The following is a 144,179-nucleotide window of genomic DNA, read 5'->3' on the forward strand; positions in this document are numbered from 1 at the left end:
GAGAGGAAAGAGAGAAGAGTATCTAGCTTGTCAGTGTGGATGTTGAAGTCACTGAGAAGGATAAGTGCAGATTCATCAACAGGGAAGTGCGAGACAAGTGTGTCAAGCTCCTCCAGAAACTCACCAAGGGGGCCTGGTGGGCGGTACACAACCACAAAGGTAAGTTTGACTGGATAAGAGATAGTAACAATGGAAACAAGAGAGTATTTCCATTTTGGGGAGATTAGCAGGCCAGTACCGCCACCTCGCCTCCCAGCTCTGGGAGTGTGAGAAAAAGATTACACATCTGACAGAGCTACAGGTGTGGTAGTGTTTTCTGGTGTGATCCAGGTCTCAGTTAGAGCAAGAAAGTTGAAGGAGCAAGGATGCGTAGCTTGAGCTTTCAGCACCGCAGACTGGCAATTCCAGAGCCCTCTCGTCACCACTTGCTCAACGTGAGTAGAGAGAATGGGATAGATTGGTAGGGTCACAGTGCCTAGGAGTGACCCAATGTCTATGCCAGCCCCGGGAAGAGGAAAAGACAGGAATGCGAAGGAAACAGTCTATACTAGGTACACAAAATACAGATGATTGACCGGATCTAAAAAGAGCAGTCCTTGCTTGACAAAATCTTGGCTTGATAAAGTTGCACTTGCCTTTGTCCACCTAGCCTTCGTTCAACCTAGACCTGTTTGCCCTCAGCTTGTTTGCCTGTTGCTTGAAAGCTGACCAGTAGCAGCAGTGATTTAAAGAACACTGATTGCTAATTGTCTGCCAGGAGTGCAGGTCACACCCTGGCCACTTAACACCCAATTGGCCAAAGAGGTAAACTGAAACTAGCAGTTTCAGCAATGTTCTGAAATAGTCGAGTGGCTGTTGCAGCTAAAAACCGCTACATGAAATGCAGTGCATTTACCAAAACCTCTCAGACCATATCTGTATATTTCGACAACTTTATTTCTACTGATTTTGAAAACTGCTCTCAGTGATTTCTGCTCACATTCCACTGAACAACAAATTCTAGGGGACACCAAGACACACACACACACACACACACACACACACACACACACAGAAGACACTTTGTCATTGTACATACATACAACGAAATGTGTTTTCTGCATTTAACCAATCCCATTGTATAGGAGCAGTGGGAAGCTGCAGCGCCCAGGGACCAACCGCAGTTCTTCTTTCCATTGCCTTGCTCAGGGGCAGAGACAGGAGTATTAAACCCTAATATGCATGTCTTTTTGATGGTGGGAGGAAACCAGAGCTCCTGGAGGAAACCCACGTAGACACGGGGAGAACATGCAAACTCCACACAGTTAGGACCTGGGACGGCCTGGGGTTCGAACCCCAGGACCTTCTTGCTGTGAGGCAACAGTACCAAGCACTGGGCCACCGTGAGTTGGTTCCTCAAAATCCATCCATTATCCAAACCGCCTATCCTGCGGTCAGGGTCACAGGGATGCTGGAGCCTATCCTAGCAGTCACTGGGCAGCGGGTGGAGAGATATCATCGACAGGCCGCCAGGCCATCACAGGGCCTATGCAGACTATGTATACTATGCAGGGACTTCTTATTCCAATTCCACATAACTATGTTTGTGAAGACAATATAACAATATACACATACATCTGTGTAAATATGTAGTTACAACCAGGTAAAAAGCATACATTCAATGAAAGGAGAAACCTTCAATAAAGCCCATGAAAGGACTCTGGGTCAAAGCGAAGTTTTTGTGGGTTTTATATATTTTACATCAGAGCTTTTCTAAAGGTAGAAAGGACCGCACCTCCCTTAACCACTGCAAAACCGATGGAGCTTTATTCAACTTCCAGTCAAAAAGAATAAGTCTGCGAGCTAGCAATGAAGCAAATGCTAGAGCATTTGCCTGCACAGTTGTGACCTTAACAGTTAGGGGGTGGTATGCTAAAGATGGCTGTGTGAAAACCAGTGGTTATGGTCTGTTTACAGATATGCGAGAACACATTAAATATATGTCCCGGGTAACTGTTGAGAGAGGGGCATGCCCAGAACACGTGTCCTACCAAGGCTGGACTATGGCTGCACCTCAGACAGCCAGGGTGAGCGTTGGCCCACATGCTTCTTAAAAATCTGTCACAAAAAAAGAATGTGCAATTACTCAAAAGGCTGGCAGTTTGAGCCCTGGGGTAGTCCAACCTTGGGGGTGGTCCTCTGTGTGGAGTTTGCATGTTCTCCCCGTGTCTGTGTGGGTTTCCTCCCACAGTCCAAAGACATGTAGGTCAAGTGAATCGGCCATACTAAATTTTCCCTAAGGAATGAATATGTGTGTGTGTGTGTGTGTGTGTGTGTGTGTGTGTGTGTGTGTGTGTGTGTGTGTGTGTGTGTGTGTGTGTGGGCCCTGTGTGATGGCCTAGCAGCCTGTCCAGGGTGTCTCCCCGCCTGCCGCCCAATGACTGCTGGGATTGGCTCCAGCATCCCCGCGACCCTGAGAGCAGGATAAGCGGTTCAGATAATGGATGGCTGGAAGGATTATCCCTTAAACAATGTCATCTAATAAAACCCCCACTGTCCATATTCCCATTCATTGTGTGCTTCTGCTGAAACTTATTAAGTTAAGACCTTTAAAAGACTATCAAATGAATATAATTGTAGTAGTCTGAATCGATTCAATGCTAGATCCTGGAATGAAAAGATGAAGGGAGACTTAGTTTTGCTATGTCTTGGCTCTTTTCTGTGATGTGATATTGTATTTACCACACTTGCAATATTTCATTGTTTTCGGTGAACGTCTCTTCAAAGGCCTGTTTAGGTAGCTCTATTTATTAACATGAGTCGATAGCTTTTGGTTGCCTAACAGATGTTACTGCCCTTTGATAAAATAGTCACCTCATCGCTTGCCATTTGAAAGCTCTATTATTCTTCCTCAGATAGTCTACGGGTTTTATCAGAGGTTTATCTTATCCACGGTAATATCACAGTAGATCAGCACCTTTTCAATTCCAAAGCATAAGAATGAGCAATATAGCCTATGGACTTTGTGGCATCAGGGCACCACTTTGCATTGTTTGTGCAGAGAAACTCTGTAGGAGGACTTCACTAGTAGAGCCAGCAGCAGGTTGTACCGACCACAGCGTCAAATGGATCCAAATGATCAGCTGTTCTGGAGATGTGGCATGTATGCTATCTAATAGACAAACTGCAGTCCCGAGAACAATCATACTAGCGAGAGGAAAAACTTCTAATGGCATTTGTGTCCTGGCTGGTGGAACTGAATTTACGGTTATTCTAAAATACAGAAAATACCAGAGATTTTTGGTCATCAAAATCAACTTTAGCCTGGATTTGAGATCCCATTACAATGTCTTTTACACCTTTTTATGAATGAAGCCCCACGAGTGGACTTATTGCAGTTGCATGTGTAATATTAGAAGATAAGATAGACTGAAATTTAATGAAAGTAAACTAATTAGCTAATTAGCTAAAGTAGAGCCAGCAGCCATTTACTCACATCAGAACCGGTAGGTAAGTCGTCAGCAGACAGCCTATAGCCTACTGGCTCCACGACACACGCGCGCGCGCGCGCACACACACACACACGCGCACGCACGCCCACGTGCGCACGCAATCAAAAAGCATGAATGGATTCTCTGATTAAAGCCCTGAATGGTCATATGTGCATACAAACAACCGATTGATTCACTTATCGGTTTTTATTGATCTTTGGGCTCAGCTGACGACCACGCCTAACGCCACCCAAAGACGCAGGCGTACTGCACTGATCAACGTTGTAGAGGTCGATAAAGCGCTACCAAGCACTTGACAAATCTTTATAATCTAGTCTCTCTTTATATGCTAATAACTCCACCGTATTTCTTTATCACATCGGACAACGGAGGGGTTGCATTTCCTCTTTCGTCCACCTGTTAACATCCCTCGCTAAGTTAAAATAAGCCGATCGTGTGATTAAAATATATTGGCATTTTTTTTAAATTTGTTTTGCGACTGCGTTTCGATCGCGGTTCATGTCGTGTGCATATTTCCGCCACATTTTCTCGCATTTCTATTTAATGGGCTAAAGCGTGTATCGACGTCAAGCCAGCGAAGAAACCTTCCCGCGAATTTCGCCAACTTCATGTCGTGTTTGTCGTTGTCGTTAAAGACTTCTCTTTTCTTTTTTACTGGAAACGACAAAATGGCGGTCGGAGCGGGATCCCGCCCGGAAGTGGGTGAAGCATCATGGCGACGCCACACAGTCTGCTGGTTTGAGCGCGCAAGGGGACAACGTGGAGTCTGCGAGATACGTCATAATTCAACAAACGAAGACGTGCGGCCGCCATTTTGGCTCCGCCGAATAGGCCTAATGCCACGACTTGGCTGGCACGTCGCTATCTTACGCAGGCAAATAGGCCAAATTGGGAAGACACGCGGCCGCCATTTTGGCTCTGCCGACTAGAACTAAAAGCACGACTTGGCTAGCACGTCGCTATCTTACACGGACAAATAGGCCAAACCGGGACAGTTTCGGTAGACTGAAAAGTCCTCGTAAAAAACGGCACAAAAAAACCAAACGCCAATCATTAAATCAACAACTTCATTGTCCCGAATGGGAAACATGTTGCGCCGTCAGGATTTAAAAACATACAAGATACTCCCGGTACCAGCACGCCGTCCTTTCACCTCATGTACTAGCGCACATGAAACGAAACGCGAAATGGCGTTTCCCTGGGGGGAAACACATTCAACAACTACAAGAACACACATATTCAAACTAACACACACACACACACATATATATATATATATATATATATATATATATATATATATCACTGTTCAAGGGAACAAACGCCAGCCAGGATGACTGTCGGAACCGCCGGTCTGCATGGGCTAGCAGTTAGCTTAGCCTGGCCAATTAGTCGGCTGCTCTCGCCACAGAATAGGTTCGAATCCCGCAAGAGATGTGACAATAAAAGCGATGGTATCCCTTGCAATAAGTGCGGAAGTGTGTGAAAACAATTTTAAAAAGATAAATGAGTAGAGAAGAAATGGATATATTGTATGTTCTTTCCTTCTTTTTCCTCCTTTTCTCTTTCCTTCTTTCCCCCACTTTCCCTTTTCTCCCCCCCCCCCCCAGCAGTCCCTTATGCCCCTGGCTCTGTCCAAGAGAACAAACGCCGGCCAGGATGACTGCCGGAACCGCCGGTCTGCATGGGCTAGCAGTTAGCTTAGCCTGCCCCAATTACGCGTGCTATCAGACGCACCGTTAAGGTTGAAAGTATCAAAACGAGGGGCGCCATTGTTAGAACAACAGTAAAATTACGTAATGAGCTTAAGGGCAAGACAGTAGTACGTTGTATCGAGTGGGTTGATTGTCTTTTCGCGGGTTGAGAAAATGGCCGACGAGAAATTGTCTGCCCTGTCGCAGTTTCTCGACCCGCATACGTAGAAATAAAAACCCCGACATAGACTATACGGCCACGCTGTAGCCCATTCACAATGTGAAATATTAGCGCTCATTAATGAACTAATAATGTCTCAGCCCGCCAACATCTCCAACGCGGCTCATTGGAACACAGTGTTTCCTATTCCCGCAAACCGACCCGACCGACCGGTTCACTTTAAGGTTGACATTTTCCAAAACCGTGTTTTATTTTGTTAGCTCAACAAAAATCAACGTTTTGACGTCATAACAGTTTGGCATTTTCGCGATTTTGGTATATTTCGTTGTCTAGATAAACGACGACCAAGTCGGCGTTTCATAATACAACCGGCGGTAAAGCCATTGATCAGACAATTGGAATTATGCAGACTCAAGCTCTTGTCCCGGCGATTGGTTTTACTTGACCGGCACATAAACCTCCTACACGTTTTCCACCAAACTTCTGCGAAAAAACCCCAAAGATTTCACCGCAGTCGATGCTATCCGGGGCCTACATTCATTTATATCGATGACCAGATAGCCTACATAGCGTGGGAGGGTAAGAACTATTACGGGACAACCTCTTTGTGCTCCGCTCCTCCAATCACGACGCAGGACGGCGGCGGAGCTCTGACGTCACGCGAAGGTAGGCCTATCGGAGAATCTGACTCAGAAGAACCCATAAGGAAGGGTCTTCTCCATCCCTAAAGGGGACAGCGAAGGTAAGTGACCCGTACACCAAATCTATACATTGAACCATTTCCCTTTATAACGTAAGTTAAAATTTCTCGCGCATGAAATCCGGCAGCGTAACGGACACACGGGGGTGTTTTCATTGGCTCGTGGCATGTTTATTTGATACCCGTTCCTATTGCAGGCACGCGCAAAAAAAAAACAACAAAAAAAGACAATGGTTCATAGATACAATGTGATACCTAGAATAAAAGGGGGAGTTGGGGGACCAGCGCTAAATGAATTTAAATGAATTTGACGTAAAATGCGCTTGTCTTTGGTGACATCAAGCGTGTAGATGGGCTGCAAGTTTTTTGCTTTTTTGTTTTGTTGGATTTACAACTTCTAACCCGCTCCCGGCATGTTTCATTTGGTAAGTCATTCAAACACAACAGTGAGCCCGGACCTAAGAGGACTGGTAGGACGATAGTGCTGCAAAAGCACGCCAAGTGGGTCGCGATCAGGAACGTGTCTGTATTAAGCAACGTGTTGTGAAACATGCCTTGGCTATAGAAGCCGGCGTGGGCTCGAAATGCAGTTTAAAACGTGTCGATTCGTTCCACTCGGGAGAACCGAGGTGGATGTTTACTTCTAAAGTTACCTCTTCCGAGTTGAATGGAAAATCGTGCAGAGCACATTCGCGGCAAAAAGACTCCGCGCGAGATTTCTGCCTTCTATTGATTAAGGAAGGGGAGGAGGAAACACGCAGCAGCATGGCTCCGTGCCCCCGCCTGCGTGCAGCGTGTTAAGACACGCTTTTTTTTGCTCCAAAAAAATATGCCGCCACAGAAATAAGCATAAATCGTTGCCGGTTGTAAACGTTTGAGACGTAATTAAACCTGTTTACATCCAGTACTGACGCTTACCCTCCCCCTTCACGGGCAAACAAAAGAGGATTTAACCACCCATTGGCCCGAATGCACCCCGCGTTCTTGCACGGTTGCGCCACCCCTCCGAATTTGTGGCAGGACAGGATTGACATGAGGTCTCGCAAGATTGTCGGCTCTTTGCTGGCTGAACCGGCCAGCGGGGCCAGACACACAACCGCCAAATTAGACCGAATGCATCCCGCGTTCTTGCACGGTTGCGCCACCCCTCCGAATTTGTGGCAGGACAAGACGTGAGGTCTCGCAAGATTGTCGGCTCTTTTCTGGCTGAACCGGCCAGCGGGGCCAGACATACAACCGCCAACTTAGGCCGAATGCACCCCACGTTCTTGCACGGTTGCGCCACCCCTCCGAATTTGTGGCAGGACGGGATTGACATGAGGTCTCGCAAGATTGTCGGCTCTTTTCTGGCTGAACCGGCCAGCAGGGCCAGCCATACAACCGCCAACTTAGACCGAATGCACCCCACGTTCTTGCACGGTTGCGCCACCCCTCCGAATTTGTGGCAGGACAAGACATGAGGTCTCGCAAGATTGTCGGCTCTTTTCTGGCTGAACCGGCCAGCGGGGTCAGCCATACAACCGCCAGCTTAGACCGAATGCACCCCACGTTCTTGCACGGTTGCGCCACCCCTCCGAATTTGTGGCAGGACAAGACATGAGGTCTCGCAACTTAGACTCAAGACTGCTTTGAACGTACTGAACCTCAGTAGAACAAATTAAACGACTGGTTCCGCTGGATCGGGTGAAACACTAAGAAAGGAATGTTCTGTGCAGTTAACGCACCCCAAACAATCGCTCGGACAAAACACTCAATACAGAGCGAGTCTTAGAAAAGCGAGAGTCATCCGCAAATAGAAACATGCAAGACGAGGGGGAGTCAACACATGATTACAATCAAATCAAGTTCTTTCAAATCAGGCATCCTGAGATATGAGTGGAAAGTATTGTTTTTGTAACTGCATTTGTAACTTTTATTCGAAAATAGTGTAACCATGTGATGGGATATGCTAAGTCAGTACACTACTACTACTACTTTCTTACGTACACTAACCACAAATATTACTGGGACCAGTACAGAACATTGCAGGTGAACATTTAATACTCGGGAATTCATATTACCACTGACTATCCCTGTGACAAACTGGCCACAATTTCGAACACTGACCATGCATGGGCCAACCATATACTAGGTTTTGACTAGTCTTGCTGTTATTCAAATAGACAGACAGACAGAGACAGATAGATAGATAGATAGATAGATAGATAGATAGATAGATAGATAGATAGATAGATAGATATGCCCCTTTTCCATTACACGGTACTGGCTCAACTCAACTCGACTCAACTTGCAGAGTGTTGTTTTCCATTGCCGTAACAGTACCCCCTCAGTGTAGCTGGTCTGCATTGATTTTCTGACAAAGGTGGTACCAGAAAAGCGGTAACAGTTACCAAAATGCTGGTACTTTCCAGTAATGGAAAACGAAAAAGTTGAGCCGGTACCATGTAGTGGAAAACGGGCGATCGATAAGATAGAATCAACAAATCCTAAAGCAATCTAACATCTGTCAACAGGCACCTAGTTACATGGTAATGGAATGTAATTAAAAAAACGTACATTTGTGAAAAACAGCCACCGAGCGACATTAATAAATATAAGTAATGAGTAAAAATACAAGTTTCTATTACCATAAAAGAGTTGGGAAAACATGAATGAAATCCAAATGCACCAAGGCTGTGATTATGAAACTGTTAAACATAAAGGGCCTGTTCAGTGTTGGTGAAAACTGTATTTGTTCTTTTCTTTCACAGCAAGCTGCAAGATGGCGATGAATATAGCTGTGGTTCCAGAGGATTCTCCTGAAAAATGCACCCGCTACCACTTGCTCACCTGGCTCAATAAAATACTGAAAACCAGCTTTAGTCATGTTGCACAGACCAATTCAGGTGACCTATCACATTATCATCCAAAATAACATTATTCTCTCCATTTGAATTCACCAGCTGCTCAGATATTTGGAGTTTAACACTGTTGTTTAATAAATGCTTAACTATTGGTATCTGTGTGTGTGTGTGTGTGTGTGTGCGCGCGCATGTGTGTGCTCTTGTTCATATGTTCACACAGGTGCATGTTATTGTCAGCTCATGGACTGGCTCTTTCCTGGCTCTGTTGACATGAGCAAGGTGAAGTTCCAAGCACAAAATGAAGACGACTTCAAGCATAACTTCAGTCTCCTTCAGAGAGCTTTCAATGACTGTAAAATCACTAAGGTGTATATTTTTTTCTTCTTTAACACAAAATAACATGCTGCATATGTGACCCTTTAAAAAAAAGGTTTTATCCAATTTTGGGACAAAACTTTATTTTATTTTGGCGGCACAGTGGCGCAGTGGTTAGCACAGTCGCCTCAGAGCAAGAAGGTTCTGGGTTCAAGCCCCGGAGTAGTCCAACCTTGGGGAGGGGGACCATCCCAGGTCGTCCTCTGTGTGGAGTTTGCATGTTCTCCCCATGTCTGCATGGGTTTCCTCCAGGTGCTCTGGTTTCCTCCCACAGTCCAAAGACATGTAGGTCAGGTGAATTGGCCGTACTAAATTGCCCCTTATGTATGAAGGTGTGTGTGTGTGTGTGTGTCGGTCCTGTGTGATGGCCTGGCGGCCTGTCCAGGGTGTCTCCCTGCCTGCCGCCAAATTACTGCTGGGATAGGCTCCAGCATCCCCGCGATCCTGAGAGCAGGATAAGCGGTTCGGATAATGAATGGATGTTAGTTTATTTTGCTGTCAAATATGATGCTTTTGAACATTGCTTATTTTGTACGTTATTTGTGTTTTAGCTGGCATCTTCGTATTAATGCCTGTCTTCTGTCAGACTATTCCAGTTCAAGAGCTGATAAAGGGGAGTTTCATAAGTAACTTTGGCTTCTTGAAGTGGTTCAAAGCACTCTTCGACAGAAATGTGTCAACGGACAACTATGATCCTTGTAAAGCTCGGGGCGGCCAGGATATCTCCTGTACAACGCCTTTGCTCAGTCCTAAAGCTGGTAAGTTATTCTCCATCTATGAAGCAATACATGCATTTTTGTGATGTTATGACTTCACAACACTGTGGCATGTTTATGAGTCACTTTTATGAGTGATGCGTTAATGACGTGTGAAATTATCTTTGTTCACTCTGGCCATACTGATTTTTGTCATCTGCTTTGCCAGGGAGCAAAACTGATGAATCAGATTCAGATGGGGATGACCTTATACTAAATAGAAAACTGATAAATAACGATGAAACAAAGGAAACAAGGAAGCACAAGAGGGGAGCCATGAAGCAGGAGAAGGGGACCCGGAAGACTAAGGGCACTGACTTAGAACGCAGGAATTCAGATTCAGAGCACTTGCCCTTCAATGAGGCAACTATTCGATTTATCCGGAAGCACTGTCATTCTGTCTCTGCTAATGGCGATCGGGTGTCGAGTCCCATTGCACGCTTCACGCTGGGGTCACAGTATCGTGAAAACATTATATATATTTGCCAACAAACCCCTTACTGTGTCTACATTTACCAAGGTGTGACACTTGGAGAAGACGATACTATCTCGGTAGTCCTTGTTGGGTATTTTGATGTGAAAGCTTCCAGGCACTGCATCAAGCTACTGGATACTCTTCAGTTGTCAGTGAATGAGGCTGCAGATCAAACAGGTTCAGCTGTAGTGGAGACCTTGAAGAGATTTGGGCTCCCGGAAGCTAACCTTGCTTCTTTTTACGTAGACAGTAATGGTGCAGCCTTAGAGCAGATCTGCTTCCACCTCAGGGAACTTAACCCAAACACAGTAGCCTTAGGAGGGCTGTATAAGCTGGCTGATGCAGCCTGGCATGCCGGGGTCATGGAGCTCTCTAATCAGGCTCAAGAGATGATTGTAGACGTCCATGCCTACTACACCTCCTCTTCCACCAAAAACAACGACTTACAGGCCCTTTTTGCCTGTGATGACAATGCAGGGAGTCCATCCTTTCAACTCAGTACCAGCTGCCTTACCTTTTGTCTGACGGTCAGAAAAATGCTGGAAATGTGGACGGATCTCACTTCATATTTTAACTCTTGCAATGAGGATGATGAAAAAGCCAAGTTAATCTGCTCTCAACTGAAGGATCCAAAACTCAGGGCAACATTTATGTTCTTGGATCAGGCCATGAAGCCCCTTCAGGCTTTCCAAAGCCACATAAAGACACAAAAGGGAGCCGCCCGGGCCGACTTGGTCCACATCTTCCAAGAGGCCAGCAGCCTGCTGCGTTCATATGCATCCAGCTTCCTTCAGCCGCAGGCTGTTGTGCGTTTCCTCAAGGAGCGCAACACCCAGATCCTTAAGGACAAAGAGTGCCAGCTGTCAAGATCTGAGCTCAATTTCGGAGGGTCCGCCATAGAAGACTTTCTGAATGAATCTCAGTCTGCAGAAGCATTGCAACCTTTACAGGATGAACTACTGTCGTTCTATGTGGCACTCACGTGTAGCATAGCAGATGCACTGCCTCTGAGCGATGGGGTGTTAAAGAGCATGGCGCAGCTACTGAACCCCCAGAATAAACTTAAGGTAACAGGCAAAGCAGTCGGAGAGCTGGGAACCAAACTGGGAGTCTGCAGCTCCCCAGAGGAGGTCAAGCAGCTCACCAGTGAGTTCCTGGAGTACCAGCTGGCTGAGGAAGGACAGAAGGATGAATTGGAGGGAGTTTCTCTGGAGCAGCACTGGTCCAGCATGTTGAAGTCTGCAGAGTCAACGTCCATATTCAGGAAACTGGTTTTAACCATGTTATCCCTACCATGTCCTCCACTTGAGGCTCAGAGGATTTTTACCCAGGTGTGTAAACAGTTACATCTATCTATACATTCTATTCTTGCAAAAAAACCAAACAAAAAACCCCCGCCTCCTTGTCTGTTTCCCCTCCTGGCCTTTGTTTGTGTATTTTTACTTTACTGTTTTCTGCATCTCATCTCAGGCATTTGAGAACGGGGACGCCGTACTTCTATCTGAGAGCGACGAAGCCATGACAGAGAGTGAGCAAGAGTCCGTGCTGCAGGCAGAGATTGTCATGGACAGCAGTCTCTGATAATAATAATAATAACTTTATTTATTTAGCACTTTTAAAAACAAGTTACAAAGTGATTTACAAAGACATAAAGCAAGAGAAAATTGCCAGATAAATAATACACAAAAGTAGATTTGATATAGCAATAATGACAAGTGACAAGGTATGAATTACTAAAACACAGTAAAAACAATCATTAAAGATGGAATAGCTTATTCAAGAGGACGCAATTCTGAAAAGGTGTGTTTTAAGAGAGATTTGAAAAGTGGAAACTGATATTTTACCTATAAAAGATTTTACCTAAAGGTAACATAATAATAAAATAATGAGATAAATAATAATAAAAATATATTTTTTAAATTATTTAATATTATTTAATATATTATATATGTATAATATATTTTAATATAATAGATATTTAATGTGTAATATATAGACTAATTTAAAATTTAAAATTTAAAAAAATACAAAATAAAAGAAATAAAATAATAAAGGATAATAATAAAGAATCCAGGATCAAGAACAATTTATTGTCATTTCTTATGTACTTGAGTACACAAAAGAAACGAAATTCCGTTTCACCCAGCCCACAGCAGTGCAACACAAACGATAAAAACAAATACAAATGACCAAAAACGACACCACCAAAACAGAGAATGCAAAAAAAAAACAAAAAAAAAACAACAACAATAACAACAACCCAGAAAGCTAACAACACAGTCCATTCAGTGCAACATGGTCCAAAAATTCCACTGTCCAGAGAACAAACACCAGCCAGGATGACTGCCGGAACTGCCAGTCTGCATGGCCTAGCAGTTAGCTTAGCCTGCCCCGCTTCCCCGTCCTGTCAGACTGCCTTCGTCGCTTCCTCTTCGGGCGCATCTCCAGGCAAGGCCGTTGTCCTTGGACCCGCAGGATGCAGCAGACCAGGCTCCCTCAGCCGATCCCGATTAATTAATTGCGCTAAAATTATTAAATCTATTCGAACGGTTAACACGGAGACCCATTCGGCCGCGTTAATGTGCAAAGCCTGTGGCTTGTTCAGAGGCTCTGATTCATTCCCACGTGGTAATAATGGAAATGGTCATGTTAGGTGCAGGAAAATAACTTGGTAGTTTCTGGTGACCATTCCTCTGCTGTCGGCAATCCATTATCTGCATACCGACTAAGGTCTGTCACTGGTCTGCTTAATGTCAGTAGTCTCAAACGGCCCATGTCAAATCTTTTTGTAATACACGTGTGAATTAGTTAATCGTTGTAAAGTAAATCACATTTCGGTGGCCTTACGCATACGAAATAGGTAGCGACTGTACAGAAAACGGCTTGTGTTCTATTTTAACAGCTGTCTGAAATTCAGATGTGACCAGAAATGTAAAGCGCTTTGAGTGGCTGTTGCAGCTAGAAATGCGCTGTATAAAATGCAATTGATTGATTGACTTGATCCAATGCTGGCTCTCCCAGCCAGACACCTTGACACACCTCCCCTGCACTCCACACAGCGGCAAGCGTATACGCAGACAAAAACACTGCACAGCTGACGCTAGGCGAGGCCGCTGCCAGACCGCCTTGGTGTTTCCTTTCAGACAGAGCTCCGAGCAGGGCCGTCCACAGGACGCAGCAGACCAAGCTCTCCCAGCCATCAAAATAAATAAATAAATAAATAAATAAAAAATTCTAAATCGAACTTCAAAACAAACTTCAGACGATAACACAAACTTAGCAGACGTAGACAAGGACAAAGACACTGCAAGTTTGGTACTGGGTGAAGCCGCTGCTGAGATCACGCCGCCATCCTCCCACACCAAAAGTGCAGTAGAAAGTGAACAGAGCCAAGGATTGAGCCCTGATAACACCAGCAACATGGCACCCCTGACAGGAGTGTCAGGAAGAGGAAAGTAATCACATTTCAGCAAGTGAATTAAAATGTTGAGGTCACAATCAGCAATCAACGCTTTTAAAGCTATAATCTCGAATCTTTACATCCTAAACTATGCCCTCTCTATTGCTAGCACATTAAAGACCAAAGCTAACCCACAAACATCGATACATTAATGATTAGGTAATAGCTCATTTTAATGCTAACTACTGGGTTGGAATGGCCCAGGATAAGTAGCTTTACACCTGTTACCATGGCAACCAAACACCGACGATTAAGGCAGGTACCTGCAAGAAGCCAGTTTGTGGTTTGTACAAGGTTTTTTTTTTTTACATGAAATTATCTTAGACAAATAAAAACTCAATTTAGAGTTGAATTGTGTCGTACAAAAAGGTTTATTTCCTTGTCAGCAGTATTGATTAGTTAGGTTATATTATACAAATTTGAGGCCATTTACTTAAATGTTTAGAAAACCATTTAAGTAAATGGTAGACAATTGTACACAAGCATTTGATTTAGTACTGCAATACATAACTTAGTATATGGTTATTAAAGCTTCGTTCCATCGCCTCCATGTGTTCTAAGCAATATCTCATATGTTCAATTTTTTGTGTATTTTGACAAACTTTCAACAAACGGTGGCCTAAATCACAGACATACTGAGAAATCAGAGTACTGTCAGCCACCACACAGACTGACAGAGAAAACCACAGAAACACTGTCAGCCTCAAATATTCAAAAGAACAGTTTATATTTCGATTTTTTTCATCTTCCTGATGAGTAAAATATTTCTGTCTGCTTGTTTTCTAGATAAGAAAATCCTGAAGCCGTGTGCAGTCCGTCTGACGAAGATAATCAGTAAGTGAGACACTCTGGGTTTAACAATATGATTTATATTCATTCATGTCACCTAACATAAAACTATGTACACCATGGTTAAGAGCTCCCAGATTGAGGCGTCCGCATAGCGCGGCCATCTATTCTGTTGCCTACTAACACGGGGATCTCGGTTTGAATCCCCGTGTTGCCTCCGGCTTGGTCTGGCGTCCCTACAGACACAATCTACTCTGTGCATAACTGTAGTCCACTGACTTCCCCTTTCTACTGCAGCGGTCATACCAGTTTCCTGTTTGTTGACGTGTGCTATTGACAATGGCATATTTTTCACGATGCCTGCAAGATTTACCATGTCAACGTTGACATGGTAAACAAACAGGAAACTGGTATGACCGCTGCAGTAGACCGAGCTACGCCCCCCTGGTGAAACGCCTCACTGTCAGGTGAAAAGCGGCTGGTGACTCCACATGTATCAGAGGCATGTGGTAGTCTGCAGAGGGGGTGGAGCAGCCACCGGGACGGCTCGGAAGAGTGGGTTAATTGGCCGGATACAATCGGGGAGAAAAAAAAATATCTCACAGGTTTTCCCTTTGAAAGGCCAAACGGAGGGCATCGCCTATATGCATGCTGTATTGAGCAAAAACAAAAAACATGAAGGTTTTCTCTCACTCCTTCCAAAGAGCCGGAGTCCGAGGAGAACGCAGGACCTGGAACTGATGGAGCGCTTGCGAATCAAGAGGTAATGCATCGATGCTTCTTTATGCTTTTGTAGCTCTTTTTAAATCTGAATCTGTTGCTGAATCCTCAACAATAAAGAAAGTAAAGAAGTCACTGGATTTGACAAATGTTTTGTTGTTTATTACTGCAAGATGAAGCTTAAAGCTGCTTGTCTTTTAACGCGCAGGCACCCGTCTTGTCAGCTGACCACACATAATGTCGGTTATACCCAACAAGGGAAAAAAATAATAATGAATGAGACCGATTTGGTCCATGTTAGACCTCATTCAAAACTGCCATGCCTTTTCTCTGCATAGCTCCCCCGCTTCCATCCTGATTTTCACACTAACCATACTAACAGCCTCTTTTTTGGCCTCACCCTGCTGCTATTTCCTCTTTTTTTCCGTGAGGGTCAACATAATGATTGGCATTAGGGGAGGCAAAGTGTCCAGGGATATACATGTGTGTGTGTGTGTGTTTATCAGAGACAGGGAGGGGTGTATACAGTCGCCTGGCACATGATATATGTTTGTATAATGAACGTATATTGTCTCTCAGGGGACCATTAGGGGAGGTTGTGGCCGGGAGAACAGCTTGCGTCAGAGACCACGGGCTCGTACAGTATTTCAGGCTGGTGCCAGCACCTGGAACAAGCCTCTAGATCTTGATAAGGACGGCAAAAATGAGCAGGAATCCAAAGACGAGACGGTAGGTATACTCTAGGTATTTTCAAATCAAAAACAGAAGGCTCATAATTGCAAAATGCAAAAAAAGAATCTGGTTTATGAGACAGGCGTTTCACCCATCAAGGCTTTTTTATTGTTAATGAGCAGAAACAAAGATCTCCGTTTAAACAGTCCCACATCTGATGGGCCACTTGGAGAAAAAAGGACAACTGGTATTAGTTACAAACAACGTCCTACAATGTGAAAACAGAAAAGTGGTATAAATCAAATAAAAACAAAACAAAACAAAAAGAACAGGAAATGTACAAAATATTCACAATTACTAGCACACTATATAAAAGAGTATTGACAAATCTATTCTCTATACGCAGGCCTGAGCATCACCCTGCGTTATTTCACACCGTTGGGTCATACAGGGGCACCACTGCAGCATATTGGCGTATCAACAGGAATTAAAATAAATAAATGATAAACAGGTGAGGGACTTAAGTTAAGGGCCACAGATAGGCAAATACTAAACAGAAATAGCCTCCATCACCTTGTAGTTTGGGTTAAATCAAGTCATAATAGTGCTGTCGTAAATCGAAGATGTGAGTAATACAGAAGTGTAAAAGAAACAGAACAGCTATGACATCAGTAGAGAACTTGGGCTGTCCTTATATTGTTATTGCATTAATTCAGAGCAAATAGTCTAAATACCTGAGCAAAAAGTCAGATGATCAACACTATAATAAAGTAGTGGGTAAAAACTCCTCTGGAGAAACAGTTGGCTCTTTATAACATGAATCACGAGTGAAGCCTAAAATCTGTGAGTCCATAAACCCAAACACTGTTGCCTCACTGGTAAAATGGAAAAATAAAATTGTCCACCATCTGCCCTGGAACTACAAGTGAGATGTTCGGTTCAGTATGCCTCCTGTGTAGCTCAGTTATAGGCTTACCACGGCCTGTATAGACTGTAGTAAGTTCCATCTGTCCCAATGGCCCAACAAAAAATAAATGAGCACAATCATAGATGACTCCAGCAGCTGGTTCAGTCTTGGTTTGCGCTCACTGTTTCAGTAGCTTCATGTCGGATGAACTTTTCTACATCGGATGCCCAGTTGAACTGATGTCATGCCATTCTTGTTGATGCAAAGTTTAGCCGGAAATTCCAGGTGGTAGTCGTATCCCGGTGTTTTCTGTTGCCCCTTCACCTCACTGTATGACGCCCGTTGCTTCATCACTTCTGCACTGAAGTCGTTGCAAAAACACACTGTTGCTCCACGAAATGTGAGTGGCCCTCTTTTGGGGGCTAGTTGTAGGATTTGTTGTTTTGTCTTGAAGAAGTACACAGTTGCAATCATCGGTCTTTGTGGACCATCGTTGCTCCGTGGTCTTGTAGCTATGTGATGGGTTTGGTCTATCACTGGATGTGCACTGTCAAAGGCATTAGCCCCAAAATCTCTACCAGTGCAGTAGATACAAAATCCGTCGGGGGTGCCTTCTGCTATTCCCTTGATGTGTAAATTATTCCTCCTAGATCTGTTCTCTAAGTCGTCTAACTTCACTTTTATGGAGGGGTTTTCTGTGGAGAGTACAGGGGCTAACTTCTCATGCAGATCAGTGAGTGAGGTTTCAAGGCTATTGATTTTCTGGTCGTGTTCATGAATGGTGGCTTTATTTTCAGCAATCTGCCCGAATAATTTGGAGACAATACGTTCTTCCAGGCCTTGTAGTAGGGTAGTAGGGATTCGGTGTGGACCAGAGTTGTTACATTGGGAGTCCATGTTTGTCCCTTCTTTAGCTTCATGGGTGCTACTAGCATTGTTAGTAGAGCTAGCTAGCCTCTTCCTCCTCTGTAGTGCTGTATGTCGTATTCTTGTCCTCGAGTTTATCCCTTTGCTTCGTATTAGGCATGTTGCTGGTTCAGGAGTCGATGTAGTGTTTATTTTAGTTAAGGAAGTTTACCTTTGCTGTCTTAGGTGAAGTTAGAGGCGCAAAATGATTAAATTTTGCAGAGTGCTCCCAAATTACACTTTCTCCTCCACTGACCAAACCAGAAGACATCAGACGACATTGTTGATCAGTCTTCTTTCGCCAATATACGCACGGTATGGCCGGATTATCTCGCCGGTGGTACACAAAAATCTCATCAAAAATTGTGACCTTCATGTGGACACTTTCTGTGTTTTCAGGATCACATTTGTTTTGAATGAAACTGGGATTTGTGGTATGAAAATTAAATTTGACCTAAGACACAATTGGCCGTGTCTGCGGTCGGGAAGCCAGATGTGGGTATGTGTCCTGGTCACTGCGCTAGCGCCTTCTCTGGTCAGTCGGGGTGCCGGTTCAGGGGGGAAGGGGGAACTGGGGGGAATGCTGTGATCCTCCCACGCGCTACATCCCCCTGGCGGAACTCCTCGCAGCCCCCACCCCCGGATCGGCGGCGGGGGGGGGGGGGCGGAAAATGACATGCTGTTTCCCCCAGCCCACAGCAGTGCAACATACTGACAAAAACACATTCAAGAACTAACACATATATCCAAACTGAAAAAAAAAAATCACTGTCTGTCCGAGGGAACGAACGCCAGCCAGGATGACTGTCGGAACCGCTGGTCTGCATGGTCTAGCCGTTAACCTAGCCTGCCCCAATTACACGTCCTGTCAGACCGCCCTCCGTGTTTCCCTTGGGCGCAGGTCCAGGCAGGGGCTGCAGTCCCTGGGCCCACAGTGCAGCAGACCAAGCTCTCGCAGCCGGTCCAACACCAACTCTCCCAGCCAACAAACGAAGACAAAAATTTAGATGCAGACGTGGACAAAGACACTGCATCGATGGTACTGGGTGAGGCCACCGCAAATGTGAATTTGCGCCGCCATCTTCCCACACCGGTACTGGATGAGGCCGCTACAAAAGTGAATTCACACCACCATCTTCCCACACCGGAAGACCCACACCAATAACACTCTGTATGTAACTAAAACATCACACATTAGCTTTCTTTCTTTCAGCCTAGTTACATTCGAAAGTTAAGCACGGCAGTGGAAGTTGTGTTCTCTGTTGTCGAGTTCATGTCGGACCGACGTTATGCTCTTTGGGGTGTGTGTGTGTGTGGGGGGGGGGGGGACGAAGAAGCTAATGTTACGGAGATTAAAATGAACTAGTTTGCGGTCCGCGGTGTTGTAGCGGTCTAAGCATCGGCTTTGTGTCGATGGAGTTGCCCACTGGGGACCGGGGTTGGCGTCAGATCCGACTATGGCCGGACTCGATGAAGTAGCAATAATTGGCGACGCTGTCTTCGGGAGGGGGGCGGAGTCGGCTTGTGTTCGTCATATGAATGCGTCTGTTTGTGTGGGGGGTACCAGCAGGGTAGAGGCTAGTTCCCATCGATGCAGAGAACGGAAATGGAGTAGAGAACGGTCAGCTGAGCATGCGCAAAATGCCTCTACCACGCCTCCACACGCCCCGCGTAGCATCCAGGCGCTAGGATTCTAGGAAGACCCACCCCTACTCTGCGTCTGATTAGCTAACTTTAACCCTAACCCCGCCCTAACCCTAACCTTAACCTACCCAAACAACGGAGGCAACGAGTACTTGCGCATGCTCAGTTGACCGTTCTCTGCGTCGATGGGAACTAGCCTCTACCGTAAAAGCAGTGGTTCGGCCTGGATTCGCCTTGTTACGAAAGAGGGGAGGCGTCTCCTTTGAGACTGCCGGCCAGAGAGATATAGTTGGCGAACGCATGCAGTACGAGGGTGGGTGTTTGAACTAAAATAGGGATCGATTGGCCACTAAATTGGGAGAAAATCAGAAATAAATTTAGAATAAAATAAAATGAACTAGTTCACATTCATTATATGAATTTTACACCAAATTCACGTTCATTTCTTTTTTTTTTAAAGCAGCTGCTCTGAGCTTTAAGAGCCTCCTCCTATCCATCCATCCCCAGCCTGCAATCATTGCCACCTATCAGTAACAATGTGTCCCGAATAGGATTTCGGCGTTACCTCCCGACCTCGTCGTCTGGGATTAACGATGTTGTATGTGACATCAAAATATGTTGTACATGATACCACGTTGAATCAGAAATACTTTATATCACTCCCTCCAGGAAATATACGACACCGTGGTTCTTCTGTTACTGCTGGATTTATTCATTCATTAAACATCCATCCATCCATCCCCCTATCCATTATCCAAACCGCTTATCCTGTTGTCAGGGTCGCGGGGATGCTGGCGCCTATCCCAGCAGTCAAACACCCTGGACAGTCCGCCAGGTCATCACATGGCTGCCGCCCCCCCCCCCCAACACACACACACACACCTATTTGCAGTGGTGCCCCCAAGGGGTGGCCACGGCCACCCTGATACTATCCCTGGCCCCCCACTGGCCCCCCCAGCCACAAGTCGCATATGCAGAATATGCTTCTGATTATGCATAATATGCTTCTATCTGATATCTTACATCAGGTGCTGTTCATTTAAATCAATAATGTATATTTTTCTTAACTCTCATATTGACAGTTTTCCACTAGCCTATACCGTATACTACAACAGCAGCATAGAATTCCCGAAATTCAGTCACGGCTTTTGGTTTTGGTGTGCCACCCCAAGATTTTCAGTGGCCCCATTTGGCCACCCCGATGAAAAATTTCTGGGGGCGCCACTGCCTATTTGGTCAACAACCCCATTTTAATTAAGTATTTTCTCAGTTCACGTTATCTTTATTCACCTCACATGACTGGTCGTCAATCACAAAAACGTTTTAGTTTAATGTTCACGAACTTTAGCAGGGACCGGCGCTCGTGAAAAGTCTAACCGGCCGCAGTGACGCTCGGGCCGGCCTCACTTCACGGGAAATTCCGCGGCCAACCCGGAAGTTAATAATAAACTATGGAAACGAACTCCAGGCCCTACGATCACTCACGGAACATAACAAGACTCCCCCGTATTTTTAGACTGTATTAATTGGATCTTATATAACGCCGATTCAAAGAAAATTCATTCAACATCACCGCCATCAAATCCGCCGTCGAACTGTTCAAATACAGAATAAACACGCCTTCATATCACACACAAACTGTAGAAACCCAACTATAACAATAAAAATAACAAACAAATGTAAATAAACATACCTCGCTGTCCACTCGAACAAACGGACAATGTTCACTTCGAAACCCAAACCTTTTAAGCGGAGTATTAAAAAACTTCTGCCGCTTCCGGTTTCCTCTTGCAGGAAGTTGCAACAACTAAATGTGTCCCCGTACAACACAGAACGGAAACGTACTTCCGGCGTAGTTTTAATACAAAACGAATCAATATTCGCGAAAATAAATTACATAAACAATATATGCAAACAAAACATATAAAACGGTGACACAAATACAATTTGTGTCAGTCAAATTTATTCATCCCGAGGGGAAATTGGGTGGCAACGACCACTTCTTTTAGCAAGCGTTACCGTCCGACGTCGTCAAAAAGAGAAAAAAAACACTTCCGCTTCTTCTTGGTGTTTATTGGCCGTTGGCAAACAACTAATCGGTGCATTACCGCCACCATCTGGTATGGAGTGTGGCTCAGACTATAATTTACGCTACCCCCCCCCAAAAAAACCACTCAAATCTTAATTAAATTAGTTACTCTAAGAAACTGAAGCAAGATTTGCCAACATTCAGTTGAATTCTTCTGTAGAATATCTACTAAATCACATTGTGCTTTTATTTCTTTGAGATTTTGAGTCAGACGCCTTCTTTGCCTCATATTTCTGACAATATATCATCATAACGTGCATGTTTCTTCGTAGTCACATCTAACTGTATTGTGTTTGCCTGTTTTGAAAAGTGTACCGTTTAGTCCAGTGTGTCTAAATCTTATTCTTGAAATTATTGTCTCATCTCTCCTACTCCTTCCTGCATACCTCATTTCTCCCACTTTCCTTAGAACTCTGTAAAACCATCGTCTTTTCCTCTCTTCCTCCCATTGCTTTTGACACCTTTCCGTCAATCTGTGTTTAATAATGCTCTTTATTTCTGTCTTGCTTAAAGTTACTACCAAATCAGTGTGATTATGTTTTGTAGCCTTCTTTCTAACCTTATCTGCTATTTCACTTCCCTATTTCACTTGCCAATGTGTGCCGGTACCCATAAAAATGATGCTGTAAGACCCATCATTTGAATTCTATATGTTTGCTGTACCTGGATTAAAATATCTGGTCTGCTACCTTAATGATTGTAAACTGGCTGGTGATGAACTTGAGTCTGAACAAATAATTGGTCTCAATGGTCTTGTTTCCTCTATCCACTACACTGCTAACAATATTGCACACATTTCTGCTGTGTATACTGATATTTCCTCATTGATCCTTTCCCCTACTTTAACATGAAACTCCGGAATAACAATGTTGTATGTGACATCAAAATATGTTGTACATAATACCACGTTTCTAGCGCGTTCATACACAACACTGACAATAACACTCTGCATGTGTAACCTCTATATTCTGGTCCCGACTCCAGAGCAGAAACCACATCCGTGCAGACACGTCGGGTTCAGGCAACAAATGTCCAGTTCAATATTGTCTGGCAATGAATCAAAACAACAGTCGGTCAAGTTCGTTACAATATGAATAGTACTCCAGCTCCGTCTTCGCCACAATCATCACGGAAAGGGCGACTACTCTGGTTAACCAATGTGATCGTATAGATTGAATGATACACACATACTAGCCAACGAACCCACGTCACATGAACCCGTTTTCTCATTCTAAAGTACGACAGTCTGCTAGCTAACATGCTAGTGCAGGGGTGGCTAACCATGTGCCATGGAGAGCCACGTGTATGCAGGTTTTCATTCCAACCCGACTCCACACCCGGTGAATTCACCGATTAGCAACCCTTCAACCAACGAGGAAGAATGTATAAGGGAAATCACCTGGTGTGGAGTCGGGTTGGAATGAAAACCTGCATACACGTGGCTCTCCATGGCACATGGTTAGCCACCGCTGTGCTAGTGTAACAGATGTGGGTAGGACATGAAATGTGACGACGCAAGGGGTCGTGTTCCAGCATTTATTTGCTCCTGCAGACAGTAGTGGATCTAGAGATTTTTTTCCTGGGGTGGCAAAGGGGTGGCAAGACTGGGTCCCAGAGGTGGCAGCTGCCACCCTTTGCCACCCTGTAGATCCGCGCCTGTGAGGGGGAGGGGGATTCTAAATCGGCGACTTCAGTTTGAGATGAGTTTGGTGCGGGTCTCATTGACCTTCACCATGCATGTACATAAAATATACTTTAAAAACATATTATCTGATTTATAAATGGGGTGGCAAGACTGTGTCCCAGAGGTGGCAGCTGCCACCCCTGTTGCCACCCTGTAGATCCGCCCCTGCCTGCAGAAGACAAACACAACACACGAGTTGCCCTCTGGTTCCCTCTGCACGTCGACTCCCTCGGCAATGCAAAACGGCACTGTCAGATTTCATTCTCGCACTATCACAAGTCGTTCCTCTTCAAAAGTTAAATTGAACCATGACAAGCATACAAAACGAAAAACAGCGCCACCCGGTGGGCAAAGTAAAAGGTGCATGGGGGTTGGGTTAAGTAAACGGACACAAACGAAAATGTCATATTTAACAAGGAAAACGCATACCTGCAGAAGACAAACACAACACACATGAGCTGCCTTGTGGTCCCGTCTGCACGTCGACTCCTAAACATGAAAAACGGCAGAATTAACACAAAGAAGCGGGCGCTAAAATCTGCGACGCTACGTCGATCACATGGTACAGGGCTGCCTGCCGTAATATCAAAATGGCGCCGGAAAGTTCAATCAAAAATGTCCACAAAACTTCTATCAACGGTCAAAACAACACAGTAACGTAATCGTATTAAACAGTAAACAATATGTATTAAATGTTACGACGTAAACAGCGCGACTTCCAAGGAGAGCAACAAAATAGCGCGGCGACAACCTCCCCACACAAGTTGCCGCTCGGCAAGGCGAAATGGCACCGTGAAGAGGACGGGCTACGGAAACTCAGGAGGTACAAAACAAGCGATGTGCGGTATGGTCATTTCCACAGGAAGCAGTATTGTAACGTGCATGGATAAGAAGACCCGCTGACTGACTGGCGGGTCTGACCTTTTAGTCGAGCGGTTAGCGATGTCGCCTGCGGTGCGGGCGACACGGGTTCGCGTCCCAGCCGCGGCAGTTCCTGCGGTTGCCCCCCTCCCCGAATTCGCTACAGTATAACGAACGGTAAATTAAATCTACCCAATAAACTGAATTCTCAAATACTATTCGGGAAATGGGAGTTGTTAAAGTGCCCTCGTGACTCTGTTACACTAGCATGCAGAGATCAAAATACAACGTTTTAAATACACATACCTGGCAATGAATCACAACAACAGTTGGGCAAGTCCGATAGTGCTGCGGCTCCTGTGCGCGGGCGTCAAATACAGGCAGACGTCTAATTAGCGAGCATTTCAGCACGTGTTCGACCAGCGTCGATCTATTCCGACAAAAACGAGCAACATAAACACTCGCGGCTGTCTTGATCTCCCCGCATTGAGATCTACGAACGTTCACCGGGCACCGTGCAGTTAGATGAAACTTGTAAGCAGATCATGACGTATTATATCACAAAACAGGAGCGGGGCTCCCATTTTGACGCGCCGCCTTCGCAGCGTCTTCCTCACGGAAAGGGGACGAGACAGCCCAGTCGAACCAACCAGTAATACCCGGGTTAGACCACAAGGGGGCGTCGCTGTAAAAGTAACGTAAAGAAATGGCAAATACCGCGTTAGGAGTTTATTCCCTTGGGAACGTAAATGGAACGAGTGCGGGTGTTCTCATTCCTGCTACACTTGTAACTAAAATATCACACATCGGCTTTGTTTTCTTTTAGCTTAGTTCCATTTGAGGGTTAAGCATCCATCCATCATCCAAACCGCTTACCCTGCTCCCAGGGTGGCGGGGATGCTGCAGCCTATCCCAGCAGCCACTGGGCGGCAGCCGGGCGGGGAGAGGCCCTGGACGGGCCGCCGGGCCTCTGTCAGACCGACGTTATGCTCTTTGGTGTTGGGGGGGGTGTCTGTGCGCGGGGGGGGGGCGGAGAAACTAACGTTACGGAATGAGTTTTTCAACTAACGTCATGGCATGCTTTTCTTACGAACCGAGTGGGTTTTACGGCATCTGGTACGCTCCGCTTACCTTAAAAACGTGGTCCGACTCCTCGACGCCTCTCTTCTGTGTGAGTGTCGCGCTGCGCTTCGGGAGAGTGACGGCTGCGTCAGGGGGCGCGCATGCTGCGCAGCCGATTTTTTTTTTTAATCGGCTGGCCGATAAAAATGTACCGATAACGATAATATGAAGGGGGGGAAACGACGAATATCTAAGCCGATAATTGGTCGAGCCCTAATATACATCATGTATGTATTTCCTCTCAGATTCCCCCCCCCCTCCTGCCTCTCATTGCTTACCAGTTTAAACATGCTTGACATTTAGGTGAAACAGGCGTCACCAACCAACAAGATCACACGGAGCCCACGGATGGCGAGACGGGTCCAAGCGTACCAGGTAATGTGGACAGCTGTAGTATGTTGCTGTGCCAAATAGCACTTGACTTGACCTACATTTTCTTATCCGCTATCCAAATTTACGCATCTAATTTCCCACCCAAAGATCATTAAAGTTGCTATCTATCTATCTATCTATCTATCTATCTATCTATCTATCTATCTATCTATCTATCTATCTGTCTGTCTGTCTGTCTGTCTGTCTGTCTGTCTGTCTGTCTGTCTGTCTGCCTGCCTATCTACCTATCTATCTATCTATCTATCTATCTATCTATCTATCTATCTATCTATCTATCTATCTATCTGTCTGTCTGTCTGTCTGTCTGTCTGTCTGTCTGTCTGCCTGCCTGCCTGTATCTATCTATCTATCTATCTATCTATCTATCTATCTATCTATCTATCTATCTATCTATCTATCTATCTATCTATCTGTCTGTCTGTCTGTCTGTCTGTCTGTCTGTCTGTCTGTCTGTCTGTCTGTCTGTCTGTCTGTCTGTCTGTCTGTCTGTCTGCCTGCCTATCTATCTATCTATCTATCTATCTATCTATCTATCTATCTATCTATCTATCTATCTATCTATCTATCTATCTATCTATCTATCTATCTATCTATCTATCTATCCAGCTGCCTATCTGCCTGCCTATCTATCTATCTATCTATCTATCTATCTATCTATCTATCTATCTATCTATCTATCTATCTATCTATCTATCTATCTATCTATCTATCTATCTGTCTGTCTGTCTGTCTGTCTGTCTGTCTGTCTGTCTGTCTGTCTGCCTGCCTGCCTGCCTGCCTGCCTGCCTCTATCTATCTATCTATCTATCTATCTATCTATCTATCTATCTATCTATCTATCTATCTATCTATCTATCTATCTATCTATCTATCTCTTTCTCTCTGCCTATCTATCTATCTTTCTCTCTCTCTCTCTCTCTCTCTCTCTGCCTGCCTGTCTGCCCGTCTGTCTGTCTGTCTGTCTGTCTGTCTGTCTGTCTGTCTGTCTGTCTGTCTGTCTGTCTGTCTATCTATCTATCTATCTATCTATCTATCTATCTATCTATAATCAAACCTAATGGCAAAGAAGGTTAAATGTGTTTAAGAGTCAAAAGTTGGACTAGTAGCTCAGATATGCCTTAAGAGTGTTTATGTGTGTTTATATTTCACTCCCTCTCTGGTGTTTCAGGATGGGAAGGGGTTCCTGACAGGAGAGCTGGTGTGGGGGAAGTTGAAGGGCTTCTCCTTGTGGCCCGGGATGGTCGTGACCTGGAAAACCAAGTCAGCGCCCCCGGGTTTGCGTCGGGTGGAGTGGTTCGGCGATGGCATGTTCTCTGAGGTAAGAGGCGTTGTGCTTTCGTATCTGCTTCTTGTCTCCACTTGCCAGACTTGCAGCAACATTTGAGACTTTTTAAAACAGCTGCTGACTTTATTGTTTCACACCGCAGATCTACACGGATGGCCTTTTGCCATTTAGGGATTTTTTCAAGAACTTCTGCAAAAATTCTTATGCCAGCTTCCCCACCTACAAAGAGGCCATTTACCAGATTATCGAGGTAAGAGGCTGGCGCCGTGTTCTTGACTTTTTAATTGCTCTGATTTTGCACAATGAAAATCCTTTTTTTACTGCCAACCTGCTAATCTACTATTCAGGTAAGTCAAGTCAAGTCAGTTTTATTTGTGTAGCCCAGTATCACAAATTACAAATGTGCCTCAGGGGGCTTTACAGCGACACAACATCCTGTCCTTAGACCCTCTCATCAGATAAGGAACACCTCCCTAAAACAATGTTTAATGGAGAAAAACTAGGAAGAAACCTCAGGGAGAGCAGCAGAGGAGGATCTCTCTCCCAAGATGGACAACGTGCAATGGATGTTGTGTTTACACAATTTACACAACACAACGCTGAAAGAGGATAACACAATTATAACGGAATTATAAAATATATGAAGAATATGATGAGGAGGCCAAGCAGTGTCCACACGCCACCGGAACAGCCCAGGACCCGAACCACGTGACCAGCATCACCATGTAGACTTGACAGGAGGACAGACTACACATGCACACAGGGGAGACTCACATCACACCATTCACACACACAGAAGAAGAGACAAGATAACACAGTAGTCACACATCTGAGTGAGAGGAGGATACAACATTGAAACAGATAACAAAATTACATGGATTTATAAGATATATAAAAAGAAAATGTGATGAGGGGGATGCCAAGCAGCATCCAGGTGGTGACCAGCATCGCCATGGAGACCTGGGAGGAGGACGGACTGCACGTGCATACAAGGGAGTCTCACACCACACCATTCACACACACAGAAGAGAAAGGAGAAGACATCATTCAGAGACAGAAAAGACGTGAGAGAAGAGAACAGTTTGCAATAGTCAATAATCTCTACTCTATAATCTCTACTCTATAATCTATAATCTCTACTCTATAATCTATACTCTATAATCTATACTCTATAATCTGGTCGGTAGAACAGTGGTTGATAAATTCATTGAGCCAGAAACCGACCCGCCATGCAGTACAGGTTGTGAAGTAATCAACTTAAAGACAGCTAAGGCAAAAAGATGAGTTTTAAGTGTGGATTTAAAGGACTCAACAGACTCTGACTGTCTGATGGCAGCAGGCAGGTTATTCCACAAGAACGGGCCTGATAGGAAGAGGCCCTGCCACCAGAGGACTTCTTTTTAACTTTGGGTACACACAGAGGCCCTGTATTTTGAGAGCGGACAGCTCGAGATGGACTGTACGGCGGTTTAAGGAGGGCAGACGGGTAAGATGGGGCAAGCCCATTTAGGATTTTACAAGTCAGCAGAAGCACCTTGTATTCTGCTCTAACATGGATAGGAAGCCAATGGAGGGAGGCAAGAATTGGTGTAATATGGTCAAATTTTCATGCTTTAGTTAGGATTTAGCTGCAGCATTCTGAGCCATCTGAAGACTTTCGGTACTAGAATGTGGCCGACCTGAGAACAGAACATTACAATAGGTCTGGATGAAACACGTGCGTGTGAGAGTCTCTGCATCAGCCATAGACAGGAAAGACTGAACTTTGGCGATGTTACGTAAGGGAAACAAGGCAGTCTTGGTGACTTCTTCAATGTGCTTATCAAAGGAAGGGCTGGCATCAATTCAATTTATCGTCTTTAAAAACAACATGCAGGCACACGTTAAAAATGTAACACCAAGATTTTGGGCTGCCACACTTCGTGAAACCACAGAGTTGTCGACTGTTATTGTTATTTGAGCAAATTGGTGTCTGTGTCTAGCAGGGCCAACGACCAGCATCTAGCATCTGCAGCTTGAATCGCAGCTAAAACTGGAAAATTTGACCGTATTGCACCAATTCTTGCCTCCCTTCATTGGCTTCCTATCTATCCATGTTAGATCAGACTCCAGGGTGCTTCTGCTGACTTGTAAAATCCTAAATAGGCCGGCCCCATCTTACCTGTCTGATCTCCTTAAACCGTACATTCCATCTCGAACTCTCCGCTCTCAAAATACAGGGTCTCTGTGTGTACCCAAAGTTAAAAGAAGTCCTCTGGTGGCAGGGCCTTTTCCTATCGGGCCCGTTCTTGTGGAATAACCTGCCTGCTGCCATCAGACACTCAGTCTGCACACTGTTAAAATGCACAATGTCTTCTCCTTTCTCTTCGGTGTGTGTGAATGGTGTGATGTGAGTCTCCCCTGTGTGCATGTGTAGTCTGTCCTCCTGTCAGGTCTACATGGTGATGCTGGTCACGTGGCTCGGGTCCTGGGCAGTTCCGGTGGCGTCTGGACACTGCTTGGCCTCCTCCTCATCATATTCTTCATATTTCTCATAATGCCATCATAATTCTGTTATCCTCTTTCAATGTTGTGTTGTGTAAATTGTGTAAACACAACATCCATTGCACGTCTGTCCGTCTTGGGAGAGAGATCCTCCTCTGTTGCTCTCCCTGCGGGTTTTTAGGGAGTTGTTCCTTATCCGACGCGAGGGTCTAAGGACAGGATGTTGTGTTACTGTAAAACCCACTGAGGCAAATTTGTAATTTGTGATAATGGGCTATACAAATAAAACTGACTTGACTTGACAAGGCTTTGGCGAATGCTTTTCCGTCGTTTTCCTTCACTCAACATCACTTTATGAACAACTGACACTCACTGAAAGGTACCCTGCCACCATTGAAGACAGGGGGGAAAAAATGCATGTAAAAGTGGGATCAGTTTTTAGCAGAGATGCTCACAAGTCATTTTAGCAAGTCCAAGTCAAGTCTCAAGTCTTTGAGGGGCAAGTCCGAGTCAAGTCTCAAGTCTCTTATGTTTGTAATGAGCCTTCTATCTACTGCTGCATGCCATCCGGTCTGCTTAGAACACGGTATTGCTATATCTAAGGAATTCAAAGCATTACTGCATTACCGTCACTCCTGCAGCTATTAGCATACAGTATCAGCAATGATTAGTTGTTTGGTAAATGATCCCTTAAACAGGCTATTGCAATGCAATATGGAAAAAAAACACACACACAAAGAAAGCTTTCCTTTTCATTTCGGTCCTCATTTCCTGCTCCCGGCGTGACAAAGGACTGTAGAAGTCAAGTCACCAGGGTGGCTGACAGTATTGGCCTTGTAATATTCCCAGTGACCACTGACTGATCATGACGCCACAAAGGTACAACAAGGAAACGAAATCTAAGATGAGAGATAAAAGTTTTTAAAACATCTTGTTGTTTTTTCGAAGTCTTTATGTTGGTGGTGTTCCTTCATTTCGACCGTACTCCGTCATTTTCAGTTGGCAGCCGAACGCTGTAGGAAGTCTTTTTCGGAGGCAGGAGGAAACAAGGAGAAGGAGTTGAAGGTGATGCTGGACTGGGCCTTCGAAGGCTTCCTACCCTCAGGACCCGATGGATTCAATCCTCCCGATAGTAAGTCTGTCTTTACTGATATATCCTTTGATTTTCATGGCCATTTTTTACAGACTGTTTTATCCAACGGAAACAACTTTAACATTAATTTTGGTGCTGAATTTCTCCTGGTCTGGCCATTCGTATGTAAGACTCTGCATCCGGATCTGTTAAGAGTTTATTTAGCATCCAAATGGCCGTAACTGGGATGGTGTTTTGTTGCTTTTATGTATATTTTTATCCATGAAAATAAGATATTTAATTTCCCTCTGTTCTTCGAGGTAATACCGTGAAGGGTGATAATTCGGACTCTGGCCTGTCAGACTATCAGCCCCCAGCGAAAAGGAAACTCCTTCATAAGCCGAAACCAAATGCAGTCCAAGTCACTTACAGCAGAGGTACGTACTGTAAGAACTCTGCCACCGTCTGCAAGCTCAGTAACATGAGATTGGTGGGAATCAACCTTCGGGCGTCTTAATAGATAACCAAGATTATCACCTTTGTATCACCTTTCCTGTTTCCTAATGTGACGTTTCTCGTTTTACTTTCCAGAATCAATGATAAAAATGGTTCTCGAGAAAGGAAAGGGCAAAACCATTGAAGGTATCGTTTGGTTAAGAGAGCGGAGGAGCTGGGTTATCTTTTGTGTTTATGGTATTAATAAGTGTAACATGCGTAATTGAAAGGTAACAATTTTGCCATAATTTCAGATTTCTGCTTATCTTGTGGAACACCTGAGACTGAAGTTCCCCACCCACTGTTCCTAGGAAGTCTTTGTCTGAAGTGCAAGGTAATCTATTAATCCAGAGCGTGAACGCTAGCTTTTATAGAGTTGTATACAGGGTATGTTGGGCCGTTTCCACGGCAACGTTTTCAACATAAAACGGTAAAGTGTTGTTGCGTTTTGGCCGTTCGTTCACACGGCAACGGCGTCGCGGGGGCCTGAAAACGCAGACTTTTGAAACCGGGTTCCAGAGTGGACTATTCTGAAACGCTAGACGCTAGAGGCTAGTACCCGTCGATGCAGAGAACGGTCAACTGAGCATGCGCAAGTACTCGTTGCCTCCGTTGTTTGGGTAGGTTAAGGTAAGGGTTAGGGCGGGGTTAGGGTTAAAGTTAACTAATCAGACGCAGAGTAGGGGCGGGTCTTCCTAGAATCCTAGCGCCTGGATGCTACGCGGAGCGTGTCTGGAGGCATGGTAGAGGCATTTCGCGCATGCTCAGTTGACCGTCCTCTACTCCATTTCCGTTCTCTGCATCGATGGGAGCCTCTACCCTTCTGAAACGAGACGCCTGCGTCGCCGTGTAAACTAGCAAAACCGGTTCCTGCGAAAACGGTGACGTCACGACGCCAGTCCGCACATGCGTATTACGTTTTCAGCCAGAGAGCCATGCGCGAGTAAGAAGACAAAAAAAGGACATTAACAATGGCGGATTACCGAGCTGTGTTTGTGCTGTTATCTCTGCCACGTTTATTAACGCTCCTCCAGCAAAGTGCTGTGATCAGCGGAGACGCATTGTTTACATGCGCGCCAAATTCTCAATCCACCTATACGCCGATGGCGGGCACCCGAAAGACGCTTTGGACAAGACCCGGAGAACAAGCCGGTGATGGCAAACTTTGTGAATGGCGCTGTTGACGAGAGTGAATGAATGGAGCAGGCGCGTGGTGTTACTGGGGTCCACCGGAAAAGCTCTGCTACAACGTTTCGCCGCTAACTACTGGCCTGGCATGCATACTGCAGCCTTTTCAGTCGTTTTTTTGCGGATCCGTGTGCAAGCGGATCGTATCCAAAACGATGTGGTCTGAACGCGGAACTTTTTTTAAAACCCAAAGGAAAAACTTGTCCGTTTCTAGCAAGACCGCTGTCGTGTAAACGTGGGCTGAGTTTTTCCATGCCAGTTGGCTCATGTCTAATCCTTGTTTGAAAAAAAGTCTATTGGCAGTGTAACGTGCATGGGTAAGTAGACGCGTTGGTCCTTGACAAATAGGTCGGACCCTTTAGTCGACTGGTTAACGTTGTCGCTTGTGGAGTGGGAGACACGGGTTCGCGTCCCGGCTGTGGCGATACCCGGGCTGCCCACCCTGAATTCGCTACATTGGTGTCAGGAGTGGGATGGTGAGATCGTGAGGTCATTGGAAGCGCGTGCGCCCAGAGGCGTGAGGGAGCTGATCCCGCGCTTCCCGAAGGAGGGGGGTAGTGTAACGTGCATGGATAAGTAGACACGTTGGTCCTTTACTAACGGGTAGGACCCTTTCGTCTGGTTAACGTTGTCGCTTGCGGAGTGGGAGACACGGGTTCGCGTCCCGGCTGTGGCGACGGTCTCCCAGACGGCCCCCCGAATTCGCTACAGTATTTATGATCTGTTGCTTGTTGTCAAGCTACATTCTCCTTGTTTTTAGGAAAACTTTGCCGAGACCCTGTACAGGTATGATGAAGATGGCTACCAGTCGTATTGCACGGTGTGTTGCGCCGGCCAGGAGGTCATTCTCTGTGGCAACGCAAGCTGCTGCAGGTTAGTCTACAAACTTCAGGAATATGAGATGGAATATGTATGGTTAAGGCTAACTTTACCTTACCTTAAAAGGAAAACAGATCACAATTTCCAACATTATCTCTCTATATGCGTGTATGTCGTAGGGATAATATTGGCAGCTGTAATGCTGAGCGGTTTCTTAATGTCTCTGAAACGCCGCCAAAATCATGGGGAAAGTGGCCGCCGATGATGTCACTCATCAACAATCTGTGAATGTGAAAACGGGTAGCGTAGCGGTCTATTCCGTTGCCTACCAACACGGGATCGCCAGGTCGAATCCCCGTGTTACCTCCGGCTTTGTCGGGCGTCCCTACAGACACAATTGGCCGTGTCTGCGAGTGGGAAGTCGGACGTGGGTATGTGTCCTGGGTGCTGCACTAGCGCCTCCTCTGGTCTGTCGGAGCGCCCCCCGGATCGGCACAGAGGGGGTGGAGCAGCGACCGGGACGGCTCAAAAAGAGGGGGGTAATTGGCCGGATACAATTGGGGGGGAAAAAAAGAAAACTCACTTCTTGGTTTGCTAATAAGCTGCATTATATAAGAAAAGGTGACTATCAATGCAACATATATATAAGAAAGTGCAAATAACAGTGCTACAAACAGCTGTATAATGTTGGGTTGTTGTTTACATTTTCTGATACAAGGCAGCGCATCGGCAAACCAGGAAGTAAGCTTTCATATTCACTAATTGTCCACCAGTGACGTCACTGGCAGATAGTTCTCCATACTATTTAAGCAGCATATCAGAAATACACAAAAGAGTGCTCAGTATTATGTCTGCTATTAGTGTCATCCTTCATACATATATATATGAAGGACGACACTCTAATAGCAGATATATAGTATATAGAGAGAGAGCAAGATGATGATGAATGGAGGAAAGTGCACACAGGTGGACTATATGTTATGTAGAAGGTGCGATCTGAAAGGGATTGGAGACTGCAAGGTGGTGGCAGGGGAGAACGTAGCTAGGCAGCATCGGATGGTGGTCTGTATGATGACTTTGCAGACCAAGAAGAGGAAGCAAGTGAAGGCAGAGCCAAGGATCAAATGGTGGAAGTTGAAGAAGGAAGACTGTTGTGTGGAGTTCAGGGAGGAGTTAAGACAGGCGCTGGGTGGTAGTGAAGAGTTGCCGGATGGCTGGGCAACCACTGTAGAAATAGTGAGGGATAGCTGGGAAGGTACTTGGTGTGTCACCAGGACAGAGGAAGGAAGACAAGGAGACTTGGTGGTGAAATGAGGAAGTTCAGCAAAGTATACAGAGGGAGAGGTTAGCAGTGAAGAAGTGGGATAGTCAGAGTGATGAAGAAAGTACACAGGAGTACAAGGAGATGCAGCGTAAAGCAAAGAGAGAGGAAGTTAAGGCAAAGGAAAAGGCGTATGGTGAGTTGTATGAGAGGTTAGACACTAAGGAAGGCGAAAAGGACTTGTACCGATTGGCTAGACAGAGGGACCGAGCTGGGAAGGATGTGCAGCAGGTTAGGGCGATCAAGAATAGAGATGGAAATGTGCTGACAAGTGAGGAGAGTGTGCTGAGAAGGTGGAAGGAGTACTTTTGAGGGGCTGGTGAATGAAGAAGATGAGAGAGAGAGAAGGTTGGATGATGTGGGGATAGTGAATCAGGAAGTGTGGTGGATTAACAAGGAGGAAGTGAGGGAAGCTATGAAGAGGATTAAGAGTGGAAAGGCAGTTGGCCCTGATGACATACCTGTGGAGGTATGGAGGTGTTTAGGAGAGATGGCAGTGGAGTTTTTACCGAGATTGTTTAACACAATCTTGGAAAGTGAGAAGATGCTTGAAGAGTGGAGAAGAAGCATACTGGTACTGATTTTCAAGAATAAGGGTGATGTGCAGAATGGCAGCAACTACAGAGGTATAAAGTTGATCAGCCACAGCATGAAGATATGGGAAAGAGTAATAGAAGCTAGGTTAAGAGGAGAGGTGACGATTTGTGAGCAACAATATGGTTTCATGCCACGAATGAGCACCACAGATGTGATGTTTGGTTTGAGAATGTTGATTAGGAGTATAGAGAAGGCCAGAAGGAGTTACATTGAGTCTTTGTGGATTTAGAGAAAGCATATGACAGGGTGCCGAGAGAGGAGGTGTGGTATTGTATGAGGAAGTCGGGAGTTGCAGAGAAGTATGTAGGAGTGGTGCAGGATATGTATAAGGGAAGTGTGATGGTGGTGAGGTGTGTGGTTGGAATGACATGGGTTCAAGGTGGAGGTGGGATTACATCAAGGATCGGCTCTGAGCCCTTTCTTGTTTGCAATGGTGATGGACAGGTTGACGGACGAGATCAGGAGTCTCCATGGACTATGATGTTTGCGGATGACATTGTGATCTGTAGCGAGAGTAGGGCGCAGGTTGAGGAGATCCTGGAGAGGTGAAGGTATGCACTGGAGAGAAGAGGGATGAAAGTCAGTAGGAACAAGACGGAATACATATGCGTGAAAGAGAGGGAGGACAGTGGAATGGTGAGGATGCAAGGAGTAGAGGTGACAAAGGTGTATGAGTTTAAATACTTGGGGTCACCTGTCCAAAGTAACGGGGAGTGCAGGAGAGAGGTGAAGAAGAGAGTGCAGGCAGGGTGGAGAAGAGTGTCAGGAGTGATTTGTGACAGAAGGGTACCAGCAAGAGTTAAAGGGAAGGTTTACAAGATGGTTGTGAGACCAGCTATGTTATATGGTTTGGAGACAGTGGCACTGACGAAAAGACAGGAGGTGGAGCTGGAGGTGGCAGAGGTGAAGATGCTAAGATTTTCATTGGGAGTGACGAAGAAGGACAAGATTAGGAATGAGTATATTAGAGGGACAGCTCAGGTTGGACGGTTTGGAGACAAAGCAAGAGAGGCAAGATTGAGATGGTTTGGACATGTGTGGAGGAGAGACGCTGGGTATATTGGGAGAAGGATGCTGAATATGGAGCTGCCAGGGAAGAGGAGAAGAGGAAGGCCAAAGAGGAGGTTTATGGATTTGGTGAGGACGGACATGGAGAAGACAGGAAGAAATGGAAACGGATGATCCGCTGTGGCAACCCCTAACGGGAGCTGCCGAAACTAGTAGTAGAGAGAGAGATGATGTTGAAAATTATGATTATTTCTTTTTAAGTTTAGCAGATACTTTTAAACTCAGGCGCCCTGTGTCTCTGAATGTTGGAGGATGACTTTTTTTTCCTTTTCATGTATCTCCTTGACTGTTTCCTTTTTCCTCCCAGATGTTTTTGCAAGGACTGTCTGGATATCCTTGTTGGCCCGGGAACCTTTGACAAAATGAAGGATATTGATCCATGGAGCTGCTTCATGTGCCTTCCCTCCCAGTGCAAAGGGAATCTCAAACTGAGACCTGACTGGAGTGTTAGGGTGCAAGAGTTCTTTGTCAACAACAGTGCAATGGAATTTGTAAGTGGCACACTTCTATTTTACCCTTTTCACACAGAAGCAAAGCCCTGGGAAAACCTTTTATTTGCTGTTGATGTGAGTGAGTCAACACAGGTCATCCGACCTGGGTCAGCAATTCTGCTCACACTCAGGGTTTATGCAGTTCTGAAATCCACTAAGACCCGCGAACACGGTTTTACTCTACATGGGTCTCCATCATGGAACCTCTTTGGGTAAGATCAGAGGCGCACTAATATGAATGTTGCATAATGCTAGCATTTTGCAGCATTTAGTTTATATAAAGAAGAAATGTTGAATCGCCACTGTAAACAAAACATTACAACAGCCACTTTTGATGATGTCGAGACACAACTATCCTGTTTAGTAGTAACATATGGAACCACAGTAAGAGAGACGGGTCTTGTGTGAATGGTGACTACCCAGGATTTACCCATAACCACAGTCTGGTAGTCTCAGCAAGAAGGTCCTGGGTTCGAGCCCCGGGGTAGTCCAACCTTAGGGGTCGTCCCAGGTCGTCCTCTGTGTGGAGTTTGCATGTTCTCCCCGTGTATGCGTGGGTTTCCTCTGGGTGCTCCAGTTTCCTCCCACAGTCCAAACACATGTAGGTCAGGTGAATCGGCCATATTAAATTATCCTTGGTTGGAGTGAATGTGTGTGTGTGTGTGTGTGTGGGCCCTGTGATGGCCTGGCGGCCTGTCCAGGGTGTCTCCCCGCCTGCTGCCCAATGACTGCTGGGATAGGCTCCAGCATTCCCGCGACCCTGAGAGCAGGATAAGTGGTTTGGATAATGGATGGATGGATCACAGTCTGTCACTAACATCATAAAAAAACAAACCATATCATCAAGTCATTTTCAAGCACATAAACGAGAACGTACGTGCACACCACAAGCACAGAGGTGTAAAGAGCGTGGTGCTAACTAGCTGACAAAAGGCTAACAGGCTAACCAAAGACAGCAGTGATTTCATAGCTGTTAGCATTTTGTGGCTCTTAATCAAGTCAGTTCTTTATAGTGTTAATGTCGTCTGACAACGGAAACATAAAGGTATGTCAAACACAACACCTATTTTCTGTTATACGTTATGTTGGAACTCAGAATAAGTCATCACAGACAGAATCGAAGGCAACCGTAAGTTTGCTTCTTCTTTTTTTCTCCCTAATTGTATCCGGCCAATTACCCCACTCTTCCAACCCGTCCCGGTCACTGCTCCACCCCCTCTGCTGATCCGGAGAGGGCTGCAGACTACCACATGCCTCCTCCGATACATGTGGAGTCACCAGCTGCTTCTTTCCCTCTGACAGTGAGGAGTTTCACGAGGAGGACATAGCGTGTGGGAGGATTACGCTGTTCCCCCTCCCCCTCGAACAGGTGCCCCAACCGACCAGAGGAGGCGCTAGTGCAGCGACCAGGACACATACCTACATCCGGCTTCCCACTCGCAGACACGGCCAGTTGTGTCTGTAGGGACGCCCGACCAAGCCGGAGGTAACACGGGGATTTGATATGGCGATCCCCGTGTTGGTGGGCAACGGAATAGACCGCCATGCTAGGCAGTTTACTTTTTAACTTGAGAATCAAATGATGGGACAAGAGCTTCCTCTCCAAACTGCTGTGCTTGAAATCCAGACATAAACATTGGAGTTTTTAAATGTAAACATAGTAGCCCTGCAAATATTAAAAAATTTCCCAATATATTTTAAGGTACTACTTTTCTCAAGATAGTCAGTGGGATTTAAAGCTTCATGATTGAAATTATGAATTTAAATCAGTGTTTGTTTACATAAAAAGCTCTGCAGTTCAGCTTTAATGAGTTAATGTTTAATATGATCTTTCAAATTATGTTGTATCTGCTGTTAGGTAAATGGTTAATTAAGGGATTTTGACAATTGACACAGTGATTTGTGATGTTTGCTGTTGTTCTTTTACACAGGAGCCCCATAGAGTCTACCCATCAATTCCTGCCCATCAGCGCAAACCATTAAAGGTGCTGTCTCTTTTTGATGGCATTGCAACAGGTCAGTTTATCCTGCTATAAAAATGTCACATCAACAACAATTCATTTTTTGATCTTTATGACAACTCGAACAAATTTTACAAACAAAGGTTTCTGTATTTTTAACCCAAACAATTATGTACAAATGTAGCATAGTAATTATATTAATAAGTAATTAGTGCAAACATTAATTGACCAAGTAATCAACTTTTTCCAAAAACTGTTGTGTAATCACAGGGTACCTGGTGCTCAAAGACCTGGGCTTCAAGATAGAGCGCTACATTGCTTCGGAGATTTGCGATGATTCAATTGCGGTTGGCATGGTCAAGCATGAAGGAAAGATAGAACATGTCAATGATGTACGCACAATCACGAGAAAACATGTGAGTACAACTTGCCTTTCAGATCATATTTGTAGTTATAGGATGGAAAGTAAGTAACAGAAGCGGCTCCATTCTGAGGCCACTTCTGTTTAACATCTATGTGCTCCCACTAGTTCAGATTATAGAAAAACGACAAAATATGTTACCATAATTAAGTCAAGTCAATTTTATTTGTATAGCCCATTATCACAAATTACAAGTTTGCCTTAGTAGGCAAGAGCACGTGTCTCGTCATTAGACCAGGGTGTAGGCCTCTTTAGTCGCCTGGCTCTGGTAGTTGGAGGTGCAACTGAATCGAGGAGACTAGAGAGGGACACATTTAAGTCACTAGTGAGATTTTCAACAGAGTCAGTCTCTACAGTGAAAGGAGCCAAGACTTCAGGCAGCTGCTGACCAAATGCAGCTACAGTGGACGGACCAATGTGACGAGTGCTAATTACATCTGTGCCGACATTAACAGGACAGGCCAATAATGCTTCAAATTTGATGAGAAAATGATCTGACATAGCAGATGTGGTTGGCAAGACATTCAGATAAGAAACAGCTATCCCTTTAGATAAAACCAAATCAGGGTATTACCACTGCAATGAGTCAACTCTTGAACAAACTGAGCGAACCCAAAAGTATCAAAAAGCACCAGAAGGGCTTTACTTAGAGGATCAGCAGCCTTATTCAGATGAATATTGAAATCACCAAGAATTGGAATCTCATCAGAATGAGTAACAAGTCCTGAGACAAATTCTCCAAATTCTTCCAAGAAATAGTGAGTAAGAGCCAGGAGGTCGATAGAGTATCACAATTTGGACTGAGCTGAGTTTATTCACAGCTGAGGGAGATGGACGCAGAACAAGATCCTCAAAAGATTGGAATTTAGATTCAAGTCTAGAACTCAGACTGTAAATAAATTTATATATTAAGGCAACACCCCCACCTTGTTTATTTGCCCGAGCTACATGGGCACAAGTATGGCTGGTAGGACTACCAACAGGGCTGGTGAGTCGCGAAAACTGGTTTGCAGTCAGGAGAGGTGACTGCAAACCAGGCCACACGACCTGTGGCTTGCTCTTGCGAGACCTCCCATGCTGGTAAACAGAGACAAACTCTGCTGCATCTGCCGACGAGGCTGACCTAGTGCTAACAATAGTGGATCTGCTGTCAGGCCCAGGGCTAAGGCTATCTGGAGTGCCCATCACGTCTAACGTAATCCTAGCCGAAAAAAGCTGCTCTAACTCATGGACACATCTCTCTAGTAGAGACAACACATCTGTAACTGCGAAACAGTCACCACACAATGAGGCTGCTTTGACTGCAAATGCAATAGAGTTAACTGCTAAGCTAGGCTAAGCTCGAAGCTAGTAACAAACTAGGAACGAGAGGCTGCTTACTAAACACAGGAGTCATTTGAGAAAGAAAACTGGAGAATCTAGCGATAAGTGAACTAAGCACAGAAAAAAAGCTAAATCAGTGGGACAAATGAAAAGGGGTAGGGCAGAATATAGAGAAGAGATAGTAAGAGAGTAAACGGCAGTTATTGATCTCATGAAGCCGACTCTTTAAAGTGGAAGCCGGAAATAGCTGGTCTGGGAAAGGGGGCGCTAGATGAAGATGACTCTCAGATTTACATAAACATATCACCAGGGGACTATAATCCCATACAAACACTGAGTAAGTGCATTGAACCAATTGGATGTCTCGGCATTTTCTTCAGTTAAACAAAGATAAAACTGAAGTAATCATCTTTGGAGCCAAGGAAGCATGATTAAAAGTCAGCATTCAGCTACAATCAGTAATGTTAAGAACCACAAACCAAACAAGAAAACTTGGTTTAGTCATGGACTCAGACCTGAATTTCAATAGCCACATTAATATAATTACAAAGTCAGCCTACTATCACCTGAAGAATATTTCAAGAATTAAAGGATTTATGTTTCAGCAGGATTTGGAAAAACTTGTCCAAGCATTTATCTTAAGTCGACTCGACTACTGTGAGTGTCTTTGCAGGTCTCTTAAAAAAATATATAAAAAATCAATCAAACAGGTGCAGCTGATTCAGAATGCTGCTGTTCAAGTCCTTACTAAGACCAAAAGAGTGGTTCACATCAGTCCAGTTCTGAGGTCTTTACACTGGCTTCCTGTCCATCAGAGAATTTATTTTAAAACTCTGCTCTTGGTTTACAAAGCACTGAACGGTTTAGGGCCGAAATACATGTCTGATCTTCTGCTGCACTATGAATCATCCAGACCACTCAGATCATCTGGGACAGGTCTGCTTTCTGTCCCCAGAGTCAAAACTAAACATGGAGAGACAGCTTTCAGTTTTTATGCACCACATATTTGGAATCAAAGAAGGTTGAATCAGTTCATCTGGGCACAACGTTTATTGAGAGAGAAACATTTCATCAATTGTCTAAGTGACCTCTTCAGTCTTAACTGACTGCAGGTATCCCCACCCTTATAAGCAATACAGTGGCATAATGACTGAAAACAAATGGTTTCATATGTAAATTATCGTGAGCATTAACTTGAGTTTCAATGGCCATGTGTACTGTTCACAGAGGATTGGAGAACAGTTGTAATCACAGCATTGTAAGATGGTGACAGATGTACTCTTAGCCCCCGCGCCCCCCGGTTCAGGGATGGTCGTTCCCTCTTCACATAGATGGCCTCTTTGACGTCCCGTTCAAATCAGCGTTCCTCCCTATCAAGGATGTGCACATCCTCATCCTTGAAAGAGTGGACACTGGCCTGTAGGTGCGTGTAGACCAGCGGTGGCTAACCATGTGCCATGGAGAGCCATGTGTATGCAGGTTTTCATTCCAACCCGACTCCACACCAGGTGATTTCACTGATACATTCTTCGTCTTTGGTTGAAGGGTTGTTAATCAGTGAAATCACCTGGTGTGGTGTCCGGCTGGAATGAAAACCTGCACACACATGGCTCTCAATGGCACATGGCTAGCCACCCCTGGTGTAGACTGTGGAGTCCTGGCCTGACATGTTAGATGTTCTGTGATGTGCCATCCTCTTGGCCGTTTGGTTTCCCTAATGTACAAGTCACGGCAATCCTCCTGGCACTAAACCTTCTTTGACTGTTAAATTGCAACTGGTGATGGGGACATTTGATTGTTGATGTTTACCATAAACCAACACATACTGATCAATACTTAAGATTTGACTCTCATCACCCACTGGAGCACAAACTAGGAGTCATCAGGACACTGTACCACAAAGCTGACACCAACACAGCGTCTGGGGAAGGGGAGAAATCTCACATTAAACAGGCCCTGGTTAAGTGTGGTTATCCTAACTGGGCGTTTGTTAAAGCCAGGAAGACGCCCAAACAGTGCATCAGCTGATTAAAGAGAGGAGAAGGACCACAGCTGCCTAAGCGTAAATCAGTGGTGATTCCGTATGTAGCGGGAATGTCGGAACAGCTGAGACGCGTATTTTCCGAATGTCACGTCCCAGTTGCTTTCAAACCACAAAACACACTGCGCCAGAAATTGGTCCACCCCAAGGATCAAGTCCCTCGACACAAACAGGGCCATATAGTGTACACTGTTACGTGCCAGGAGGATGGCTATGACTGGTACCTCGGGGATCAATATAGTATATCAAAATCAAATCAAAAACAAAAAAACACCAAAAAAAATAGACACTGGTCAAGAGGATGGCACAACACAGAAGATTTAACGTGTCAAGCCAGGACTCCACAGTCTACACCATCTACAGGCCAGTGGCCAGTCTTTCAAGGATGAGGATGTGCACATCCTTGATAGGGAGGAACGCTGGTTTTAATGGGAAGACAAAGAAGCCATTTATGTGAAGAGGGAACGACCATCCCTGAACCGGGGGGGGGGGGGCTAAGAGTACATCTGTCACCATCTTACAATGCTGTGATTGCAACCGTTCCCATATCCTCTGTGAACAGTACACATGGCCATTGTAACGCTAGTTAATACTCACGGCAATTTGCATATGAAACCGACTGTTGGTTTCAGTCGTTATGCCACTGTATTGTTCATAAGGGTGGAGTATTTGCAGTCAGTTGAGACTGAAGAGGTCACTTAGGTGAGTGATGAAACGTTTCTCTCAATAAACATTGTGTCCAGATGAACTGATTCACCTTTTTTTTTTTACTTTCTTACCTGGATTATTGAGCATGCATGAAGACACATATCTGGAACAAACTCCCAGAAAACTGCAGGTCTGCTGCAACTCTGTTCTTTTCATTCTTTTCGCCCTCATTTCATTTTTACACGTGCCTGCACATTGTTTTTAATGACAATACATTTAATTGAATTTTAAATCTAGGTTGAAGACTTTCCTGTTTGCCGCTACCTACAATTAAATAAAATTTTAAACTTTTGATTATCATCTTACACTGCACTGTTACTTTTTCTCTTTTCATTTGTTTTTTATATGTCTTTTTCTTTTTATTGCCTTATGTTGCTGAAATGTGCTATACAAATAATTTTGCCTTGCCTTGCCTAAATGATAAATGTTGGTAATGCCCAAACTTGGCTTGATTTGCGTTTACATGATTTGGCTTAATTTGATTGGATTTTTTGAATGGTTTGGAGAAACAGTGGGTCAGGCCAAACATAGGGATTGTGACTGTCTTATTCTACAAACCCCAATTCCAATGAATTTGGGACGTTGTGTAAAACGTGAATAAAAACAGAATGCAATGATTTGCAAATCCTTTTTGACCTATATTCAATTGAATACACAACAAAGACAAGCTATTTAATGTTCAAACTGATAAACTTTACTGTTTTTTGCAAATATTCACTCATTTTGAATTTGATGCATGCAACACGTTCCAAAGAAGTTGGGACAGGGGCAACAAAAGACTGGGAAAGTTGAGGAATGCTCAAAAAGCACCTGTTTGGAACATTCCACAGGTGAACAGGTTAACTGGAAACAGGTGAGTGTCATGATTGGGTATAAAAGGAGCATCCCTGAAAGGCTCAGTCGTTCACAAGCAAGGATGGGGCGAGGTTCACCACTTTGTGAACAACTGCGTGAGCAAATAGTCCAACAGTTTAAGAACAATGTTTCTCAACGTACAACTGTAAGGAATTTAGGGATTTCATCATCTCCAGTCCATAATATCATCACAAGATTCAGAGAATCCGGAGAAATCTCCGCACATAAACGGCAAGGCTGAAAACCAACATTGAATGCCCGTGACCTTCGGCCCCTCAGGCGGCACTGCATTAAAAACCGACATCATTCTGTAAAGGATATGACCACGTGGGCTCAGGAGCACTTGGGGAAACTGTCAGTTAACACAGTTCGTCGCTACATCTACAAGTGCAAGTTAAAACTCTACCATGCAAAGCAAAAGCCATATATCAACACCACCCAGAAACGCCGCCGGCTTCTCTGGGCCCGAGCTCATCTGAGATGGACTGATGCAAAGTGGACAAGTGTGCTGTGGTCTGACGAGTCCACATTTCACATTGTTTTTGGAAATCATGGACGTCGTGTCCTCCAGGCTAAAGAGGAAAAGGACCATCCAGATTGTTATCAGCACAAAGTCCAAAAGCCAGCATCTGTGATGGTATGGGGGTGTGTTAGTGCCCATGGCATCATGGGTAACTTGCACATCTGTGAAGGCACCATTAATGCTGAAAGGTACATACAGGTTTTGGAGCAACATATGCTGCCATCCAAGCGACGTCTTTTTCAGGGACGTCCCTGCTTATTTCAGCAAGACAATGCCAAGCCACATTCTGCACGTGTTCCAACAGCGGGGCTTCGTAGTAAAAGAGTGCAGGTACTGGACTGTCCTGCCTGCAGTCCAGACCTGTCTCCCATTGAAAATGTGTGGTGCATTCTGAAGCGCAAAATGCGACAACGGAGACCCCGGACTGTTGAGCATCTGAAGTCGTACATCAAGCAAGAATGGGGAAGAATTCCACCTACAAAGCTTCAACAATTAGTGTCCTCAGTTCCCGAATGCTTATTGAGTGTTGTTAAAAGGAAAGGTGATGTAACACAGTGGTGAACATGCCCCTGTCCCAGCTTCTTTGGAACGTGTTGCAGGCATCACATTCAAAATGAGTGAATATTTGCAAAAAAAAACAAAGTTTTATCAGTTTGAACATTAAATATCTTGTCTTTGTAGTGTATTCAATTGAATATAGGTGGAAAAGGATTTGCAAATCATTGTATTCTGTTTTTATTTACATTTTACACAACGTCCCAACTTCATTGGAATTGGGGTTTGTAAAACAACATAAATAACTCAAGTTACAACCATATAAAGTATGTGGTCTGCATGTGCTCTTCTCATTCCTGGTGTTTACATCCATTTCAAAATGAACTAACCTTATTTGGCCCTGTCATGGTTGCAGCTGGCTGAATGGGGACCATTCGACCTTCTGATTGGAGGCAGTCCGTGTAATGATTTGTCCATGGTTAATCCAGCTCGAAAAGGATTGTTTGGTAAGGGGCCTCCAAGATGACAATGTTTAATTTTTCTCAGCTATGTATTTATATGTGTCCGCATTCTCGGCACAAAGTCAAACACGTTTTCGGTGGGTGTCGGTCTCCGCCAAGGTTGTCCCTTGTCTCCGATTCTGTTTGTGATATTCATGGAGACAGGATCTCAAGGTGCAGCCAAAGTGAGGAGTGTGTCCTTTTTGGGAACCTCAGAATTGCATCTCTGCTCTTTGCAGATGATGTGGTTTTGTTGATTTCATCAGAACGTGACCGCCAATGCGCACTGGGGCGGTTTGCAGCTGAGTGTGAAATGGCCGGGATGAGAGTCAGCACCTCCAAGTCTGAGGCCATGGTTCTCTACCGGAAAATGGTGGAGTGCTTCCTCCGGGTTGGGGATGAGTTGTTGCCTCAAGTGAAGGAGTTCAAGTATTTCGGGGTCTTGTTCACGAGTGAGGGTAGGATGGAGCGGGAGATTGACAGTTGGATTGGTGCAGCATCAGCAGTAATGGGGACATTATACCGGACTGTTGTGGTGAAGAGGGAGCTGAGCCGGAAGGCAAAGCTCACAATTTACCAGTCAATCTTCGTTCATACCCTCACCTATGGTCATAAGCTTTGGGTAGTGACTGAAAAGGTGAGATCGCTGCTCCTTCGCATCGAAAGGAGCCAGCTGAGGTGGTTCGGCCATCTGCAGATGGGCTGAAGATGAATGAATGAATGAATGTGTTTATATGTGAACACAATATCAGAAATAAGTAAGCAACTGATAAAGTAAGGACACACATTTATGTTGTCCTATACACTAAGAATTCGCAAATGTTTTCATACCTTGAACCACCTGGAAAAGTGCTTGTTCTCCAATGAACCATGAGGAGTTTTGTGGAGCAAAATAAGCACTGTGGGATCATGGACATTTCCCTCTATATTATTTATCTGTTATAAGTTATTTTCACTCTTCAAACATTCTGTAATAATGAAGAAAAGGAATAAATGCATGTCAACTAAAATGTTTTTGTTAAAAACTGGCACTTGAGAATATCCAACTACATTGTTATCAAACTGTATTATATGTCTGTGAATGTTCTCATTCATCCAGGTCATGGTTATCCAAAGGAATTGAATCGAGTGCAACTGTATTATAGTACATTTTGCACATTAAAATGCAGTGTGCTAAACGTGATGTTAAAGTGCACGGGTAAAAAGAAGGTAACAGTAAAAGAAGAAAACACAAAATGAAAACATCTGGCCAAGCAGATGTTTTCAGTACGTAGATGTCTTGCTCATCTGGGTTTAGTGATCCTGTCTCATCTAGGACATAAACCCAGTTCTTTGCCAGTGGGAGTCAAACACTCAGTTCTGTGACTCTTAACCCACTTCTGTTCAGGCAGGACTCGAACACCCCTCACATTGGCCATGGTGGCCAAACACCCAGTCAGTCTCCTAATATGCAAGCTCAGGTACCCAAGTTTAGTCAAGTGCAAATCATTATAGCGTTATTCCACATTGAATTTAACATTATTTTTTTGCTTTACAGTCAGAATAAACTGTATGTCCCGAGCCCCTAAATGGGTTTTAAACACAGCGAGGGACTTCTTCACCATCCAGGTCACCAAACCATATTCAGCTGAAGACTCCAAATATTTTCCGTGTGCACCACTTTTTTCTTTGATACAAGAAGCTTTTTGCTCTTTTTCATGTCATTTCAATCATTACTCTACAAACAATGGCTTAAAAAACCCTTTTATTTCTCTGAGATAATGGAACAAACGGACCGGACTGAACGATTGCACCCTCTACTGGACAAAAGCTAAATCATATGTTTTGATTTTCTTTGTAGTATTTCCTGCCAAAACTTTTATTTCGGGCATCCGGGTGGTGTGGCAGTCCATTGCATTGCCTAACGTGGGGATCGCCGGTTCGAATCCCCATGTTACCTCTGGCTTGGTCGGGTGTCCCTACAGACACAATTGGCCGTGTCTGCGGGTGGGAAGCCGAATGTGGGTATGTGTCCTGGTTGCTGCACTAGCGCCTCCTCTCATCAGTCGGGGCACCTGTTTGGGGTGGAGGGGGAACTAGGGGGAATAGCATGATCCTCCCACGCGCTACGTCCCCCTGGCGAAACTCCTCACTGTCAGGTGAAAAGAAGCGGCTGGTGACTCCACATGTATGGGATGAGCCATGTGGTAGTCTGCAACCCTACCTGAATCGGCAGAGGAGATGGAGCATCAACCGGGACAGCTCGGACGAGTGGGGTAGTTGGCTGGGTACAATTGGGGAGAAAATCCCCAAAAAGAAAAAAAACCCTTCATTCTGCGGCACATCTGCTCCTCGGCTGTGACTCCGCCAATTTGTTGGGACCCGTAGTTTGAAAACCCCTGATCTACACAATGACCAAGTTGTTGGACTTGCTTTTTGATGGCATTCTCTCTCTCTCGCTCCAGAGGGAACTGGGAGGCTGTTCTTTGAGTTCTACCGTATGTTGACCATGATGAGGCCTCGGGAAGATGACAACCGTCCATTCTTCTGGATGTTTGAGAACGTGGTGTTTATGAGTGCCAATGACAAGGCCGATATCTGCAGATTTCTCGAGGTGACACTTCTCTGAGTACCGATGCATAGTGTGTTGTCATCAGTATGGCTGGGGATAGGATGATTCAGTTTTGTATGTGCCCCCCCTCTCTCTTTTTTCAGTGTAATCCCATTCTTATTGATGCAGTGAAAGTCAGTCCTGCTCACAGAGCTCGCTACTTTTGGGGGAACCTGCCTGGCATGAACCGGTATGCACCAACAAAAATCCCCCTTTTTTTACCCATAATAAATGCTTTCACACTGAAAGAGAATTGATCCTGATGTAATTTCACGTTTATTTCTGTTTTTCTGTCTGGTCAGACCTCTCGCAACGTCTATAGATGACAAAGTGGGCCTACAGGGCTGCTTGGAATCTGGACGCCTTGCAAAGGTAGAGACTAACTTGTGGTATTTCGGGGTTGTATTCAGGCTTTCGTTTATAAGCTGACATTGAATTGAAATGTTAATGTTTCATGACCATGTATTGCTCAAGGGATGCTGGAATGTCTTTGTGCTGCTATGGTAAAAACACATTTTAAAATCTAATTGTAATTGCGTCTCCTCTTCCACCTGTAGTTTGAGAAAGTCCGCACCATCACCACAAAGTCCAACTCCATTCGACAAGGGAAGATGGGGCCGCTACCTGTCAGCATGAATGGCAAGGAGGACTATCTCTGGTGTACTGAGATGGAACAGTAAGTGTTGCAGGGTTCAGCACACAATAAGAGTTATGTTAAAAGAGTAGCTTTATTTGCTGTAACAGTTTGCTCTGAACTTCTGTACTTTGAACTGACATGTTTGTTCTTTAGGCTAACATTTGTCTAAGCAAATGTACTATGTTTGCAGGAATCATTCAAAATCTCTGATATCACATTTCTGACCGTTACCTCCTCGTGGATAAGTCTAAATCCAAGCCGCTACTTATGAGTGCAATGATTTCTAGGCTGCAAACAGTTCCACTGACATAAGACTACACAGTCCTTGAAAAAAAAGATAGAAAACATTAAAATGTCCAGCAGATGGTATTTTTGTCTGTCATTCCTAGCAGCAAGAGTAAAGCCAGGAAAAGTTGTTGGTGTATGTAATATGATAAAATAACAAAGACAGTCAAGACTGGATCCCTTCCTAAAGCATAGACAATGACTTCTTTCATTTGGTTGAAATATGGTGGGAGCAGTAGCAGTAGTAGTAGTAGTAGTAGTAGTAGTAGTAGTAGTAGTAATAGTAGTAGCAGGCCCAGCTCTAGACAACAGGGGGCCCTGGGCAAGATTTTCTTTAGGGGCCCTCCTTACTTTACCTGGAGCTGAGAACTATTAAATGATAAAACTATATATATATATATATATATATATATATATACACACACACACAGACACACACACACACATATATATATATATATATATATATATATTTTTTTTTTTTTTTTTTTTTTTTTTAATGAGGAATGAGGATAACAGGACAACCCTTTGAAGTTGTACTACCATAATGTGGCAAGAACATTCCTGCAATCTATAAAGTGGGCATAATCGTTGCATGACATTAATACACCAAGCACCCTTTTGTCGTTAACATGCCTTCATTCAATAGATGTTCATTAAGAATGATGCCCTCAGACCACAAATCAGAGGTCTCAGCAACATCCTCGAGGCACAAAGTCTCTATACTGTCAATGAAAAATGAGCGTGATGCAACAGGCATGTTGGCAAAAAAAACAAGACAACCCAGCCAACACCCAACAGCAGTCACACCATACAAACTAATCTAAAGTGACAACAAAGCTCTCTCAATGCATAGAAAAATGAATACTGTGGATGTGAGGTGTGAATGAGTAGATACACCAACAACATGAAAGAAACTAACGTTCTGTTATACACACACACAGTATCTGTAATTCCTCCAATAAGATGATTTACTGGTTGCCTTGAGGGCACAAACGGGGTATTTTGCAGTACATAGAAAAGAGGTTTCCAACATCCTTTAAATGGCACTGCCAGAATGACCGGAGGGATTTCATTACGCTTCATGGGCTCTCAATTACCCATGACAATATCCTGTACCTACCCAAATACAATAACATGTGAGTAACATGTGGCCAAACGTGACAAACAACAAAACCAGATTCTAGTTTGATACTAGGTTATCTACAATGCTGTTGGCTCAGCAAGTCAAGCCAACTTTCGTTTGTGTAGCCCAGTATCTCAAATTACAAGTTTGCCTCAGTGGGCTTCACAGCAACACAACATCCTGTTCTTAGACCCTCGCGCCGGATAAGGAACATCCATCCATCCGTTATCCGAATCGCTTCTGCTCTCAGGGTCGCAGGGATGCTGGAGCCTATCCCAGCAGTCATTGGGCGACAGGCGGAGAGACACCCTGGACAGGCCGCCAGGCCATCACACACACACACATACACACACACACATTCATACCTAGGGACAATTTAGTACGGCTGATTCACCTGACCTACATGTCTTTGGGATGCGGTAGTCTGCAGCCCTCCCGGGATCGGCAGAAGGGGTGGAGCAACGGCTGGGAGGGCTCAGAAGAGTGGGGTAAATGGCCAAGTACAGTTGGGGAGAAAAGGGGGGGGTATTGATTTTTGAAAGGGCTTGAAATAGTGAGGCTCAAAATGTGACGTTTGGCTTTTTTTTTACCCAATTGCTGATTCCATGCATGGTTGGCTTGTGCAGGATTTTCGGTTTCCCCAAACACTACACAGACGTGAACAACATGGGTCGGAGCCAAAGGCAGAGAGTCTTGGGTCGTTCCTGGAGCGTCCCGGTCATCCGTCACCTCTTCGCCCCGCTGAAGGACTATTTTGAATGTGAATCGGGACTCTGAGCGAAATCCTCTTTTTTCGTTCCTGCAACAGGTGACGACGCATCCAAACAGATAGTGCTGTGTCCTCCTCACCCGCCCCCCCAAGTCCTCCTCACCCGTTACCCGGTTTGTGATGAGAGAAGGGTTTCAGACTATTATATGAAATGTTTACTGATATCTTCTTTAAATTTAATAGTCAGTCAGACTTGCGATCAACTCTTTCAGAAGGCACTGACACTTTTTAAGTTTTCGTTCAACATAGGAGGCCTACTTCATTAAGTTATAGTGCTCCAATCACACGATACATTTCCTCAGTACTGTCGTCTACCTCACTATTTGGATCAGAATCCACAAAAATACCAGTATTTCTTATTTCTATTTAATTTAATGGATCGAATATGTGGATTCCATGGATGCATCGCTACATCTGGTTTTATATTGAAGTGATTTTTTTATATTGTTTTTTTTATCTGATGTAATCACATTTATCACCAATCATGTTGCATTTGATTGATTTTTTTTTACTTTTTTTTACAACTGAGAGCCAAGTCTGACTTTTTTTTTTTATATAGTTTTTAAACCAAATTACTTGATCTCTCTATGGTGCTCGGTAGTGTTTTATATTTCTAAAATGACCTCATTTGGTGGTTTAGCGTCTTTACACAAGTAGCTTGGTGGACTACTTAGCAACATTTTTTTTTATAGGATTTCAACGGCATTAGGTGTTTGTTTACTCACCCGAGATGACCATCACCGTGGGGGCGCCCCGGTGGCTCACCCGGTAGAGTGCGTACCACATAAGGCTGAGTCCTTACCACAGCGGCCTGGGGTTCGAACCCGGCCCAGGCCCTTTGCTGCTGCATGTCATCCCCTCTCTCTCCCCTGCCTTTCCCGTCTCTCTCTCTCTCTACTATCACTGTTAAATATATGCGGTAAATTCCCAAAAAAAAAAAAAAAAAAATCACTGTGAGTGTTAATGTACATCATAATCATGATTTCCGAGGGCACATGTCCGACACGACTAAGGCGACTTATCCCATTGCATCCCCAGGTAGCATCCGGATGTGGGCCACTTCAGGCAATGATGCGGCACTGATGGCCTTCTTCTGGCCCTGACAAAATGGATGTGAGCCTGAAGTGGCCCACATGTATAATAGCAAATATGGCCCAAATATGCCAAATCAAATGTGGGCCTTTTTTGGCAAAGATGCGGTGCTCTCAATAACATGTAATCTGGATGTGACCCTGAAGTGGCCAGTGTGGTAAATGGTGAATATGGCCCAAATATCACAAAACAAATATGGGCTGCCTTTGGCAAATATGTGGCACATGTGGCATTGCTATGGCTTGGTTCTGGCCCAGATCTGGCAAACAGGAGCGGACCGCCCAAGTGCCATCATTCCACGTGGTATGTGGGCCGGATGAAGTGTCGGGTGTGGGACGGGTCCGGGCCACATCAATTCTTCTATCTGGGTTTACACCTATTGTCGACAGCCAGTTTTGGGATGAGCACAGAGATGGAATCTCTGGGAAACAATTTTATTTACGCTGCCATTTGCACTTGCAGCCCCAATTCATCACCAGTAGAACCGCCTACAGGAGGGATTTAAGCGGTCAGGTTGCAGTCTATCCCCAACGCGTGTCGGGTGTGTTCACGGCTGTATTTTTTTATAACAATAAACAATATTCAATTGCTGTTACAAAACCCAAAAACCCAATTTAATCCCAGGTGTAAATGGGGGTCTTCAGGTGTCAGACCAGCTCTTGTACAAAGGCAGTGACTACGTTTACATGATGTTAGAAAAAGTGGATTTATTGTGTTGGTCCTGACTGAAATCGTACTAAATCGAATTTCTGGAAGTGGGACTAACACACCTAGATAACGCGGTCGGGGATGGATTTACTCTGGCATGTATACGCTTCAATCAGCCCCGAACTGGCCTAGGCGTTCTGCACATGATCCATAGTTCCCACGGCGGCCTTTCATCCAATAGCAACCAGCTGAAAGGGGGCGTACTGCCCCCTACCGTACCGTGGTCGGGACATACTTCAATAAATCGATTCTCTCCCGGTTCTTGTATACCGGGACAGTAGTCCACTTACATGGCCTAGTTGAGCTGTAACCGGAGCTCGACTCAACTGTGCATGTAAACGTACTGAGGTAGTACTACGACATCACCGTGGCCCGAGTCATGACGGATCACAGCCGAGGAATGCTCGCTGAAACGCTTTCATGTTTTGTAATTGTTAAGCTGCAAGTCATTTTGAGACGTTGCATCGATGCAGGAGATCTTCGACAGCGTCCCGTAACACTGTGAGGTTCCTCAACGTCAGGTTTCCCTTTTTACTTCTGTACTGCGGTAAATAGTCAGGTCAGTTTTTCAAATTGTCTTACAATAAAAACTGCGTTTTTCATCTTTGTATGCATTAACCTGTCCTTGATGCTTTTCAAGTGTGCCTAAAATAATGAATTGATTGTATGCAGTCCAGGTTATATTTAACTAAATGACTAATGTGAACCCTTTTCATTATTATTTGTCATTTTGTTTGCTGTTTGGCACAGCCCCTTGGTTAGGAAATAGTGTTTGAGTCTGTGTCATCACCCGATCCCTGTTTTACCATATCTACAACTACTGTTTGCCTAAACTGTGTATATGTTTATTTTTCTTTACCGTGAGTGTTAAATTGTGTGATTCAGACGGACACCAGCAGAGGCCTTACTGACGGGCGTGCCCTTCGGTTTTAATGAACACGAACCACTCACATCAGTTCATGTCCTGCAACAGACCCTCCAGATGTTGTCTGAGCCTCTCTGTTCCTAATCCAAGAAAACGTAACCAGTTCATCTGGATTCAACGTTTATTGACAGACACATTTCATCACTCATCCAAGACCCTGTTTATACTTGGTTTTAAAATGTGTTTTGGGCGATCGGATCACAAGTGGACAGCGAGACACATCGCCGTTTACACCCGTGTCTATCACGCGTCTCCAAATGTGTCCTGCTGACCACTTGTGATCCGATTTCGTTTCTCTAAAGAAGAAGAAAAGGAAGATTTCCTGTTACGTCCTTGTCGGGGACGCATCAGGACACATTAGCGTTTACACTGCAAAAGATATGTGATCAAATGCGTCCCAGACCGCCTCGGCAAGTGGTTTGAGTAACCGGTTCACAAAACGTTTTGGTGATGGTTTACACTTGTATTTAGCGCTGTCCACTTGTGATCCGATCGCAAAAAAACATTATTTTAAAACCAAGTGTAAACGGGGTCAATGTGATCTCTTCAGTCTCACCTGACTGCAGGTGTCCTCACCCTTATAAACAATACAGTGGCATAACGACCGAAACCAACAGTCGGTTTCATATGCAAATATGGGTGTGACCATTAACTAGAGTTACAACGGCCATGTGTACTATTCACAGAGGATTTGGGAATGTTTGCAATCACAGCATTGTAAGATGGCGATAGATGGGGGCGTCCGGGTAGCCGTTGCCTACCAACACGGAGATCGCCAGTTCGAATCCCCGTCGGGCGTCCCTACAGACACAATTGGCCGTGTCTGCGGGTGGGAAGCCGGATGTGGGTATGTGTCCTGGTCGCTACAGTAGTGCCTCCTCTGGCCGGTCGGGTGCGCCTGTTCAGGCGGGACGGGGAACCTGGGGGAATAGCGTGATCCTTCCACGCGCTACGTCCCCCTGGTGAAACTCCTCACTGTCAAGTCAATTTTATTTGTATAGCCCAATATCACAAATTACAAATTTGCCTCAAGGGGCTTTACAGCAACACAACATCCTGTCCTTATACCCTCGCATTGGATAAGGAACAACTCCCTAAAAAAAACCTTTAACAGGGATAAAAAATAGGAAAAGAGCAACAGAAGTCCGGTGAAAAGAAGCGGCTGGCAACTCCACATGTATCGGAGGAGGCATGTGTTAGTCTGCAGCCCTCCCCGGATCGGCAGAGGGGATGGAGCAGAGACCGGGACGGCTCAGAAGAGTGAGGAAATTGGATGGGTACAATTGGGGAGAAAAAGGGGGAAAACTCCCCCCACCCTAAAAAAAATGGCGACAGATGTACTCTTAGCTCGCCTCCCGGTTCAGGGGTGGTCATGCCCTCTTCACATAGATGGCCTCTTTGACTCATTGACTTTATAAGGTTGGGGATACCTGCAGTCAGTCGAGACTGAGGAGGTCACCTAGTTGAGTGATGAAACATATCTGTCAATAAACGTTGTGTCCAGATGAACCGATTCATCTTTCTTTGATTTTCTTACCTGAATTATTGAGCATGCATCAAGTCTTTCTTGTTCCTAAGACTGCTATGTTGTTGTTGTTGCTATGTGTCTGTTTATGTACAAGTTAGAGAGGCCGTATGGTTTTATTTTCTTCTCCAAAGACCTCTGCCTTGGTGCAAAGAGGCATTTCTAGACTGTAGTTTTGTTGTGAATGCACAATTCACTCATGTGTTGATGCTGAAAATGAGAAATAAAATGTAGTGTGGTTTTAATGGGACTCGTAATGCATTTCACTGGCAAGGGCGGCTCTGGGGGGGGGGGGCATCAAGACCATACTTGATAAACACTTGGACATTACAAATACTTATAATAATTTTTTTATTAAAATTGAATTTGATTCAATTTAAAATGCCAATTGTTAATATCTGAAGTTCCATTTTAAATAGATGAAATTCAAATATTAAAAATTACATTTTAATGAGTGAGATTAAAAATTTTCCCCATTCATTTAAAGAGAATTTGAATTTTGAGTAGTTAAAATGCCAAATATCATATCAGAAATGAAATTCTAACTAGTTACAATGCTGTCTGTGAATGTTCTCATTCATCCAGGTCATGGTTATCCAAAGGAGTTGAATCAAGTGCAACTGGACTTGGATAGTTACAATGCTGTTTATTGATATCACAAATTCCATTTGTGATCAAGGATTCCTACCCAGGTCAAAAAGTAGTATACTTTAGTGTATTAGAAATATAATCTATGTATACTAAATTTAGTCCAAGTATACTTTTACTGTTTGTGCTTAATTTAAAGTATTCTTAAAATGTACTTTTAAAAAGTGTACTTCGAAATAGATGTCATTAACAACTGATGGTGTACTCAAGGAGTAGTTGAGTACACTTTATTATACTTGAAGGTGACAAAAAAGTACAAAGAACATGAAAGTGTACTTAGTACATTCTTTAAAAAGTATAATTTAAGTATGATTTTTTTCCATCTGGGTAATGTTTATTAAAAGAGGAATTCCTGATATGAACAATTGAATTTCCAGTAACAGCTGGTGTTCTAACTAGGTGAAATTAAATTTCTGACACCAACAACTGAACTCCATTTGAGGGAGAAAGTCTGTAACTCTCACTAGTTAACATTTCATTTTTGATAAAGAACTGAATTCCTGACATCAACAAATGGAATTTTAACTCGTTAAATTGGTAATTTAAAAGTGAAAATTCAATTTGTGATATCAGAAAAGACATCAAATGCTGAAATGGCCTTTGTATGACGCTAGATCAATGAGAATGGATGTAACTTTTAAGAAATACCCTAATCTAGCTACTATTACTACTTTCGGCTGCTCCCGTTAGGGGGCGCCACAGCATACCACGTTTCCATCTCTTCCTGTCCTCTACATCTTCCTCTGTCACATCAGCCACCTGCATGTCCTCCCTCACCACAGCCATAAACCTCCTCTTTGGCCTTCCTCTTCTCCTCTTCCCTGGCAGCTCCATATTCAGCATCCTTCTCCCAGTATACCCAGCATCTCTCCTCCACACATGTCCAAACCATCTCAATCTTGTGTCTCTTGCTTAGTCTCCAAACCGTCCAACCTGAGCTGTCCCTCTAATATACTCGTTCCTAATCCTGTCCTTCTTCATCACTCCCAATGAAAATCTTATCATCTTCATCTCTGCCACCTCCAGCTCCTCCTCCTGTCTTTTCATCAGTGCCACTGTCTCCAAACCATACAACATAGCTGGTCTCACCACCATCTTGTAAACCTTCCCTTTAACTCTTGCTGGTACCCCTCTGTCGCAAATCACTCCTGACACTCTTCTCCACCCACTCCACCCTGCCTACACTCTCTTCTTCACCTCTTCTGCACACCCTGTTACTTTGGACAGTTGACCCCAAGTATTTAAACTGATACACCTTCGTCACCTCTACTCCTTGCATCTTCACCATTCTGCTGTCCTCCCTCTCATTCACACATAGGTATTCCGTCTTGCTCCTGCTGACTTTCATTCCTCTTCTCTCCAGTGCATACCTCCACCTCTCCAGGCTCTCCTCAATCTGCACCCTACTCCCGCTACAGATCACAATGAGGAAATAGAAATAAGAATAAAATAAGTAAACAATAGTGCACCATTCTCCAGCATATAACACCCTGTCTAGACTGTATTACTGCAGCATGAAACAAACAGCACAAACAAACACCCGACAGGGTGAAATACGTCAAAGGGCCAGTCTAATGACTATTGACCCAGAGTGTCTGACAGGCTGAGGGAGGAGTTGTAAATTTCGATGGCCACAGGCAGGCATGACCTCCTGTGGCGCTCTGTAGTGCATTACGGCAGAATGAGTCTATCACTAAAAGTACTCCTGTGCCCGACCTGCACAACAAACACACAAAAAAAGACATCAGACTAACATTAAAATTGCTGTCCAGTGCTCGGTGGAGCGCTCGGGCAGTGTCAACCAGAGCACTGTGGAGAAATAACACCCACATTAGAGAGGCCTTCGCTGGCATGTGCAATGATGATGTACTGTAAATTGAACTTTCATTTCTTATTATCAATGCATGATAGTATAATGGGTTAGGACTAGAAAAATACTCAACTTCTTCTTGCCCCTTTTGACCATGATCAGTATTATTTGAGTTGCTTATTTGTCGCTTTTTGTTGCCGATGAGTTTGTCATTGGGCGGCAGGCGGGGAGATACTCTGGACAAGCCATCACAGGGCCCACACACACACACACACACACACACACACACACACACACACACACACACACAATTTAGTACGGCCGATTCAACTGACCCACATGTGTTTGGACTGTGGGAGGAAACCGGAGCACCGGGAGGAAACCCACACAGACGGGGAGAACATTCAAACTCCACACAGAGGACGACCTGGGATGACCCCCAAGGTTGTACTACCCTGGGGCTCGAACCCAGGACCTTCTTGCTGTGAGGCGACCGCACTAACCACTGTACCACCGTGCCGCTATTATTTCAATTTTTATTATTTTGTTCCAATGCTCTCGAGCCATCATGCCTTTTATATATAAATATACACATATTTATTCTATTTTACTTAATAGGCACAAAATCCTTCAGATTCAGACAACTTTATTTATCCCAGAAGGGCAATTCAGTTCCACAATCTACCCAGACCATACACAAACTCGCAGACAAGTGGCAATCAGCAGTATGTCAGAGTCAGTAGATGTCAGACTCTGTCCAGGAAACAAAACCTTAGAATAATACCCTCCATAATAACCTGGAACGAATAACCAGAATGGCAGTTATCATTTTGTTATGCAGGTGTCAGTATTTTATTTCCCTGTAGTTAAAAACTCGTGTTTTTATAGACCATAAAGCCCCTTTATGGTCTATAAAGCCCATGTAAAGCCCCTTGAGGCAAATTTGTAATTTGTGATATTGGGCTATACAAATAAAATTGACTTGACTTGGCAACAGACAGCTCAGTACACAGGCAAGCGATGCACACCGACGCCCTCGTGTGGCCATGCATGCAGACTCACACCAGCACCGCGCGAAGGATAAAAATTCACATAAACTTTTAACATATACTTGTTAAAAGAATAGAATAAATAAATAAATGAAGCATCCTAAGATGCATGGCATGTTACATTCCGCCACTACAGTCAGTGAACGTACAGGCCCACAAGCCAAGCCAAAAACAGACGAGGTATTAAACCAACTACGGTGGTTTAAAACAAAATAAAGCATTAATTTAAAATGACTACTCTTGGCATTTAACAGCCTGATAGCAGAAGGAATGAAGGACCTAGAACAGCGATTCGTTTTCCTAGGGGGCGCTGTACAGCGCCGGCCTGAGGGCATTACAGTGAATTCACTGGACAGGACGTGGTCAGACTGGCTAATAATTCCCTTTGCTTTCTGGGCCACACGTTTCTCCCAGAGGGAGCACGAGTCTCTCTGCTGGACTGCAATTATCTTGGAGCAGACTTTCACCATACTGTTCAGGCTGTCCCTGTCCTTCACAGTCAACCCGTTAAACCAACAAATAGAGGAAAAAGTTAAAAGACTTTCAATAAATGACCGGTAGAAAATACATGAGATGGTGTCACAGACATTAACCTCCCGAGACCATGCGGAATGAAGTATAAGGTGCAGAAATGTGCATGTGAAGCATGGCATCATCTGAGGCCGCATGGTCTCAGGGGGAGTTAAGCTTCCGCAGTAAGTGAATTCTTTGTTGTCCACGCTTGACAATCGAATCTTGTGTTCACATCGAACCTGAGTTGGGAGTCGAACGCGGTTCCCAAGTACTTATAAGTGTCAACAATTTGAACATCCTCGCCATGTATAGTGCTAGCTTTGGGTTGATCACTGTTTTTCCTAAAATCAATGATAAGTTCCTTAGTTTTTGACACGTTAAGGTCAAGGAAGTTGCCATCGCACCAATCAACAAAGGCAGGTAGGGCGCAACCGTGGTCTGACTCCGAGCCCTGAAGAAGAGACAAAAGTGCGGCGGTATCATCAGAGAACTTCACCAGGTAACTACCATCTTTAGAAGACCTGCAGCTGTCTGTATACACAATAAAAAGCAGGGGGGAAAGACGGCAACCCTGGGGGGAGCCCACGTTTGAGACCAGGACATTGGACATGACGCCATTAACTAAAACCTGCTGGATTCTGTCAGTTTAGTTTAGTACTTCATATTTTTCATATCTTCTTTAGTTTTTTGCTTTATATTCTTTGTGTATTTTTGATATTGTGTGCTTCTGGATTATTTGAGTGGTAACGACTTTAATTTCCCTCAGGATCAATAAAGTATCTATCTATCTAATACAGTACTGGTAGCATTCTTCTAACTTGTGGTGCTCAATCAAGTCCTCAGAGACCCCCAGTACTGCTTGTTTTCTTTTCCACCCTGTAGAGAAATGTGATCCTCTGTTGTAGCAGATCTAAAAACAGTGATGAGATAGACGGCTGTAATATCTGACCCAACACAACCGTCATGAAGAAACATGTCAGTCTTTACATTAGTTCAAGTTTATTTAAAGTTCAGTTATAACACAGAATTCTCAACGAGTAAAATAAAAACAACCACGGAGAACATAAAGACATGATACGGTTAGGCAGCAAATAAAGACAAACAAAGCAGTTCAAAACCATCTCGAAAATTAAGCAATGCCAAATAATCTGAAAAAGAGATGTGATTTGAGTCTTAAATGTCTTTACATAACCAGCTCCTCCAACCCAGTCTGGAGATAGACTGCAGCACGTATCAAGATAAAGCCTCTTGCTGATTTATTTTATCTTGATTCAAAGGACAAATGGATAAAATAGTAAGCGGTGAGTCTGGGATGGTATACACCGATGAATGGATCAAATAGACAGGATGGAGCCAAATTATTCAGAGCTGTAAATGTTAGGAGGAGCAGTTTAAAGCCAGACAGAGCCTGACTTCATATGACCAACCTTCTGTATTTTGGTTAAAATTCTGTATGTACCATTCTGAACAAGCAGAAGGTTTTTGACAGTTGAACTGAAAAAGGCCAGAGGAGGGCAAACTTAAAATAGTATAGACTTTCGCCCAGGGTGCTCTTCAGCGATCGGCCCCCTGACGCAGAGCCGACAGGGCGCGGCGGCCAAACCCAGAGGCGGGCAGCCTTAGCACAGGGGCGTGTACTCGGTGTGCCAGAGCGTCAGCAAGAGGGTGGGCAACGAGACGAAAGCCATGGACATCTTGGGCAACTAGGTGATGGCGCTTCCCAATGTCAACATCAACAACGCCATCAAGAAGCAATACTTCTTCGAGACAACGTGTTACAATCATATGGGCAGGAAAGGCTGCCTGGGTATCGACAACAAGCACTGGAGCTCCTATTGCACCAACTCAAACACGTTTGTGCAGGCCATGACTTCTTTTAAGAATCTGGTGGCATGGAGGCTGATACGCATCAGTGCGGCATGCGCGTGTGCTCAGCCGGAAATCATGGCGCCCATGACCGCGTGGAACGTGAAGAGTTTACCTGCACGTTACTCTTTACAAGTGTGCGCACACACACACACACACACACACACACACACACACACACACATATTTTTGTACTTCTAGCTTTGTGAGGACCCCTCATTGACTAAATTCATTTTCAGGTCCTTAACCCTAACCTTTAATCCAAACGGCGTCCGGATGGCGTGGTGGTCTATTCCGTTACCCACCAACACGGGATCGCTAGTTCGAAGCCCTGTGTTACCTCCAGCTTGGTCGGGCGTCCCTACAGGCACAATTGGCTGTGTCTGCGGGTGGGAGGCCAGATGTGGGTATGTGTCCTGGTCGCTGCACTAGTGATATTGTATGCACTGGTCGGTCGGGGAGCCTGTTCGGGGGGGGGGGGGGGGGGGCTGGGGGGAATAGCATGATCCTCCCATGCGCTATGTCCCCCTGACGAAACCCCTCACTGTCAGGTGAAAAGAAGCGGCTGGTGACTCCACATGTATGGGAGGAGGCATGTGGTAGTCTGCAGCCCTCCCTGGGTCGGCAGAGGGGGTGGAGCAGAGAGCGGGACGGCTCGGGAGAGTAGGGTAATTGGCCAAGTACAACTGGAAGAAAAAGACGGGGGGGAATCCATGTCCTAACTCTAAAATAGACCCTTAAAGAAGTGAGGACCAGCCAAAATGTCCTCACTCTGATGGTCAAAAACTCAAATTGGTCCTTAAAAAGACAGGAGGTACAAGTACACACACGCACACTCTCATACAGGTACGTCATTGTGATACTCTATACATAACACACCAGGAAAGCCTTCGCCTCACATTATCCATCCATCCAACCATTATCCAAACCGCTTATCCTGCTGCACAAAGTAAATTATTTGCATATGTCAAGTGTATATGGACTGTATATAGATGTATATGTATACAGACCAGGCCAGTATGGAAAAATTATTTGCAAGCCTAGACTGGTTTTAACCTGTATGCAGTGCCCTAAACCATCAGCCACCTATTTTATTATTTTGTCCAGGTTTCCAAACAATTTTGCACCAGTTTAAAGGTACAATCCGCCAATGTTGCACCCAGCAGCTGACCGCCCCACTTCTGCCATCATTTATGTTCACACGTTATTCCCTGTATCCCTTACGAATGTGAAAACCAGCCAAATGCCACATCGCTTTCAATTCCTTTCCAGGCTTTCAGTTGTCTCCCTTTCTCAAACAAATACACAATGTTGAGCTGCCGGTGAGCTACTTCATATTTCTTGCTGTCAGCAGAGCGCTCGTACTGTGGCAGTACGCCACATGGCCATGGTACCATTACGGATTGTACCTTTGAGCCAGTGCAAACCGTAAAAGTATTTGCGAATACTATTTCATCAGGACTGTTGTTGATTTTGTTATTTATTAAACACTGAAGTACATGCAAAAAAAATAAAACGGTATAGACTTGCAGAAGTCTAGAACACTGTTTCTCAACCCAGTCCTCAAGGAGCCCCTATCCTGCAGATTTTCATTGTAACCCTGCATAGGTAGCTCTGCTTGTAGTTACTCGACCAATCATCTCACAGCACTTAATTATGCAAGGTGTGCAAACTCTGACATTCACTGCTGAATTACTACAAACAGGTACCTATTCGGGGTTGCAAAGAAAATCTGCAGCATAGGGGGTCCTTGAGGACTGGGTTGAGAAACACTGGTCTAGAAGATACACGTGCATGTATTAGGAGTTTATGTGACATAAGGGCAATATCTGTTGTGCAAATGGGTAACATTACTTTGACACTGATGTTTCCCACGGTTTCAATGTCCTTTCCATTTGAGAGGGAGTGGGATTCTGGTTGCTTGGTTGAATGTCCACTTTTACCACCCCGGGAACATCCTTACCAGCCTGAACCAGTAGAATCACTTCTCCAAAGGAAAGCTGGGGCGCACCTTTGTCTGGAGATGTCTCCTCAGCTGTGTTCTTACTGATACCAGAATCTAACTCGGAATGCTGATGTTGTTTCTCCAGCTGTCCAATATTGCAATCCGCCAACGTCGCAGCACACGGTGAGCCTATGCGGCACTCTTTGTATCCTGTGACATCGATGGGCTCCACAAATCTGGCAATGACAAATTACTTTTTTAAAAATACAATATCCGTAACTATCTAGAAAGAGGACGTCTTGTAGAAAATGCGTGGGGCTAGCTGAAATTGTCAAAATGGTTACTGGGTGGTTGATGGAAATCTGCGATACATGAATTATAAGCAACCTATGATGCATTCCTCATTTCTATGGTATTTTCTCGAGTATTCAAAAAGTATTTTAAAAATAGTATTCAAAAAGTTGAAGACATCCACACCAGTAGCAGAATGTTTTACAGCTGGAGTCCAAAGAGTTGGAAAGAACAATGAAAATAAAGGGGTAAATAGTGGCAACAACGAGTGTTACCTTTGAGGAAGCCAATTACAAATTAATAGATCGTTTTTTCCCAGTCAAACGTTTTTTATTCTTAGTTATATTATAAAACACTTAAACAGAAACATTCATTAAAAAATATATTTTTAAAGATGACTTTTAACTGCTGCTTTTATGTATTTTAGCGATTCTTCAATTTGGGCTTTTGAAATTTTGAAAAAATTAAAAATAAATTTTAAAAAATCTGTTTTTTATTTTTTTTATTTTTCAAGAGCTCCATTAAGTGATGTGGAACAAATATCTTAGCATAGCTTTGACCGTCCTACAACATAAGTTTGATATTATGATGCTTTTCTCAAAGTTGTAACAGCAAAATGTGATGTAATGACACGTGATGGTAATGACACGTGATGGTAACGACAACTTTACATTTTTGGAGAAAAAGTTGGCTAAGTCTTAGACTTGCTAAGCTAACTTGTTAGCTAGCATACAATGTGCAATGAATATACATAAATAAAGGGAAATTTCCTATTTCTGAACAAAAATACTCAACTAGTAACTTGTTTGGTAATGACTTGTAATAACCATCCTATCAGATCAGGACATATAAACCTTCACCTTACTTATATTTATAATAACCATCCTATCAGATCAGGACATATAAACCTTCACATTACTTATATTTATAATAACCATCCTATCAGATCAGGACATATAAACCTTCACCTTACTTATATTTATAATAACCATCCTGTCAGATCAGGACATATAAACCTTCACCTTACTTATATTTATAATAACCATCCTGTCAGATCAGGACATATAAACCTTCACATTACTTATATTTATAATAACCATCCTGTCAGATCAGGACATATAAACCTTCACATTACTTATATTTATAATAACCATCCTGTCAGATCAGGACATATAAACCTTCACATTACTTATATTTATAATAACCATCCTGTCAGATCAGGACATATAAACCTTCACGTTACATTTGTGACAGGAAAAAGCCACGCTTCTGCCATGACTGCTCATGCACCTCTGGCACTTCTCGTTTCCATGGCAACCACACTGTTGTTGTTTGAAAAAACGTTGTTGCTCTAAAAAGTTGGGCGTGATGGTGATGACAGATGTATGAGGGACAGCCATATTTAACTATAAAAATGTGCAAATTGCACACATATACAAACCACATGAATTTGAAGTAAGTCTTTTGAAATGATTATGAGAAAATGGAAAGTAAAAGTTTAGTCTGGGTTGGGGACAAGCCCAAAACAGTGAAATTCTGGCACATTTGAATTTTCAACACACTGAAAAAGTATTAAAATGTCATTGAGACACAAATCTTTTTTCTTCATAGCTAACACCACCTGACTCTAACAAATACAATAATTGTTTTTTCCAAAAAAAAGAAATTATTGAAACTCTACTCTGGGGGCAGAAAAACCCCCTTACTTGAAGAAAGACCCAGTAATTCTTCATGGGGTGTTGATGGGTTATAGCAGGGGTCCCCAATTACTTTTCATAGCGGGCCACTTTTAGGGCCACTTTTAAAACCACGGGCCACTCAACCTCCAGCAGCATGTTGTTCGTTAGTTTGTTTCGGTGTTGATACGTTGCAGGTATTATCATTTAAACAGAGATTTTTCATCTATTTTTCGATATATTACTAGTCTTACTTTTACTAAGAAATTCTTTTTTTTTTTGGTAGGGAAATAAAAAAAATATTCTGGCATTTCTCCAAAAATTCTCGCGGACCATTAAATCAACCCGTCACGGGCCGGACGTGGCCCGCGCGCCGCCTATTGGGGACCCCTGGGTTATAGGTTTGGTCATGTTTATCTGAGCACTTCACGTCACGTGCAGCAGCGCACTGCGTCTGAACGTGCGCAACAGGAGGTTACTTGTTTACTTCTTCAGCACGTGGGTTCGCTAAAGAATCTCTCCGAGTTGATGGACGACTAATTAAAACTGCATGGAAAGGAAAGATTAGCTTTACCGCTTGATTTAAGTGTGGACTACGACTTTGCAGGGATCTCAGCGTCCAGGGGAACGTACCGGTTGTAGAAGAACAACTTCACTTCCAGCATCTTGGTTGGGTTGTTCTTGGACCCTTCGAGAGACCTCAGCCCATCCTGGAACCTTTTATCCCCGCCGAAGTCGTAACAGTCGAACCGCCTGTAGACGTCCTCCATTCCTGCTAGAGCCGGCGGACACTGGACTCGCTCATTAAGATATTGTCTTTCGGGAAAATAATACGGACCGAGCTTTCTTTCACACCGGAAGACGTACAGCGAGCCGACAGGAACTTTGCTTGACGTCAACGAAATGCAGAGGAGGAAAAACAGCCGAGGCAAAAGTCATGGATTTACAATTTAGCGCCCCCGGTGTGCATTTATGGTATTGCAATTAAAACGGGTCGACGGAGGGGGAGATATTGTCCTTCTATCAATCAATCAATCAATTAATCAATCTATTCATCTATGGATCTGTAGCGCCCCCACGCCGCGAGGATGGTGATGGGCAAGACACCTTAAATTAACTAAACTCTCTCTTAGAGGCGCCCTGAGTTCTTTTTAACTTATGTATATGCAAATAATAATCTATAATGTTTTGAAGGTGCGTTTTTCTTTTTGTAGGTTCCTCCTAGTTATCTTAATGAGCTAAGAATATTCCCTGATGAGTAATGGAACTGGCGGCACGGTGGCGCAGAGGTTAGCGTGGTCGCCTCACAGGCAAGAAGGTCCTGGGTTCGAGCCCCGGGGTAGTCCAACCTTGGTGGGTCATCCTGGGTCATCCTCTGTGTGGAGTTTGCATGTTCTTCCCGTGTCTGCGTGGGTTTCCTCCAGGTGCTCCGGTTTCCTCCCACAATTCAAAGACCATGTAAGTTAGGTGAACCAGCCATACTAAATTGTCCCTAGGTATGAGTGTGTGTGTGGTGTGGTGTGGTGTGGTGGTGGGGCCCTGTGATGGCCTGTCCAGGGTGTCTCCCCGCCTGCTGCCCAATGACTGCTGGCATAGGCTCCAACATCTCCGTGACCCTGAGAGCAGGATAAGTGGCTCGGATGGATGGAGTAACGGAACTCAATGAAATACAGTAAACATAAAAGTCTTTACTTTTCAAAATATAAATGAAATTACAATAAAATAAAATATTATCAAATCACTATCTTCATCCATCCATCTATCCATTATTCGAACCGCTTATCCTGCTCTCAGGGCCATGGGGACGCTGGAGCCTATCCCAGCAGTCACTGGGGGACAGGCAGGGAGACACCCTGGACAGGCTGCCAGCCAGGCCTTATTTCTCAATTCATTTCAGTTGTAGGGAACTACTTTTCCATAACCTCAGTCACTATTTCCTCTGAAACCAATTTCCATGAGATTTCACGTCACCTTAAGTCACAATATTTTTAATATAAAACCTACTTTGCTTCAAGTCCAACTGTTTCAGATGCAAACCCCTCTTTACTTTCTTACACAAATGTTTTCTTTGCTCTGCTTCTGGATATTAAACCTTATTTAAACACACCTAGTTCTTAAGCATACACTAAAAAACTGTCAGAAAATATCCAATGGCAAATATACCAAATACACATTCAATGCACAAGTTACAAATGTCCTTGGCATGAAATGAGTCCAAATTCAACTCTTTTCAGTCCCGGGAATTCAGATCAATCGCTCCACTCCAAAATGTGGCCGCAAACCCAAGTGCTCCACTCAAACGAGCAAACAATAAGAATGGATGGTGTAGTAAAGCGGAGCTGGAGGTGGCAGAGTTGAAGATGCTAAGATTTTCACTGGGAGTAACGAAGGACAGAATTAGGAACGATTATATTAGAGGGACAGCTCAGGTTGGACGGTTTGGAGACAAAGCAAGAGAGGCAAGATTGAGATGGCTTGGACATGTGTGGAGGAGAGATGCTGAGTATATTGGGAGAAGGATGCTGAATATGGAGCTGCCAGGGAAGAGGAGAAGAGGAAGGCCAAAGAGGAGGTTTATGGATGTGGTGAGGGAGGACACGCAGGTGGGTGGTGTGACAGAGGAAGACGCAGAAGACAGGAAGAGATGGAAACGGATGATCCGCTGTGGCGCCCCCTAACGGGAGCAGCCGAAAGTAGTAGTAGTAGAGGTGTAGTAAAGCGGGCTATCCACTAGTGGGCAATAGCGGGTCTGTGAGGGCAGATGCCGGGGTAAAGATGATGCAGAGTAGCATATCAGGAAGAGAAGCCAAGTGAAGTTGTTCACGAGTGTTATGCATTGCAACAATAAAGTACCCAAAACCCGACCGCCTCAGTCAACTTACCGTTTTGGGGTACCGTTCTGGGTACTTTACTGTTGCATAGCATAACACCCGTGAACAACTTCACTCCCCCCCCCCCACACTTCTCTTCCTGATGCCGCTCTACATCTTCTTCTCTACCCCAGCATCACAGACCCTCTATTGCCCACTAGTGGAGAGCCCGCTTTACTACAGATGGAATCCCAGTTACCTCGTTCCGGCGAGATGGTAGCCGAGTTCCGTCACCTCGTTCAATGCCGCCGAGTTTCGTCTTCTTTTCATCTTAGCCAGACGAACAGCGACCTCTCCGGGTGTCCCAACTGATATATTCCCGCAAAGTCGAAGCACGTACACGGTGGAAAGCCGTTCAGCATGCAGCGATGACTAAGCAACTCGCGTAGATTAGCTATCTAAAATGGCTGCCGCACCTGTCTTCACCAGTAGACCGATAACTACATTTTTTCCTCTTCATTCTGGGTTATACGCTGTAATATCTCGGATAGTCGCCTGCCCGGTAACTAAAGAGATTAAACTCTTAGTCTATAGCCCATATATTACAGTTTAAATTTACCCCCCTGCGCAGAGAGATCGGACTAGCCGTCCGCTCGCTTCCGTCTCCTCCCGCCCGCGCAACTCCTTCCGTAGCAACAGGTTCTGGGTCGTCTCATCTCATTGGCCAGCGTAAACCCATCACCCAATGAACGCACGGAACTCAAAAGATCGACGTTTCAAACGTCAACTCAAACACAGGCTTTAGAAAATAAATACATTTTGGCATGGTACATTTTTACAACACATTAGTATGCATTTCTTAACATTTTTATAATAATGTAAACTACTTAATAAGACACGTTAGCCCCTAGCTAACGGGTCCGACCCTTTAGCCCAGCGTTTCTCAACCGGGGGTCCGCGGACCCCTAGTGGTCCGTGGTGTAATTGCAAGGGGTCCGTGAAAATAAAATATCTTTAAAAAAAGATCCTATGACATTTATAGAAATAGGATTATTTTATTCAAATGTGACTGAGACCTTTATCTACCTTAACTATAAAGGGTAACAGGCCTTTTTTCTCTAATTACATCTGTTTCACAAGTGTAATTTATTGTATTTTAATGAGAGATATCGCTCCCGTTTGCATTGTTAAAAGTTACTGCATAAAAATTCTGTTGTTACATATATCTGAAAGTTACTGAATACATATTCTGTGTTGTTACATATATCTGAAAGTTACTGAATACATCTTCTGTTTTGTTACATATATCTGAATGTTACTGAATACATATTCTGTTTTGTTACATATATCTGAAAGTTACTGAATACATATTCTGTTTTGTTACATATATCTGAAAGTTACTGCATAAGAATTCTGTTTTGTTACATATATCTGAAAGTTACTGAATACATATTCTGTTTTGTTACATATATCTGAAAGTTACTGCATAAGACTTCTGTTTTGTTAACTATATCCAAGCACGTCCCCGCGCTTCAGCACACTCGCTCCCTCACGCATGTGGGTGCACGCAGTTCCAATGGCCTCACAGTCTCGCCATCCCACTTCGCTACATTGGTAGTGAATGGTCACATAACCAATTGTCCTGGTCGCCGCACTAGTGCCTCCTCTGGTTGGTCGGGGTGCCTGTTCAGGGAGGGGAGGGAGAACTGGGGGGGCTGGCGTGATCCTCCCACACGCTGTGAAAAGAAGCGCTGGTGACTCCACATGTGTCGGAGGCGGCATGTAGTAGTCTGCAGCCCCCCCCCCCCCCGATTGGCAGAGGGGGTGGAGCAGCGACCAGGATGGCTCGGGAAAGTGCTAAAATTCGATTGGGGAGAAAAAGGGGGGACATTTTTTCAAAAAGTTTGGATTTAAAGGATTCAACAGGCTCGTTGTCTGATGGCAGCAGGCAGGTTGTTCTACAAGAACGGTGTAGTACACGGGTTTGAACATATATCTCGTGTCTCATCAGTATAGACCACAATAAACGGGGCCTGATAGAAAAAGGCCCTGCTGCCACCAGCTGACTTCTTTTTATCTTTGGGTACACACAGGAGCCCTGTATTTTGAGAATGGAGAGCTCAAGATGGAATGTGTGGTTTATGGAACTCAGAAAGGTATGATGGGGCAAGTTTATTTAGGATTTTATAAGTCAGCAGAAGCACCTTGAGGACTAATCTAACATGGATAGATAGGAAGCCAATGAAGGGAGGCAAGAATTGGTGTAATATGGCCAAATTTTCTAGTTTTAGTTAGGATTCTAGCTGTAGCATTATGAACCATCTAAAGACTTTTGGTACTAGCATGTGGCAGACCTGAAAACAGAACATTACAATAAGTCTGGATAAAGCAAATGCATGTACTAGAGTCTCTGTGTCAGCCGTAGACAGGAAAGACCGAATTTTAGCTATGTTATGTAAGTGAAACAAGGCAGTCTTGGTGTTTTCTTTAATGTGCTTATCAAAGGAAAGGCTGGGATCAAACATAACACCAAGATTTCTGGCTGCCACACTTTGTGAAATCAGTTTTTGATTGTTATTGTTACTTGATTAAACTGGTGTCTGTGTCTAGCAGGGCCAATGACCAGCATCTCAGTTTTATCCAAATTTAAAAACAGGAAATTTAGATCCAATTTTTCACAGCAGTCAAGCAGGCCTCTAAATTAGTCATTTTAGTACAATCATCAAGTCTTACAGGCACATACAGCTGAGTATCATCTGCATAGCAATGGAAATGCATTCCATGACTTCGTATAATTTGGCCAAGAGGTAAAATATAAAGACAGAAAGAGGGCCATGAACCGAATCCTGAGGTACGCCATATTTAACGTCAGAGAATTTTGATGTTATTACTATAGCAGACACTTTTTTCTTCCAGATAAGTAGGAATTAAGCCAAGAGAGAGCTAAGCCAGAGACACCAAAATTGCAATTTATTCTGTCTAATGGTATACAATGATCAATGATGTCTAAGGCTGCACTGAGGTCCAGTAGTAGAAGCGCCAAGGTGGAATCAGAGTCTGAGTCCACCTCTGTGCTTCTACTAATGGACCTAAATGGGTGTAGACTGCGGAGTCCTGGTCTGATGTGTTAGCTCTCGTGTTGGGCCAGGACTCCGCAGTCTACACCCATCTACAAGCCAGTTGCCACTCTTTCAAGGATGAGGCTGTGCACATCCTTGATAGGGAGTAAGACTGGTTTGAACGGGGAGTAAAATAGGCCATCTATGTTAAGAGGGAATGACCATCTTTGAATCGAGGGGGGTGGCTAAGAGTACATCTGTCACCATTTTACAATACTGTGATTGCAAACATTCTCAAATCCTCTGTGAATAGTACACATGGCAATTGAAACTCTTGTTAATGTCACACCCATATTCACATGAAACTGGTCATTGGTTTCGGGTGTTATGCAACTGTGTTGTACTGTACAGTTTATAAGGGTGGGGATACCTGTAGTCAGTTTAGACTAAAGAGGTCATTTAGATGAAATGTATCTGTCAATAAATGTTGTATCCAGATGAACTGATTCAACCTTCTTTGATTTTCCTACCTGGATTATTGAGCATGCATCAAGACAAATCTAGCAATAAGTGAACTAATCAAATAGCTAAAATAAAATAGCTTAACAAGTAGGACAAATGAAGAGGTTAGGGCAGAATATAGAGAAGAGATGTCCAGAGAATAAACAGCAGTTATATTTCTCACGAAGCTGGCTCTCATTAAGGTGGAAGCCGTAAATAGCGGACAGTAACGATCAGTGAGGAAGAGCCCAACAGTGTGAAAATATAGAAGTATAAGTACATTAGTATAATTTATGAGAACAATGATAAATGCGGTATAGTAATAAGTATAGCATATTAGTATAATTTATTAGCATACTTGGTTTCTCTACATCAAACTGGCTGCTACATAAAAGAAATTAAGTTCCCTTTGATAAAAAGTTAACTGTATTGAATTTCTCTATTTTCTAGAGGTTCTCTTTGGGGTTAAGGGGTTAAGTGTAGGAGTAGTACCTTTCCTACATGGCCTTTTGTGGCGTCCTAGACTGATCTCCATACACCCCAGCATCATGTGAAGTGCAAAATATAGCCTCTCCATGATGAATGACTGCCCATGCCACAGCCTCCTCGTGGTAATCCTGTTAACGCTGTCATGAGACAACAGAGCCGAACAGGGCGGATCTAGAGGAGTAAACCTCGATAGTAAATCCTGCTACTCCTATAGGTAGCAGTAGTGCTAGGTACATTCATCGATAGACTGATGTTATGGACCAGGGGACATCGTGGCTTTGCAGATGATCAATGCATCTTGACAGTGGAAAGGCACAAAATCTTCAGTTAGTGGAGAACCACAGAACCTGTGTGGAGTAGCGCCCCCTGCTTTAAACAAACATGCGCAACCGAAACCCTATTATCTGTAAAATTCAACAGAATGCCCCCCTATGTATAGAGACTATACCTATATTATATACACATATACACACTACGTCTGTATGTGTATATAACACAGTGAGCGAGAGTGAAAGAAAGAGAATTGCTGCCACTATTAATCTATGTTACAACAAAGTATTAATTATAAAAGAGAAGGATAGGCTTATGTGAAAACTGAAAATATGGATCCATATACGAGCTTCACATTGTGTTGAACTATGCTTCCTTTTTTTATTTTGTCGAAACTGTGGAAGCTGGCATTGTGACTCAAGATGACTCCATATAAGCGTATAGCCCTCATTGCCAAGCCATCTGTAATTCCAGAAGATGAGCAGTACGGTGACCAGAAAGATGACACCATGTGATTGTGTGACCCTTCCACCGGCCTTGCCCTTGACCAGAGCCAGCCAGCTGCCAGTCGCACCTATGGGTGGCAAAGTATTTATGCTAATCTCTGCTGTTTGTATTCAGAGAAAAGACGTGCGGCCCTCTGGTGAATCAACCAAATGTGCTGATCAAGTTACTAGCTTAAACACACACACACACACACACACACACACACACACACACACACACACACACACACACACACACACACACACCTTATACTTTCATTACGTCTTATGACCGATTGAAACGTGACGATAGGTTGAAATGTAATGTATAGTTATCATCCAAAGCAGTGTACCTGTACGTGTATTGTCTGCATTGTCTCAGTGAAAGTGGAGACTCGTCCAGTTTAGCGGGGTAGAAAGGGAGCACGTGAGAAAACATCATCCCAAACTCAGCAGATCCCTCTTCTTTTTTCAGCATGTGCACTGGCCCTCCACCCATTCCTGAAGGAGCGGATTACCCCATAAAGAAGCGACGCGTCTTTGCCCAAATCAGCCCAAGAAGGTGAACCCTGAATGTCGGTTTTTAAAGTGTAATTCAACTCCAAAACCCCTCTTTTGGTTTTGTTTTGTCGAACTTTTGACATGTCTTCTTTAGGGTTGTATATTGGTGAGAATCTGGCGATACGATATCTATCACGATACAGGGTTACGATGCAATATATCACGATATACACTCACCGGCCACTTTATTAGGCACACATGTACAACTGCTCGTTAACGCAAATTTCTAATCAGCCAATCACATGGCAGCAACTCAATGCATTTCGGCATGTAGACATGGTCAAGACGATCTGCTGCAGTTCAAACCGAGCATCAGAATGGGGAAGAAAGGTGATTTAAGAGACTTTGAACGTGGCATGGTTGTTGGTGCCAGACGGGCTGGTCTGAGTATTTCAGAAACTGCTGATCTACTGGGATTTTCATGCACAACCCTCTCTAGGGTTTACAGAGAATGGTCTGAAAAAGAGAAAATATCCAGTGAGCGGCAGTTCTGTGGGCGAAAATGCCTTGTTGATGCCAGAGGTCAGAGGAGAATGGCCAGACTGGTTCGAGCTGACAGAAAGGCAACAGTAACTCAAATAACCACTCATTACAACCGAGGTATGCAGAAGAGCATCTCTGGACGCACAACACGTCGAACCTTGAGGCAGATGGGCTACAGCAGCAGAAGACCACACCGGGTGCCACTCCTGTCAGCTAAGAACAGGAAACTGAGGCTACAGTTCGCACAGGCTCACCAAAATTGGACAATAGAAGATTGGAAAAACGTTGCCTGGTCTGATGAGTCTCGATTTCTGCTGCGACATTCGGATGGTAGGGTCAGAATTTGGCGTCAACAACATGAAAGCATGGATCCATCCTGCCTTGTATCAACGGTTCAGGCTGCTGGTGGTGGTGTAATGGTGTGGGGGATATTTTCTTGGCACACTTTGGGCCCCTTAGTACCAATTGAGCATCGTGTCAACGCCACAGCCCACCTGAGTATTGTTGCTGACCATGTCCATCCCTTTATGACCACAGTGTTCCCATCATCTGATGGCTACTTCCAGCAGGATAACGCGCCATGTCATAAAGCTCGAATCATCTCAGACTGGTTTCTTGAACATGACAATGAGTTCACTGTACTCAAATGGCCTCCACAGTCACCAGATCTCAATCCAATAGAGCACCTTTGGGATGTGGTGGACCGGGAGATTCGCATCATGGATGTGCAGCCGACAAATCTGCAGCAACTGCGTGATGCTATCATGACAATATGGACCAAACTCTATGAGGAATGTTTCCAGTACCTTGTTGAATCTATGCCACGAAGGATTAACGCAGTTCTGAAGGCAAAAAGGGGTCCAACCCGGTACTAGCAAGGTGTACCTAATAAAGTGGCCAGTGAGTGTATTGTGATACTGTAAGAAAGGTGATATATTGTGATACTATAAGAAAGGTGATATATTGTGGTTTCATAGGCCTGTGGTCTTTGTGCTTATGCTACTTCCTGTCTCAGTTTACATTGTTGGGTTGGAGCGGACGAGTCAAATGGCTGAAGATAGATTACAACATTGCCATCTACCGGTCGCAGGGTTACACACAACACAATATGTTTGTCACGAACCTTCACATGTAAACAATTAAAAATCGATATAGAGGTTCTGAGAATCGATACAGTATCACAAAAGATAATAACGCCATACTCGAGTGTATCGGTATTTTCTTACACCCCTTGTCTTTGTGCCATCATAAGTATAAAATAAACCCTCTCTCCTGTAAGTCTTTGAGCAAATACAGTTAAATAATGAGATAAATCTGTTGCCTGGGTCTTAGAAGTTTATTCAATATACCATAAGGTCATTCTCTACAAAATATCATTGATATAAAATATTTTTTTCATTGACGATAGCTAGGAATTATGTGTTTTTTAACCCACTGTAAAATGATCAAATAGATTCTAACATTTTTTCAGCATTGGTGTACCCATTCTCAGAAACTGAAGACACAAAAATGGAAATATAAAGCAACAAGCCATGTGTAACTCACGACACTCATAAAATTCTTACTCATTATATCATAAGCATACACATTTCTCTTACAATCACACAGTAAAACTGAGCATGCATGTATCCTAAGTTTCAATCAGGACAATCTCAGTTTTTATTGACTACCCAAATCTTCCCATCTCCCTTGTTCATCATATACCACTAGTTCTGAACTTTATATTTCATTGCCTGCATGGCTTTGAAATTCTCTGTATCTCTGGGAGTCCTGACAGCTGTTCATGAGTGTCATTACACCACAGCCATCCATCCTATTCACTCACAGTTGGAGTTTCCAGGCCTGCTGACTGCCAGGGAGTATCTGGGTCGGTGTAGTTTGCTCTGGTTTGAGGTTTGCCGCTGGGAGGGACGAGATGGACGAGCAAAACAGAAGGTCAAGGTACTGCTGGAGCCACAGTCGTAGTTTCCATCCTGGTTAAGTAGGAAAACGGAGAGAGTATGATGTAAAACGGGGATATGTAATGGTTTGACAACAGGTATTTTTTTAAGATGTGAAGCACCTCGTGAAGCTTAACTTTCAGCTCATTAATTTACAAAGTGACATTTAGTTTCTTCTTTAGCTGTACCATCTGTGAGGGGTGACCATTCCAAAAACATTTGTGAATGAGAATATCTAAAAATATACGCTGTTGTAAGATGTTAAAGATTCACTCATTATCCAAACCACATATCCTGCTCAGGGTCACAGGGATGCTGGAGCCTATCCAAGCAGTCACTGGGTGGCAGGTGGGAAGACACCCTGGACAGGCCGCCAGTCCATCACAGGGCCAACACAGTCATACCTTGGGATTATTTTGTACGGCCGATTCACCTGACCTACATGTCTTAGGACTGTGGGAGGATGTTAAAGATTTCAAAAAACATTTTTGGAGCTCTTTTCCCCCCCTTTTTCTCCTCCCCAATTGTACCTGGCCAATTACCCCACTCTTCTGAGGCGTCCTGGTTGCTGCGCCAACCCCCTCTGCCGATCCGGGGAGTGCTGCAGACTACCACGTCTCCTCCGATACATGTGGAGTCGCCAGCCGTTTCTTTTCACCTGACAGTGAGGAGTTTCACCAGGGGGACGTAGCACGTGGGAGGATCACACTATTCCCCCCAAGTTCTCCTTCCCCCTCCCCCCTGAACAGGCTAACCAGAGAAGGCGTTAGTGCAGCGACCAGGACACATACCCACATCCGGCTTCTCACCTACAGACACGGCCAATTGTGTCTGTAGGGACACCCGACCAAGCCGGAGGTAACACGGGGATTCAAATCAGCGATCCCCAGGTTCGTAGGCAACAGAATAGACCGCTACACTACCGGGATGCCCTAATTTTTAAAAAAATTAAGTTTATATTAGAATCCTCACCAGTCCAGTAAGAAAACTAGCAAACTACATTTTTCCTGCATCCCTACTACTATTTAGCCTCTCCCTCATAGTCTATCACTTGGTATTGCCCATGTGGTTTCATCTGAGGTAGGACATCACAGAAACGCCATCAACAGAGAGTCAAGTAAGACGTTCTCTATCATCTTTAATCTGCTCAAACCGATCAGTTTTTAAGTGTTTCTGATGTGTCAGCTTGCCTTTCTGGGTAGCCTGTTGGCAAAAACATTTTTCAGGCCTAGTCCACAAGTAGTACAAGGATATTTTTCTAAACGGATATTTTCCCCCTCCGTTAAAAAAAATCTATCCACACGACCAACAGCATTCTGAGCATGCGTAGTGAGTTTATTTTCCTTTGGCAATAGTGACGTAAAAACAAAAACAATAGTAGCTAATCATTTTTATCTATAGTTATTTGACATGTTTCTTCACCTTTACTTATCTAACACCTTTCTGGCACATGGCCCAAGGTGCTATGGCAAGTCCGAAAGCTAAATGTGATTCGTTTGTGTGGACAGACGACGAGTTGGAGTTGCTGCTTAGCACTGCATTACATATACATCCGCCATTGTTGTTGTTGTTGTTTCAGGCACATGCTTATTACACAAAACAACAATGGGCATGCGCAAATTGAAGTGTGACATCGTTTCTGAAACACTCCATTTCACATGTACACATGGATACACAGAAACTGTTGTTTTTTTAAAATCTGCACTTTAGAATACGTTTTACAAAATCTCATTTTAGTGACCTAAAATGAGATTTCCGTTTGGAAAAAAGGCCAAAAAGCATAGAGAAAACTACGTTTTGAAAAATACCCATGTACGTGTGGACTAGGCCTCAGGCAAGCTAACTTTAGCTCTGTTAAGACTCTTGCAAAAGCATCCATTATACAGTATCAATGTTCATCCACTTTGTTCAAGCAGGGGAGAAGCCCAAGCCCCAGCCAAAGGCCCAGGGTGGGCTGCTCACTACAGCATGGGACTGGTGGTTCCTGGTCGACCTAGGGAGACAACTGAGGTTCCCAGACACCATCGCCGCTACTACACTCAGGCCAGTCATGGTCCTGATGTCCGTGGCAACCAAAAAAGTGGTTTTGCTTGAGCTAACTGTGCCCTGGGAAGACTGGATGGAAGAGGCGCAAGAAAGGAAGAGCCAGGTATGCAGATCTGGTAGCTGAGTATCAGAGAAATGGGTGGAAGACCCACTGAGAGCCGGTTGAAGTGGGCTGCAGGGGCTTTGCAGGCCAGTCTCTACACCGGGTCCTGAGACTGTTGGGGATTTGTGGGCTGCAAAAAAGAAGAGCCATTAGGAACATCTTGGAAGCTGTGAAAAAAGCTTCCCATTGGCTCTGGGTGAAGAAGGGTGACGCGTGGCATAATGTTCTACCTGAACACAAGTTGGGGCTTGATCACCCCCGGCTGAGGTCGCTCGGGCAAGGGTGTCTGATGTTAAGACCCGAAACACCTGATGACCCCGGGTTCATTACTGACGATGTGTCAAGGTTGCACCACATGGTGTATATCAAAGAACTACCTCAGTATGGTTATGCCAGTGACTTCCACAAAAAGGCTGGATGACAACTGGAGAGACAGTGGACAGCTCAGAGAGACGGCAACCAGGTCAGTGAGGGTTAGCATCCCAAGCTGCAGCTCTCTAGATGGAGCACCCACAAATATGCTACGAAGTGCCTTTCAGAGAAATACCCTCAGTGGTGCCCAAGGGGGGGGTGAGCGCCCCAAATGGACAGGTATACTAGTAATAACCCAAGCTAATGAGCAAATGACTACGAGTGTATTCTGCAGATGCGGCAAGGTCTGCAAAAACCCAAGAGGTCTAAAGATTCACCAGACCAAGGTTGGACTATCCCAAGGCTCAAACCCAGGACCTTCTTGCTGTGAGGCGACCGCGCTAACCACTGCGCCACCGTGCCACCCACACTATGTAAATGAAACCTCTTAATCCTCTTCAAGACATCTCGGAGCAGAAGGGAGGAGTACCTGGTGGTGCAGGATGCCTAGAGCATGCAAATGTCATAACCCAACTGATCCAGAAAGGCACAAGAAAGCAGGGGAGACCCGGCAGTGCTATGGCTAAACCTTGCTAATGCCCACAGATCGATCCCACACAAGCTAGTAGAAATGGTCCTGATCAGACACCACGTCCCAGAGAAAGTCCAAAACCTCATCCTCGACAATTACAACAACTTTAGCCTGAGGGTGTCCTCTGGGACCTCAACATCAGTGTGGCATTGCCCAGAAAAGGGTATCATCACTGGCTGCACAATTTCTGTGTCCCTGTTTGCGCTGGCCATGAATATGCTTGTGAAGTCTGCAGAAGTGGGGTGCAGAGGTCCTAGGTCCAAATCTGGCACCTGACAACCCTCGATCACAGCATTCATGGATGACCTAACAGTAACAACTACATCAGTGCCCAGATACAGGTGGCTCTTTGAAGGACTTGGAACAGCTCATTATATAGGCAAGAATGATCTGCAATCCCACAAAATCCAGGTCTCTGGTCCTCAGGAAAGGCAAAGTAACCGACTAGTTCAGCTTCTCTTTGGGAGGCACCCAAATTCCATCTGTGACTGAAATGCCCATCAACAACCTGGGTAAGATCTTCTCCCGCAATCTGATGGACACAGTGGTGTGCCAGGCAACCAGTGATGACCTCAACACTTGGCTCTCCACAGTGGACAAGTCAGGGTTTCCTGGAAAATTCAAGGCCTGAAGATATCAACATGGGATTCTGCCTTAATTCCTCTGGCCACTGCTAATCTACGAAGTCCCAGTCACCATCGTGGAGGGCTTCGAAAGGAAGGTCAGCCAGTTCCTGCTCAGGTGGCTGGGCCTGCCACGGAGCCTAAGCAGCATTGCCCTACGAAGCTACAGCTTCCTCTCAGCAGTCTGACAGAGGACATCAAGGTTACTCAAGCCAGAGAAGTCCTGCTCTACTGAGATTCTGCTGACACCAAGGCCTCCTCTGCAGGTATCGAGGTCAGAACTGCAAGGAAGTGGCACACGCAGGAGGCAGTTGAGCGGGCTGAGGCAAAGTTGTGGCACAGCATTCTGATGGGCACTGTGGCAACTACTAGTTGGTCTGACCAGGCTCGGGGCAACTCAAGACCTTGCTTCGGTAAAGCCTGTGGAAAGGAGAGGTGAAAGCTGATCTAAGAGGAGGGACGCACAGAGGTGGAGGAAGCTCGCTACAGCAGAATGGTGGGTATGTGTAAACAGGGGACCTGGACCAAGTGGGAGCATACAACCGGCCGAAAGATCACCTGGGCAGAACTCTGGAAGGTGTAATCACACCGATTCCAGTTTTTGTTCCAGTCAATGTATGATGCCCTCCTGAACCATTCCAACCTGTTCAGCTGGGGCCTGGCGTACTTACCTGCTTGTGAACTCTGTCAGAAAAGGAGATTCTTGGAGCACATCCTGAGCTGCCTTCCAAGGGTCTTGGGAGAGGGCCAACATTGCTGGCGCTATGACTAAATTTTGTGGGCACTAGCAGACACCGTCTGCACTGGGATCAGCTGCAGCAAGCAGCAACACCAAACAAAACGCACCATTGCCTTTGTTCAAGCAGGGGAGAAGCTCAAGCCCCAGCCAAAGGCCTGGGGTGGGCTGCGCACTACAGCAAGGGACTAGCAGTTCCTGGTTGACAACAGAGGTTCCCAGACACCATTGCAGCTACCACACTCAGGCCAGACATGGTCCTAATGTCCGTGGCAACCAAGTAAGTGGTTTTGCTAGAGCTACCTGTCCCCTGGGAAGATCGGATGGAGGAGGCACAAGAAAGGAAGAGAGCAAGGTATGCAGATCTGGTAGCTGTGTATCGGAGCAATTAGGAACATGTTGGAAGCCATGGAAAAGGCTTCCCGTTGGCTCTGGGTGAAACGGGGTGAGGCGTCGCATAATGCACTACCGAGACACAAGTTGGGGCTTGATCACCCCGGCTGAGTTGCTCGGGCAAAGGTGTCTGATGTTAAGACCTGAAACACCTGATGACCCCGGGATCATTACTGACAATGTGTCCAGGTTGCACCACATGGTGTATCAAAGAACTAGTGTCCATTCAGAATAAGATGTAAATAATATGTAACATTAACAACTCAAGTGAAAATGTGCCGTCAATACTGGAGCTACATCAAATTACAAACTTACAACAAAGATCTCATATTATTCTGGTGACAACAAAGTCACACAACAGTTGTATTTCACATTTATTGACATTATGTGTCCTTGTTTCCTTGGCAGATTAATTTGTTATAGCCATATCTCAAAACTATGCAAACAATCTGCCAAATTGGGGGTGCAAAGTCAAAACTATATGGCAACGATTAAATGAAGATTATTTTTACAATACAATATGTGTGCTGCATGGAGTCGATGTCTAGATTTGTTCTCTTCACATTATATGCATTTCTTACCTCTCCTGTGATTGTAGTCAAGCTGTGATCCTTCCTAACAGTTCCTGACATGACTTGGCCCGGACTACTCCCTTTCTCTTCCCTCTGCTTCATGAACCTCTGGTTGACAATTCGAGTTACACTGTCGTTCCTGTGAAGCGGACCAGCAGGAGGCCTCGTTGGAATCCGTTCCAGGTTTTTCAAACCAGTTGTGCCCTTCTGCCCCGCTCCTGGTACCGGCTTCTCTGTCCGACCACTAACTCTGCGCAGGAACTCCGTGACCAAGCCATACCGGTTGGTTCCCACAGGTTTGGTGGGGGTCTTGGCAGTCCTAACAGAGTTCCCAGCCTCGGCATTCACAGGACTGTGGTGATGTCTATTGTCTATGGGCCGCGCCCATGTTGAGCCAGCATGACCTTGATGAGACAGATTCCATAAAGCCTGCTCTCTGGATGAAGTCGCAGATGAAGAGGAGGATGATAAAGAGCTACTAAAAGAGGTGGAGGAGGGAAGAGAGGATGACCCTGAGGCAGAATGTCTTCTGTACAATTTAGGCGAAGTGGAGTTGGATTTGGGCCTCTCGATCCTACTAGTTACCCTTTCCAGGGAGGAGTAGGAGGTGTGGTGGTACGTGCGGGTAGAGACTAGGGAGGAGTTCGGGACCCGGGAAGGGCTTTTTCTTACAGTACAAACACCCTGTGGTCCATCTGTCTGTAGACCAATGCTCACCATCTGTGGCTGCATCTGAGTCTGGGTGCCTGAACAGGCTACATCCACCCACCCTTCACCTAATCTGCCCCTCTTGCCCTCCAGTGAACTGGACTGAACTAGTTGCCTCCAGCTAGCCGTCATCTCCTTCATGTCATCACTCAGGTTAGGAGACAATCCCAGACAGACAGGTGAGAAAGAGCTCGGTGGCGTACACCAGGGTGAGGCAGTGGTGGCAAGGGAGTCTCTGTCTGTGATGGGGCTTTGTTGCAGCTGAGCTGATAGGACTCTGCGTGCGGATGGAGGGCTGTAGTAGATGCGGAAATTGGTCCTTTCTGGAGCAGTGTGGCTTCTCTCCATCAATACCTGTTCAAAGTCGAGATCAGGGAAGCTGAGCGGCATGATTGGATGGTCCCAGGTCTTAATGGGGTCCTGTTGGTCCAGCTGAGCGGCTTCCTGGTTGAGATAGCACCAGTTCTTCCTGTTGGACCCATACAAAGAAAACTGTGGTCGCTGCCTTTTCCGCTTAGAATTTTGTGTCCTGTGAAAAACAGCAGGTGATTAAGATAGATGAGACTGTAAAAACTTTGACTGTGTTGATCAGGGTTTGAATATCTGCGGAGGAAAACTGACCTGTCAGTCTCATAATGTCTTCCCTCGTCGAAGATTGCATTGGCAGCACTCTGAGAATTAGAACAAATAAACGTTATTGTGTTAACTTCAGAGGTTACTTATTGTGGAAGTTGTAGAGAAGCAAACTGCGTCTGTGGGGAATTGAGCGATTACAGTTTTGTAAGTCGAAGAAGGAGTAAAAACAACCACTAAGGAAATAAATCCTCCCCTTGCAGAGAAGATCCCCAGACCTGCTGTGCAGCACAGACACAGCTCTTTGGCTCAAATGTTCCTTGGCAGTGGCTCAAACATTAAATTACAGCTCTCGTCCGATGCCCTTTTAAGAGCTGTTTTTGTATTCGCAAAGTTATTACTATTTGCTCTGTTACAACAAGCTCAAAGGACCAAGATATACAGTCACAAAAAGGCAGTAGGCATTCAGTTTTATAACACGACACAGTATCAGAGAAGGAAAAAATGAAGTGAAATTAATATTAATCCTCTTAGTTTACATTTCACATTTCTTACCCTGTATACTATACACTTGGGGAATGCGGTGAATCTGTCCAATGTTTTAATAAAGTAGATGTGAACATGCTTGTCCTGTTTGGCCGTAGCCCCTACAAGAGATTAGCCTTAATACCCTGGCACGATTTTTTTTGCATGATGCCTGCTGAATTGAGTATAAGGGGGAGGCCCTGCCAGTAAGAGATTATCAGACGGGCTTTCCGCTGTTTCACACACTCGCATACATAGCAGAGGACACATGCCTACGGGGTGAATGCCTCTCTTACCTTTCCTACCTCGGTTGTGTCTCCTTGTGTGGCTTTGGCCTCGCTTTCAGTTTGAATCCCTCCATCCTGAAGCTCTGCTCCAAGTTCTTGCAGGAGCTTCCTCAGCACAGATATGGTTTTGACCCTGGCCTGGATCAAAGTACACATATTATACATTACCTTCAAGTGTGTGTGGATATCAAAACAAATATGGAGTTCTCAAATTAAACACATGTGCGTTCAGTAATGACGAAGGGTGGGTTAACTGTCGTAATGGCCATCTGCATATTGTTTGTTCATGCCAGAAGCACGAGTTAAAGTTGAAGCAAAATCAGTGATGAAACTGAGCTCTTCATGTCTAGAACCCTTGAAGATGGCATAATGAAATATTTAGCAGGATTTTTTTCCATTTGTAAATGACTAATGTATATTTTTATACCTTTATCCCTAATTGCTCTCAATTGTTTCAGTTGTCCGAGCTGATCTTTGAGTGACAAGTACCAGGAAAGGTTTGTGGTAGGGGTAGGCGGGGTTTCATATTTTGATGATTCAATCTGATTGGCTGTATATAAATGGTGTGTCTGATGACATCATGAGTATCAATAAAACAGAGAAGCTTAACATGAGGGCGCTCTTTTAAAAAGAAAAAATAGAACAACCGAATTCTACCCTTTATCCATCCATCCATCCATTATCTGAACCGCTTATCCTGGCCTCAGGGTCGCAGGGATGCTAAAGCCTATCCCAGCAGTCATTGGGCGGCAGGCAGGAAGACACCCTGGATAGGCCGCTAGGCCATCACACAGGGCCGACATACACACACACACTCACACACACACATTCATACCTAGGGACAATTTAGTACGGCCAATTCACCTGACCTACATGTCTTTGGACTGTGGGAGGAAACCAGAGCCCCCAGAGGAAACCCACACAGACACGAGAAAAACATGCAAACTGCACACAGAGGACGACCCCCAAGGTTAGACTACCCCGGGGCTTGAACCCAGAACCTTCTTGCTGTGAGGCGACCGTGCTAACCACTGCCCCACCATGCCACCCTCTACCCTTTATACTTATAGGTTGTTTTTGATTTTTTCCAGTAAAGAGAGTAAAAAATTGATTATGAATCAAATAAGTGATGTGAGAAAATATTAGTCTTTCAATTTCGGCCCAACGTCAAACTTACAGTATGTTAAACACACAATGAATATGGTCGATTTCTTCCTCCTTACCTCTTTTTCCTCCTGCCCAGGCCCGGTTGCTTGACACCACTGATGTAGGACCCAGAGAATCTGCAGTGTGAACCACATTCTTGGGTCCCTACAACTTTGGATGAAGTCCCAGTCTGTAGGAGGTCCCTGTCTCTTCTGTTTTGCCCTCTCCTTCACCTCTAAGGTACGGAGGTCTTCAGCACTGTCCTGTTTGCTCGGAGACCCCGTTTTATTTTGCGCACTCACACCATTTACGGCACAGCTTCCAGAGACAAAGGAGGAAATGTAGGAATCCCAAAAATGCTCATCTTTTTGAATGGAAATTCCACTTAAGTCTACACCTGTTAACAGTTTTTCCACTCTTGCAGTGAAAGCCAGCAACATGGTCTGCAGAAGCTCCAGGGCCTCATTCAAAGGCCCCTGCAACAGTAGGTCCTGGGCTGGGACTTGGCCCTTACCCGGTGAGTCCACTTTTATCTCAGAGACAAAAGTAGAAGGCCAGTGGCCATTTTTAGGTGTTGTTGTTAGGAGCTGTATGGCTGAACTCACAATGCAGGAATGGTCCCTCAAAGCAAGAAGCATCTCATAGTCTTTCACGGTCATTCCACGGAGACCTCTGTCCCCTTTTTTACCAGAGTCACTCTCTTGGCTGTCCAAAGGATCCCATTCACCACCCACAGGTCCCTCTCGAGCGATCTGGCAAGGTGCGAGCATCTCTTCAGGCTGTGTTTGGTTGATGTCCTCAGCAACAACTTTGTATTTTGCTGCTTTCTCCTCCTCAGCCTGCTCACACCCTGCATACCCCATTTTTGAGCTTTGCTCCCTTCCCTTGCAACCCCTAACTTGGTTGAAACGGGAAAGGCTTTCTGTACCGGCTTCCCGTTGCTCCTCTTCCTCCTCCACTTCCCCTCCACCTCCTATTTTCTCTCGGAGGTCGCTCATTTCTGCTCTCAATCCGCGGTTCTCCACCTCAAGCTCCACGATGCGCCGGCTCAGCAGTGTGGCCTCCTCCTCAACCAGCTTCAAGTGAACTTTGACTTCGGCTTCCCTGGACAGGGCGGAGTGTGCTTGGCATTCAGGTGATTGGGTGGTGTCTATTTCTCCGTAGGCTGAGTGGTATTTTGCCAGCTCCTCACGCATGCTTTCATTCTCTGATACCAGCTTGGTCAGCTTCTTGCACATGAGGGCTAATTCCTCTTTGGCAAAGTGGAGCTGGCATTTGAGATCGGAGCTGTCATCCTTAATAATGACAAACAATGTGTGTTTGTTATACAGAGGAGGATAATGAAGAGACTTTTACGTTGTGATGAATATGAACACTTTGGAAAATCAAACCTCAATCTGTTGAGACAGCCTCCTCTCAGCCTTGCTGGTTGGTGATCTTACGCTTCTTCTCTTAAGGGAATTCTGAGGAATAAAAGAGTTTAAAGTGTAATTTGTCAAGTTCAAGAACTTTGTCACTGAGCAATTACAACGACATTGCAGCTGTGTCAACCTCAAATGGTGCATACACAGAATAAATAAGGCAGGGAAGAGATAAGCTGCAAAACAAAATCTTTCCCCGCAGAACAATGTCTTCTTGATATCACAGCAAGTTGAACCAGTTCATCTAGGCACAACGTTTATTGAGAGAGAAACGTTTCATCACTCATCTAAGTGACCTCTTCAGTCTCAACTGACTGCAGGTATCCCCACCCTTATAAACAATACAGTGACATAACCACCGAAACCAAAGTCCTTCTTGATAGTTTTACAGATAAACTGGCTACCATAGTTCCTACATAAACCATTCTCCTCCCAGCATTGAAGGTTGGCGAGGCCATAGATGTTGACTGCCATCTAAAACTCTCTTTGGCTCATGACTCTCTCGTGCTTAAAGAAAAGGCTAAACGTTACTGAATATCAGCGTTAAGCTCTAAATCGTCATAAATACAAACTCATACTATCGGCTGCAGGCAAACTTTATTTTCTCTCCTGCGGGTGCTTTGCTACCCTACATAAGTGGGCTTATTTGTAAGTCTAAGTATGAAAATAATGTAGGCCAAAACTGTCACTGTCTGGAGGGCATTGTCTACACCCTAGACACTATTCAGTGGGCGAGAATGTTATAAATAACTGTCTTCCAGAGGCTAGCAATGTGGGGGTGGGGTGGGGTGGGGTGGGGTGGGGGGGGGGGTCAGCCTCGTGTTCCCTCAGCCCTGTGGGTTAGCCATCGAATCGGTTAGCTATCAGTTAAGGTTAGGTTAAGGTAAGCGTTGGGTTAAGGTTCGGGCTAGGAAGAGGTTGAGGTTAAGTCAGGTTAAGGTAGGTTAGGTTAAATTTAGGTAAGTTCAATGAAATAGTGTTGAGGGAACACAGACACATTCCCCCAATGTGAATCATGAAGAGTGGCTTACAGCCTTTTTATTTCAATGTCTACATGTGTGGAAGCTGTGCAGCAATGCAACGACACTTGCAGTGCCACACTTCTAACTCTGTAGTGTGTACAGTGACCATTACCTGCTTCCTCTCTTCAAAAGAAAAATGGGCATAATGTGTAATGTCTACTAAAAAGGACATGCAGTGACACATTTTCCCCGGCTATAGGTCTTCCCGACCATCTTGTTAATTTTCATAGTATGCCAAGAAAAGACAAACACTGCATACTGGCATTGCTAATGTTGTGTTACCATGCATGTCCCACAAACAGGGTCACAGACAGTCTTGGTGCAGCGTCGTTCATCAGCCTTCCCGTCTATCTAGAGTAGGTTCCGTGGTTCTAGATTAGGTAATATAAGTGGATTTCCTCTTTGGGATCAGAGGGCCTAGCAGCTGTCTAAGATGAGTGGACCAGACTGAGCTCACGCCAAAGCACCGAATCCTGGATTAAAGTGAGCACGTGTCCCTGGAATACACCATCACTACCACAGGAAGCACAGAGGGCCAAGGAAAGAGAAGCCCCAACAAAGAAAGGTGGACTGGGAAAGAAAAAACTTACTGCAAAGATGCAGCGGCCACTACATGGTTGGTCACCTTGCATAGATAGCGACAGTTAGAGGTCAGTATGTCACTGCATAATAGCCAGCATTTTCAAATACTGTAATACATGCTGATCCAGATTTAGCCTTGCTTAATAGAATCAGAAAGAGGGAAAGGGAGAGAGAATCTATTTCTGTAATCTCACTGCCTCTCCCGTACACACTCTCTCTCGCCATTTTCTCGGTCATCTCTGTTGAGAATGTCAGCTGTGCAAGAGTTCAGACTTCAGCATACCATGTTGCCCTGGCCCCACCCAGGCACCAGTCAGCTGCTAGCCGTGCCCTCAGCCTGTATCCTTGATCTAGATGGGCGTCAGCTGTCATCCGACATGAGAGAAACAGTGGAATGGGGAAGGCAACTGGTTGCAATGGGACAGCTGTGAAGAGTAAGACTGGTAATGGAGACCGGGATTCCTTACCAGAGGGACGGGTGTTGGTGGTGTCGGTGGTGGGTTTATAGGTGGCGGCAGCTGATGGCTGCCGCAAAGTTGAGCATGAGGTTGCCCTACATTTCTAAACCATAGTATCTCTGGAAGCTAGCCAGTTATCCCCCATACGTTTCCACCGAACCTGCAAAATAGCCTTAGCCGACAGCCATCGGTGAGTCATTGTGAGAGCAGATTCACTCGGAGTGACTCGAAGTCTACTGGGCTAAAATGCAAAAATTATTTATTGCAAAGGATTATAATATTCCCACATTAATTTCTGTTAAGTGATCATTAGCGTTCATATTAACTGGTACCCATAGTATTTATTTTTGTCAGCCTGACCTCTAACTTTCTGATGTGAACACAATTTCAAGCGTGACTGTGCTAGCATCGCAGCTAACTGACGCTGATTGGTTATGATGCACATGAATATTAAAATATGGAGCCTATCCAAGGCAATATGCTATATGGTGTAACATGATGATGCTCTCAAAGTCCATTCCATTATCCAAACCGCTTATCCTGCTCTCAGGGTTACGGGGATGCTGGAGCCTATCCCAGCAGTCACTGGGTGGCAGGCGGTGCAACACCCTGGACAGGCTGCCAGGCCATCACAGGGGCTCTCAAAGTCATGAATATGCATTAGCAAAAACATCGAATTGACAGTATTTTTATATAAATCAAGGGCGGTTGCTACCCCTGAACGGTGTAGTAGTTTTCAAGAATGTATATCACTTCACAATTACATGGATAATAATAACAAAGCAATATTTACTGGTGTAAATGTCTGCTCTGGGGGTTACTCTCCATAGAGTCATAGTCACTCTACACTCAGTGCTCAACAGCACCGGTGGCTGCTTGCTTCTCTTTAGAAGTGCTTTGTCTAGACTCATCCGGTAAAAAGACTGAGGAAAAATTTTAATTTTTCTAATAAAGTAGCACCTCTCTTGAGCTGGCTTTCTCCATCTCAGCCTGCAGAACTTGCTTGGCCACCTCCAGTTCCTGCGTCCTCTCGCGGAGCGCCTCATTTTCCCATTCCAACTGGGAATTCCTCTTCTGCACCGACTCCAGCTCGTTATGCAAGCGGAGGGACACACTCTTTGCAACCTGTAGGCATATCACAAGGTTAACATCCTCCTAAACATTCGTCCCAGTCAGGTCCAATTAAAGCCGTCTGTGCAACATGCGGACACATTTTGGAGCCAAGTATAGGCCTGGGTGATAGTGACAAAATCAGATGTCATGATATTTTTGACTGAACGCCTCAATAGCGATAAAGTGAAGATATTTCTGGGGGGGGCTATTGGTGCTTTCATAAGATATTTTCACATAATGTTGATAAATGGTGGTAGTCTGGCGGTCTATTCCGTTGCCTACCAACACAGGGATCAATGGTTCGAATGCCTGTGTTACCTCCGACTTGGCTGGGAGTGTCTGCAGGTGGGAAGCCGGATGCGGGTATGTGTCCTGGTCGCTGCACTACCGCCTCCTCTGGTCGGGTCGGGGGGCCTGTTCAGGGGGAGGGGGAACTGGGGGGGAATAGCGTGATCCTCCCACGCGCTACATTCCCCTGGCGAACTCCTCACTGTCAGGTGAAAGGAAGCGGCTGGCGACTCCACATGTATGGGAGGAGGCACGTGGTAGTCTGCAGCCCTCCCCGGATTGGTAGAGGGGGTGGAGCAGCGACCAGGACGGCTGGGAAGAGCGGGGTAATGGTAATTGGCCAAGTACAATTGAGGAGAAAAATCCAAAAAAAAGAAAAGAAAATGTTGATAAATGACGATTAGTAATGTGTATACGATGACCAGGTAGAGACATTCGTCGTTCATTTCACTAAAACAGTGGAATAAGTTCAGCAAGAGTTAAAGGGAAGGTTTACAAGATGGTTATGAGACCAGCTATGTTATATGGTTTGGAGACAGTGGCACTGATGAAAAGACAGGAGGTGGAGCTGGAGGTGGCAGAGATGAAGATGATAAGATTTTCACTGGGAGTGATGAAGAAGGACAGGATTAGGAACGATTATATTAGAGGGACAGCTCAGGGTGGACGGTTTGGAGACAAAGCAAGAGAGGCAAGACTGAGATGGTTTGGACATGTGTGGAGGAGAGATGCTGGGTATACTGGGAGAAGGATGCTGAATATGGAGCTGCCAGGGAAGAGGGGAAGAGGAAGGCCAAAGAGGAGGTTTATGGAGGTGGTGAGGGAGGACATGCAGGTGGCTGGTGAGACAGAGGAAGACGCAGAAGACAGGAAGAGGTGGAAACGGATGATCCGCTGTGGCGCCCCCTAACGGCAGCAGCCGAAAGTAGTAGTAGTAGTAGTGGAATAAGTTCAGAAAATGGTCTCGCTGTAAGGCCAGAGAATGACAACATTTGTGTTAAACCCCCATATTACTAGATCCAGCCCCACACCACATCCAGTCTCCGCTCATAATATAGATATGATAATGACGGGGCGACCAACTCTGGCTGAAGGGTGTTTTTCGCCTGAAATAGTGAGGTTGTCTGCACAAGACATTTTACAAGGAAATGCTTACGTAAGAAACCGCCGAAAGAGAAGAATCAGGGGGGGGGGGGAAGAGAGAGAGAGAGAGAGAGAGAGAAAGTGCGGGTAAGAGACGGAAAGGGGTATCAAACCCCCCCCCCCTTAGCGCTCCACGTACAGAAACCAGGACCGCAAAATGACTGCACCTCAGGAAAGGAGCAGGGCGACTCCTGCATGATTTTGATGAACGACCCCCGTGGTTACGAGTCCTTTTGTCATGCAGGACAGCTCACCGCATAATTGCACTTGTGTGCGGCGGATAAATGAACGGGATGCATTAAAAAGAGACGACTAAACCTTTTGTGGCACGGAGCAAACAGCAGGAAGCATTTTACGGTGCAGCGAAAAGCCTTCTAGTCACGGCGCTGTCGACCGGTTACAGCCCATAAAGACATGTGAGTAAAGCAGTTACTGTTCTTAACTCCCCATGCTGTTTGTACCGGAGGGCAAAGAAAAGGAAGGCGGGACTGGGGTTCAAGAGGTTCACCATGATCCCTGTGACTGGAAACTCAGTGAGTCACTCAAGAGGTTTGTGTTCTTCTTCTTCTTTTTTTGGGGGGGGAGGATTTTTCTACCCACCCAATTACGAGCCGCCCCGGTGGCTGCTCCACCCTCTCTGCCGATCCGGGTGGGGGTGGGGGGGGGGCTGCAGACTACCACATGCCTCCTCCCCTACATGTGGAGTCGCCAGCCGCTTCGTCTCACCTGACAGTGAGGAGTTTCACCAGGGGGGACGTAGCGCGTGGGAGGAGGATCACACTATCCCCCCCCCCCCCCAGTTCTCCCTCCCAGACGTCCCGACCGACCGGAGGTGGCGCTAGCGCGGCGACCAAAACGCATACCCACATCCGGCTTCCCGCCCGCAGACACGGCCGATTGTGTCTGTAGGGACGCTCGACCGAGCCGGAGGCAACATGGAGGATTTGAACCGGGATCCCCGTGTTGGTAGGCAACGGACTAGACCGCTACACCACCCGGACGCCCAGAAAGTAAAAATAAAGCTTTTAGCTCAAATAGGGGAGAAAAACGTGAAGAGAGATAAAGGAAGGGGAGAGAGGGGGGGGGGTCGACCTTGATATCGTGCTCCAGGGTCCGGATCAGTTCCCCGTCCACCTGTCCGGTCTGGGCCACTCTGATGCTGCGGCGCTCGGCCTTGCGGAGCCGGTACTGCAGGATGCGGCAGGTTTTGTTGGCCTGCTCCAACTGCATGCGCAGCTCCTGCAGCTGGTACACCTCCTCCTCCTGGAACATGTCGCGCATCTCCAGCATCTCACAGCGCAGCTCCTCCACCTCATCCTGAAACAGAGCGTATGAGGGGGGGGGGCAGAGGTCACACCGGGGTCGCCCGTTCAGCCATTAAGCTCGAATTCGGTTTTTTGTTTGGTTGTTTTGCATAAAGCTCACGTGAGTGAAAAGGAAGGAAATCAATAATCTGAGCTCACACTTCGCCCAAGCTTTACGGTACGGTCCCAACGAACAAGCGGTCCAAACCCTGGTGCCACTACACGTAACCTTCTACTCCCGCCCGCTCCTGTTTAGGGTAAAACGATGCTCATTACTGCTCTCCCAACAGTATAGTTAACGTCAAGTACACTTGGACGTATACAAACTGAAGAGAATGCCAGTTTAGTCCCAAAGAGCATCACAACATTATATTTAGTCCCCCCCCCCCCCAGATCACTGTGCCTTGAGGGACGCCAAGATTTCCGTTACACTGCGCAGCTTTCCAGGCAACATTTAGGCTTTTTTTTTTCGTGTTGCAAACACAACTTTCCTTTCTCTAAAACGATACACGGTTCAACCCCTGCACAACACTCGCAGGGCTGCAGGTGCCTCCCTGCACACTCACAGGGCTCGTGACGACGCCCTGCTGTCAGTCAGCCAGGTGGCTGATTGGGACTGACAGGAGCAATTAGGGGGAATTTGGCTCTGCCCTCCAAAGCCCGGACCACCAGGAGCCATGTGCTTTATTTAACCCGTCATACAAACACTCATATGTCTTTATATATACACACACACATATATATATATACATATATATACATATATATATATATATATATACACACACACACACATACATACACACACACACATATATATATATATACACACACATATATATATACACATACACACATACATACATACATACATACACACACACATACACACACATATATAAATATATATACATACCCATATATACATACATATATATACATATACACACATATATATATACATATACACACACATATATACATATACACATACATACATACATACATACATACATACATACATACATACATACATACATACATGCACATATATACACACATATATATACACATAGATAAATATATACATATACACATATATACACATATATATACACATATGTACGCACACATATGTATGTATGTATGTATGTATGTATGTATGTATGTATGTATGTATGTCATATGTAGGCTCGGGGCTAATAACTTCCCGAACACACGTTCAAATCCGCATCTCTACCTTCAGTCGCACAACTTACTTTTAAATACTCGTTTTCCGATCTCAGGTCTTCCACTTCTCGCACGAGCTCGTCGGCGGTGTCCCCCGTCATCAGGTGGCCGGCGAGGTCCCCGGGCGCCCCGGAACCCCCGAGCACGCCGGGAGAGCCCCCCGAGCCCGGGCAGGTGTCCCCCGGGCGAGACGGGGGCAGCGGCGGGCCGTGGGGTTTGCACGAGCCGCGGCTGGCCGGCCTCTGATAGGCTCTGCCGTCTGTCCAACTCAGGTCGGCGTCGCTGCTCTGCGAGTCCGGCTTACCGCCGCCCTCCGACGGGCAGTCGGAGATCTCCGAGCTGCTCCCCGAGGAGGAGGAGGAGGAGGAGGACAGCTTTCCCGACACGCACCCGGAGTCTTTGCTCAGGTCTTCCGAGGCGTTGCTGGCGTCCGACAGCTTCCGAGGCGCCCCCCGGCTGTCGTGGCCCCCCGCGGACGCGCCGCCTCGTCCGTCGGTGGCCGGACGCTTTCCCGCCGCCGCCGCTTTCACCTCCTTTCCGGTGCGCTGAGCCGCCCGCGGGTCCGCAGCCGGATCCTTCTTCTGCACGTCTCTGCACGGCGCCGGCGGCGGCTCCCGTTGGGGTCTCTGGCCGGAGACCTGCTGCTGCACCTGCTGCACCTTAGTTTGTTTGGGCCATCGCAGAGTCTTCTTTGCGCCCTTGTCTCCTTCTCGGTTCATCTTGCGAGTCGGCTTCCTTTCTCCCTCGCTCCTCTCTCAGGAAGGAGTCAGACACGGACAGCGCCGCTCCCCCGCGCCATGCCGTCCGCGATGCTGCGGGAGATCCGCCCGGGTGGTTTTTATAAGGCTTGGACTAGACCGCATGGGGCAGGCTCTGCCGCCTCCTCTCCATCCCCGCATCCGTCCCCTGCCGAAAACTCTTGACGGCCCGTCAGAGATGCGCGTGCGCGCGTGCGCCCGCCGATCTCCGCCCACAGACTTGACTCGTGGTCTGATTAAACTGCTTCGCTTTGGTTGGTGAACTATTAAGAAACACGCGTTTTACAAAACCTGTCTCTGGGCCCATGCGGGCTGCGTGGGGCCAAATACCAGAGTTGCACGCGATTCTTCACTTTGGGGCACTTTTGGCTTTTGAAAATATTGTAGCGAATTCGGGGGGCAGCCCGGGAACCGCCACAGCCGGGACGCGAACCCGCATCTCCTGCACCGCAAGCGACAACGTTAACTAGTCGACTAAAGGGTCCGAACCGTTAGTCAAGGACCAACGTGTCTTCTTATCCATGCACGTTACACTACCCCCCTCCTTCCGGAAGCGCGTCCCCGCGCTTAAGCATATCAGCTCCTTCACGCCTCAGGGCGCATGCGCTTCCGATGGCCTTACGGTCGCTCCATCCCACTTCTGACACCAATGTAGCGAATTCGGGGGGCAGCCCGGGAACCGCCAAAGCCGGGACGCGTACCCCCTATCTCCTGCACCGCAAGCGACAACGTTAACCAGGACCAACGTGTCTACTTATCCATGCACGTTACAATATAAAACATAAATTTCTTTAAAATCTGCCCCCCCCACCTCCCCTCCCCCCAAAAAAAGCTCTATTAAGTAGTGTGGAACAAATACCTCAGCATAGCTTTGATCGAGCTGCACAATAAGTTGGATTTTTTTCAAAGTTGCGACAGCAAAATGTGATGGTGACTAGAAAAATGTTTTTCCACAGAAAAATGTGCGTGTGAATGCTGAGCTGCAGAAAGAAATCGCGAAAGCATTGCTGAAAATGGATAAATAGGAAAGTCACTAGCCTACCCGAAATACCTGGAAACTGAAATGTGAAATGGCTGAACATTTTAAACGTTTTAAAGGTATAAAAAACTGAAAAATTTGCCATAATGTGCTACATACATAAATAGTTTGTTGAATGGTTTCTGTAGTTTAAAGTATGAAAAAGTGGAAGTGGTGCCGCTAATAAAGAACTGCAAAGCAATAGTGTGATTCACACTAATTAGCCTGGCAGTTGAGTTTCAAATTGATGTGTGACGTCACAATAGGACTGAACATTCTAACAGGCAAAGTGTATGGCAGAATTGCTAAACTTTAGAGCTGAATTGTTCAAAACCTATCAAATATTTTTAAGAACTGAATAGGATTCTGAAAGAGCCGAATTTCCTGAACCGTTTAAGCTTTAAATGGGGTTTCTAGCTCAAAAAATGAAGGAGGAGATACAGTTCAAAGGTGATGAGGGTTTCAACCTTTCCCCATAGACTTCCATTGTTTTGAAAAAGTAGAAAAAGCTTAATATGTCTAAAGGTGTAAAAGATTTCAAAAAACCGAAATGTGAGCCTTAATGGGCTTAAAGAGGTGAACATTTTGATACCTGAATAGTTTCAGTGGCTAAAAGTATGAAGGAGTAAAAGAGGTAGAAAAGTTGCAAAAGTCCCCCATTGACTCCCGTTCAAAAAATGGCTGGAAAAAAGTTGAATATTTCAAAAAGTTCAAAAGGTATGAAAAATCTGAAAGGGGATCAATAATGTCCTTAATGAGTTGAACATTTTGATAGTTGAATGGTTTCAGTAGCTAAAAGTATGAAGGAGCTACAAAGTGTCAAAAAATGGGCGGAAGAAAAATAAATAAATAAAGAACTGCAAAGCAATACCCAATGACACGTGATGGTAATGAGAAAAAGTTGACTCTTAGACTTGCTAAGCTAACTTGTTAGCTAGCATACAATGTACAATGACTGTACGTGAATAAAGTGAAATTTCTTATTTCTGAACTAAAATACCCAACTCGTAACTTGTTTGGTAATGACGCCTAATAACCATCCTGTCAGATCAGGACATATAAACCTTCACATGACTTATATTTATAATAACCATCCTGTCAGATCAGGACATATAAACCTTCACATTACTGACATTTGTGCACATGAAAACCAAAGTCAAACCAAAGTCAAGCCTCGTAAACCAGACTGAGAGCTGTGTCCGCATTCTCGGCACAAAGTCAAACATGTTTTCAGTGGGTGTGGGACTCCGCCAAGGTTGTCCCTTGTCTCCCATTCTGTTTGTGATATTCATGGACAGGATCTCAAGGCGCAGCCAAGGTGAGGAGTGTGTCCGTTTTGGGAACCTCAGAACTGCGCCTCTCCTCTTTGCAGATGATGTGGTTTTGTTGGCTTCATCAGAACGTGACCTCCAGCTCGACCTGGGGCGGTTTGCAGCTGAGTGTGGAAAAGTCTGAGGCTGTTAGTGGGATCATTTGGAAGGGCTAGTTTGTCTTAGGTAGAGAGTAAACAGGAATGAAGGGGAGACGTGAACTTCGTTTGTCTGAACTGTATTGAAATCCAGCATAAATTATAGCGAGTTCTGCAACAATAAAAAGGGGAATTGCCATTAGGCACTAGCATTGCAACATTACATTTAGAGTAGGCCTATTACTATCATATGGCGACACAATGGCGACATCTGCTGGAGAGATGAAGAACAACAAAATGGGAGTCCGCGTTGGACGATCAACGCAAACGGCCAAACCAACACACGACGGCATAAACTGCACATTAGCCTATGACAGCTCATAGGGAATCGCCTTTGCTAAGCTAGCACTTGACCCAATGAATTATGCAGGACATTCTAACATGGAATAAGACATTGTGATCTGTAGTGAGAGTAGGGTGCAGGTTAAGGAGAGCCTGGAGAGGTGGAGGTATGCACTGGAGAGAAGAGGAATGAAAGTCAGTAGGAGCAAGACGGAATACCTATGTGTGAATGAGAGGGCGGACAGTGGAATGGTCAGGATGCAAGGAGTGGAGGTGACGAAGGCATTTGAGTTTAAATACTTGGGGTCAACTGTCCAAAGTAACGGGGAGTGCAGGAGAGAGGTGAAGAAGAGAGTGCAGGCAGGGTGGAGTGGGTGGAGAAGAGTGTCAGGAGTGATTTGCGACAGAAGGGTATCAGCAAGAGTTAAAGGGAAGGTTTACAAGATGGTAGTGAGACCAGCTATGTTGTATGGTTTGGAGACGGTGGCACTGATGAAAAGACTGGAGGTGGAGCTGGAGGTGGCAGAGATGAAGATGATAAGATTTTCACTGGGAGTAACGAAGAAGGACAGGATTAGGAAGGAGTATATTAGAGGGACAGCTCAGGTTGGACGGTTTGGAGACAAAGCAAGAGAGGCAAGATTGAGATGGTTTGGACATGTGTGGAGGAGAGATGCTGGGTATACTGGGAGAAGGATGCTGAATATGGAGCTGCCAGGGAAGAGGAGAAGAGGAAGGCCAAAGAGGAGGTTTATGGATGTGGTGAGGGAGGACATGCAGGTGTGACAGAGGAAGACGCAGAAGACAGGAAGAGATGGAAACGGATGATCCGCTGTGGCGCCCCCTAACGGGAGCAGCCGGTAGTAGTAGTAGATTCTAACATGGAATATGTCTTCCCCACACTTTAGAACCCACGGGTGCGCCGCAAGCTAGCAACTACTACACAGGCCAGCTAAACACAACGAGGCAACTCAGCCTGGAACACTTACTTTTCGTCAGGGACTCAAAGAACAAGCTGGATCGCAACAAAGGACAAACGAGGACAAATTCACTATACACGTAGACACGAGAATTGCAGGGGAAAACTACATGCAGTGTGTACTTATAACACGAACACAGTCTCAACGTGCGCTAGGCAAGGCCTCTAGCAAAACTACACCTAAACCTAGGCTGCGTCACTCACAGCAGGAGAATCTGGCCAGAGTCTTAAAGGGGCGGGCACCTATAAATGTCGGAGCCTTTTTTACAGAGGCCATTGTAGCTCCTCTAGCAATGAACACGACGAGGCACGACTTCTCGGTTTAGAACAGTGGTTCTCAGCCTTTTTGGGGTCCTGGACCCCTGCGTATTTTTGATCTACCCTGAGGACCCCTCCACCTGATCTTGGGGGAGGGGGGTTGCAATTTGATAGAAACAGTAAAAACTGCATTTTAAATTGCATTATAGCATTTATTCACTCTTTGGGGCAAAAATAAGAGCTTTCAGTTGTAACTTAGATATAGTTAACAAAACAGAATTCTTATGCAGTAACTTTCAGATATATGTAACAACACAGAATATGTATTCAGTAACTTTCAGATATATGTAACAAAACAGAATATGTATTCAGTAACTTTCAGATATATGTAACAAAACAGAATATGTATTCAGTAACTTTTAACAATGCAAACGGGAGCGAGATCTCTTATTAAAATACAATAAATTACACTTGTGAAACAGATGTAATTAGAGAAAAAAGTCCTGTTACCCTTTATAGTTTAGGTAGATAAAGGTCTCAGTCACATTTGAGTAAAATAATCCTATTTCTATAAATGTCATAGGATCTTCTTTGTAAAGATATTTTATTTTCACGGACCCCTTGCAATTACACCACGGACCGCTAGGGGTCCGCGGACCCCCGGTTGAGAAACACTGGTTTAGAATACTGGGCTTTATTGTCTTGGTTGGACAAACCCGTAAAAAACTGCGTACAAAGGAAAAGATATGAATGAGTGAATGACTAACGTTACAGCATGTGTTTTATACACAATAGTATACAGCCGAACGCTAGCTACCATTAGCTGTTAAGCTAGTTAAAACAGTCAACATTACTGTCAAATGTAAGCAACGAACATACCTCGTAGGCTGCCTATGACACTAGAGGGGCTAGTAGGTCTTCTTTTGCTTGTAAACTATTAGACCCGTTAGCCCCCTAGCTAACGGGTCTGACACTTTAGCCGAGCGGTTAGTGATGTCGCCTTGTGGTGCAGTACAACCCGTATCGAATCCCGCACCGGGCAAGAAAATAACCGGTTACACTATCTTGTTCTTTCTTCTTTACAATTCGATCGTGAAATAACAAATCTCTTAATATTTATTTGCGCTTGAAATATGACCTCGTTTTTCGCGCTTCTCTCTGTGTTTACATTAATCAATCCCCCGGTAACACACGTCATGGAGATTAGTTCCGCCCCGGTGAGAGCCTACGAAATGTGAGGCGAGGTAGGAACCACAAACCAATGCTGTGCTCAACCGATGTGGAGCAGTTACAGCCATGGTTCTCTACTGGAAAACGGTGGATTGCTCCCTCCGGGTTGGGGAGGAGTTGTTGCCTCAAGTGAAGGAGTTCAAGTACCTCGGGGGTCTTGTTCACGAGTGACGGTAGGATGGAGCGGGAGATTGACAGGTGGATTGGTGCAGCATCAGCAGTAATGCGGACGTTGTACGGGACCGTTGTGGTGAAGAGGGAGCTGAGCCAGAAGGCAAAGTTCTCAATTTACCAGCCAGTCTTCGTTCCAACCCTCACCTATGGTCATGAGCTTTGGGTAGTGGTGACCGAAAGGGTGAGATTGCGGATACAAGGTGCTGAAATGAGTTTCCTCCGTAGGGAGTCTGGGCTCAGCCTTAGAGATAGGGTGAGGAGCTCGGAGACCCGGAGGGAGCTCGGAGTAGAGCTGCTACTCCTTCACATGGAAAGAAGTCAGTTGAGGCGGTTTGGGCATCTGCAGATGGGCTGAAGATGAATGAATGAATGAATGAATGAATGAATGAATGAATGAATGAATGAATTTATATGTGAACACAATATCAGAAATAAGTAAGCAGCTGATAAAGTAAGGACACACATCTGATCAGGATGCCTCCTGGGCGCCTTCCTTTGGCGGTTTTCCAGGCACAGCCAGCTGGGAGGAGACCCCGGGGTAGACCCAGAACTCGCTGGAGGGACTGCATGGCCAATCTGGTCTGGGAACGCCTTGGGATCCCCCAGGAGGAGCGAGAGGGCGTTGCTGGGGGGAGGGACGTCTGGAGTGCCCTACTTAGCTTGCTGCCACCGCGACCCCACCCCGGAGAAGCGGCGGATGGTGAATGAATTAATGAATGAAAGAAAGAAAAAGTCGTGTTTCTGCCATGACTGGTCACGCGCTTCTGGCACTTCTTATTTCCATGGCAACCACATTTAGCCGAGCGGTTAGTGATGTCGCCTTGTGGTGCAGTACACCTGGAATCGAATCCCGCACCGGGCGAGAAATAACCGGTTACAGATGTATGAGGGACAGCCATATTTAACTATAAAAATGTGCAAATTACACATATATCGGTCTTTCGGTTGTAATGTCACAACACCTCTGATCCTTGGAAGATGGCGCCCGGCGTCGCGTTGCCCTTGGAAACGGCCCAAGTCCGAAACACGATTTTACAAAATGGCCACCAAAAGTAGGCGAAGCGCGTGTGCTTACGCAATTTGTAAGAACAGTTTGTTTTTTTCTAATTAAAACGATTTAAACGACCCCCCCCCCCGCACTGCCTCGCGTGAAATTGAAATTAACCATTGGGTGCCGCTTTAAGTAAGCGAATGCACATTCCTGCAACGCCACTGCTTTACGGGATAGTTGGGGGGGGTGCAAAATTTGGCAGCACCAAGTCGGAGGCTCAAAGCGACACAGCCCAAACAATCTTGGCTCTGCCCACAATTGCATTGGTGCAACTTACTGAAATTTACATGTGCGTTATTATTCATTTCATTTTTGAACTCAAAACCAGAAATGAAAGCAAATTAAGGGGATTTCGGATACGCGAGTCGTTGCAGGGCTGTTGGCTGAGGTGAGTGAATACAATCCGTTAGATTTAATCCCCTCAGTGTACCAGCCTCTGAAGGGGCAAGGAATGCGTAATAAACAAGCGGTGGGTGACTCTTGCTCCAAAACCCTGCAGTAATCGCTGATTTGGAAACAGAGGCTGCCGTCGTAAATCCAAGCATACATAAAACCTCCCACGCATGAGTCAAATCCTGCACAGTGCAGTTCGTGTTGCAACCAACGAGCGGTTTGTCGAAAGTCCTGCAATTTAAAATCTCGTCTGCATGAACTACTGTCTCCTCTTAAGTGGCTGAAATGACTTATTTACACGAAACAGTGACTCCTAGTGGACTCAATGCGAACTGCTGACTCTCTCGCAAGTCGCGTTGGACGTGTTCGCCAAACGAGTAAATGCGATGGAACGTTTTATGACATTCAAATGATTTTATTTATTTTTCATTAAAATTGTTTTATTTCTTTATTTATTCTCATTAAAATGGTTTTATGTGCTTTCGGAAGTTCTTAGTTAGACGCGACGCTAGCGCGCCTGCGTGGGCGTTTTTTTTAGTTCGGACCCGAAGCTGCGATTTGATTGGCCAAGTGAGAGGTCAGTCAGCTTGCCCTTACCGCCCACTTCCGTCCAGATTCAGAAGCGGCGCACACTCGGCTGTTTATGTTCCGTAACGCGTCGCCTCGCTCCCGACTTGCAGGTATTTCCGCCAGATCACCTTTGTATGTTTAGGCGATTCACGCCGCAGCCTTTAAACGTGTGTGTGTGTCATTCACCGTCCTGGCAGTGTTTTCTAATCTCCATCTCCCCGCTCGCTGCCTTAGCTGAGGATTCTACCACCGAGGCTAACGGTTGCTAGCTAGCCTGCATAGCGGAGAGGTAATTAATGGCCCCATCGGGAGCAGACGAGTTGACAAGCAGTTTGCATTGCATACATTTGTCCATCCGGTCCAGTCCACCGTTATACCCGCTTCATCTAATTTAGGGTCGTGGGGGGTGGGGGGGGGCTGTAGCCTATCCCAGCAGGCTTTGGGTGGAAGGCAGGGAGACACCCTTGACAGTTTGACAATCCACCACAGGACACACACACACACAATCGCTCACACACTGTTCACAACAATGGGCCATTTAGAGACTCCCGTTTCACCTAATATGCATGTCTTTGGACTGTGGGGGGGTGGGGGGGCGAGAACATGCAAACTCCACACTGGTGGGCTGCAATGAAACCCCCAGGACCCTTTTGTTACAGTGACAGTGCTAACCACTAATCCCATGTAACACTGCGTTGCTCTACTATTGTACTATTCTGTTGTAGTGTACATGTGTTATGCATTAGTGTATATGTGTTATGCATTAGTCAGGTAACTACTAAAAGAAGCGCTTTGGTGTTTGTGTGGTGTAACTAGCTGGTCATGTATTGCAGGTTGTGTGTTTTCCAGTCTGGGATGCTTGGAACCAGGCCGGGGCCAAGTAACAGGCCAGGTGGTGGAAACATGACTTCTGAGTAACGCCGTATTTCTCTGCTCAGTATGAATAGTGAGGAAGAGTTCTTCGACGCCGAGACAGGCGAGTTGAAATACGGCCGACTTCTCCAAATAGGACAAAAAAAAAACCTGTTTATTTGTTGCTTTCCTGGTGCTGTCACACAGGCTGTTTTAAGTGAAACAGCTTCCCTCCACAGTGGGATTAGAAAGTAGCCGAGATAACAAATCACAACACATTACTGTAGATTTCATCCTCCCCTAATACTTGCCTTTGTTTCTCAGGGCTGGAGTCAGATGATTCCTGCGAGGTCAGTTTTAAGGATGCCCTGGTCTTTGACAGTAAGAAGGTCACCGACGGCAGTACGGCACATGAGAACGGAGTCTGGGAGCGCAGGTGGGAAATATTATAAAGGAAATTACTGCTACGGCAATGTCAGGTCATCACCGACCTGTTCTTTTCTCGCATGCATTCAGTCATGATCGAGATTTGCAGTGCAACCACCGTTTTGGTGAATGCCACATGAACTTTTTAATACTTGGTACGCACACTTTATGAAAAGATCTGTCTGTGTGTACGATTGGTTGGTGCATAAAGCCCAGTGTGTTATTTGATGATCTGTTGTTACTTGCTTGTTCATGAATGATTAAGAATAGATTGTAAAAAATTTTTTAATTGTATTGTAAAGTTATTGTGCATAATTTTTCTGTCTGAAATATCTATCAGAAAAACTCTGCCTGCTGAAATGATATCCAGAAACAACTTCAGTATTTGGAATATACTGAAGAAATGCGTTGGCATGGTGAGTCCCAGCTTTGTCGTTAATTAACCAAGCAACCGGTGGTTTTACTATCAGCATACTTACTTTGATACAGAAGGAGAAATTTGTAAGTGCTGAACACTAAATTGACATAAATAAGCAGCAAGTCAGGTTCTTCGCGTAGTATGGATCTTGTCAATCAAATGCTCAGGTGTTTCCATACATATTTGTTCTGTGCACGATGAATCATCAACTGCACTTTTTTGTCTTCATAATTTACTTTGATATTCTTTACTTGGGAAAACCTTTCTTTACAATATATCCAAATCCAGTCCTTATCCAAAACAGCTTTTTTCAGTCTCATATTTCCAGGGCAGTACATTTGTCTGGTATAAAATCTAAAAAAAAATCCCCAGTGTATTATATTATGAATGACTGTCATGCATTTCACTTTTGTCTTTTTTTAACTTTATTTTTAAATATTAAGATCCCGCTCGTGTCTCATAATTGCCTGGTCTATTTATTACTTCACTAAAGTGTCTTTTGTTGTGGTCACACAGGAGCTGTCCAAAATAGCAATGCCAGTTGTATTTAATGAACCCTTGAGCTTTCTGCAGAGGATCTCAGAGTATATGGAGCACACTCACCTCATTCATAAAGCCTGTAGTCTGTCGGACTCTATTGACCGCATGCAGGTAAACATAATGGACAGATGACTCGTGCTCTGCTTCTTTCTAGCATTTCACCTGCCTTTTTCCAGTTGCCTTCACTTGCAAATAAAGCCCCTGCATATGAACCCATCTCTTTCATACTTGGATATTTTCAATAGTATAACCGTTCTCTAAATCTGTCTACATCTCTGTGACAGGTTATTGCTGCGTTTGCTGTTTCGGCCGTGGCATCTCAATGGGAAAGGACAGGAAAGCCATTTAATCCTCTACTGGGAGAGACATATGAACTTATAAGGTGATTAAATGATGGGTGATTGAACTGCTATTGCTGCTTACATTTCTGGGGTCAATTCTATCTTGAGGAATCAAATTCGCCAGCGCTTGTTCTGTCTACCTGTCTGTCTGTCTGTCTGTTCATCCACCCATTCATTCATTCATCCATCCGTTCATTCAAATAGAGAGGAGGAGAGGTATAGGTTGATTTCAGAGCAAGTGAGCCACCACCCGCCCATCAGTGCCTTCCATGCTCAGTCACTGAAGCAGGAATTCGAGTTCCACGGCTCAATTTATCCCAAACTCAAGTTCTGGGGCAAGAGTGTAGAGGCTGAGCCCCAAGGCACCATGACACTGGAGTTACTGAAGTGAGTAAACAGTTTGCGTGTGGATGCACACAGTAGTTTGGGTAAATGTGCTAGGGCTGGGCAATATATCAATATTATATCGATATCATGATATAAGACTAGATATCATCTGGGATTTTGGATATCGTGATATGACATAAATGTTGTCTGTTCCTGGTTTTAGAGGCTGCACTACAGTAAAGACATGCAATATTTGTAACTTTTGAACTTATTAGACTGTTCTGGGTATTGTATTATTTGTCTCTCTACCTGTTTGGGTTTCATTTCCACATTACTATTGAGTGTTTATCAAAAATATCATTGTGTACATATTTTGTGAGAGCACCAATAGTCATCACTACAGTATCGTCAAAATATTGATATCGAGGTATTTGGTCAAAAATATTGTGATATTTGGGTGTCCGGGTAGCGTAGCGGTCTATTCCGTTGCCTGCCAACACGGGGATCGGCGGTTCAAATCCCCATGTTACCTCCAGCTTGGTCGGGCGTCCCTACAGACACACTTGGCCGTGTCTGTGGGTGGGAAGCCGGATGAGAGTATGTGTCCTGGTCGCTGCACTGGCGCCTCCTCTGGCTGGTTGGGGCACCTGTTCAGGGGGGGTGGGGACTGGGGGGAATAACATGATCCTCCCATGCGCTACGTCCCCCTGGTGAAACTCCTCACTGTCACGTGCAAAGAAGCAGCTGGCAACTCCACATGTATGGGAGGAGGCATGTGGTAGTCTGCAGCGCTCCCCGGATCAGCAGAGGGGGTGGAGCAGAGACCGGGACGACTCGGAAGAGTGGGGTAATTGGCCAAAATTCAATTGGGAGAAAAAGGGGCAAAAAATTAAAAAATGTTGTGGTATTTGATTTTGTCCATGTCGCCCAGCCCTCGATGTGCACATCCGCTATTGTCAGGTTCAGATTTGGATCTCAAAACATTACTGAGCAATGTGAGGACACTGATTTTTTTTTTTTTTTTTACAGACATAAAGAAGCATACACGTGGGTAAACCCAATGTGCTGTGTGCATAACATCATCCTGGGGAAACTCTGGATTGAACAATATGGAACTGTTGAAATCCTCAACCACAGGTTTGAAAACAAACAGTTCATTGCTAGATTGTATTGATGTAATGTAATGTTTGGAGCTTTATATTGGTTATTTATTTATTCCTTTTGCATCTGTTTGGTCAGCACGGGAGATAAGTGTGTCTTGAACTTCAAGCCGTGTGGCATGTTTGGGAAAGAGCTTCACAGAGTGGAGGGGTATATCCAAGACAAGAGGTGAGAACAAGGTCACATCAGGGCTGCTTAGTGTCAGACTCACAACGTGACACCGATGTTGCCGTATCGACACTGTTGTGAACTAAACTCGATGACTTTGCTGTCGGAATAGTAAGAAGAAGCAGCGTGTGATCTATGGGAAGTGGACAGAGTGCATATACAGCGTGGACCCCAAGGTGTATGACGTCTACAAGAAGACAGAAAAAAAGGCAGGGGCCGACTGTAAAAAGCAGAAACAGGTGAGTCATGCAGAGGTTTACAGTATGTTCAGCATATATTAAAGTCTGATGAAGACCAAACTGACTGAGAAAATCCTGATCACCCCCAGCCCCCCAGGATGAGATGTTGCCCGGATGTTGTCTCACACCTTTGTCCCTGACAGAGTTTACCTGTCTTTAAAGAGTAATTCTGGTATTTTTAAACCTTGGCCCTATTTTCCCATCATTTGGGGTCTAAATGACCAGTAGGGACAAAACTTTTTGGAGTTGGTCCAGTATTGAGCGAGAACGCTTTTAGCCGGGAGCCGTGAAACGGGCTGCAATGTAATCCTTGGGGGCAATTGTGCCCGTCAAAGCACGTCCACTAAAACTGCTTGTTTTTGCCGCTGACAGACTCAGATTGTTATTATAACTGTCTGACAACATTATGGAAAGGATCCCTACATAGGTAGACCTTTATCTCTACATTTTGCTTCTTCTGGCCTCTGTTGTAATACCCCTTTACTGCTGCTACTGTTTGCGTGCGGGGGCATGGTTTGTTTACAGACGAAGAAGTCACGCTGAATCTTATCAGAGCTGACCATTCATTGGAGGTAGCGTAGCCTTTTAGCTGATTTCGACAATGTGGATGAGGCATTTGAATTTGATGGCCACCCGTAGTTACACCGATCAACCAAAACATTAAAACCACCCGTCTTAATATTGTGTAGGTCCCCCTCGTGCCGCCATAACAGCTCTGACCCTTCGAGGCATGGACTCCACAAGACCTCTGAAGGGGTCCTCTGGTATCTGGCACCAAGACGTTAGCAGCAGATCCTTAAAGTCCTGTAAGTCGCGAAGTGGGGCCTCCGTGGATCGGACTTGTTTTTCCAGCACATCCCACAGATACTCAATCGGATTGCGATCTGGGGAATTTGGAGACCAAGGCAACACCTTGAATTCTTTGTCATGTTCTTCAAACGCTTCTTGAACAATTTTTGCAGTGTGGCAGGGCACATTAAGAGGTCTGATGGCAGTGGCCTCTGCTGAAAGAGGCCACTGCCATCAGGGAATACCGTTGCTGTGAAGGGGTGTACCTGGTCTGCAACAGTGTTTAGGTAGGTGGGGCGTGTCAAAGTAACATCCACATGAATGCCAGGACCCAGGGTTTCCCATGAATGCCAGGACCCAGGAACACTGCATACCAGGAACACCCCACAAGATCTGCTGTTTTGGAGATGCTCTGACCCAGTCGTCTAGCCATCACAATTTGACCTTGGTCAAAGTCGCTCAGATCCTTACGCTTTCCCATTTTTCTTGCTTCCAACACGTCAACTTCAAGAACTGCCTGTTCACTTGTTGGCTAATATATCCCACCCCTTGACAGGTGCCATTGTAATGAGATAATTTATTCACTTACCTGTCAGTGGTTTTAATGTTTTGGCTGATCAGTGTATTTAAGACAGAGTATATGGATGAAGAACTAGAAATTGAGGAGAGGATGAGGAGAGAGAGCGAGAGGCAACGGGCAGAGGAAGGTGAACCAGCTTCTTTGGCTGGCAGTAGTTATCGACCGAAACCGGCAATCAATTGCTAGTTTCGGTCATATGTGATCGTCCAATGGCGGTTTCATATGCATAAGCATGCATTCATATGCCAGTTTCATATGTTTCATAAACCGATGGCTGTCATTACACATCAGGATGTGATCCCAGAAAGTTTCATCCCTCACATAAGTGACTTCGTCAGTCTCAGCTGACTGCAGGTATCCCCACCCTTATAAATGGCACAGTTGCATAACGGCCACGAAGTCACTTACATGAGGGATGAAACGTTTCTTCCACTACACTTTGTGTCCAGATGAACTGATTCAATCTCCTGGGGTCACATCCTGATGTGTAATGATGGCGATCAGTTTATCAAACCGGCGAACCGGCATATGAATGCATATGAAACCGTCGACCGATTGCCGGTTTCGGTCGACGACTACTGCCACCCAAAGAAGCTGGTTCATCCTCCTTGGCCTGTCACCCCCCTCTCTCTCTGTCTTTCTCTCCTCATCCTGTCTCCAATTTCTAGGAGCTCTTCATTCGTATACTCTGGCTCAAATAAATACAGCAGCCATCGAATTCAAATGCCTCATCCACATTGTCGAAATAAGGTGTGGCTGCCGCCTCTCCCTCTCGTAGCCCCCCTTCCCATCCTCCCCTGTATGTCTGTGTTATGTTTATCTGTCGCCTTGTTTCACCCCGTTTATTGTAAAGCGACTTTGAGTATTAGAAAAGCGCTATTTAAGATTGATTTATTATTAAATATTCAGCCATGACTTCTGAAATAAATTATTGCTAGCAGTTCCTCCATGTCTAAGGCTATGCTACCTCAAATGAATGGTCAGCTGTGATAAGACTCGGCGTGACATCTTCATTTGTAAACAAACCATGCCCCTGCATGCAGATAGCGGCAGCAGTAAAGGAATATTACAACAGAGATCAGAAGAAGCGAAACGTAGAGAAAAAGGTCTATCTCTGTAGGGATCCTTTCCGTAATGCCGCCAGACAGTTATAATAGCAACCCGAGCCCGTCGGTGGCAAAAACGAGCAGTTTTGGTGGACGTGCTTCGGCAGACGCGGTTATCCCCAAGGATTACACGGCAGCTCGTTCCACAGCTGCCGGCTGAAGCGTTCTCGCTCAATACTGGACCAGTTTCCAAAAGATTTGTCCCTGTTAGTCATTTAGAACCCAAATGATGGGAAAATAGGGCACAGGTTTAAAAATACCAGAATTACCCTTTAAAGTAATCTGTGCTTCTGACTGATGAATCTATTTTTACTTTGTCTCAAAATGGATTCTTTTTCTTTCACGATAACACGCAGTGGCGTTAGTGGAAGGTAAGGTAAAATGTATTTGATATGGTATCTGTAGTGTGCTACTGCTGTCGTCTAGTTCCAGTTCTGTCCAGAGTGTAGTGTATGAGGAGCTCATTGCCAGCATTAATGCATAATGTCTTGCAATGACATGCATCACTGCTTGAGAGACACGTGTTGAGTTTGTGGCAGCTGTACTTATGTGAGTCACATGTGTGCAGATGTACTATGCTTATCAGAGTCCTTCCAGAATGAATAACGGCAAGCGCTGGATGGGTGTGTGTGTGTGTGTGTGTGTGTGTAGGAACATAGCGCTGAAGGGGAGGAGGCAGATGAGATGCCAGAGGTTCAAGAGACTGTGACTGTGATACCAGGAAGTGCCTTACTGTGGAGGATAACACCACGACCTGCTCACTCAGCGAAGGTAAAACAGACACACACACTCATTAGGCCCCAGTAATTTCCATGATGCGGAAAGTTCTCCCCGTGTCTGCGTGGGTTTCCTCCCACAGTCCAAAGACATGTAAGTCAGGTGAATTGGCCGTACTAAATTGTCCCTAGGAATGAATGGGTGTGTGTGTGTGTCGGCCTGTCCAGGGTGTCTCCCCGCCTGCCGCCCAATGACTGGTGGAATAGGCTCCAGCAGCCCCACAACCCTGAGAGCCGGATAAGCGGTCTGGTTAATGGATAGATGGATGGAAAACGCATGCAGACTCACAGAATAGAGACGCAAAAATGGATTTCACATATTAACACAGAATTGTGCATAATTTAGAGATTTGGGGGGATTATTAGAACATTTGTGAGCGTATAAGGAATTTGAGGTCATTTGTCCTTTGATTATCCGTCGCTCTCCCTTGCAGAAATCTTGTTGAGCTTTTGTGTCTTTGTGCACGTGAGTGTGCATATCACAGCCAGCGTGCGCACGTTGGCAAACACGCATGGGTTTGTTTTATGAGATAGGGCAAAAAGTGTGACCAGCATCACAGAAGACAACAACATTTAAAAGACTAAGAAATATGGCATTAACGGATAAATTCAGGGCAAAACGGCTGTTTTTATATGAAGGGCTTTCAGTTCAGCTAAATCAGATGCTCTGTGTTGCAAATTGCACTTTTATTTAACGTTATAAAAACTTTATTTTCATCCATACTCTGAACTTGAATTTATGCACTTTTATTACCTTCGCCAGGCAGCAGCTTCTCTAACTGTATGAACTGCGTCAGATCCCTCGACCACATAGACGCTTCAGGTGGATTTGTTGATTTTCAGTATAAAAATGTTCTGCGCATAAGAAGTGTCGTAAAAGCAATGATGTTTTTATGTCTCTTCCTTATTGTAGAATGTTTTCTATCTGTGATACCGAATATGGCTGCTGCTGCACTGGGTTGGAAATTAATATTAAGAGCCTCCAATAGTGTTTTAAAGATCACCGACCAGTAAGTTGCCTGAGCAGGACATGACCAGAACTTATTGGTTAGGTTTGCAAGGGTATTACGACACTGGTCAGAACTTGCGTCTGAATTAGGATATAGTTTCGCTAGTCTTGCTTTGGAGAAATGAGCTCGATGTAGTACTTTAAACTGTATTATGCTTAGTTTTGTACAAGAAGTACTATCATTCATTCTTTGTAGAGCACTGTTCCAAGTGTCCTCTTCCATATCGTCCCCTAACTCGCCCAGCCAGTCTGCCCTAATCGTCACAAGTGTTATTTTTAAGAGAAGCTGTACAAACATTTATTCTGAGATTAGCCTTTTTGAATTAAATGGGATCTCTAGCATATCATTTAAGCCCAAAACTGAAGATATGTTTGTAAAGTTGGGGTCATGGCTCTGAAGGAAGTGGCGGGCTTAGAAATACCAAAATTAGCTGGACGGAGGAAGGCTGAATTTTTGTGATAAGTCATCAAAGCTTGCAAAAACACGGTGTATGTATAGCTTCAAAGTGGCACCAGTCTGTATCTTGAGGATAAAGCCAGTAAATAATTTTTTGAACATCTGCAGCCCAATAATAGTAGCAATGTTTTGGAAGAGCTAAGCAAACCCTGTATTTTAGGCCGCTGTAGTAGTTCTAAACGTACTCTAGGGCTGTTATTGTTCCATATAAATGAAATGAATGCTTTATCAATAGATTTAAAAGAAAGTTTTAGGAAGATAAAGTGGGATACATTGAAACAGATAGAGGAATTTGGGGAGCACATTCATTTTAATAAATTCACTTTTCCTGCCAAGGACAAGTTAAGTTTTCCATTTCTTCAGATCCAGTTTGACTTTCCCAAATAGAGGAGAAAAGTTTTCCTCATACAGGCTCTGCATGTCTCTTGTGATATTAATGCCCAAGTATTTAAAGCCATTTCTAGACATTTTGAATGGTAAGGCATTATCCTGTATTTGAAGAGCCAAGTTATTAACAGGGTTGCATTCACTTTTACTAAAGTTCAGTTTATACCCAGAAAATGTACCAAATCTCTTCAAGGCATGGATAATATGAGATATAATTTGAATAGGGTCTGATACATATAATAATACATCATCTGCATATAGAAATAATCTGTGCTCTTCTTCTCTATGAAACCCACTTATTGATGGCAGTGATTTGAGTGTGATGGCTAAGGATTCTATGGCTAAGGCAAAGGCAAATAACAGTGGACTGATTGGGCATCCCTGAAGGGTTCCGCTTGACAGCTGGAAATATGATTGCTTACCCTTTGCAAGTACAGAAGCTTTGGGTGAAGTGTATAAAATTTTAATCTATGAGTCCGCGGTGGTGTAGCGGTCTAAGCATTGGCTTTGTGTCGATGCAGTTACCCACTGGGGACTGGGGTTCGCGCCTCGGTCTCGTCAGATCCGATTATGGCCGGACTCGATGAAGCAGCAATCATTGGCAACGCTTTCTTTGGGAGGGGGGCGGAGTCGGCTTGTGTTCGTCACGTGAATGCGTCTCTGTGTGTGTTGGAAAAAACAGTGGTTCGGCCTGGAGTCGCCTTGTCACGAAAGTGGGGAGGCGGTCTCCTTCGAGACTGCCGGCCGGAGAGATGCAGTTGGCGAATGCATGCAGTACGAGGGTGGGTGTTTGAATTAAAATAGGGATCGATTGGCCACTAAATTGGGAGAAATCAGAAATAAAAAATGTTTAAAAAAATTTTTTTTCATCTATGAAATATAATTCGGTCCATACCCCAGCTTTTTTAAACATGTCAATAAATATTCTCATTCAACTCTGTCAAAAGCTTTCTCTGCATCCAGCAAGATGACCGCCTCTAGCACCTTACTGGACACAGGGGAGGGAATAATATTTATAAGCCGACGGACATTGGTAAATGAGTGTCATCTCAAAATGAAACCGGTTTGGTCGACAGAGATCACATCATGCGTTTTGGTTTCTAGGCGTAGGGCAAAAGCTTAAGCTAAGATCTTCACATCACTGTTTAGGAGAGAGACAGGTCAGTATGAACCACAGTCTGTGTTATCTTTACCTGCCTTAAGCAGGAGAATAATTGATGCTTCAGTCAGCATTTGTGGCAGCAAACCACGGGACAGAGAATCATTAAACATATCAAGTGAAATTGTAGATAATTTGTCAGAAATGTTTTTAAATACAATTCTGTTGGGTAGCCATCTGGGCCAGGCACCTTTCCACTTTGCATTGCCTTTATCGCATTAATGATTTCTGTAGTAATGGGAGTTCAGTTTCAGCCCTATGCATTGCATTTATAGAAGGAGCCCGGAGATTGTTTAAGAAATGTTTGATGTCAGTATTGTCATTTGTTATTTCTGATGTGTATAGGTTTGAGTAGAATGAGTTAAATGTTTCATTACTTTCTACCGAGTCAATAGTTAATTCACCATTTGGTTTCCTAATTTGTGGAATTTGTTGAGCAACTGATAGGGATTTAAGTTGGTGTGCTAAGACAGCCGGCTTGCTCGCCATGCTTATAGACATATCCACGTGATTTTAACAAGAGTTGTTCTGTCTTTCCAGTTGATAAGAAATTGTATTGAGTTCGGAGTTCCTTTTATAGAGTTCAGGGGAGGGAGAAATAGAAGAGAATCAGAATCAGGTTTATTGGCCATGTAAGTTTGCACACACATGGAATTTGACTCCGGTTTCATGGCCCTCACAGTGTACTTAACATAGAATAACAACACAACAACCTTCAGATATATACACAAGGATTGACTACATTCAGGCGAAATAAGAGGCAATAAAGTGCAATGGTGCAGAGACTATATCCAAGATGCTGTACATATACTGTACCATTTTGTATATACTGTACAGTGTACAGTATATACAAAATGGTTGGATTTATTTGACAATGTTAAGCATTCATTTGAATGACAGCCCGCGGAAAGAAACTGTTTTCATATCTGGTTGTTTTGGGTTACAGTGCTCTGTAGCGCCTACCAAAGGGGAGGAGTTGGAACAGGTTGTGACCAGGGTGTGATGGGTCTGCAGTAATGTTGCCTGCCTGTTTCCTGACTCTGGAGATGTATAAGTCCTGAATGGAGGCCAGGTTGGCACCAATGATTTTTTCTGCAGACTTAACTGTCCATTGTAGTCTGTCCCTGTCCTGTTTGGTGGCCAATCCAAACCAGACAGTGATGGAAGTGCAGAGGACAGACTGGATTATTGCACTGTAGAACTGAATCAACAGTTCCTGAGGCAGGTTGAACTTCCTGAGCTGGTGGAGAAAGTACATCCTCTGCTCGGCCTTTTTGGTGATTGTGTCTATGTTGGATGCCCTCCTTAGATCCTGGGAGATTGTGGAACCCAGAAATCTGCAGGTTTTTACCACAGACACTATGCTGTTGAGTATGTTGAGGGGGCTCCTCTTGAAGTCCACTGCCATCTCCACAGTTTTGAGCGTGTTCAGCTCCAGTTTGGCATGGCCGCACCAGAGGGCCAGCTGTTAAACCTCCCGTCTATATGCAGACTTATCGCCACCCTGTGTAAGGCCAGTGATAGTTGTGTGATCTGCAAACTTGAGGAGTTTAACAGATGTGTCTCCTGAGGTGCAGTCATTTGTGTAGAGGGAGAAGAGTCGAGGGGAGAACACACATCCCTGGGGGGTGCCAGTGCTGATTGTCCAGGTGCTGGATGTGATTTTCCCCAGCCTCACCAGCTGCCTCCTGTCTGTCAGAAGTTTTTAATCCACTTGCAGATGGAGGCTGGTACAGTGAGCTGGGTGAGCTTGGAGTGGAAGATATCTGGGACGATGGTGTGGAGCGCTGAGCTGAAGTCCACAAACAGGACCCTTGTAAAAAATGGGTTAAAAAGTCAAAAATCTAAATTAAAAAAAACAAACAAGAAAACCAAAAATTTCATAGGGCGCTAACCTCGACACAAGTCCTAGTGTATTGTTTTCCACCTTGTGTTGGGATGATCAAGGAATCATAAATCAAAATGATGCTTAAAATGTGACAGAGACTCACATTATGAAACTGCACTATCTAATCTGTATATTTTTCTGTTAAATAAATATTGTTATTCATGCTTTTAGTGTCCGCAAATGAACATTAAAATTTGACTAAAAAGAATCTTACTATTACCTTTCATTGTCAGAGTTAATTGATGCACACTAGCATCCCAGTGGTGCTTGGTGACAGCTCTGGACTATCAACGTTTGTATGTCGATTAATTCTTTGTACCTCGAGAGGGTTTTGGAGGATCTTTGGTCTAATAACTCAAAGCACCAAGTGGATGGCGTCCACCTCCCGTGAAGACTTCAGTTCATTTGATGACAGCCCTGAGGTCTCCCGTAGGGCTGGAACAGAACAAGGTGTTAAAGTACCCCACTCTTCCTTCACCTTCTTTCTAACTTCTGTTGTTTTTCCTCGTCTGTAGATGTATAACTTCACCAGCTTTTCCATGACCCTGAACGAACTGGAGCCCAGCATGGGGAGGTTACTGCCGCCAACTGACTGTCGGCTGAGGCCCGACATCCGAGCGATGGAGAATGGAGATATAGGTAACACCACTTGCTCCTAAATACACCCAAACCAATGCAGACACACACGCTGTTTCACATACATGCACAGAGCAGCTCTGACCGTTTTGCATCAGGCTCCCTCACCGTGACCCTCGTAGAATCAGTAACAAGTCCTCTGTCTGTGACCTGGTGTTTTGTAGACACAGCGAGCACTGAGAAGGAGAGGTTGGAGGAGAAACAGAGGGCAGCACGGAGAGAGCGCTCCAAGGACGAAGAGGAGTGGTCAACCAGGTTTGTTTTCTGGTGACTGGTTAACCTACACTCAGTACCAACGGGAGCTCATGGCTTTGTGTCTGTGTGCTTCCCAGAAGTAGATAAGATTTTTCTTTAAACATTTCCAAAGCTGGAGAATTCCTTAAGCTCTGTTTCCAGTGCTGTTGATGAAACAGCTGCATTTCTTATATATATCATCAATATTTTACTTAAAGCTGCAATCTGCAAGTTTTCTCCATTATTAAGTGGTTATTTTAGCCATTTGAAATGTGACGACAATGTGTTCGTTCTGTTGGACAGATGGTCAGTCTTCCTGTAGGACAGTATTGTGATATAGTTGGATGAAGGAGGCAGAGAAGACCTGTTGACACTGATTTTCTGGGACTACAAACAAACAGTAGCAGAACTACAAACAAGGTGTAGCAGCCATTGAGGGTTTGTCCATCGGCACTTTTGGCTGCACCGAGTCAAACCGTGCCACGTTGATTAGCCTTTCCATTACCAGTTTAAATGTGCCAAGTCATGCCCGAGACAGACCATCTCTGGAGTCGGCCCAAAGCGTGCCAGACCCACCTCCAAGTGGGTTGCGGTGATGTCAGATGGGCTTCATCATCACTGATTGGTTGTTCTTCTTTCTGTTGCCATTCTTCACCCCCCCCCTTTTTTTTCTCCCCAATTGTATCTGGCCAATTACCCCACTCTCCCGAGCGGTTCTGGTCACTGCCGCACCCCCTCTGCCAATCCAGGGAGGGCTGCAGACTACCACAGGCCTCGTCCGATACATGTGGAGTCGCCAGCCCGCTTCTTTTCACCTGACAGTGAGGAGTTTCGCCAGGGGGATGTAGTGCGTGGGAGGATCATGCTATTCCCCCCAGTTCCCCCTGCCCCTTAAACAGGCACCCTGACTGACCAGAGGAGGCGCTAGTGCAGCGACCAGGACACATACCCACATCCGGCTTCCCACCTGCAGACACGGCCAGTTGTGTCTGTAGGGACGGCCGACCAAGCCGGGGGTAACACGGGGATTCCTGGAGCTGCCAGGGAAGAGGAGAAGAGGAAGGCCAAAGAGGAGATTTATGGATGTGGTGAGGGAGCACATGCAGGTGGCTGGTGTGATAGAGGAGGATGCAGAGGACAGGAAGAGGTGGAAACGGATGATCCGCTGTGGCGCCCCCTAACGGGAGCAGCCGGTAGTAGTAGTAGTAGATCAAAATCACAGATGACTGGTAGTGTTATGGGACCTGACTCCATCATACACATGGAGAACATAAACATTTCTTAATGGAGAAAAGTCGAGGATTTCAGCTCTGAATAAACAGTTGTACAACAATTTGTCCCATAACAGTGCAAAAGTCAGCTCTACATTGTTTAGATCCGAGCCTTTGTAGAAAGTTCTCTGCAAACAGAAGCCCCTCAAGGGTACAAAGGTAGAATTTAGATGAACTCCCGTTGGGGTTGTGTATTAGTCGTGTGAGTGTTTATATTGTGATATAAAATGCGTCCTGACCGTTTCCACTTCCTTTCAGGTGGTTCCACTTAGGAACAAACCCTTACACTGGGGCAGAGGACTGGCTGTACAATGGCGGGTACTTCGACAGGAACTACACCGACAGTCCCGGCATCTACTGAGTGTCCTCCATTTTATTTTTTTTTGCTTTTTTTTTTTTAATTTTCTCTCCACATCTAGAATTTGAATCGTTGTGATGTGGGAACATTCACGGTTACTGTCTCTGTTAGTCTACATAACAGCCGGCGTGGAAGACGTCGGTATGTATCACAGAACTTATTTAGCTGCGTTTTACCTGAAGCGTGTGTACACAGGTGAAGTGGTGTCGAATATTTTAAGAGTTGAATCTCGTCTACACCCGTCAGCCATCTGTAGTTGCCCTTAATGGCGGCTCCGACGATAACGCCGTCCCGTTCGACTCGTCTCGGAGACGCTCTGTATCCTATCCAGGGTTTTTCTACACGCTCCAGCCGCGGTTTCTCAAGTGCTGCCTACACTGACGTGGACTACAAAGCCTCCAACACTTCTAGAAAAATAACAGTTTGGGTTTAGGTACTTAACCACACACTTTTAAAAAGGATTTATACGTGCGTTTCTGTCACGGTACACTCGGGACTATCAGGGGTTACTCACATCCATCCATCATCCGTACCGCTTAGCCGGCTCTCAGGGTGGCGGGGGCGCTGGAGCCTATTCCAGCAGTCGTCGGGCGGCAGGCGGGGGGGGGGCGGGGGACACCCTGGACAGGCCGCCAGGCCAGCACACAGGGCCGGGGTTACTCACATACACCAGTTCATTTTTTCAGTCTCGTTGGGTATCAAGACGCCTGTTTTACTTGGCACTACTAAACCGACCCCTTAACGGCCCGCTCAGAAGGTGTGGTTGTTTGTTCTTCTTCTACAGATATGAAGCTGCTCATCACGGCGTTTACTTGCACAGTAAACAGAAATGTCCTAACTTCTGCGGTTATGTTTTGGACAACTGTAATGTAGATGTGCGTAATGCTTTGGTGCATGCATGGTCACCAGAGGGGTCCTTTACACGGCCTTAAGCCGCACGACTCCGGGGCGGTTCGCACTACACACGTGGTCCCGCTGCTGCAGAGCGTAGGGGGTTCGCTCCATCACTGGACTCGGAACCGGACCCGGGTTAGACTCGCGTACCGACCCTCGGTTTTACCTGTTTGGTTTTGCGTTTGGACAATAGTCTCTCGTACTGTGACTTTTTTTTTTTTACCGCGGCTGATTCTTTTGGAAACCTCTGTCAGCCCTTTTGTGATTTAGGCCCTCAGCGTTCAACTCGACTTCCGGTTTCTCGGTCCTTTTTTTGTATTGCAGAGATCTCCGTTGTTCCAGACGGCCACGTGAAAGAGAACCGCCTTCCGACGTCGTAAACCTATGCAAACAACCCATCTCCGTTCTGTGCTTCTGTACTCCCTCCTGAAATGTGAAGATTAGCCAACACCAGTTCTGGTCCATTTTTTAGCCGATAAGATAGCGTAGCTGCACCCGGTGAAACGAATGTTCCGTGGTTTCACGCTGAGGTCACACTGGCATGGTAGAGGGTGTGGACGCCATTTTGTTTTGTGTTTTATTCCCGCGCACCAACTTCCCATAAAACTGCACATGTTTATGCACACGCTGTATGGTGACATAGCTTACCCGCCTCCCCCCCCCCCAGATACCCTTCACTCACCCGTGAGTCGATGCACTTTGCAATAAGCTGACCGTGGCAGCGTGGGGGTCCAGACGCGGGCCTCGAAGCTCTTCTCTTGCTCCTTGTTGCCGAGTCTTTGTCTGCCGTTCATTTTGGACATGTTTACATTGAGTCTTCCGGCACAGCGCCAGTGGAGAGACGGGGCGACGCCCCCCACACCTACTCTCTCTGAGCCACGAACGTCTACTAACGACGACGTCTCGATCCCACTCGGATCCTCGTCGTTAGAAAAATGGAAACCACGCCCACATTTAAACATGGCGCACACCGATAGGCTGACAGTCTCTATGATGGCAGGTGTGGTTACCCATCCGAACCGCCCAGGTTGATAAACACCCGAATACAATTATCAATACTTTAAAATACATGTGGAAAAAAAGTAGTAATACCAGGGCGTCCGGGTAGCGTGGCGGTCTATTCCGTTGCCTACCAACACGGGGATCGCCGGTTCGAATCCCCGCGTTACCTCCGGCTTGGTCGGGCGTCCCTACAGACAATTCGCCGTCTCTGCGGGTGGGAAGCCGGATGTGGGTGTGTGTCCTGGTCGCTGCACTAGCGCCTCCTCTGGCTGGTCGGGAACTGGGGGGAAATGGCGTGATCCTCCCACGCGCTACGTCCCCCTGGGGAAACTCCTCACTGTCAGGTGAAAAGAAGCGGCTGGTGACTCCACGTGTATGGGAGGAGGCATGTGGTAGTCTGCAGCCCTCCCCGGGTCAGCAGAGGGGGTGGAGCAGAGACCGGGACGGCTCGGAAGAGTGGGGTGATTGGCCAAAAACAATACAGTTGGGGAGAAAAACGGGAACCCCCCCAAAAAAAGTAGTAATACTATCCCAGCCATTCTGCCAAACATACATGTTAATGTATGTAAACCAAGTACGGGATTCATCTTCCCGTATGTCAGAATCTACACCGACCTTCAAACACGTTATACCGGAAGAGAGAAGAACCCTAACAGGAACCAGAGCAAATAACAATAAGGACAAACACACCTGTTTAATTTACACATTTTACAAGTGCGATTTTACATATGTCCCACATGCATCCACCTGATAACAGGAGACACAATGACCGTAGGGGGCGCTCTGTGCTGTACATGTCATCTCTCTCGTCAGAGGCCCGTGTGGTGTAGCATGTGCAGGGAGACACGAGGTGCGCTGAAAAGCAGGCTGGCAGAGCGCGGGAGGGCGCTGCACCCAAACCAGGACCAACCCGCGCGGCCCGGTGGCCTCTGGGCTACACGTCGCGTCAGATCTGCGAGAGGAGGAGGAGGAGATTTAAATTCCCTCCTTATCCAAACCGGAAGTTGTTACATGTTCACTCTCCAGACCCCCGGAGGTCTGAACCAGGGGAAGGAGGTCGGCCATTTTCTCTGGGGTGAATAAAGGTGGTGGTAGTGTCGTGATGCCTGTCTATCTCCATCGTTATCTCGTATATCCCGAGACCCTTACACACTTCTGGGAAAGGGGAGAGGTTAACTTTTATAAAGACAGGTGTGTCTTTTTCCTTATGGTTGTTTGATCGTTTCCTTTATAGGAGGGGTTACAGTTCTGTACAAACGCTTAATCTCTCTTCTGGTTTAACACAATAGGTGGCGTAGATCCCGATACCTGGGATGATGGAGCTGGTATGTGTTATGATGGAGCTGGTATGTGTTTACATAAAACGTATGTTTGATAGTTTGGCTCTTTTTTACTACTATACCGACCTACTTTCCCCCGTGTCCTTTATTGTATAGTTGGTTGTTTCCGGATGTTTAGCAGCCTGGGTGGTTTGGATGGGTAACCACGCCTGCCACCAGAGAGCCTGTCAGCCTATCAGTGTGCAGGATGTTGAAATGTGGGCGTGGTTTTATATATTAGCATTTATTGTTATTATTTATTGTTATTGGCATTAATAGCATTATTATTATTAGCATTATATATATATATATATATATATTGATTTCAAACATTCTGACCTGATGAAGAGCCAAGTGGGATGGAAATCACAATACTTTATTCATCCCCGTGTTGTTCTCATTATTAAACTTTGGAGACTTCAGAGTAAGTGTGCAGGCGTTACCCCCTTTTCCCATGATGTTGTTCTGCTAGATAGCCTTGCACCAATGTGACGTGCGTATAATTACTCTCCTCCAACTTGTATACCAGTACTGCGCACTGCGACTAACTACACCTTTAGCGACATAGTACAGAAAACTTACCTCCTGCCATTGTATTGTATAGGCCATATGCATACAAAAGTGTATTTAAGAAATAAATTATGAACCATCGAGAGTCTCTGCTGTCTCGTGTGTTGCTGTCCGTTTGGTCTCAGTTTGTTGTTCTGGTGGATTATCAGCCCTGAACACATCCAGCCTGAGTGCACTCGTGACAAAACTGGATCTGTGTTCTGGATTGAGAGGCCCTGAATCCACGTCATAGGTTTGACTAAGTTACAGGCAAACACACACACACACATATATATATACACACACACACACACACACATATATATATATATATATATATATATATACACTGTTTTATATATTTATATATATATATATATACACACACATATATATACACACATTTAAATACGTATATATACATACATACATACATACATACATACACATAGAGAGAAAGTCACTTTTTTCCAAAGGGAAAATAGCCAGTTTGAAGCAGCTAGACACAATGTGCTAATATACAAATACAAATTATAAATCATACTAATAATGAGGCACGTGGGTTAAACGCAGAGAGTGAATGTCATTGTATGTATGTCCAAATGACAAAGTATATTCTATTCTAATACACCAACACTATTACAGCTTTATGCTAAATATTACATGAAAATGTGTGTAATATACTAACAATGAGCTCATGTTATGGTGCACATGTTTATATATTTTACTGTTATTTCTATTGCTTATTTTATCTTCTATTTCCATGTAGTTCTGTTTGTCTTATTTCTGTTTTCTTGTAGTCTCGTATCTCGTTAGTTTTTAGTTTTTCTTTACTACAGCGTGTCTGTGATAGGACCCAATTCCCCCTCGGGGGTGAATAAAGTATTTCTGGTCCTGATATTACTGTACTGCAGTTAAGTACTATACTCGTGCTACTATATATATATATATATATATATATATATATATATATACATGTATGAATATTATACTCTGGCTATGTAGTCAACTGTACGGTAAGAAAACAGTGTCTTCTCTACCGAACCACATTTAAGGGTCTGATATTGGCATATTTTTCAGCCAATCACGACGAGGCAGCGCTGACAGTCGGCCAATCGCAACGTGACAGTCAGCCAATCGCAACGCGGCAGCGGTGACGGTGGGCCAATCACAGCGAGGCAGTGTGGCTGGTCGGTGAATGGTATTTCCCTTATTCACTGCCGGTGAGGGTATTTGCGGCTGAGCGTTATATCGGGAGGAATTGTGAGTATGTTCTCCTTCATAAACACACACACACACACACCGTGAACATACAGCTGATCTTGGCGCAGGTTGTGTGTGTCTGTGGTCAATACGTGGTGGTTTTACGAACGACCCAGAGCCAGCGTCGCGGAGCTCTGGGTGGCGCAGCGTCATCAAAGCGGGACGAGCTTCTGTCCAGACTGCTGCGACACAGGGTCGGTGTGTGCTGAGGGGCTTCGTTTCCATTTCTGCCTGTTCTGTCTCCGTCCGGCGTGTACGTGTGTTGTTGTGTGTCCCCGTGTCACCTCACTCGTCTTAACTAATTATCCAATTAGGGGCCAGTAACCTCGAGTCAAAGCGGTTAAATCACAAATAATGCCACAGAATTTGTAAAAAAAAAAAAAAAAAAAAAGTAGGGGTGCCTATTATACCGCCTGAAAACGTGAATAACGATTTAGAAAATAGCATCAAAATGATTCAAATGTAGGTTTCGTTTAAGTATAAACACAGAATAAGGAGCATAGCCTGTAATCCTCTATGGTACAGGATATATCATCATGTGGTATACTATATCGTCAGGGTGCTGTGTTGCTGTTAAGCCCCTTGAGGCAAATGTGTAATTTGTGGTGTTGGGCTATACAAATAAAATGGACTATAGCAGTGTTTCTCAACCCAGTCCTCAAGGACCCCCCCCCCTATCCTGCATATTTACTTTGCAACCCTCAATAGGTACCTGTTTGTAGTTATTCAACCAATCAGCAATGAATTTTGTCAGATGCTGCACACCTTGCATAATTAAGTGCTGCGAGATGATTGGTCGAGTAAGTACAAGCAGGGCTACCTATGCAGGGTTACAATGACAATCTGCAGGATAGGGGGTCCTTGAGGACTGGGTTGAGAAACACTGAACTACTGGATATATTCTGGCTTTTTATTCATTTTAGGACTCATGTGGAGAAGCACTTCTCATGCATAACATACGGTATTTGTGTGCATGTTGAAATTGTGTTTTGTCATTTGAAACCTGGAACGTTTAATTTCCTATCTGCAAAACCAGTTCGACCTACATGTAGCACTAAGGAGGCCGGAGGAGCTGGAGGAGCAGACTTGGCATTCACGTCTTAACGGAAGTCTCTCCATTACAGCAGCCAGTCATCACCATGGCCTCTGGAGCTCTGTTCCCCAGTCTGGTGTCTGGATCCCGCGGCTCCTCCAGTAAATACCTGGTGGAGTTCCGGGCCGGTAAGATGACGATGAAGGGCAGTACGGTGACCCCCGACAAGCGCAAGGGTCAGGTCTACATCCAGCAGACAGACGACTCCCTCATCCACTTCTGCTGGAAGGACCGGACGACTGGCAACGTGGATGATGTATGTGATGCTGCCCACACTTTTCATCCTCTGTTGTGTTCTTTCTCTCTCTCTTTCTCCATCTCTGGCCTGCTCTCTTCTTTCTCTGCAGTACCTACAGTAGGTGTCACTGTTTGCTCGTTAGTTAACTTGTTCGTCTCAACGCCCCCGTGCACGTCTTTAGGACCTCATCATCTTCCCTGACGACTGTGAATTCAAACGGGTCAACCAGTGCACCACCGGACGAGTGTATGTGTTGAAATTCAAAGCTGGCTCCAAAAGACTGTTCTTCTGGATGCAGGTATGTCTCTTGTGTGTAGCCCAAGACTGAGCCTCTAATGCTGCATGCAGGCTAACGAACCCTTTGGTTATTAGAAATTAGATTTTCTCCCTTAAAGGACGGCGTGCAATAAAGTGAGAATTCATGACTTGTTTTAAACGTAGTTACCGAAGGGAAACAAACCCTTGTCTCAAATAGTGCCGGTGACTAGTTTGAGAGATTTGCCGGTCGCCTACTTCCTGTGGTTCCACCACAGGAAATTTCCACCTGCAGCTCACATTGTTGTGCGTTGACACCATGACCGTCATGCAGTTTCTGTAGGAGTGTTTTCACCGCGCACGTCAGCGGCGTGGGCGACTCTGAGGCGTCTGGTAAAGTTGGGCGTTCAGATTCACACAGGAAAGACGGCCTGCTTTTATTTCGTAGCAGCACAGCAACGAACCACATGTTAATTAACAGGCGTGCTGGTTAATTTGATGCTGAATGAAGAGAAGAAGGGGGAGGGGCATTTGTCGAACCTTTTGTTATCGTTCTGAATGCGGCAAAATGGATTTAAATAAAAGTCAGTCAGGTGTGACAGTAAGAACCCATTACTGAACTGGATGGCAAGGATTACGTTTCTAACGAATTCACTGTGACGTTAGAAGATGGCAGATGTGCTTCTGTTTCACAGGTCTACTGCAGGTTGTTTTTTTTGTCTGTTTACTTTTTTCTTTAAGTCCTGCATTCACGAGGGACGAATGAGGAATGATGTGGTCCCGGGTGACCTGGTTCGAAATGAAACTGGATTCGCTTTTCTTTGTTTCTGTCACATCAGGAGCCCAAAAGCGATAAGGACGAGGAATACTGCCGTAAAGTGAACGAGTACCTGAACAACCCGCCCATGCCGGGAGCGCTGGGTAGCGGAGGCAGCGGCAGCCACGACCTGTCGGCTCTGGGAGGTAGGAAAGGGAACGTGTGAGAGTCGTGATTATAATCAGGTTCAGGGGCGTCCGGGTAGCGATATTATGAACCCTACATAGGCCTCGCCAAAATCCCGTTTCTGGCTTTGTCACGTGTGCGCCACCGTAGCAACGCGAAAATATGTTGTTATGGGGTTAGCGCTCATCAAGGAAACGCTGTACACCCACAATTTAACCTGTCTAAGTTATCCACAATCAACATTAACGTTTTTAACTCAATCTTTGCTTGCTCCACGTTTGAGCATAGGATACTTCACCCCTTATCATGACTACAAACAAAACGAGCTCCTATATTGTAGTAATATGACTTTTACAAGTCTTACACATTAGCGCCACCTTCAGCTCTTGCACATTAGCGCCACCCTCAGGAAGATGACATATTTGACTCTGTCGTGATGTACTACTCAATGTAACCTTTTAGCTGGGGTTCGTTCTGATTCTTTGTCTCATCAAGCCTCAAATGCATCACAATTATAATACCAATAACGTATCCAAGGAGCAGAGGCAGACCTTGTAACCTAAAATTGTTAGGTTAGTCAACTTAAGGCTATTCTTTCCCTCACAATCCTAATTTCAACCCCATGGTTCACTTTTTAGACGATTCATAAGTTCAAATTGAAGGTAGCTAACGTTAGCTTTGCTTCGCACCGAGTTGATAGTTGATTGTTTCCTTAGCAACGCAGCGGAAATCCGGCGTCCGTTCGCGGAAATCCGGCGTCCGTTCGCGAGATTTGGGACAGGGTACGGGATTTTGGCGAGGGCTATGTAGGGTTCATAATATCGCGTCCGGGTAGCGTGGCGGTCTATTCTGTTGCCTACCAACACGGGGATCGGCGGTTCGAATCCCCGTGTTACCTCTGGCTATGTCCGGTGTCCCTACAGACACAATTGGCCGTGTCTGTGGGTGGGAAGCCAGATGTGGGTGTGTGTCCTGGTCGCTGCACTAGCGCCTCCTCTGGTCGGTCGGGGCGCCTGTTCGGGGGGGGGAGGGGGAACTTGGGGGAATAGCGTGATCCTGGTGAAACCCCTCACTGTCAGGTGAAAAGAAGCGGCTGGTGACGTGGAGCAGCAACCGGGACGGCTTGGAAGAGTGGGGTAATTAGCCGGATACAACTGAGAAGAAAAAGGGGGGGGGGCGTTATAACCGGGTTCAAAATAATCATAATCCTGTGATGTAAACACATTAATAGTCACAGTTGGAAATTAAAAATAATAATACCGTTGTTATAAACTTTGTTGCCCCTGTCGTGTCCGGGCACGATGGTCACAGCAGCACTTGGTTTTCTCTGTTTAAGGGGAGGGCGGTCTGCAGAGCCTGCTGGGTAACATGAGCCACAACCAGCTCATGCAGCTCATCGGACCCACCGGCCTGGGTGGGCTTGGTAAGTGCCTCTTTCCTCAGAATGTGGACTATAGCTGATGCCCCTCACAGGGGTAGTTGTTTCTTATCACAGGTGACAGTGTTGTGAACAAGCTGATCCGACACATCCGTCCAAAGACGAGTGTGCTGAGGGATTATCCTGTTTTGTTTTTTACAACCGGGGTCTTATATAAGTAGTTGTTTCCAATATGCATGTTGCTTATAATGTCGTTTTTATTCACCGGCTTCATTTGGTAGATTTTGGACAGGGGACCCCTACTGGACTCAGCTTTACAGCTGTGTCTTGTGGGACGAGTGGACTGGAGTCTTAAACCTGTCCTAGTGTCTCAGCCAGACTGTGTCCATGACTGTCCATCATCTATGACTTCTCTACTGTGCTGGCCGACTAGTTTGTGGATGGTTACTACTACCTATGGTAGGTATAGGCTGCTACCTCCTGCAGGCTGAACCAGGAAGTAGATCAGCAGTGTCCTCCACCACTGATCCGGTTGGACAAGTCGAGTAATAACGTTCCTAACTTTCACTTCCAAATACATGGTTAAGGTAACTGGGTTAAATTGGACTTGTTGAATCTGACGCCCGTGTTCAGCTGTCCTATAAGACACCGTTATAACGGTGAGTCCAGCGACGGTCCCATGTCCAAAGTGTACAGAATGAAGCTGGTGAGTAAGACGAGATCATAACTGATACGCACGATGACAAAAACTGTGAAAATAAAACCCAGGTTGTCAAAAACTGAACTGTGCTTTAATAAATGTTCCCTCATGTTCGACACTGTGAGCCAGACATGAGAATAACGTGTCTGTTTTTTCTAACTGACTTGTGTAGGTGGTCTCGGGGCGCTCGCTGGACCGGGTCTGGCCAGTCTCCTGGGCAGCAGTGCTCCTGCAGCCAGCAACTCCTCCACAAGGTAAATCCAGAGACTCGCGTCCACTTCTGCAGCGAATTCACCAATTCTGTGCACGGAAGATGTTGCCTTGAAGGGGTGGCATGGCTCAGGAGGTCCAGGGTTAGTAGGTCAGGTGATGGGAAGGGGTCGCTGGTTCGATCCCCGGCTTCTCCAGAGAACGTGTCGAAGTGTCCTTGAGCAAGACGCTGAACCCCTAAGTGCTCCTGATGAGCAGGTTGGCGCCTTGTATGGCAGCCTCCACCACCAGTGTGTGTGTGTGTGTGTGTGTGTGTGTGTGTGTGTGTGTGTGTGTGAGAGAATGTGAGGCATACACTGTAAAGCGCTTTGAGTGGTCGGTAGACTAGAAAAGCACTTTATAAATGCAGTCTATTTATTTACCATTTCAAGACAATATGAAATGATAATGGACTTTTTTTTTACCTTTTTACCACTTTCATGCCGTTGTACGGGACACACTTTTTGTACGCCATTTCTCCCGGGTTAGGGGGGCCAGGGATCGGGTGGGGTGTGGAAGGGTGGGGGTTAAGGTTAAAAACTGATAATGTTGGAAATGGTTAAGTTGGCGTCATCCGGGTGAAATAGCGTACAAATAGGGAGTCCTGGTCGTACACAGGCAATTATACAAGCTCCTCCTACGCATCTTCAACTGAATATCTCAAAGCAGTGGTTCCCCGCCCCCCTTCTCCCCCTATTTCTCTATCCTCTCTCAGCCCGTCAACAGCTGTCACCCCGACATCTACCTCGGCCGCCAGCCGGCTCAGTTCCTCCCAGGTGCCGACCACCCCCATCACCCCCTCCGCCACCTCAGCCGCCTCCCCCACGGCCACCACCCCCACTGCCGCCGCCGCCCCGTCTCTGGCCACGGGGGCCGCCAGCCCCACGCAGCCCATCCAGCTGAGTGACTTGCAGAGCATTCTGGCGACCATGAACGTTCCTGCCGGCGGACAGGGAGGTGAGCAGCTTGGCCGGCGGTTGAGCTTTTAGGTTGTTTCTGAAAGCTGTTCTGAACGCCACGGCGTCGGCAGTTCGGTATCGATCGACGTGCCTCCGGAGTCATAATCACTGACGGCCTTTGTGAAATCGGGACTGAAATGGCACTCATTACTATAACCGCCCCACATTTTGTCCTCTCTGTCTCATGAAAAAAATATAAGGATGCAAGGTAGATTTTTTTTCTCCTTTTGAAAGCTCTTCCTTGTCCAGCTTCTGTCGGCCCATCTTTTTTCTGATACTCATGACGTCATCACACAAATTTCCATACAGCCAATCAGATCAGATCATCAAAATGTGAAACCCCGCCCACCCTTACCACCAACCCTTGTTGGTTCTTGTTGCGCAAAGGTCGTCTCGTGAATATTAATGAGGACTAGACCACGCCCTCCCAGTTCTCGAGACAACTGAGGACCACATTGGAAATAAGTCCTCCAAGTACGTTAATGTGTTATTCTCAGGAAGGAGACTTTATGTTGTAACCTTGTTTCTTTTTGAGGACAGATGTGGATAAAGATGTGAGAAACACAAAATTACAAATCAAAAAGGTTTCTTATTGGTGTATTAATGCTTCTTTTCAGTGTTTTTTGACATGAAAAGTTAAATCTGATGATTGATTTAGCTCTAAGCATTAATGTTGGATATATATATATATATAATTACTTTACCCTTTCAAACTCACATTTGTCTGCTATCTGTTGATCGGTGGACACTAGCTGCATGGCGCCGTTGGGATATTTTGAACTACTACAACATTTCAGTGATTTTCTTGCAAACGAGCTGGAGGATTTAATTTTGGTTGCATAGTGGACATTTTACTTGGTGGAAAATGACTTGCAGCCATGTGGAAAGAATCCACGAGTTCTTCTCTGATGCTGTGATGCATTTCTAAACCTAAATCACAGAATACTGTCTTTGTATGTGGAGCTGACATATAAATAACCCTGCCGTTTGTCTGCAGTGGACCTTTCCAGCGTGCTGACGCCCGAGGTCATGGCTCCCATCCTGGCCAACGCGGAGGTCCAGCAAAGGCTGATGCCCTATTTGCCCTCTGGAGAATCTTTACCTCAAAGCACGGAGGAGCTCCACAACACACTCAGCTCACCGCAGTTTCAGCAGGTACCACAGCAGTTTAAAGAAATAACTTGTATAACTCTCGGTGTCTTTCTTACTCTCCGAGGCAGGTTAGTTGGTATTGAGAGAGAGAGAGAGAGAGAGAGAGAGAGAGAGAGAGAGAGAGAGAGCGAGAGAGAGAGAGAGAGAGAGAGAGCGAGAGAGAGAGAGAGAGAGAGAGCGAGAGAGCGAGCTACTCTCTTGTGTGGCACTGATGTGCAGCTGAGCTGAGAGTGATTTGGGTAAAAATGAGGAGAGTTTGAGCACTTTGGGAGATTTTCAAGGAATGCAGATAGAGCTCCAAGTGTCCCTCAGAATTTATTTTTCTCCCCAATTGTACCTGGCCAATCGCCCTGTTCTCTGAGCCGTCCAGGCCGCTGCTCCATCCCCTCTGCCAATCCGGGGAGGGCTGCAGACTACCGCATGCCTCCTCCGATACATGTGGAGTCGCCAGCCGCTTCTTTTCACCTGACAGTGAGGAGTTTTGCCAGGGGGACGTAGCGCGTGGGAGGGTCACGCTATTCCCCCCAGATCCCCCCTCCGCCCCAAACAGGCACCCCGACCGACCAGAAGAGGCAGTGGTGCAGCGACCAGGACACATACCCACATCCGACTTCCCACCCGCAGACACGGACCAAGCCGGAGGTAACACGGGGATTTGGTGATCCCCGTGTTGGTAGGCAGCAGAGTAGACCGCCACGCTACCCGGATGCCCATCCCTCAGAATTAAATTTCAATTTGGTGTGAAAGCTGGTTCAGTAAGTCCCCCTCACAAAATAAGCCCTACTGACAGAGGTGCACATAACTGGAGCCCATGCGTGGTCAGAATAAAGCAGATAATACGAAAAGAGGCGCTTCTGCGTACCAACATTTTTGGGACACACTTACCGACACAACAGGATTTTCTCCATGTGTCACTGGTAAGAAAGTCACGATGACAAATGTGTCAAGTTTGATAATCAGTTGTTAATCGTGTAACTTTTAGCCTTCGTTCTCGACCAAGTGGATGCTGTTTTTTCCAAGTTGGCAAGGTCAGCTGTTAAACCTTGAGCGCCAGCACATAGTTAGCTTACATTACAGCTAGCTTACATTACAGCTAGCTTCCCGTGACGTTTTTCCCCTGGTTTTAGGATTTTCGTCCATTCATCAAAATGTCCAGGCAGCAAGCTGCATTAAGTCATTACTTTGGTGTTGCACCACCTCCAAAGAAACGCCAGACTGATCCTGTACATAAAAAACGTGAATCCGTGGAAATGTGGCTGCAGGAAGTAGCCTGGCCCCAAACACATGACGAGCGCACAGAGATGTGGTGCGAAACACGCCGTGAAAATCCCAGTCTCGCGGATAAAAGCAGCGCCTTTTATACGGGGACAAAACATTTCAGTCATCCAGCTTTTGAAAAGCACGAGAGGAGTAAAGAGCACATGAACGTAGTGCAAACTACCGATAACTGGTGCAGCAGGATCAGATCCGGGATCAGAATCCACTCGCCCTCCCGACACGTGGCAGGGCAAACTGAACGAAGAACAGCGTCGAGCGCTGTGTCTTATTGTTCTGTTGGCCTTTCGCAAAGTGAAACACGCCCGATCCCGATGCCTTCTTTTGAGGAGGACGTTGAGCTTTTCAAGAGGTTTGGAGTTGATGTCGGGGGTGCACATCCTTCACGAGAAGGGGGACCCGCATCATGCACGGCATCGCACAGACAGTCAGTTTAGAAGTGGGTGGAAAATTGGGAGGCAGCTGAATTTTTGGGGCGTGCTCTGTGATGGATCAGAAGACATGACACAAGTGGAGCAGGAGGTTGTGTACACTGTGTGTGCGCCTAGCTACGGAGAGTTCACCTCAGATTTCCTTGGATTAATTCGTTTGGGTGAGAAAACCGAGCAGCACAGGACATAGTGAGCGGACTGCAGCAGCTCTTCCATACCTGTGGTTTAGGGGATCAGTGGAAGACCAAGTTGGTCTTGGTGTGTGCAGGCGGAGCAGCGGTCAGTGTTGGAGTTTACAGTGGGGTCGCCCCCGAATTGCGTCAGATGGTGGCGATCGGGGGGCAGGGGGGGCAGGATGGCACAGTGGTTAGCGCGGTCGCCTCACAGCAAGAAGGTCCTGGGTTCGAGCCCCGGGGTAGTCCAACCTTGGGGGTCGTCCCGGGTCGTCCTCTGTGTGGAGTTTGCATGTTCTCCCTGTGTCTGTATGGGTTTCCTCCGGGGGCTCCGGTTTCCTCCCACAGTCCAAAGACATGTAGGTCAGGTGGATCGGCCGTACTACATTGTCCCTAGGTTTGAATGTGTGGGCCCTGTGATGGTCTGGCAGCCTGTCCAGGCTGTCTCCCCGCCTGCTGTCCAGTGAGAGCTGGGATAGGCTCCAGAATCCCTGAGAGCAGGATAAGCGGTTGGGATAATGGAATGGAAGGGTGGCGCTCGGGGATTCCCTCATGTATTTTCTGTGTACTGCCCGAACCCTGGAGACCTGCACAAAGTCAGCTGGTCACATGGTACCATGCCGCGAGACATTCAGTCGCTCCGTTGTCAAGTTGGCTCAGCGTTTATTTACAGAGAGGGGGCGCAAAAAGAACAGAACAGCTGAAGAAGATGCGTGATGAGAATGGCGTTGCCTTTGTGAAACTAGGAGAGCTTCACGACATCAGATGGTCTGCAGGGAGGCAAGAGACTGCTGGAAAAGATGAGCTCACGGTCGCTGCTGGACAGCCGACCCTATCGCTTGACAGTGAAGGCAAGTACCGGAAAGAGACCGTTTCAAATGCCGACGCTGACAGGGACCAGGCGGAAGTATTGAGAGGTCTAATTCATCAGTTTGAAAGCAGATATGAAGCCCTTAAGTCATGTGACCAATTTTAAATTTTTGATCCTTCAACTTGGCCTCAAGAAATACAAGACCTCCGCAGTTTTGGCGACCCAACACTTACTAACATCCTCCAGAAACACGAGGCCAGCTTGTCTGCTGACAGAGACTCTACTGTTGTCTCTTACACTGTTGTCTCTTCCACTGCCCTTGAGCTGAGCTGCATGTGAGAGGGGATTTCCACACCTCAATATAATAAAAAAGCAAGTACAGATCCTGCCTCTCAGACTCTAGCCTCTCATTAGGCGGCGCGGTGGCGTAGTGGGTAGTGCTGTCGCCTGACAGCAAGAAGGTCCTGGGTTCCAACCACGGGATTGTGCAACCTTGGGGGTCATCCCAGGTCGTCCTCTGTGTGGCGATTGCATGTTGTTCCCGTGTCTGCAGTGGGGTTTCTCCGGGTGCTCCGGTTTCTCCCACCATCAAAAGACATGCATGTTAGGGTCGGTACTCCTGTCTGTGCCCCTGACCGAGGCGTGGTGAGACGAGCTGGAGGGGGTCCCCGGGTGCTGCACGGCGGCTGCCCACTGCTCCCAGCTACACAGCTAGCTAGCATGGGTTACATGCAGAGAGGAGTTTCCCCACGGGGAGCAATGAATCAATCAAAATCATCCCTGATGCACAGCCGCCTGTCTGAGCTGACAAGAGACTTCTGACCCTGAAGCCAGCCGGTGACTTAATGAAGCAAACGGCTGATCGCAGACTCAACCAGGGACAGAGAAGTAGGCCTACGCCTTCATCCGCCATGTCTGAAAGAGAGGAAGACGGTGAGGAAGAGCGGTCAGGAGGGCAGTGATGACGACAGCCTGTAGGATAACCGTGCCGTGTGAAGGCTGAGTGCCAAGCCACATCTCCAGGTGCTCCCCTGAGAACCAGACCAAAAGGTATGTGCACCCCGGACTACTGAGCCCTTTCTCGTCCTGGACTGGACAGCTTGATGAGCCGGTCTCCTCGCTGGACTGGACAGCTTGATGAGCCGGTCTCCTCGCTGGACTGGACAGCTTGATGAGCCGGTCTCCTCACTGGACTGGACAGCTTGATGAGCCGGTCTCCTCACTGGACTGGACAGCTTGATGAGTCGGTCTTCTCACTGGACTGGACAGCTTGATGAGCCGGTCTTCTCACTGGACTGGACAGCTTGATGAGCCGGTCTTCTCACTGGACTGGACAGCTTGATGAGCCGGTCTTCTCGCTGGACTGGACAGCTTGATGAGCCGGTCTCCTCACTGGACTGGACAGCTTGATAAGCCAGTCTTCTCACTGGACTGGACAGCTTGATGAGCCGGTCTTCTCGCTGGACTGGACAGCTTGATGAGCCGGTCTTCTCACTGGACCGGACAGCTTGATGAGCCGGTCTTCTCTCTGGACCGGACAGCTTGATGAGCCGGTCTCCTCACTGGACCGGACAGCTTGATGAGCCGGTCTCCTCACTGGACTGGACAGCTTGATGAGCCGGTCTCCTCACTGGACTGGACAGCTTGATGAGCCGGTCTTCTCACTGGCGTCGGTGTGAATCTGCTTGTTTTCATTCACCACCTCCTGCTGAGCCAACACACACTTGACTAAATGTACTCTATATGTAGCTAATGTACTACTTCATCAAGTACTAATATGATATGGTTATGTAGCACATGTACTACTACTACTACTGCTGCTGCATATAGTACTACTATGATAGGATTATTATGTAGCAAATGTACTACTACTACTGCATATAGTACTACTGTGATAGGATTATTATGTAGCAAATGTACTACTACTGCATATCGTGATACTATGATAGATTATGTAGCAAATGTAGTACTACTACTGCTGCATATAGTACTACTACGATAGGATTATTATGTAGCAAATGTACTACTACTACTGCATATAGTGCTACTATGATAGGATATTATGTACCAAATGGACTACTACTACTGGATATAGTACTACTATGTTATGATTATTATGTAGCAAATGTACTACTACTACTGCATATAGTACTACTATGATTGGATTATTATGTAGCAAATGTACTACTACTACTGGATATAGTACTACTACGGCAGGATAATTATGTAGCAAATGTACTATTACTACTACTACATATAGTACTACTATGATAGGATTATGTAGCAAATGTACTACTACTACTGCATATAGTACTCCTATGATAGGATTATTATGTAGCAAATGTACTACTACTACTACGTATAGTACTCCTATGACAGGATTATTATGTAGCAAATGTACTACTACTACTGCGTATAGTACTACTATGATAGGATTGTGTAGCAAATATACTACTGCTACTGCAGATAGTGCTACTATGATAGGATTATTATGTAGCAAATGTACTACTACTACTTCTCTATATAGTACTATTATGATAGAATTATGTAGCAAATGTACTACTACTACTACTGCATATAGTACTACTACTACGATAGATTATGTAGCAAATGTACTACTACTACTGCATATAGTACTCCTATGATAGGATTATTATGTAGCAAATGTACTACTACTGCTGCATTAAAGTACTATGATAGGATTATTATGTAGCAAATGTACTACTACGACTACTACGGCATATAGTACTCCTATGACGGGATGATTATATAGCAAATGTACTACTACCGCTGCATTAAAGTACTATGATAGGATTATTATGTACCAAATGTACTACTACTGCTGCATATAGTACTACTATGATAGGATTATTATGTAGCAAATGTACTACTACTACGGCATATAGTACTCCTATGATAGGATTATTATGTAGCAAATGTACTACTACTACTACTACTACATATAGTACTACTATGATAGGATTATTATGTAGCAAATGTACTACTACTACTACGGCATATAGTACTACTATGATAGGATTAGTATGTAGCAAATGTGCTACTACTACTACTACTGCATATAGTACTATTATGATAGAATTATGTAGCAAATGTACTACTACTGCATATAGTACTACTACTACGATAGATTATGTAGCAAATGTACTACTACTGCTGCATATAGTGCTACTATGATAGGATTATTATGTAGCAAATGTGCTGCTACTACTACTACTACTGCATATAGTACTATTATGATAGAATTATGTAGCAAATGTACTACTACTACTGCATATAGTACTACTACGATAGATTATGTAGCAAATGTACTACTACTAATGCATGTAGTGCTACTATGATAGGATTATTATGTACCAAATGTACTACTACTACTGCATATAGTACTACTATGATAGGATTATGTAGCAAATGTACTACTACTACTGCTGCATGTAGTACTAACATAATAGGATTATGTAGCAAATGTACTATTGCTACTGCATATAGTACTACTATGATAGATTATGTAGCAAATTTACTACTACGGAATATAGTACTACTGATAGGATTATTGTGTAGCAAATGTACTACTACTACTGCATATAGTACTACTTTTATAGGATTATGTAGCAAATGTACTACTACTACTGCTGCATGTAGTACTAACATAATAGGATTATGTAGCAAATGTACTATTGCTACTGCATATAGTACTACTATGATAGATTATGTAGCAAATTTACTACTACTACGGAATATAGTACTACTGATAGGATTATTGTGTAGCAAATGTACTACTACCACGGAATATAGTACTACTATGATAAGATTATGTAGCAAATGTACTACTGCTACTGGATATAGTACTACTATGATAGGATTATTATGTAGCAAATGTACTACTACTGCTGCATTAAAGTACTATGATAGGATTATTATGTAGCAAATGTACTACTATTACTACTGCATATAGTACTACTATGATAGGATTATTATGTAGCAAATATACTACTACTACTGCATATAGTACTACTATGATAGGATTATTATGTAGCAGATGTACTACTACTACTTCATATAGTACTACTATGATAGGATTATTATGTAGCAGATATACTACTACTACTACTGCATATACTACTATGATAGGATTATTATGTAGCAGATGTACTACTACTACTGGATATAGTACTATGATAGGATTATTATGTAGCAGATGTACTTCTACTGGATATAGTACTACTGTGATAGGATTATTATGTAGCAGATATACTACTGTGATAGGATTATTATGTAGCAGATGTACTACTACTACTTCATATCGTACTACTATGATAGGATTTTTATGTAGCAGATGTACTACTACTGGATATAGTACTACTGTGATAGGATTATTATGTAGCAGATGTACTACTACTGGATATAGTACTACTGTGATAGGATTATTATGTAGCAGATGTACTACTACTGGATATAGCACTACTGTGATAGGATTATTATGTAGCAGATGTACTACTACTACTTCATATTGTACTACTGTGATAGGATTATTATGTAGCAGATGTACTACTACTGGATATAGTATTACTGCGATAGGATTATTATGTAGCAGATGTACTACTACTACTTCATATAGTACTAGTATGATGTGGTCACTGTGATGGCAGCTCTAACATCTGAACGTGTCTACTGGCTGAGTGTGCTGTCAGTACGACAGGTGGGCGTGTGCTAAGTGGGTGTAAATGTACTACTACTACTTCATATAGTACTAGTAGGATGTGGTCACTGTCATGGCAGCTCTAACATCAGAACGTGTCTACTGGCTGAGTGTGCTGTCAGTACGACAGGTGGGCGTGTGCTAAGTGGGTGTAAATGTACTACTACTACTTCATATAGTACTAGTAGGATGTGGTCACTGTCATGGCAGCTCTAACATCTGAACGTGTCTACTGGCTGAGTGTGCTGTCAGTACGACTGGTGGGCGTGTGCTAAGTGGGTGTAAATGTACTACTACTACTTCATATAGTACTAGTAGGATGTGGTCACTGTGATGGCAGCTCTAACATCAGAACGTGTCTACTGGCTTAGTGTCCTGTCAGTACGACAGGTGGGCGTGTGCTAAGTGGGTGTAAATGTACTACTACTACTTCATATAGTACTAGTATGATGTGGTCACTGTGATGGCAGCTCTAACATCTGAACGTGTCTACTGGCTGAGTGTGCTGTCAGTATGACAGGTGGGCGTGTGCTAAGTGGGTGTAAATGTACTACTACTACTTCATATAGTACTAGTAGGATGTGGTCACTGTGATGGCAGCTCTAACATCTGAACGTGTCTACTGGCTGAGTGTGCTGTCAGTATGACAGGTGGGCGTGTGCTAAGTGGGTGTAAATGTACTACTACTACTTCATATAGTACTAGTAGGATGTGGTCACTGTGATGGCAGCTCTAACATCTGAACGTGTCTACTGGCTGAGTGTGCTGTCAGTACGACAGGTGGGCGTGTGCTAAGTGGGTGTAAATGTACTACTACTACTTCATATAGTACTAGTAGGATGTGGTCACTGTGATGGCAGCTCTAACATCAGAACGTGTCTACTGGCTTAGTGTCCTGTCAGTACGACAGGTGGGCGTGTGCTAAGTGGGTGTAAATGTACTACTACTACTTCATATAGTACTAGTATGATGTGGTCACTGTGATGGCAGCTCTAACATCTGAACGTGTCTACTGGCTGAGTGTGCTGTCAGTATGACAGGTGGGCGTGTGCTAAGTGGGTGTAAATGTACTACTACTACTTCATATAGTACTAGTAGGATGTGGTCACTGTGATGGCAGCTCTAACATCAGAACGTGTCTACTGGCTGAGTGTCCTGTCAGTACGACAGGTGGGCGTGTGCTAAGTGGGTGTAAATGTACTACTACTACTTCATATAGTACTAGTAGGATGTGGTCACTGTGATGGCAGCTCTAACATCAGAACGTGTCTACTGGCTGAGTGTCCTGTCAGTACGACAGGTGGGCGTGTGCTAAGTGGGTGTAAATGTACTACTACTACTTCATATAGTACTAGTATGATGTGGTCACTGTGATGGCAGCTCTAACATCTGAACGTGTCTACTGGCTGAGTGTGCTGTCAGTATGACAGGTGGGCGTGTGCTAAGTGGGTGTAAATGTACTACTACTACTTCATATAGTACTAGTAGGATGTGGTCACTGTGATGGCAGCTCTAACATCTGAACGTGTCTACTGGCTGAGTGTGCTGTCAGTATGACAGGTGGGCGTGTGCTAAGTGGGTGTAAATGTACTACTACTACTTCATATAGTACTAGTAGGATGTGGTCACTGTGATGGCAGCTCTAACATCTGAACGTGTCTACTGGCTGAGTGTGCTGTCAGTACGACAGGTGGGCGTGTGCTAAGTGGGTGTAAATGTACTACTACTACTTCATATAGTACTAGTAGGATGTGGTCACTGTGATGGCAGCTCTAACATCAGAACGTGTCTACTGGCTTAGTGTCCTGTCAGTACGACAGGTGGGCGTGTGCTAAGTGGGTGTAAATGTACTACTACTACTTCATATAGTACTAGTATGATGTGGTCACTGTGATGGCAGCTCTAACATCTGAACGTGTCTACTGGCTGAGTGTGCTGTCAGTATGACAGGTGGGCGTGTGCTAAGTGGGTGTAAATGTACTACTACTACTTCATATAGTACTAGTAGGATGTGGTCACTGTGATGGCAGCTCTAACATCTGAACGTGTCTACTGGCTTAGTGTCCTGTCAGTACGACAGGTGGGTGTGTGATAAGTGGGTGTAAATGTACTACTACTACTTCATATAGTACTAGTAGGATGTGGTCACTGTGATGGCAGCTCTAACATCTGAACGTGTCTACTGGCTGAGTGTGCTGTCAGTACGACAGGTGGGCGTGTGCTAAGTGGGTGTAAATGTACTACTACTACTTCATATAGTACTAGTAGGATGTGGTCACTGTGATGGCAGCTCTAACATCAGAACGTGTCTACTGGCTTAGTGTCCTGTCAGTACGACAGGTGGGCGTGTGCTAAGTGGGTGTAAATGTACTACTACTACTTCATATAGTACTAGTAGGATGTGGTCACTGTGATGGCAGCTCTAACATCTGAACGTGTCTACTGGCTGAGTGTGCTGTCAGTACGACAGGTGGGCGTGTGCTAAGTGGGTGTAAATGTACTACTACTACTTCATATAGTACTAGTAGGATGTGGTCACTGTGATGGCAGCTCTAACATCTGAACGTGTCTACTGGCTTAGTGTCCTGTCAGTACGACAGGTGGGCGTGTGCTAAGTGGGTGTAAATGTACTACTACTACTTCATATAGTACTAGTAGGATGTGGTCACTGTGATGGCAGCTCTAACATCTGAACGTGTCTACTGGCTGAGTGTCCTGTCAGTACGACAGGTGGGCGTGTGCTAAGTGGGTGTAGATGTAAATCAGTCCTCCCTTCAGCGGCCTGGGGATCTTGGTAGTGCTGACGTCTGGAATGCCTCCTCACCCTTGGTATGTGTTGTCTGTCTGTCTCTACAGGCTATGAGCATGTTCAGCAGCGCCCTGGCGTCGGGGCAGTTGGGGCCTCTAATGAACCAGTTTGGTTTGCCCGCAGAGGCCGTCGACGCCGCGAACAAAGGAGGTCAGTGTCCTCCCCACACACACACACACACACACACACGGTGAAGGACGGGCCTTGTGGACCGCAGGTCTCGCTGCTAAAAAAAAAACCCATCCCCCTTTCACCGATATAGTCAACGTACTCAAGAGTTTTATGCATTCAGCCATGTCGTTCTTTACATTTTTTTTTTCTGCATACTTGAGAACGGTCCAAACCCCAGGACCGCTGTCTCGGGTCGGCATCAGAGGCGGTCTTGGGCTGGGTTTTAAAGTTCTCTGGTAGCAATCGAGATAAAGCGAGCGTTGTTCAGCTCCCGGAATTTTGTGTTTTCACAGATGTGGAGGCTTTTGCCAAAGCCATGGAGACGGAGAACAAGTCCGACCAGGACGGCGAGCCCAAAGACAAGAAAGACGACGACGAAGACATGAGTTTAGACTAGAATCCCTTCCCTTTCGGGGAAATCAGTGTCATGTGTAGTATTTATTCAGCTGCTATTGTGTTTCTTTTTTTTTTTACCATTTCATGTAAGGATAAGGATTAATCAGCGTTCTCTACAGAGTCCATTACTGAACTGATACATACCGATGTCTACTAAGACTCGCTCATTGGTTGATAATGTGTGCATAGTCGGACAAAATAGTGAGTTTATGTATGCAGAGAGTCTATTAAGAACTTTCTAGACTTAACTGAATAAACGTGCTCTCGACCTGCATGCCATCTGCGTCCCCCCTATCCAGACAGAAGACAAGGGCACAGTAAAATGTTTGTGATCATTGCAGTCCATTGTATATTTATTTTCCAGCTTGATTTGAAATCACAAACTCTGGACATAAATCAGTTTAGCCACTGTATAATACAACATCGCCTACATTTAGCACCTTTTCACCTGTATACACGATATACAGTTTTCATTGGTGACTTGGGAAACACACCCCGGATTGCTTGGGCTTGTAAGAGTCAGGAAATATAGTTCAAAAACACTCCCATTTAACAGTAGGAAAACAATGTTGTTAGAAACCTGACACCGTCCATGCAAGCACAACACATTCTGCACAGTTGCAACGTTTCAGAAATGCTAAACGGGCTCCCCTGTGAGGTCTACTCCGCTTCGTACTGCAATACAAATATCACCACACAGGCAAGAGACAGAATCCAGACCACAACAGCAACGACGAGACAGCCGTCTAGAAATTGCGATGATCTGTCAGACGTAATGTAGATAATCAGTTTCCAGATGTGCTACCTCAACAGCAGCAAAACCGAGAAATGTCCACTGGAAATATCAATGTGATAAGATAGTCGACCCTTTCACTGCAATTGAAGATTTAGGCACTTTATAACCGTGTTACGGCATCTCAAGTCTTAATTCCGGTTAATCCTGCGGTCAGGATAACAGCTTTTGGTACGTATTAAGTCACTTCCATCTGCTTAAGACGTTCACTTATGCCCACCGCCTGTTAAAGCCACCAGGGTTTGGTTTCCCCAAAGTGGCAAACCAGCACTACAATCACTTTAAATACCACTGACTTTCAATGGGATGTCAGTGGTCTCAGTAATCATTCTGGAATATCCCCGCCGAGATGGTAAACGACTACATTAACACTGCTCTTTTGGTCACGTCGTAGGAGTCATTCAAAAGTCAAGTGAAAGGAAAAGCTAGAACACGCTTCCTGAGAACTGAAAAACACGACTACTAGACTAGAAATGATTGGAAATAAACTCCAGTGCAATTTTATAATGTGTAAAAACAACATCATCACCAACAACACCACAGGAGAGAACGTACCCCTGGACCGCATCAAGAGATCTGATCACAACTGCCCAACACTCCTGTTCATCCATTGGCACCATTTGCAGCACAGTTTTTTTTTTTTTTTTGGTTAAAATTTTTCTTTTCTTTTTTTTTGTTGGTGGGATTTCCCCCCTTTTTCTCCTCAACTGTATCTGGCCAATCACCCCACTCTCCCGAGCCGTCCCAGTCGCTGCTCCGCCCCCTCTGCTGACCCGGGGAGGGCTGCAGACTACCACATGCCTCCTCCCATACATGTGGAGTCACCAGCCGCTTCTTTTCACCTGACAGTGAGGAGTTTCACCAGGAGGACGTAGCACGTGGGAGGATCACGCTATTCCCCCTCCCCATCGAACAGGCGCCCCGACCGACCAGAGGAGGCGCTAGGGCAGCGACCAGGACACATACCCACATCCAGCTTCCCACCCACAGACAGGGCCAGTTGTGTCTGTAGGGGCGCCCGACCAAGCCAGAGGTAACACGGGGATTCGAACCGGCGATCCCCGTGTTGGTGGGCAACGGAATAGACCGCCATGCTAACCGGACAGCACAGTGTTTTTACATCAACATCTATGACAAAGTTCGGTGTAAAAACACACATGGGGGACACTCAAGTTTCAATCATGTTTCTCTAGTTTTCATTCAAGAATAAGATAATAAATATGCGATGCGGCTGGATTATTTGAGGGCACACAGGCCCCTCCATACTCACGAAATGAATCCTGAAAAAGAAAAAGGCCACTTTCTCCTGCTGGAACTTAAAAAAAACAAAACAAAACAACACAGACATTAATAGACATAAAATATGACTGGTTAGAAAATATAATTTCTGTATGAGTCTGACAGCATCAACTTCACAGTGAGTTTAAAAGGGGTTACACAAACAAGGATGAACATAAGGTAGGTCTTTTAATTTAAAGATTACTCTTAAGTACTATAGGAGCTGTATAGTGATCTGCAAAGTGCGAGTGAATTATTATTTTCTACAGACACGAACGTGGTTACATCATGACGGAGCAATAGCACGCCACACAACGGTACACGTAGGTTTGTATTCTGTAACTTTTTCAGACAACATCATTTAAATAGTTGTGAAGAAAGCTATGCACAGAAAACTTTAAACATTCAGTGGATCCTATATAAAAGCACCATGAACGTGCCGTCTGAATACCTCTAACATAGAGCTCATAACCGGTTTAACACCAACGAACCACCACACAAACCAACCCTTAAATAACACATTCAGAAAAACCCACGCCGTCGAGTCTAGAGTCTGGTGATGTAGGTCCATTAATGACTTGAAATAATACCGTGTACGCTGATCAGCCAAAACATTAAGACCACCTGTCTAATATTGTGTAGGTCCCCCTCGTGACCCGTCGAGGCATGGACTCCACAAGACTTCTGAAGGGGTCCTCTGGTATCTGGCACCAAGACGTTAGCAGCAGATCCTTTAAGTCCTGTAAGTTGCGAGGTGGGGCCTCCATGGATCGGGCTCATTCATCCAGCACATCCCACAGATGCTCAATCGGATTGAGATCTGGGGAATTCGGAGGCCAAGGCAACACCTCGAACTCTTTGTCATGTTCCTCAAATGGTTCCTGAACAGTTTCTGCAGTGTGGCAGGGCACATCATCCTGCTGAAAGAGCCCGCTGCCATCAGGGAATACTGCTGCCATGAAGGGGTGTACCTGGTCTGCAACAGTGTTTAGGTAGGTGGTGCGTGTCAAAGTAACATCCACATGAATGCCAGGATCCAGGGTTTTCCAGCAGAACATTGCCCAGAGTGTCACACTGCCTCCGCCGGCTTGCCTTCTCCCCATAATGCATCAGGTGTCATCACTTCCCCAGATAAACAACACACACGCACCCGACCGTCCACGTGATGTAAAAGAAAATGTGATTCATTAAACCAGTTCACCTTTTTCCATTGCTCCATGGTCCGGTTCCGACACTCACGTCCATTGTAGGCACTTTTGGCGATGGACAGGGGTCAGCATGGGCACTCTGACTGGTCTGCAGCTATGCGGCCCCATACACAGCAAGCTGTGACGCACTGTGTGTTCTGACACCTGTCTATCATAACCAGCATTAACTTTTTCAGCAATGTGAGCTACAGTAGCTCTTCTGTGGGATCGGACCAGACGGGCTAGCCTTCGCTCCCCACATGGATCAATGAGCCTTGGGCACCCATGACCCTGTCGCCGGTTCACTGGTTGTCCTTCCTTGGACCACTTTTGGTTGGTACGGAACACTGCATACCAGGAACACCTCACAAGACCTGCCACTTTAGAGATGCTCTGATCCAGTCGTCTAGCCATCACAATTTGGCCCTTTTCAAAGTCACTCAGATCCTTACGTTTGCCTATTTTTTCTACTTCCAACACATCAACATCAAGAACTGCCTGTTCACTTGCTGCCTAATATATCCCACCCCTTGACAGGTGCCATTGTAACGAGATAATCAATGTTATTCACTTACCTGTCGGTGGTTTTAATGTTTTGGCTGATCGGTGTACAGCCATGGTGTTATTTGAAATATCCATTTCAGAGAACTTCATCACTGCCCGTAGTTGGTGGATCCACCACAAACTTCAGGATGAAAGACCTCCACCTGTTATTTCTGGGCCAGAGTCCCCTTCATCTTATCTCAGTATACACACTTACTGGTTTGAGTGATGAAGCTGGATCGCTATTTGCATTGTAAAATCCTTATCGACTTCATGCACTGTGGAAGACTTCAAGGCCTTCATCATGTCCGGTCTAACCCTGCTGCACCAGTCTGCGGTAGTGTGGCATGACTTTGCTCTCAGGCAGGTAGAGTCCCATTTCTAAGGCCACCAGCACCGGAAACTCCAGAGGAATCAGCTCGCGCCGGTTTATACGGAAACGCTCCTCCAACTTCTGCTCAACCATGAGGAAAAAAAACAATGTGTTGGAAAGGTACACACTGGGTTGAAAGTACACAAATCAAAAGATGATGATGCACAATGAAAATGAATGCTTTTAAAAGCTACAACCCTGATGATTTACATGCAAATAAATGTTCTTTTTAAAATTTTATATCACTGGTGTATTCGAGACGATAGCTAATGCATGAATATCTGAATCGTGAACACTTTTGCAGCTGCTCATTTTAGTGGTTACAGTCTGGTAAGACTTTACTGGGAAGTGATATGATTCATATATAAATGATACGGCGCATAGCGTCTCATGTCTTCACCATAGTAGCCAAATACGTACGAGTAAACCAGGTAGTGGCAAGGTAGAGGAAGCAAAGTTCTAGTTGTTTACGTGCAAATATGACAGATTAGCCTCTAAAAGTGCGTTACCAATAGATACTACGGCATCAACAGCTAAAACAGATTCAGCCACATATATTGGTTCAACCTATATGGCGGTGAGGAAGGTGCTGTTACAACAACAGTTTAATTTCGAATGGGTTTCTGGGATATGAAGTGGTTGAATACCAGTATAGTTACTGGCACCATCATGTAAGTTAAACAAAAATGACTTCAGGAATGCAGTGCATCATGTTTGTTGATGTCCCCGTCAATGAGGTTCTAACTGTCTTTGGGCTGAATGGTGATGATTATCTGTTGATGTGAACTATGGCACAATACCTGTATTAAAGTCCTTTAAAGGACAGAACATATTTGAGAAATTAACATATTTAAGAATCAGCTGGTGGACTTGGTGAGGAGACTACATCACTTACATCTAATAACTGTTGGACGTCTGACTTCCGCAGGTCACTGCTGATCTTGGCAGCCAGCAGCACGCACGCCGCCGCCACCAGCTTCCTGTTCTGCTTGTTGAGACGGCCCTGCAGGACCAGCTTCTCGAAGTACACAAAAGCCATCGCAATGGTGACCGGCTGCAGGCCGCACTCCTCGCTCACACCACGCATCTCCCTCTTCAAGCTAGGTGGAAGAGGAGTGTTGTTCGTAGGGGCAAACAAACATTCACAGGTATGTTTAACATTGGTATACTGAGAACACAAACTCACAAACACAATTTAAACCATGTTTAGAGCTACAAAGAAATGTGAGGTACCTCACAAACATTACA

At 45.2% G+C, this 144,179-nt stretch overlaps 5 protein-coding genes across 6 annotated transcripts in view; 3 read left to right on the top strand and 2 right to left on the bottom strand.

The window, feature by feature from the left end:
• Window positions 1–6,057: 6,057 nt before the first annotated feature.
• On the top strand, window positions 6,058–50,823 carry dnmt3ba (DNA (cytosine-5-)-methyltransferase 3 beta, duplicate a). The gene is made up of 26 exons (XM_056274931.1): window positions 6,058–6,108; window positions 8,817–8,951; window positions 9,130–9,275; window positions 9,871–10,042; window positions 10,209–11,845; window positions 11,985–12,087; window positions 14,761–14,808; window positions 15,468–15,526; window positions 16,063–16,212; window positions 25,672–25,743; window positions 26,930–27,079; window positions 27,189–27,296; window positions 30,530–30,670; window positions 30,937–31,039; window positions 31,194–31,244; window positions 31,352–31,431; window positions 33,046–33,158; window positions 36,398–36,581; window positions 38,513–38,597; window positions 38,813–38,958; window positions 45,324–45,414; window positions 47,853–48,001; window positions 48,103–48,188; window positions 48,301–48,370; window positions 48,556–48,674; window positions 50,673–50,823. The coding sequence occupies exons 2-26, from the start codon at window positions 8,828–8,830 to the stop codon at window positions 50,821–50,823; spliced, it is 4,338 nt and encodes a 1,445-aa protein (XP_056130906.1). The 5' UTR covers window positions 6,058–6,108; window positions 8,817–8,827.
• Window positions 50,824–74,966: 24,143 nt separating this feature from the next.
• On the bottom strand, window positions 74,967–92,754 carry LOC130108093 (protein SOGA1-like). The gene is made up of 13 exons (XM_056274938.1): window positions 92,707–92,754; window positions 91,236–91,460; window positions 88,560–88,724; window positions 85,508–85,579; window positions 84,194–85,411; window positions 82,980–83,108; window positions 82,207–82,256; window positions 81,293–82,054; window positions 80,887–81,229; window positions 79,735–79,860; window positions 79,426–79,596; window positions 75,347–75,494; window positions 74,967–75,016 (listed from the first exon to the last, which is right to left on the bottom strand). The coding sequence occupies exons 2-13, from the start codon at window positions 91,431–91,433 to the stop codon at window positions 74,967–74,969; spliced, it is 3,432 nt and encodes a 1,143-aa protein (XP_056130913.1). The 5' UTR covers window positions 91,434–91,460; window positions 92,707–92,754.
• Window positions 92,755–100,907: 8,153 nt separating this feature from the next.
• Window positions 100,908–116,522, top strand: LOC130107387 (oxysterol-binding protein-related protein 2-like). Its single transcript, XM_056273973.1, has 15 exons — window positions 100,908–100,968; window positions 101,692–101,834; window positions 102,035–102,146; window positions 102,477–102,552; window positions 103,071–103,205; window positions 103,379–103,476; window positions 103,640–103,822; window positions 104,792–104,899; window positions 105,002–105,091; window positions 105,204–105,334; window positions 108,419–108,428; window positions 108,465–108,576; window positions 113,997–114,120; window positions 114,282–114,372; window positions 115,881–116,522. The coding sequence occupies exons 2-15, from the start codon at window positions 101,798–101,800 to the stop codon at window positions 115,981–115,983; spliced, it is 1,410 nt and encodes a 469-aa protein (XP_056129948.1). The 5' UTR covers window positions 100,908–100,968; window positions 101,692–101,797; the 3' UTR covers window positions 115,984–116,522.
• A 4,405-nt stretch (window positions 116,523–120,927) lies between these two features.
• On the top strand, window positions 120,928–139,091 carry LOC130106714 (proteasomal ubiquitin receptor ADRM1-like). 2 transcript variants are annotated; one of them, XM_056272936.1, is made up of 10 exons: window positions 120,928–121,007; window positions 122,132–122,356; window positions 122,520–122,636; window positions 123,433–123,556; window positions 124,873–124,959; window positions 125,787–125,868; window positions 126,579–126,820; window positions 127,820–127,977; window positions 138,238–138,340; window positions 138,655–139,091. In XM_056272936.1, the coding sequence occupies exons 2-10, from the start codon at window positions 122,147–122,149 to the stop codon at window positions 138,756–138,758; spliced, it is 1,227 nt and encodes a 408-aa protein (XP_056128911.1). In that variant the 5' UTR covers window positions 120,928–121,007; window positions 122,132–122,146; the 3' UTR covers window positions 138,759–139,091. The 2 variants fall into 2 exon arrangements, with proteins under 2 accessions (XP_056128911.1, XP_056128912.1); XM_056272937.1 differs by having other exon boundaries at window positions 120,976–121,007; window positions 122,135–122,356.
• Window positions 139,092–141,985: 2,894 nt separating this feature from the next.
• cables2a (Cdk5 and Abl enzyme substrate 2a) overlaps window positions 141,986–144,179 on the bottom strand; it is a 10,360-nt gene continuing 8,166 nt past the window's right edge. The window contains exons 8-9 of the mRNA XM_056274945.1: window positions 143,827–144,031; window positions 141,986–143,012 (exon numbers count right to left, since the gene is read on the bottom strand). Coding sequence (XP_056130920.1) covers window positions 142,872–143,012; window positions 143,827–144,031 — 346 coding nt within the window. The 3' untranslated portion in view covers window positions 141,986–142,871. The remainder of the gene's footprint in view (window positions 143,013–143,826; window positions 144,032–144,179) is intronic.

The sequence above is a fragment of the Lampris incognitus genome, chromosome 2, assembly GCF_029633865.1.
Source record: "Lampris incognitus isolate fLamInc1 chromosome 2, fLamInc1.hap2, whole genome shotgun sequence".
NCBI lineage: Eukaryota > Metazoa > Chordata > Actinopteri > Lampriformes > Lampridae > Lampris > Lampris incognitus.

Bases quoted from the DNA above. Each gene is read 5' to 3' on its own strand.
- dnmt3ba (XM_056274931.1), top strand. From the start codon at position 8,828: ATGGCGATGAATATAGCTGTGGTTCCAGAGGATTCTCCTGAAAAATGC. The intron at 25,744-26,929 runs GTAATGTGGACA...CTGGTGTTTCAG, and splicing joins GACGGGTCCAAGCGTACCAG to GATGGGAAGGGGTTCCTGAC. The intron at 45,415-47,852 runs GTAAGGGGCCTC...CTCTCGCTCCAG, and splicing joins AGCTCGAAAAGGATTGTTTG to AGGGAACTGGGAGGCTGTTC.
- LOC130108093 (XM_056274938.1), bottom strand. From the start codon at position 91,433: ATGCTGGAGATGCGCGACATGTTCCAGGAGGAGGAGGTGTACCAGCTG. The intron at 83,109-84,193 runs GTAAGGAGGAAG...ACTTTGATCCAG, and splicing joins CTGGGCAGGAGGAAAAAGAG to GCCAGGGTCAAAACCATATC. The intron at 82,257-82,979 runs GTAAGAGAGGCA...TCTAATTCTCAG, and splicing joins ACACAACCGAGGTAGGAAAG to AGTGCTGCCAATGCAATCTT.
- LOC130107387 (XM_056273973.1), top strand. From the start codon at position 101,798: ATGAATAGTGAGGAAGAGTTCTTCGACGCCGAGACAG. The intron at 103,823-104,791 runs GTGAGTAAACAG...TTTTTTTTACAG, and splicing joins ATGACACTGGAGTTACTGAA to ACATAAAGAAGCATACACGT. The intron at 114,121-114,281 runs GTAACACCACTT...GGTGTTTTGTAG, and splicing joins GATGGAGAATGGAGATATAG to ACACAGCGAGCACTGAGAAG.
- LOC130106714 (XM_056272936.1), top strand. From the start codon at position 122,147: ATGGCCTCTGGAGCTCTGTTCCCCAGTCTGGTGTCTGGATCCCGCGGC. The intron at 122,637-123,432 runs GTATGTCTCTTG...CTGTCACATCAG, and splicing joins GACTGTTCTTCTGGATGCAG to GAGCCCAAAAGCGATAAGGA. The intron at 127,978-138,237 runs GTACCACAGCAG...CTGTCTCTACAG, and splicing joins GCTCACCGCAGTTTCAGCAG to GCTATGAGCATGTTCAGCAG.